The sequence below is a fragment of the Argiope bruennichi genome, chromosome 9 (assembly GCF_947563725.1).
Source record: "Argiope bruennichi chromosome 9, qqArgBrue1.1, whole genome shotgun sequence".
NCBI classification, from domain to species: Eukaryota; Metazoa; Arthropoda; class Arachnida; order Araneae; family Araneidae; genus Argiope; species Argiope bruennichi.
In genome coordinates this window covers 118,797,057-118,941,235 of record NC_079159.1, presented here as the reverse complement: position 1 = coordinate 118,941,235, position 144,179 = coordinate 118,797,057, and positions in this window count along the sequence as shown.

Sequence of the window (144,179 nt, the reverse complement as noted above, 5' to 3'; positions counted from 1 at the left end):
AATTCACACCAATTTATACATTCTCGTACACAAAGTATAGAGATAGCATTATAATCGTAAAAAAATCGAACTTGAAATTTTGACGAATCACCGCGTTTCAAACCTCCCTGGGTTCGAAAATTTATTTTTAAAAAAATGTCCGTCTGTCTGCCTGCCTGTGACAAAGATGGCCCAAAATTGTTTTTAGCTAGATGGATAAAAGTTGGTATATATATATATATATATATATATATATATATATAGTAACCAATCTAAAGTAAGAAAAAGTTTGAAAACGAAACTAAAATGAAAACGAAACAAAACAGTTTCGAAATCGCAACTAAAATTTATTACCTATTTAAACTAAAACCAAAAAAGAACTTCATAGTATTTAGAGAGCGCAATTGCAGCTACTTCTAAAACACAGATGAATTGATACAAAAGTATTAGAATCAAGTTAATAGGAAAAAACAAAAAAAATATTAAAATTTTTTTTTGTTTTTTCCTATTAATTTGATTCTAATACTTTTGTATATATATATATATATATATATATATATATATAATATTTCAAATTTTGAGCAAATTCCGTTCAGAGGAAATCTGTCCAGCTGTCCGTATATACGTTAATGCGGTAATACAAAACGAAGAGAGCTAAAGAGATAAAATTTGGTACACAAATTAAACAGCCGTCTTTCAGACGCTTATATTGTTTTTTGTGATCGCAGGTGGTATAGCTTCGCTATACCACCTCCATGAAACCAAAGATCTCCAAAAAGTCCAAAAACAATAGCGAATCCCTTAAAATCTCAAAAATAGTAAAATTTAAGTATTTAAGAATATGATTGGGGAAGGCTTGATCTGCCTTGCACCAAGGACATTCAGCAAAGATCCTCCGCTCGTGTTGGAAGGCGAGGGATTTGGTGCGTCCGCTCAAAAAACGAGAGAGAGCCGTTTGCTGTTTTCTAGAGATATCCAGGCGGTGATACCAATCGGGACTCTTACCAAAGTACCAAGGGTGAGCAGGTGGGAGTCTCCAAAGTGCACTCGACTTCATCTTTATGATAGAGGAGATTTCAAAATAAGTTAGCTTTGCATCACCATGAAATATGTCAGCTGAGGCAGTCTTAGCTAAGTTGTCCGCTAACTCTTTACCATTTAAACCAACATATGAAAGGACCCACTGAAAGTGAATAGAGTGTTCTGCCTGGAGATAAGGTCTAAGATATTCATTCTAATCTTGTCCATCACTTTCGTCCAATGAGAAAGGTGCTGTATAGAGGCACGACTGTCCGCTAAAATCCAAATGTCCTCGATGACAATTTCAGAGTAATCATGAGGCAAATTCAACAATGTGTTGACCGTCTGTCGTTCTGTAACTGTCAGAAACATATAAACCTGACAAGTCCAAAAAGCAATGACTTAAATATATCGAAATTGGTTTGTGATTTTGTATCTGCAAGTGTATTTTGTGCTAAATTTTTGTTTCAATCGCCTGGGTAAAACGCTCCTAAAACACAAATTCGATTTTCGGATACTATTAACCATATGCCAAAGTTTAATCGCCAAACATCTCACGGCAGATTCAGTGAAAATGCTTAATTTTCGCCAAATGTTAATATTTCGTAACTATTGAACTCGAATGCCATCAAGGCGTTCTCTGGAATAAGATTAAACTGGAAGAAGCTCAATTAAATCAGAAAAAAATGCGCTTGAAATATGAAGATAATTTATAGAACATTTGGAAAAAATTTCTATAAAATAAATCAAAAGTTAACGAAAAAGTGTTGGTTTTAAACTTTTAGGTTAGTCGGTTAGTTTATCCAAACGTTATTACTTGTTTGAATGTTTAATGGCAAAGACTTTTATGCTTTTTTATTATAAATATTGCAAACAATAATGTCTTATTTAATTATATCGAAATAAAATTAGTGAAAATAGATTTAGGGAAAGTAAGCGATATATCTTAAATAATTATTATTGGATTCATTTTGCACTATATTATTATAATAGGTACAAGATTCTCATTAAACTAGCTGTAATTCTGACAGCAGTGCCCAATTCTTTTCAGAAAACCCGCAATAATTCTCAAATATTAGTCTAGAGATATGTCAGATTAATGAAATGCTGGATTAGTGATATTTTGTTGAAAAAAATGCATTTCAATAATAAAACACATGCTTATAGCACAAATATTACAAAATATAGAAAATTATGCAAAAAAATTGTAATAAATTTTACCAAAATTAATTCGGAAAATTAAAATAAACAATTAAAAATATGAGCAATTATGTATTATTAATGTCGTGGTATATTCACATACAAGAACAATATTAAGGTTATGATTTGAAAATTCATTAAAATTGCAGTTATGATGATTTAAATCCTATTAAAGCTTCCCACTCATCCAGCGAAACACGTGATTAATACAATCGCGGATTATTGAATTTTTGCTGAATTACTGAAATGTCATAAATTAATTAAATTAATAAGAAATAAATCAAAAAATTTATCACCACTCAAAATTTAATATGTCGCAATAACATACAGAGATATCATGCGTATAAGTAAAGGCACGGAAGAAAGATCTTCTACCCATGCTTCGTAACTTCTGCCTTTAAAGTCTTGATGTTAGTTGTTCACAAATATATAAATTCACGAGATTTATTCATTTTTCAATCAAAGCATCTGAATCATTGCAGCTCAACTCTCTATCGCTCACGTCAAACCCATAAAATATTCATACTTTTGAAGTTTATTTATTGCTGTTGATGTATTTGCTTTTGCACATTGGAATGCCGTGTTAAAGGACGATACATAATATTTAATCAGACAGAATGATGTTTCTTCATTTGCTGTTACTTTATTTTCTGGAAACATACATCTGGAATGTTTGGAAACCGATTGAAAATTTCTATTGGAACGCGATTCGGTTTTGGCGCCGCTGTTCGAAACCGGACTGGACAGAGTACAAGAAAATAGGAGCTGCTACCTTGATAGGAGTACTACTCATGGGATGCATCGGCTACTTTGTCAGGCTCATCACAATTCCAATTAACAACATTCTTATTGCTCCATAGAACATTCATTATTCAAAACAGTTTATTTTCCACCTTGCTAAGGATAATTCTCATGCGAGTCATCGTCTATACCCTCAGGTTCATCATTATTTCAATCACATTACATTATTTCTGCCTAAGGAACAGTTCAGCGTTCAGAATATTCAGTTTATTTCTCCTCTTCATAAGAATGATTCGCATGCAATGTACCAGTTATTTCAAGTAGTCCATTACCAGATGTAATCTAGTGTAATCCGCTTCTAGGTGCAATCCAACATTTTGAATGATCCATTCGTAAATTCACAAGGGATAGAAATTTTCAGTACTGTGCAGCAATTTTACCAAGGATTCCTCATTTCCACTGCGATTACATTAGTAACTATTTTACGGTCTTGGAGTTGTATTGATTGGCGATGACTGCACACGTCTTAGATGTGGCATATATAATATAACTCATTAAAAATGAACAGAGGAATACGAAACAAAACAGATGCATCTTAAATAATGAAACAAAGAAGTAAATACTTAAAAAAAGAATTAGCATTCCATCATCCATGTTTTAAATTTAACTGAGCAAAATTTGTTTAATATTGCTGTCAGCATCATGACTTTTATACGCTTTTTTAAAGTACCAGCCTAAGTGACTGTTTTCATGAAACTGGTAGAAAAGATTAGAATGTTAAAGTGAGAAAGACTAAAATTTTCGACATGCAAACGCATCACTTCATGTCATTTTGGTGAACCTGGTCTTCCTAAATTCTTCTGTGGAGAAGAAAAGAAATGTATGAATCTGAGAGCGACAGAAAATAATTGTAATATATCATGTAAAATGAATCTAAAAGATGAAATGTCTCCAGTTTTTAGAATTTATACCTTATAGATCTTTCTTCATTAAAATACCTAGCAAATCCTCGTTTGTTAGCCAATCAGTTGAGATAGTAGACTATATAATTACAGGGTTGCCATTTAGCCTTTCCCAGAAACATAAACTCTTCTCATAATTGCTTGGAAATAGCCAATGAATTTTCAGCTTCAAAAGATTTGGGCATGCAAATATAACATAATCCTTTCTTTTTTTGCGATTTTCATTGGTTTATTTCAAAACTTAGTTCGCTAGTTATTGAATTATTGATAATTTAATTTTCAACAAACTCTTAATAACTTTATTTCTTATTAGACAAAAACTTTCCGAAATATTTACACGCCATTAATTCCATTTAATTTTAAAGTTTGCCCTAATTTTAAAATCAGTATCCTTAATTAATCAAATTATATTTTGCTGTATAAGAATTATCTGTGAGATGTATCTGTTTTTATAAAATTTAATGGGAGTTTTCACAATTCACAAAATGATATTGCTATTTTTATGCTAAAAATATAAAACATAAGTGACAAAAAGATGCATTTTTTGCATGCACTTGCGCTTATTGCATAATTTGAAGTTGAATAGTAAAACTGATTTTATTATCACTGAATTATAAATAAAAAAGTTTTAGTTATATTTGTTATTTCGTTGTCTCACCTTTCAAAATCAGTACTGCTACTACCTTAAATTTTGTAAAGAGTTTTGGGATTGCTTTTTCTGCTGAAATTTTCTTGGTTGTTTTCAAATTCACATCTGCAAAACGTTTTCATAAAGTTTTTATTTAAGAATTTCGCTTTGATTACCGAGAATATGAAATAAAGTTACAAATACAGGGCAACTTTTGGGGAATTTTTCTTAAGTTATTTTTACCTCATATTTCTAACTTCCGATAATATTTTAGTGATTGTTTTGTAGTCAAGCAAAAAAAAAAAAAAAAATCTTAAAATAAAGTTTTATGGCAATTAAAAACAAAGACTGAGAAATATATTTCATCTGAGTCCTGTACTAAAAAAATAGCATTTATTTTGAAATACTCACACGAAATTTAGTTTGTATAATTTTATTTCCTTCAATACGAAATATATATCAGACGGAATCATCTTTCCCAAAACTTTCTTGCATATTCCCTATTAAACGTGTCATCCCAGAGAAAACCTTGCATGGCACTGGCGTAAAATAGTTAAGAAATATTAATTTTTGGTATAAATTTAGCTTTTTTACTGAATCTATCGTGTCATCCTGGTGTGCTATTTTGGCGATGAATCCCTGGTATGCGTTAATAGTATTCAAAAATCGAATTTGAGAACCACCTTTATTTTTTTTCAATGAGATGACTGTTTTAAATTTACAATGTATTAAAAGAAGCTAATTTTGCGAATGTGAAAAAAAAAAAAAAAAAAAAAAAAACGGGAAATCTAATAAAATTTTTCAATTGTATAGCCAATTTGAAGCAAATTTCATACAAATCCCGCCTTGTATTTGCACTCATCTTATCAGAAAATTCAAATATTGCTCCCTTTAAATCCGTTGAACTTTCTAATAAATCGCAGACATGTACAATATTTAACAAATGATGTATTACAATTACAGTACCATTTAATTTTCGATAATAATATAGCTGCTATATAAATAATTATCTCAGTTTTGATAAAATCTGGGAACAAGATTTATTTTGTGAGCATCTTTGAAAATTATGTTGGGGTTTGTTTTCCAATGCCCTATTTTCGGAGAAGCATATTTTACAAATTCATAGTGGTTTATATCAAAATAGATCTGCATATAAACAATGCATTAGGAAATAATTTCATAAAAGGTCAGTTTTTCAGTATCTAAGTTTACTGAATATTGAAAAGGATTTCTTAGTTGTATTCGATTATTAAAACTTTGATCTTTACAACAACAAAGGACGATATCTCCATTTCTATATTAGATGGTTCACGCGTGGCCCATTCTGTTGAAAACATTCCTCACCCTGTGCTCTTTGAAAGGACAATGCGTGCCCCGTTCTTCCTTCCGGCGTTTCAATTAATTTCTCATTAATCTCTCTTTGAACTGGTTGCCTAGAAAGCTTTTCAGGGAGGAAATCGAATTCCTCTTGAGCCTTGATCGATGTGATTTGTTTCGGAGTTGTCATCGGCAGGAATTCGGAGCGGCGGACCAGGACTTTCAGGATAGAAGATGTTGATTGATCGATACTGATATAGGAATCAGCGTGCTGAAATCTTTGTTAATATTTGCATGCACCGTCCTCAACTCCGATTTATGATTCCTAGATGGTATTTATATATGCATAATAAAATATTTTCTACGATTTTTATTCCTTTTAAGATATCCGACTTATTTCTGGAAAAAGCATCTTCACAACCAAGTGAAATTTTTTTTTTTATGATCTGAAAATAAAATCAAATTCTTAGTTTATTTATAAAGTACAATTAACCATAGATTCTAAAACAGAATTCGTTTTTAATATATTGTTACAAATCTGTACTTTTGCTACCCGGCACGAATAGTGTCATCCTGGGAAAAACCGTTAAAACCTTTGTAAGGTCTGTCCTGTGCGTGCTGATCTTGGCGACCATTTGGTGACGAATTTGGCGAGTTTGGCGACTAAATGGATAATACTGGAAAGTTTGAGAACTTTCACGATCCATCTAGTAGGAACCGAGATACACCCAGAGACGTCCTGATTGGTCTGAAGATTCTAGCCCCGCCTCCCGGAACTATGAAAGACGGGCACTCTGAAGCTGTGAGGAAGAAGTCGTGTGTATCGTCAGAAGTCGTGTGTGAGAGTAATCGGAGTCGCCGACAAGTAACAAAAATTAGAGGACTAGACAGCAAGCAAACTGCTGAACTAGCGTTTAAATGCGCTGCGTTATTACGATTGATTGATGGTATTTGTAGAGAAGAAAAAAATTTGTATCAATATGTAAGACAAAGCTATATATATAGTAGTTTCTATAATGCATAACAAATAAAAATGAAATCGGGAACAGTGATATTTTTAACCAAAAATGTGTGATTTATTTTATTTTTTCCATCAAATTCTTCAAAATAATATTTGATAAGTTTATATTAACTCTCTATCTACTCAATCGCTGTTTTATGCTTATTTTTGGCATTTATGTTAAAAAAGGGTGAAAGCTACATTTGTTTCCAGCACATTTGGATGAACTAATTTACAAGTACAATATCAAAACGCGTTTTTTGAAGAATGAATATTTCACTTTGATAGATTCACGGAAAACATGATGTATCAAAATCAATTCAATAAAATTTCATAAAATTTAGTATGCACTTATCCAAAAGCTTTGAGGGCAGATTAGACTGTGGATTTTAAAATGGCTTCATTAAATACATGTTTTATAGACACTTTAAGTTCCAAACATAGACAAATTTTGACAAAAAAAAAAATCCTAAACGGCAACTTCAGATGCTCACAGAATTTTTATTTTTTAAAATAATTTTTATCTTCTGGTTTGTTACATTTTATGTAATTTAACCTATATATAGGTGAAATAAAAATTAAATATTTCCATTATTTTTTAACTTACTCTATTTTTCCTAACATTAAAATTTTTGCTAAATTTTCATTCAATAAGCAGGTTTTAAAAACTAAAGGCAATTACTGTATTTTTTTCTTCTTTTAGTGACCTTTCAACTCTGTTTTAGTTATTTGATGCAATAAAAATGTTTATGTATCATTTTTTTAAAAATTCGTCCCCGAACCTAGTCGGTCACTTTAATATATATATATATATTTTCATAATTGCAAAAATTTGAAATTTTACTCAACTACTTTAAAACTTGGAAAAGGAAAGCCATTATTTTGGTAATAGGAATTACATGAAAAGAGGTTCCGCTTTAACTTCTGAGTTGGATTCTCTCTTATTTTTCCATGATGATTCTAACACGTGCCAGACTCAAAATAATATATATGCATATTTTTTTTTCTAAAACTATAGAAATATACTAAATATTTTCTTATTGCCAGTTCTCCTAGTTTCCCCCTTCGTACTACATCTACCTCAAATCATGTTTCTTGCAAATAAATGTCAGAAATGGATAAAAACCGAACTCTATTTTTTTCCTTCTTAAAATAATCAAGAATAAATATATTTTTATAGAGCTCCTCGTCTAATTCTCCTTAAAAAAATATATTTTGGACACTTATATACAAAGATATCGAAAAATTTGTTTTAAATTCTTTAAATTCAATGTGGTATCTCGTACAGCCAGGGAAGTAGCATGCACGTATAGTAAATGAACAATGCTAAATTTCTTGAGACAGGTTATAACGCCCTTAGCGGCGAAATAAGGAAGTTTCAAAAATAACTCACAAATTAAAGAATATCGGCCAAAAAATCCAATTTGAAAAATGTACATAATAAAAAGACAAGAAAAAGTTCCATGTAGTTATCTCTGAAATTGAGGAAGATATTAGCGTTTAAAATTAGGAACTTTCCATTACTTGAAAAAGGGTTCTAACTAAATTGAAAAATGCATTATCCTTTATTATTATATGAGTTTTTTTTTTTTTCAAATTCAGCAATGGCGAAGTGAAATTTAAGCAACGAAGAAAAGTATTAAAGACAAAAATTTTTTTTAAATGCACTCGGGGGGGGGGGGGTAGAAGAAATACCGGAGAATAGGATTTTAAATTTAGGATGAGCCTAAATTTGTATCAATCAAGAAAGGTTGATTTTTAAGCTCAAATATCACGGCCAATTTTACATATAACTCCATGAAACCTTTTTATTGTGTGTTTTTTTATAAAGGTATAACGTACATTCTTCAAGCTGAACTTTTGGGCATAACTTCTTTATTTTTGTAACTTCCTTTTTTCATCACCAGGAGCTCTGTGACCTGTCTCAATAAATCCAGGATAGTCATTTCCCTGGCTAAACGAGATGCCATTTTGAATTTAAAGGACTTAAAATAACTTTGTCGATCACCCTGTATATTTTAAACGTAAGTTGAAAGAGTCCTAGACACAATAGCTCGTTTTATGAAGAAAAATATTTGTCACTAAATTAAGATGTAAACATTCGTTATCCATTGTACATTCCCTCAATTCTAGGACCTGGTGCTAAAATTCAACTTCAATCATAAGAAACGATTCTCTTGAATAGTAATGCATATTTATCTTAATTACAGATATTAAAAAAGCTATCATCATATATTTAGAAACTGGAAATCTTCAACTACATAAAGGTCTTTTCATTTAAAGCATAGAATATGCCGCGGCGTGAAAGAACTGTGTCAGCTTGGTTACGAGTCTTTCTTATTGAAAGTTAGAAAAGAAATTCTGAGATATAAACGGCATCTTAGCGCCAAGACTTGGCAGGAAAACCTTCTCTTTTATCTCTTCCCGTGAGAGTTCTCAGGAGTTTCTCGCCATCATTCAGACGGCATCCGGAACACTCTCGTAAATTCGGCCTATGTTTGATTGCGAGATCTAATTTTACGATCGGGAGGGCTTCGAGGCCTTTTTACGACGATGCTTTCTCTTATTTGCTCCAAGAACCACTTTTTGTTCTGCGTATGTTTGGAAAAGAAAAGGATCGTCCATAAAATCACTTCTGCGATATTAGGGGACTTGGTGAGAATCCTTTTGAATTTGAAAACAGGGAACGTTTTCTAAAATTTTATAAAAGGAATATATTTAAATCGGATTTGCCTCTGTTCTTGCATAGGAGAAAGAATGCTATCTGGCATCGCATTACTTCTGTGTAGTGTGTAAACCAAAAAAGAGTGTAGGATAATGGCTTAACTTTAAAATGTGATGTTAAAAGTTTTAATTTTTATGAGTATATCTTTCAGAATTATAAAATGCCTAAAACATGTATTCATTATGTTTTAACAAATCTTTATTGAATTAAAAACATTTAACCTAACATTGCACTAAGTTTTGTTTTTTAAACGAGCTCGTTGGGACTATCTGGTCATGAACTATTCCCAAGTGCTGTTCTAATCTAATGAAAACGAGAAAAGTGCATATGAAATATTTCATATAATATGAAATGAAAGTTGCATAGATGCATATTAAAGACTTTTCTTTACCTATTTGGATGAATTTATTGTGAAAAAATATAATTCTTACGTTTGGGGCTATTTCTTCGTCATACCGCAGACATTGGATCAAATCGTTCTTATGAAACGAAAAGGGCTAAATTGCTTGAAAATAGGAAATTGAAGATGGATATATGAAAATAAAAGAATTTCATATACAAAATTTCAGATGAATATATGAAATTATATGGATGAATAGAGTAGGAGAAAACTGCAACATGTTTTTGGGCCACTTTTCAATGATCTCACAGAAATTTTATTATACATATATACCGTTTTAATTTAATGAGAAAGTCATTTATCTCGAGAATACGAAAGTATAGATTAATATATGCATATTCAATAATTTTCGGCCAAACTTTAGGAATATATTTTGAAAATGCTTAGTTCTTATTTTGCGGCCAACTGAGTGATATCATGGTAATTGCTCTAATACCGCTCCAAATAGAAATATCGCTCAATCATGGTGATACAACTATCGCACCAATTAAATTGAAATGATAAAATACCTTGAGAATGTGAAATAGGAGATGAATATATGTAATTTAAATGTATTTGTGTCTATTTGGATGAATAAGAGAAAACATAAACCTCATATTTAAAGAGCGATGATGTCATAGAAATTACGCTACTCAAAAATAGTTTTTTTTCTAATGAAACGAAAAAAAAAAAAAAAAAAAAAAAAACGAAATCACCTAAAGGTATTAAATGGGAGATGAAGATATATAATTTTAATACATTTCTGCTCATTTGAATGAATACATTGAAAGAAAATGTTATTACTTATTGTTGAAAACATCTACCGTGACCATAATGAGATGGGAGTAGTTCTATTCACAACATTATTTGGATCAAATAGCAAACTATTTTGAGAATATGAAATGGGAGATGAATTAGTATTAAAAAATTTTCACTTATTTTGATAGATATATATAGAGAAAATATTACCCTTTAGTACTTATATTTATCTTCTCTTTTGGATACTAGATAGCAATGCCTGATTAGGCCATCCCATAATGCGTTGCGAGTGTAATTGGAATGAGATGTGATGCTGTACTGTTAAGCTGCGCGCGTGAATGTCTTGTTTTTGTGCTTGTTTAATGTGTGACTGTGATTATTAAAAGAAATGTTCCTAAAAACATTCATCCTGTTGTTTCCTGCACGAATCATAATAATGTATGTTCCACCACATTGGCGCCCCACGTTGGGCGCCAATGTGGTGGCGGGAACGTTTTTTTGTGATGGTCGGGACGACTTCACTTTATTTCCTCACAAATTCTTTTCCATTGGGCGCCAATGCGGTGGAATGTGGATTATTATAATCCGTTTAGGAAGCAACAAGGCGAATGTTTTTAGGAACATTTATTTTAATAATCACATTCACACATTAAAGAAGCACAAAGACAAGACATTCACGCGCGCAGCTTAACGGTACAGCATCACATCTTATTTTAATTACACTCGCAACGCATTATGGGATGGCCTAATCAGGAATCGCCATCTAGTATCCAAAAGAGAAGATAAGAGTAATGTAACTGCTACAACCCTTATTTTTGAAGCCAATTCGCCAAGATATCATAGAAATTCCGCTATGAACAAATATAATTCTAATTAAATAAAATCAATAAAATTGCTCTAAAATATGAAATTATGCACTTTAAACTCGAGATTGAGAGAAAATGCATTAATTTTCGAGCCATTTTGCTGAGTTATCACTGATATTGCACCATTCACAAATGTCATTCAATTAAATGATATTTGAGTGAATTTGTCTCAATAGAGGAAATTGGAGGTGAATAAATGTCTTTTAAATAATTATCAGACCACTTAGATGAATATGTCAATAGATAACATAATTCTTATTCAAGATGTTTTAGTGCTTTCTTTAATCAAGAAGGGTATTAACGGAAAGACCAATTTAGATCAGAAAGTGGTTAAATCTCATAAAAAATGCAAGTTTTGTTATCTAGGGATCAATAAAAGGGAATAGATTGAAACCACTTTAATACGTGTATTTTTTATCTATCACTTCATTACGCAGTTAGAACACTTTCTTCAGAATGTAAGAATATTAAAGAAAATGCCAATTTTCGTTAGTACACCAACTGATATAATGCTATACCATTAACTATATTCTTCTTTTTGAATCTGATTAAACTAGAAATTGTTGTATATATATAATTTAACCTTAATATGAAGTTATTATTTTAATGTTTAATGAAAACGTTAAAATTCTTGTCAGAATTCAACGAGATACAACTTTCGATTTCTTGTAATCTATTCTTGAGAGAAAGGGAACTAGTATATAGTGGTTAGAACACTGCCATCAATCAGAATTTAAAGTTATTTCGCTCAAACCCCACTTCTGTCAGAGATATGTTAACTAATTTTTGTACCAATAAATATAATGTTTTAAAAGGTTTTTTTTTTTAAAACTTTGTAATCAGTCTTTGAATGATTAATTATGAACTTACACATGCTGAGAAAGAGTCAAAAATTCCAATTCGACCAGGCATGTTAACTTAGGATAAAATTGCACCTTTTTTAAGCTCCAATATTGAAACAGGAGAAGAATTAGTAAGCGAAAAATAATTTTAATTTATTGGTGGGCAGATTTAATCTCTATTTAGTGATTAGAATATCGGGTGGAACTATATTTTTTCTTTCATAGTTTCTGCTGCAAATACGAAACCTTTTACTTATTTTGAACATTATTATTACTTTGTTTTTAAATTTTAAATCCTTTGAGATTTCTCAAACTTTATCTTTTAATCTAGAATTTCAATTAAGCTAAAATCTGTTTAATATGTATATATTTACCACATCAAATAATTAAGTTGTTTTAGAATTTTCTTTACTCTGGTAGGACATTAACGAAAAGCTAATTTCGGTGGGATATGGTGAAATTTGTTGAAAAATGAAAATACAATCTATAAAAGCCAAAAAAATGAAACTTCGTTAATATGCGTATTTTTTTATACATGTGTGTTTCGTGTTTCTTTTGAAGAAGATCTTGGTTAATAAATCGTGAACTTCATGGTCTCAAACAATCAGGTAGATAGTGGTACAACAAACTGAACTCTAAACTAAAATCTCTTGGATTTACGTCATTAAATTCTGACAAATGCGTTTATCTTTGAAAACATTATTAACTAAAACCATGTTAATCGTCTATGTTGGTGATTTAATGATGTTTGCAAACAGCAAGCCTTTACAAAAACATTCGAGATGAGTTAGCAAGAGTTTTCAAAACGAAAGAATTGGGATTATTACATTAATGTTTAGGAATTGAATTTCATCAAGATGAGAAGAGTTTAACCTACTCGCTATGTATTTTCTTAAAATCCTTATTTAGACGCGATGTTTCCAAATAAGTTCAAATGTTTTTCAAACAAAGAAAATTAATATTATATATTACACGATAATAATATGATATAATAAAAATCTGTAATCTTAAAAACAAATACTCTAAACTGCAAAAAACTCGGGATGTAACAAAAAATGGATTACTTGCCAACAGGTGGAAATCACATGATATCACAGACTGGCTACTCCGACCCGCCGAAAGGCACACGAAAAACTTGAATGACCGGCCCCCACGACAACAACATTGGCGGTAACTATGGTTGAGTCCTAAAGACCATCACCGGCCAATGTACAATCTGACTAATAGGAGGCACGTCCGTCAGATACGCACTCCGTGGAAATGACAGACTCCCCAACCTTTCGTGTACCCCAATTAGTGGCTAACCACGTTCCATTCTAAATATGTTGATGATATCTTACACAAATTTAAATGCAAGGCGCAAAGACTGTTGAAAACTCCCATGGCATCAACAAAGAGAGGCCTCTTAAGAAAGAGAAAGAACAATCGAAAATGCAATATTCCATTCCGAAACTTAATCGAATCTCTGATATATTTATCTGTTGTCACAAAACTAGATATTATTCAAACCGTCAGTTTCCTCCGCCAATTCAACAACAATCCAGGGAAATTGCATTGGTTCGAGGAAAAAAGAATTCTGAGATACTTGGAAGGGATTGAAAAACCAAGGATTATTATTCAAAAAATCAGCGAAACAACTAATAGGATCTACGGATTCTGATTGGGGCTCAGATGTCGTTGTCAGAAAATTTTTCACAGGATATGTCATCAATTATGCTGAACTTTCCATTTATTGGGAATCAAGAAAACAACGAATTGTCGATTTGCCAATCATTGAGACTGAATATATGGTTTTCTCTGAATATACAAAAGAGATTGCATAGATCGTTATGTGAACTCTCTCATTAAGAGACTAAGTAATTAAAACTTGTTGTGTTTACTGACTATAAATCCTCACTTGGCATGATTTATGAACAAGCAGAAGCGACGAGCATAACACGGAACGACACCAAACGTAAAGAGGAAAAGCTAATGAAAATTTTATTCCTGTGAATATATACTGTGAGATTTTAACAAGGGATTTCCAACAAGGGAATCACAGAGTTCCTTTAAAAAGAACGTGCTTGGCTGGACAGTTTTTATCCCTTCACTCGGAGTGTGGGAATTTGTCGGCTTTTAGCCGATTCAGCAATTTTTGAACTCGTGTTGAATTAATTAAATATAAAAAGTGGAACGGGATCAGGAAATAAGATAATATTTTAGAATGAAATTGATATGAGCTGAATTAAGCTAAGAATTAGGAAATTAATTAAGTTTAAATTAGATTTTAAAATATTATTACATACATATTATTATTATTAAACATTTTTAATATATATATATATATATATATATATATATATATATATATATATATATATATATATATATATATATATATATATATATATAATGTAATAAAGAATATTTACTTGAATATCATTCATTATAAATCCATAATTTGTAATTAATATTATTTTTGTAACAGTCGGTTATTGTTTTCAAACTGGAACAATAATCGAATTTCACGATTTCAACTGTAGTAGTTTAATATGCATTTTATTTTGTTTTCTTGTTTTGATTTCAAAATAGCATCAGTCCCTGCGGTCCTGATGTATCTCCGTATTGGGCTTCCTGAAATTATAAATAATGGGAATACTGTATTAGAGTCCCCAGACAGCAGCAACGGATAATATAGAAATACAAATGAGACAATAAGTTAATACAACATTGTATACTTTATATGTTTGGGGAACAAAAGTTATAGATGTTTAGGGAACAAAAAAAGAAACTAAATTTCAGGAAAGCAAACACAATAATTTTACACACAATAATTTATGCCATCATATACAATTTATTTTTTAAAAAAAATATTTTCTATTTGTTAAATTATAATCTTTGAATTTTATGAAATTTTGAAAATAAATTTTCTTAATTTCACAACAAGATGACAGCAAACCTATGGAAATAATGTATAATTAAATAAATAGAATAAATAAAAGCCAAAAGTAAAAAAAAAGTATAAGTAAAAAAAATGTATAAGTAAAAAAAATGTATAAATAAAAGGCATTTCATCCGGAATTATTAAAGTTTCAAAACTAAGCTATGTCAGGAAATAAGAGCAAACATAATAACAAAATTCCATCCTTACGAAAATAAAATAAATCAATTAAATATTAAAATATATAAAAAAACTTACTAAAAAAGTTTTTTTTTCATTTTATTAAAAAGGAAAAATAATTTTTTTAATAAAAATATCTGCAAACAATACAACATCAGAAGGCTCAATGATATCCTAAATAGACTGCAAAACCTATTTCTAATGGAGTTTTATGTAATTAATGCTGAAAAATTGTGACAATAAATATCTTTTTCCTATATTTTTTCCTACTCAGCACACTTTTATGATTTTTTTTTAGCTCAATATTTTTTTAAATTTTTTTTCTTTTTTTTTAATATGTTTGCAAACACCCATTAAAAAGATCTTGTGTTTATTTATTTATTATTTTAGTTCAATTTCATTTGAGAAATTTTAGTTTTTAAGACTCCATGTTATTTTTAATCATGAAGTAGTAAATATGTAACATTCAAAAAAGTAGAAAATAATAAATATAAAAATTATTAAACAGACTTTTAAACGTTCTAAATAATAATCAACGTACCGTTGCAATTTTACCAGATGTAATTTTTTTGAAGTTTATGTTCATATTCAAATTATATAAAATTTTTGCTTCCTTTTTGCGCAATATATGAAAGTTATCACTTTTGAAGAAAATTACCTTTTATTTAAATTCTTGATTTCTAAGATTAAATATTCTTATTTGTAGATTATTCATATATTTGCTTTCCTACTAGATTATCAAATAAGTAAGATCGCATATTCTTATATTAAAAATGGATATTATAATTCTTCTGCTCGTACTCATAATTTCTCTCCTAAATTAATTTTTTTTATCAAAAATGTATGTATTAAAATAAAAGAGTGAAAGAATGAGATTCTAATAGAAATATTCTTTATAAATTGAAATTTTTATTACATTTACAACATTTTTTATATTTTATAGAATGTCAAAGAATTTCTTTTTGGTGGTATTATTTACGGCTTCAATTGTTTGCAATATTTTACGATTTTCGATAACAGTCTATTTAACAATTTTTATTTTTATTATTTTCTACTTTTTTGAATGTTACATATTTACGACTTCATGATCATATACAACATGAAATTTTGAAACTAATATTTCTCAAATTGAATATTAGATGGTGCTACTTATATTCAATCATTATTTAGTTAAATTATTATATTAATTGAAAATAAAGAATTCTAAATCTTTGATATATTGTATTGTCTTTGGAAAAAAAATTGTGCCAAGATTCGGAACTTTAATACATAAGGAAATGAAGCGCCGTTTCTAAAATTCCATATTTACGAACATGAAACAAATCAAGACCCTGGAAAGAATTTCATACTAAAATTTAATGGGCCACTTATATTCAATCATTATTTAGTTAAATTATTATATTAATTGAAAATAAAGAATTCTAAATCTTTGATATATTGTATTGTCTTTGGAAAAAAAATTGTGCCAAGATTCGGAACTTTAATACATTAGGAAATGAAGCGCCGTTTCTAAAATTCCATATTTACGAACATGAAACAAATCAAGACCCTGGAAAGAATTTCATACTAAAATTTAATGGGCCACTTATATTCAATCATTATTTAGTTAAATTATTAAATTAATTGAAAATAAAGAACTCTAAAACTTTGAAATATTGCATTGCCTCTGAAAGAAACTCTGCAAAGATTCGGAAGAACTTTAAAGCATGACGAAGTGAAAGACCTTTTCGGAAATTCCATATTTGCAAACATGAAGCAAATCAAGACACAGGAAAGTATTTCCTAAAAATGCGTAAAAAGCTGAGTTTTGTGTGTGCGATACTTTCCGGTTCGTCCCTTTGGGGAGAAAAACAAACAAATAAATCTCTCGGTCCCAATCACGAGAGTCTGGAAAATGCAATTTCTCCCGGAACAAGATACGAGTTCCATTGATAAGCAGAGAATATTGAATCCGGTGTCATTCTTGTCGCCATTTCCGTCGGCACCTGTTTCCTTCTATTGTTTTCCATCGTCGGTCCCTGATGAGATGGGAAATTTTAAAGGGAAAGAAAAAATAACAAAAGGGACATAATAAGTGTAGCGGAAGAAAAAAATCACTTATATTTTCATACTCTACATCACATCATACGAATACCGTATTTTTCAAAATTTAAATTGTAAATATCCTGATTACTTTGAACGGATGAAGAATTTTTTTTCTCCTTAAATGCACTTCTTCAAGTGAAATACAGCGCTTGAAATTTCATGACTGGAAAGTGAGATTATGAAAGTAAAGATTTAGAAATATTTCTTGGTTTGTAGTTACAGATTCAAGAACAAAAAAATCAATAAAATATAAATTAAATCAATACTATAAAAATTGAAATAGCAAATTTATCGCAAATTTCAAGTTATCATGAGAGAACATTATTTTTTTTAAGTCAGTATCATTCCGACAGAAAAACATCATGTTCTCACATGATTTATATTTCGCAATTACCATCATTTAGAAAATGATGGCTTTTGGCCATCTCAAAATCAATCGAATTCTAAATTTATTTTTCGAGGCCGGAATATTTATTCATGAAAAACCAGTTTAAAACGGTTTTAAACAATCACATAACTATCAGATTATGCATGCGTTGGTATTTAGTAAATGATGGTCCCCCCCCGTCTTAAAATCGTTCGAGCTCCAAAATTATATTATATATATATACCCCCCCCCGTCTGGAAATCGTTCGAGCTCCAAATTTATATTATATATATATATTATTATCAGTGTATGAAAGTATTTAATATATTAAACATTTCGCACATTTCCTAGACATTTTAAATAATGACAGATGTTAAATCGGCAGAGAGAAAAACCTCAAAATTAAAAGCTTATAAATTGTATAAGAATTTTGGAAAACATTCAATACATTAATACAATTTAGAGCATTCAATACATTAATACAATTTAGAGCATTCAATACATTAATACAATTTAGACCATTTAAACTTAAGAGACTATCTACAAAATCATAGCATGTATACACGGCTGTTTATTTTTTAAATGATCTGCGCACACTCCGAATTGAACGCGCTTATAAATGGTGAAAATCAAAAAGGATATTCTAGCGTTCTTATTTTTCTATATATAATAATATAGAGAAGTCGATATGATCTGAATGAATTATACTATTACTTATTAATACTACTATTATACTATAGTACTGATATATACTATATACCTGACTGCTATTTATATATGCTTATTATTATTATTATATATTATTATATTATATATATTATTATTTTATACATTAAATATGCTATACTATATTACTCATACACTATTGTTACGGATTTCCTCACCGGCGGGTTCGCGTGATAGTGGGTGTATGGTGTGAGAACACAATCAGCAGGCGCCAGTATAAAACGACGTTTATTTACACGAAGACACTAATACAAAGACGACGAGTACACGAACGACAGCTATTTACAGCCGAGACGAACAAAGGACAGCACACAGCAGCACACTACAGCAGACAGTAGCCCACAAGTAGTAATCGTCCACTGCACACGAAGCGGTCAAACAGAATCCAGCAGGAGAGGGGTTCCTCGGAGCTTCGCTCTACGGTCTCTCCGAAACGGTTGAACTCCTCACTGTCTTCTCGCTTTCGCTGCCGACTCACTACTTCTCACAACTGGCTACTATACAAAAGATACGACGCTGTGTCCACATTAGACAACAGGACTCGATGCTCACAACTCAGCTCAGCAATCGCTCCACACAAAGCTGGCACTCCGCAATTGAGAGTGCCGGTCTTTTATAGTTCCAGGGAAGCGGGGCTAGAAGCGTCTAGACCAATCAGGCGTATCTCGGTTCCTAATGGACTGATCGTCAAAATTCTCGAAGTTTCGAGCATTATCCATTTTGTCGCCAAAGTCGCCAAGTTTGTCACCAAGCTCTGGGATCACTGGCTCGGCTTCCGATAGCATCCAATAAAGATGACTGTAAAAAGGTCTTTCTTATGATGACATTATTCGTGCTGGGAAGCAAAATTACAGGTTTGTAACACTATATTACTTACGATATTCTGATATCTATATTACTGATTAATACTACTACTATACTCTGAATAAATACTACTATTACTAGAAAGTTATGCTTCGTATGATGGCCAATTCATTTTAGAAACGTAATTATCAACGACGTTTAATGAAGTTTTCGTTTAAAAATTTCAGAAATGTTTCGAATAGGCGCTATTTTTCCCTTTAGGGGAAGGGGGCGTAAGAAAGCAACAAAAAAATCACCAAATGTCTGTAACAATTTATTAATTATAGTAAACCAACTACATAACTCACTTATTGAGTGCTTATGGTGAATGTGAGGAAAGAAAACTTTTTCGGAGTGTGAATTTAGAGTTCAATTTGGCGAAAAAAGTTCAACCATCGACAACGGCCCCCGAAATGAAATGGAAGTTCCGAATGGACTTTTGTAAAGGATATCCAGCAGATATTTATGAATAACTTTTATATCGAGTATCATTGCAATATTTCTACATCTATGAATTTAAATTCAGCTGATTCACGATTTCTAACTGAATTCGCTAAATTTAACTTTTAGACGGAAAAAATTCAGGCAAGCAATATTTTAAACGAAAAATTCAAAGAACCTGAGACTGAATGCCGTTTATCCTTCAGCGCTCTTCATCTTTCTGTGATCTAACTCAGTTTTATTTATCTTTTCCTTTTACTAGAGCTGGATGGCCTCATTCATAATTCAACATCGGGCAGCAAATGTCGCTTTTTCATCCGTTTTCAGGCTATCCTACTGTCTGTGGAAGTCAATTGAAAAAAAACAGGAAAAGAAGGGAAATTGGCGTCAAATGGCTTATCGATGTTGGACAGAACTTTTCAGTGTTCCTTTTATGCCATTCTGAAATCCCAAGTGTTTAAAAGCTGATTTGGAGAACACGCCTCATTTCGAATCGGCTGCTGTATAGGCAAGTAGGTGCCGAAGGAATGCAGACATGCACTCCGTTCAGAAAAAGCTGCAATGGGAATATATTTATCTTTCAAAAAAATGCTAATATGTGATACATAAGACTGTTGGGAAATAGATTTTGTATGGCTGAAACATGATATGCTATTGATGAGAATTGTTTTTTCCTTAAAGACATATAAAACTTTTTAATTACTTAGCTTTTAACTTTTTAAATATTAGCAGTTTTTAGACAAAGAAAAGAAATATTTAACTTTTTGATTTTCGGTGTAACTAAATTTCGGACATACATCTTCACTGAAAGCTTAATCATTTTTTTTGCATGTGTGAAATTTATTGGAAGAATAACTTCTCTCTGATTAATATTTTATATCAAGCATAATTCAGAATCAATCCTCCAGCTGCGTATCCCGCCATTTCGGTGGGTTGACAATCCGTCCATTTTCTATTGCATCAGTTTAGAGTGCTTATTCTTACGATGACAGATTTTTATTATATCATACTCTTATCGTGAAACATAGTGTATCAAATCACTTTGTTTGAAAAATATTTTAACTCATTTGCAAACATCACATTTAAATAGTGATTTTAAAAAATGACGCAGTCAGAGGGTTAAAGAATTCATATTTCTTTTAAAATGTAACAGGCTTAAAAAATTCCTGAACTTTTAATAAGCATCATAAGAAATGTGGATTAAATTAAATCGAAATCGATTTTACAATGTAAAAAATTTCTTCTAAGTTTAAACATATATATTATTCCCATTATATACCTATAATTATAATGAATCAAAATTTTCATTGGACTTTACTTTTTAAACAGATATGTAAAATTTCATGAAACCAATAGCTTATTTTGGTGTAAATATATAGAAATATTTATAAATATATAGCTTGTGGCTATATATTTATAAATATATAGCCAAAAATATATAATTCTTTCTCTCGTTGGGAAAAATGGAAATCCCCCCTTTAATTCTTTATTTTAAATATAAGGGTATTATTTTTATTTATCTATATTTAAAAGTTAGTTTCATCCAAATAAATAAACAAATTATATATACAAAGATATATTCGATTTATAATAAAATAAAATTTCGTATATAAAAATATATATACAAAAATATCATTACAAACATTAAAATCAAACAAAAAATTATACCAGAATAAAACTGGTGGCGCTGAAAGAAAGGTTTAGTTCTAAAATGGTGTAAAAATTTTTTTCGTTCAATAATATGCTCCGAATTTACAAAGGAAAAATAGTGGTAAATTTCCAACCATGCAAATTAGGCAGTTACTTAAGTCCACTTTTCTGAAAGGAGGGTACAAACATGTCTATTAAAAAATTATATTCCTAATTGCCAATTAAATAAATTTGTAAAAATTAAGAATTCTATTAAAGATAAAATATTAGTATACTATTAACACTTATCAAATATTATTGGTTTGGTTATTAAATGTTTCATTTCGGTCACTTATTTATTTGTATATTCATAAATACTGGACCTTTGCTTCAGTAATATTGTGCACCAACCTGGACGTGAGGTAGTATGCAATCATAATAAAAACAAATATATTTTCAAAAACTTAGTTAAAAAAAAATCCTAAAAATTACCTAATCATCAAAATGTTAAAAATGTGCTGATGTGGAAACTAAATTGACCATCTTATTGGAAGGACTGTCTTAAAGGACTGTCGTAATATGCATTGACTGCAAAGTACTTAAAACTGAAAAATACTTGACTATAAGACTGCAAAATATTTAAATTCAAAAGAAGAAAAGAAAATAATTTTTTAATAAAAATCTTCTTAAAAGTTACATAAAAACTTTTTTTAACAAAAAGGTAACTCATGCCTAAAGTGATAGCTGCCCTTCCAGCTGTTGTCCCGTAGATCATTTGGAAAAAATTTGTTCGTCAAATATGTCACATCATAAAGTCATATATATTGTAAAATGTAACTTTCTGATATATATATATATAAACCAAAAAATATTATCCTTTAAATACTCTTTTACATTTCGATTCAAATAAATCATTCATAAACTGTCTCTTAAATGCAAGCTTGTTTGAATATATTAGTTGAAATTAAAGTATTGCTAATAATCTTTCTTCAACAGAAATTATGGAAATTATAATAAATGCCAAACATTTCTTGAAATAATTAAATTTTTTCATAATCGACTGAAAGAATATGGAAAAATTCTCCTTCAAATCGTTTTCAACTATTTATTAAATGTTACTAATTATCAAAGTTTCGGAATTTTTCATACAAAGAAAGAATTATATTCATCTGACGGAAACGTCTTCGGAAATAATTATTTTGGAAAGAGAGATAAGAAAACTGCGGCTTAAATTGACAATAAACGCTTTCGAGAATGGCAGTTTATTTCCTGAACCACTTACATCAATAGCATTTAAAGCAGGCAATTGAAATCTTTACCACCCTACACTAAATGCTTTGATATAATTGGTTCAGGAAATAAATCATCGTGTCTGAAAGAGTTAATGACTCTTTTTACTCTCTGGTATACAAAGAAAGTATAGAAATCTTCAAAAAATGTGAGATTTTGAAACATTTTGAAGTTTTAGACTTCTTTGAGTATAAAAAACACATTTTTGTTATCATGTTTATCTCTCTCAAAATCTATTAACGACAATGATTGCTCAAAAACTCTTTCAGCTAGGCGGGTGAAATTTGTTATATGGTCTTTACGTCAAATTTGCAAAATTCTATCGAATTTTGATCAAACTCGAAGAGAAAATCGGTCTGTACAGCTCTTCGAATATAAGTCGATTTGATAAGTACAAAACGAAGAGAACCAGATGGATAAAATTCGGTACACAGATTTAATATCTATAGTGTACACAATACACTTATGAAATTTTGATCCAAATCCAACAAAGAGTTGAAAACGTCAATCGGTCTGCACTCACAGACAGTATGTAAAAGCGATAGCTAAAAAGAAAAACAAAATCAATGATTTAAATAGGTACTTTTCCGTTAGCCGGGCGCAAGCGAAAAATCGCCATATAATGTAGAATTCCGCCAATTTCTTAAGCCAAATTCGCATTTGGTTCACAATTGGTGACATTTACGCCTGGCTAACGGAAAAGTACCCTTAAATATATCAAATTTCGTGTGCAGTTGTAATTCTGTCACAAATTTTGATTACAATCGGTTGAGAAAAAACTCGTCTGAAACACAAACCTGTGCCCATTTGTTTAAATCCGCACGAAAAATACAAAAGAGGGCAAGTCCTGTTAGTTTTGATTCTTTATCGGATGAGATCAGTGAATCGTGCATCATTTCACTTTTTTTAATTGTTTTTAATATACCAGAGCAAATGTGATATTTCTCTGCAATACAACATTTTCTCAGAAATTAATTAAATAAATAATGTTATACATCTGCTTTATTGCATCAGAAAAAATGTCCACCCTTTCACTCAGTATTTTAATAGTTTCGTATAACCAATAAAATTAGGCTTTGAATTAAGCGAAGCGGTCATAACAAAAACTTGAAATTTGGAAACAAGCAAAATATAAATAAAAGGAATGTTTTCGCGTTCACTCCTTTTTCTCTTTTGTTTAATATAATCAATATTGTTGGCATCTTAATAAAGCAGTTTGTTTATTTTACTTCTACTTTTAATTTCTTCAATCTAAAAAGACCTGATGATCTTTTTTATTTTTTATCTTTACATATGAATAAAGAAGAGTCTGCAAAAGTTTTACCAAATATCTTATAGAATGGCTATCGAAAATCTGATTTCCTAAACTTCCGTGGACAAATACTATACCTAGATTTTCCCGGGGAAAAAAGCGGAAGCAAAGATTGACATTCACAATGACAGGCTTAGAAAGAAATGAGAAAAATAGAGAGCTCTTCATTCTGAACTTTAAGAGCATTTATTTGCAATCAAAAGTTGAATCCTCGATGGAAGAAAAGCCTTTATTGTAATCGGAGAGAAATAATGTCACTGAAAGAGATCCGCCTCTTCTGGAATGAAGTGAGTATTTTCTACTCGTATTCCAAAATTTTCTGTCAAGCGCTGGAATCTTTTTTTTCCCCTTCCTTTCTTCCAAACAAGAGTGAGACGGAAATATATAATCAGAAACTTGTTTGAGAGTTTTTTTTTTTTTTTTTTTATGGTTGAAGATTTTTTCAATTGCTCACTTTTGAATGAAACCTTCCATTTATTTGAAATAGAGATATGCATGTGTGTTTGTATTGGAAGACAGACAGTAATAGAAGAGTCTTTTTGAGACCGTCTTAAAAATTTAAAGTTAATCCTTGAACGTATTTCTGGAATTTATGAATATATAATAAAGTGGGGCATTAGGGGAAAAAAGACATTATTTCTTTTGTTTTTCATTTCATATGGTAATCATTTCAGTTTAGAAATAGAAATTGTTGAAGTTTTAAAAAATGGCAACACTTAAAGAAAAAAAAAGAAATCCCACTAAATTAGAACAGTTATATAGAGCTGAAACGGAAAATTTAATATTCAGAACTCTCTTCTTTTTTCTTTTGCACGAACTATTTTTAAGACAGCTTCTTTTAAAAATTCTTTTGAAAAAAATTATAGTACAACATTTGAAAGAGAAGTTTTTAAGAATAAAAATCACTGTATAATATTTTATCGATGTCTTTTCTATTACATTTTTGATTGAACTATATTAATTATAATGCATATTCAATACATAATAATGCATATCAGAAATAATGTATATTCGATATATAATAATGGATATTAACAATAATGTATATCGATTCATAATAATGTATATTCGATGCATAATAATGGATATTAACAATAATGTATATCGATTCATAATAATGTATATTCGATGCATAATAATGTATATTCGATGCATAATAATGGATATTAACAATAATGTATATCGATTCATAGTAATGTGTATTCGATGCAAAACAATGAATATTAACAATAACGCATATTCGTTGCATAGTAATGGATATTAACATTAATGCATATCCTTTCATAATAATATGTTTTAACAGTAATGTATATTCGATACATGCTGTTATTGCTTATGGCACTTGTCACAGATAATCCTTTTGACGAAGTCAGCGATTTTAAGCTAAGTTTTAGCGTTTCTTGTTTCAGTAGTGTCAATTAGGGACAAGAGTAATCTTAGCTACTCATGCATCACAGCCCTTTTCACAGGACTTTATTCATATTAGTATCCCAAAAATTTCTTTCTCATCGCGCCATGAATGACCTTATCTGGCTCTCCTTGTGCAAACATTCAGGCTTATCTATTAGCCGTTTATGCCATCGGTTTCAGTTGTACAAGAGCTCTACTACACCCTAAGCCAGGACCACATCCCCCAAAAAGTTCTTTAGTCCATTTGGTGGAATGAGATTGGAAAGGCTTTATTTTCTACGAGCTCCTTCCTCAAGGTGAAACAATAAATTCTACGAAATACTGTCATCAAATGGATCAATTAAATGCTGCCATAGCAAAAAAAACCAAAAAAAAACGACCAGAGTTAATGAACCCACGAGGCATTATTTTTCGTCATGATAACGCGAAACCACATATTGCACTAGTCGTAAGAGAGAAGAGAATCTGTCACGCACACAGATAATCTGTTACATCTTTTTTTTCCGTTTCTTTATGTGTGAGCCAGTATCTTGCTGTTATAGCCTATTGAAGACTGGATTGGGTTTGCTTTGTAAATATTTATAAATAACTGAACTTTTTCCATTTAAAACGTGAAATAATATAGATGATATTACAATCACATCACTGAGAAGATATTTGCTGAAAAGCGATAGTTTCGGTTATTTCTCTTCCCTATTAAATCAAGATATAGTCTGATATTTCCACAATATTGCTCGATGTTCCAAACACCGGACAATAATGTGGAGATAACTAAAGTATCAATGTAATTCGGCATCTTGTACTTACAGGATGCATTTAATCGATAACTAAATACCTCCCAACATTTCAATCGTGCAGATTTCACTAAAACAGTTAGGAATACTGTGCGATACCCCGACCCAACCACAGGCCATGCAGAAAACTTGATGGGGCCGCCGAAGAGCAACACCACTTAAAAAAAACTGTTAAGAATATAAAACGAACATCTCTAAATTAAAATTTCATCCTAAAAGATTTAGGAAACTGTAATTTTCATTTCTACAAAGATGCCAATATTTATAGTAAGGAATTTTAGTCCAAACACAGTGAATAAAAATTATGAAAGCTGTCTTTTTCACGGTTCTTTATTTGCAGAGAAATGCAATTGCCATCTTAAGCATTTCTTAGATAATGGACATCTTAAAAGTATCTTTAACTCATTACTCTATTTTCTAATAAATGCATTCAAAATCAATATAAATTATTGAAAGCTGAAATATTCCCACGTGTCTAAATGCTTCGGATCTATATCTCTCCTCTCTCCTATGTATTGTATTCTCTATGGAAATGAATAAGGCGGTCGAATCGCAGCATGCCCATACGTGTTTTAAAGTGAATGGTCCACAGGCTTCTCGTTTAGCGCGGGTTAAAAGGGGGTCAACTATAGGGCATTGTTTCCCACCTTTCATGCCCCAATTACTCTGATGTTTCATCTTCGGAAGTGGGTTGTTGGAAGTCATTCGACCCCGAGGAATCGCACCCGATGGAAAATTTATGAACATGGTCACGTTCAGAATATTTCGAGGAAGCCGTTATTTAATGCATCTAGTGTTTACAGTGATAGGCTGGATGGCTTACGAGTAACCGGATTTTCAATGACTAGGACGTGAGTGATGAACAGTTTGAGCGTCTCAATAAATTTTGAAATTTATCGTATCGAATTATTCGGAGTGGGAACCCTTTCTTTCTGACTGCCTCACCGATTTGGAAATAGCTTCGGAGTATACAGTCTTGAATGACTTTCTTGGCAATTTCAGCTTACCCACTTCGATGATTTTATGTTTTATTAAATCTACGATTAGGAAATAAATTATTCTTCATTTTAAGTATTCTCTGCAATATAACAAATAACTCAACTATATCTCAATGGCTAAAAAAATATCAACAAATGCTTAAAAAATTAAAATATTATTTATAGGTTATTTATTTCAAAAAGCAAAAGTTCAAGGGGTGAAATAATTTCTTTTTCTTTATTTCATAAAAACAATACGAATAAAAAAAATAATAGCTTTCTATGTATTGATTGGCTATCCATTCAGGTTATCGATCGGTTATCAAAAAATTCGTTTTAAAATAAATGAAGTTGACTGAAATATTCTTTTAAGTAGTTTTCAAAGTAGTTTTTTTTCTGAAATGAAATAATTTTTCAATAATTTTAAAAAATAATGTTTATTGATATTGAAAAGAAGAATATAATGGGAACATTAAATTTTCTAAATCTATAAAAAATTGAAATTTTCGAATCATTATGATCATCATTGAACACCATGAACATCATTTGATCATGATCATTATTGAACACCATGAACATCATTCCATCATGATCATCATTTCGAACTATCATGAAAATTCTCGAATTTATTGGTTTTATTTTAAAAATATTGGTAATTATTAATTTTTGAGATTTCGGTGTAATCCTTGTTTATTATAATTATCAGGTTTATGGCAGTTTTTTAAAAGGTATTCTGAAACTGTACATAAAAGAATGAGGAAACAGAAAGAAAACTGCATGAGGAATAATGATGTAAATTGGGAATAAAATCAGGTCACCAAGATACATCTACAATGTAATATTCATCATAAGGATTTTATTTGGTTCTATGAAGTTTACTGGCCCAGGAACCATTTAAGATAAGAGTACACCAAACACATGGCGAGAATTAAAACCTTATCTGAAAAATTTATTTAAAAATGATGTCATAAATCTAGACCTATCAATATCCAAAGTCTAAGAAAAAAAGTAAAGTAAAGTTTAAACCAAATTACTAAAATTTTTAAAAAAAATATGATAAAACAGTAAAAAGTAACAAAGAAAGTAAAAAATATCTAAGAGAGAGAACATTATAAAGAAAGTCTTTAAAAAAGATGCAAGGAAAACGAAAGTAGTCGATGCGTTGGTTACTAAAATATGGAGAACTGGTTTTTTGGCAGCTTCCGATATAGGTAACTTTCCCTAACAAAAATGCTTTATGAGTGATTGGAATGTGACACATTCTTAATAGGTTAAGAAATGAGATGAGTTTTTCATTAGGCAAAATAGACCGGCGATTAATTAGATGCAGTGGAACCTCGCTTAGTGACCATAATTCGTTTCGAATCTTTCTCAGTGCGAAACAATTTTTTCAAAATCTAAGGGGGTTTGGGGGGGGCAAAGATGAGAATGATTATGATTCTGCCGCATTTGTACCTCCCATAAAAACATAAAGAACACACCTGGCCTGCTTAGGCTGATATTAGCAAATGTGTGGATCTTTACAAAATTGCGATCACAAACCCTTGTGCCGATCCTTTTAGTAGCAGTATCCATCTATTGGTCAACAGAATCACCTCATCATTATTCTATCATTCAGGGATAGCATCCATTATTCAATCGTCAAATATCCGGTAACATCTCAGCTCTAGATCTGCAGAGATCCTAGGAGAGAAAAATCTCGGAGAAAAACTCCGTACATTCAATAAGATTCACTTAAAAAAAGCCAAATGATTAACTGTCGCAGATGTACTATGAATGACAGAAAATTGATCCTATTACAAGTGTTACAGACTAAACTCCTGCCTTTGGCAAATGAGTAGTAAAACAATAAACTCAATCATTATTGTATCAGCAATGATTTGATAGAATGCTGATTTATAACACAGCTTTTCATCCTCGTACTGGAAGGCCTTGCATGTCTTGTGTATTTGAATATCTGACCGCTGAGTCCAACCGAATAGAATTAGAGGTACTAAGCTCAGGTATAAAACATCAAATTAGGGGTTCATATTCCAATATCTCAAATAGAAGGCATTCTCCGTCATCGGTGACGATAATTTCATTATTATTGCTCAGATACCTTACAAGGAAGAAAGACACCGATCATGTGTCTCTATGTACCCTTTCTCCTGGAAGAATCTTGTGTAAGATAAAACTTAAGAATAACTGATTCTATTTAAATATTTGCCAGTTAAAAACAGCCAATTTAATCTTTTAATTAAAATTTAATGAAATTAAGAGGCCATTATTTTAAAGCTATAAACAGCATATCTCTTTTATCCAAGGTATTTGACCAGATGCGCTGGAAAGGCGTGCCACGCGCATTTAAATGCTTTTATCACAAAATCGCTAACGACATGTAGTGCATGCCGGTAAGTAAAGATGATGTTCGCGGTCCATCGATAGCGATTGTTTGCTGAGCATAGTTTAGAAAAGAGTAGTCTTAAGTCAAAATTAATTCATTTAGAAAATATAAATCTTTTTTCCGATTACTGTAAGATATTGGATACTCTGAGTGGCCTTGCTGCGAGTTATAGTGGACTGTTTTGCCACGCATATCTGTGAGGTTTTTACCAGAGAAAGTATTAAATTTTTGTACTGAGATGAAAATTAAATTAATTGTCTAATTAAGCTACCATGCATAAGCCAAAATAAAATGTACACATTTTCTGAATTGAATTTTACTCCAAATAAGAAAAAATAAATGTATCAATCATTGACAAAAATGGGGTATTAGCGTTTGAATCGATATGTAAAATGGTTATCATAGATTCATTCGGTTGACAATGATTCTCACGCACCTTTTTAATTCAAAGACAATGGGTGTTCGATCTTGCGATTATCATGTGGGATTAGAATACTCAATCGAATGTTCCAAGATAATGCAATGACAACAGCAACAAAAAAATAAAAGTTGTCGAAAAAACTCTTTCTAGGGGACAAAGCGGTCGCTAATGAGTTCAGGAGGAACGAAACGGAATAGAAATTCTGAATGGAATGAATACCCTGCTAGATAGGACTTTTTTCACTTCTTTTTCTTCATGTTGGCGAATACCGACCGTCAACAAAAGAACCGAGAGAATGATCTATTAGATGATGAAAAATAGATTCTTTTTTATTTTATTTTATTCAACAAAATAACGAAGAAAATAAACACAACATTGCTCTTTCAGTGCAATGTCATTTTATGAATAGCAATAGTATACACAAACTGATTACTTTTCCCACTAATTTATTGAGAAATAATAATTTATGAAACAAAAACTATGCTTTATTTGTTTGTCTGAGCAATTTTTTGGGGGAAGCTCATGTATTTTATATGATATTTACTAATAGTAGAACAAGTACATAAGTTTGAAAAGACGAAACAAAATTTAAAGATATTATGTGGTTGCTATTGTTAACTTTTACAGTCTTCTGCTTTAACTTACATATAAAATTTTAATGACATTTTGATAACAAATTAATAGTTTGAATTTTGTAGCAGAGTAATTCTACGATACGAAAAAATTAATCAATTAAAATAATTCCTATAATTAATATTTTCTTAATTATATATCTATTTTCAGCAGTCTGAAATGGGAATTATATTCATCATATCTTTGTAAATACTTTGAGGAAAAACAATTAATATAGAAACAGTGATGAAAAGTTATCTGGATATAAAAGGCTACATAAAAAACGAAAATTGTTTGACCATTGATATTCCAAAATAATGGATTGTTCAAAATGTGTCTGCTGATACTTACTGATTAACTGTATGCTATTCAGTATTGTTTTTTTAATCATTTAATTAAATCGGTTAAAAACTAAAAACTCTTAGTTGAAATTTCTCTCTTTAGGTGAAATTAAAAATAATTATTTTCATCTGCTTTTACATATAAATGATTCAATCAACTCAGTATGTAATGAAAACTAAACAGAGTAGAATTGTTCAATTGTGTCAAGAAAAGAAGATTCAATTTCTGTGAGACGAAATATCGCAACCTCGAGCGCAGCTTATAAAAATACCATTTCCCCTCGATTAAACTAAGTACACACAGTCTAATACTGGTGCAGAAAGGAATAAAAAAAAAAAAAAGTGCAGTTAGATATATAAAGTGCATTTTTCATTCCATGCCCTTACGTATACAGTGCACTTCTTCACTTCACTCGGTAAGTTTTGGGAGTGGCTACATACATTTTTTTTTTTTTGTTTATTTAATCAATGCTTGGATTTCTTTGTGCTAAAGAACAGATATGAAAGTCCAACCTCAAGCCAGGAGATGACTAGTTCGTTGTTGTTGTTTCTTATGGCATTTGCCACGGACAAGCCCGCTGTTCAAAGACAGCCGATTTAAGCCTAAGAAGGAGCGCCTCTTGTTTTTATCGTAGAGCCAACTTGGGCCAAGAGTACGACTTGACTACTCACGCATCACTCATTCACAACCCCTTTTTATAGGAATGAACATTCACACATCTCACAGATAGAACAGACAGAACAACCATGCCCAAACCGGAACTCGAACCCGAGACGCCTAGATCACGGGGAAGATGCTCTACCCCTATGCCAGGACGCCGGCTGACTGGCTCGAGATCTCAAAATTAAATCATCTTTTAAGAATGTTACTGTGAAGACAAAATATTACAGAATGTTATCAAAAACTTATGCATACTCATCTAAGAGAAAAAGGAAGAAAAACGAAACCTTTAAAAGTTTAAGTGAACTTTAACTCCTATTGTATGCGAGATATTTTTTGCAGTGTAACCTAGACGTAGAAGATAGCTATAAAGACGAACTGACGCACATTTTGAACCTGGTCATTTTCAGTTCGTAATAATGAACGCTTTCGATGGCATCACTGGAGAATACGCTGTAACTATGCGCAGGAAAAAGGAAGCTCCTAAGAAAGTGATTTTGCTGTTGATCAGTTACAAATTTAGTCCGAACGAAACAATGAGCGTTCTTATATCAATCGACAATTGCTTATGCTTATAATTTTCTTAACAACTTTTATCATGAAATAAGTCATCCCATGAAAAGTATGATAAAAGTTTGCGTCCTGCTTAACCTTGCTACTCCAAAAATTACGGTTTTGCATTCGTCGAGTACAAATTTCATCGGCTTGCATCTATTGACCGAACATTTTATAGCTTCAAAGAATCAAGATTGTAATAGGATTATAAATATGGATTAGGTAAATCCGGGGCCTCAAGTTTCTGAAGAAGGTTTTTAAAAGGTAAGTTTCATAATTGATTAATTAGCTATTTGTAATATTTTCCTAATTGAGGAAGACAGATTTTACAGTTTAAATCAGAGATCCGAGTTTGAGTGTTTTTAATTGGTTAATTAATTGCTGCTCCCCAGATTCCATGTCAAAGAAATGAGGCATATAGCCAAAATGTAATAAAATTCATACTTGTGATTTTCCTATAATTCTAAAGTCGCCTAATAAGCCAAGGGAAAGCTATTATAAAAAAAAAAAAAACTGCCTTTTTTGCTTTGTTTTTTAAAAATGTCTTACTCCAAAACATTGGGCTTTATTCTTCTTGATTGGGCTTCATTCAGGTTATGGATGAAACGACGAAAAAAATGCTAAATGTGAAAAAATAATAGTTTTTTGTTTTTTATGCTGCCGTAACGTATTAAAGAAAAATTCATTGCAATAAATTATATAAAAGAAATAAAATGACTATAAAAATATTTTATCATCAGTATGGTTCAAATACATTTGCAACTCTTATAAAATTGAATATATATAATGAGACAATAAAAAGAAAAAGAATGACTGCAAATGTTTTGGTTTAAATGAACTTTATTTAAACTATGAAGCTACATTTTTTACATTTTGTCACATTTCTTAGATATTCTGTCACATTTTGCTTATTATTATTTCATAGAAAGATAATCGCATCTTAATGGATTACCATTCCAAAGTCCGGAGAAAGTCCAATAGCACAGATTCAATTAAAATGTCACATTTCTGGGAGAATAACAATATTTTCTTCTAGAAGCTAACAATATTTCAAGAATTCCTGACTAGTCTCTTTAATTGATTAGATACAATTCAGCTGTGATCGATTTCAGTTTAATGCTTTGAGCAGCGCTACTGTAAGACAACAGGCTGTTAGATCGGTTCTTGCTGTTAAAATGGCAGGTTATCAAGATTTAAATCATTTTGACCGTGGCAATAAAGTCGGCGTATAAGAGACGGGGCATAGCAATTCCCAGGCAGAGATGAGATGAGATGAGATTTCGATTTTAGAATATAGCAACTATCCAAGTATACAGTAAATATTAGGTTTCCAGTGAGATATTAAATTTTCATCATCGGTGAGACTGGAAGAATGACCTTGAAACAAGGGACTAACAAAGACTAATAAGTATTCTTAGAAGGGATTGGCATGCAACTCTTCCTCAAATTACCGTGGATATTGCAAGATCATCAACAAATCAGTGAATGAAACGTTCAACAGAAAATCATTCATGTGGGCTTTCGGAACCGAAACCCACTGGTGTATCTTTGCTGACTTCAATGCCTTACGCTTCGCAAACATCGCTAGTGGACTGCTGGTGACTGAAATACGCTGCCTAGTCTGACGAATCTTTTTTCCACTTGCATCTGGCAGTTTAATTAATGAGTATGGGTACAGATCTTCATGAATCCATGGACCCCACTGGACAACAGGAGACTGTTCAATCTGGATGGTATATGACGTGTGTAGTGTAGTTTGTGTGATATGGGATTCTTGATATGTTTAGAAACAACTTTCACAGTTGGCAGGTATATGAGCATTCTGTCCTCTCACATAGATCCATTCATGTTCCATTGAGCATTTTCACTGATTTGGGCTGCTCCAGCACACATAGACTCGCTATTGGGTGATTCCGGGAACATCCTTCTTACTTCCATTGGTCACGTGAATAATCAGATATGAACTGATGTATGATGCCTTACTATATGCGGTTCTGAAGACATCTCCATCTCGCATTCCTATGGATTTATGAACTGTTCTGCGGATTTCAAAGTCTGAAATGTCTTGACGATATCTTTAGATGTTAATTCAGTCAATGTCGCGTCGTGTTCCACTTATCTATATGCTTGTGGATTCCCTTACATGACATTATCCAGGTGTACTATTTTTTCCGTATTTTCAATGTAATTATACCTATTCTGATGGATAATGACTGTGTCGACTGGAAAATAGCAGCAGTTTAGGAGTTTCTTTGAACAATGAGTGTTTAAACTAAATAAACGATAATCAAATTGGAACTTAACGTTGCAGCACAGTTATAATTTCCCAGAAAATAATCCGTCTTCAATTTTGCGATGGTACCAGGTTGGCAGAGAGTCCAAAGCATTCGGTGTAAAACTGTAATATGTTGCAGAGAAAAATACCAAATACACAACACCTTTTTAGCTCTGTTCTCGAAGTTGTTTTTCAATTGTGATGTTATAGTCTTTTGAATGGCATGAGGTCATTTTAGGAAGGAGAGTTTAAAAATCGAAATCAATGCGAAGGAGTATGTGAGATTTCCAGTTGTCGATTTAGGAGTTTTATTCAGTTCTTTTTGCGCTGCAAATATTTTCATTTACTAAGTTTTCACATTCAATAATTCCTTACTTGTGTATATCAGTATATATCTGACATCATTGCAGATCATCCAGGTTCAGTGATGTGAGGCTTGACAGTTTTGTTTCAGGAGGTAGTTTTAAAATGGATATTATTTGTCATTGATTCCAGATCTATTGGGATTTCAATATTCAGTTGTAAATTTGGTAGGTTCGCTTTGTTATAGTTTCATTTTCCAGAATTTTATTTCAAATACATGGTCCTTTTTCTTCAAAAGAAACTTTGGTTGGTTGCTTCAAATATGCCTATTGCCATGGTGGAGCCAATCTGACGTTGTACAGTCTAAATCTGTCAGTATATTTAATCAGTTTCTGATGAATTTCTTTAAATATTCAATATAACTATTAGTTCGGTTGCTCTCGATGATATTTTAATGACTTTTCTATGAATCTCAATTCAGTCGTGTGAGATCCTTCAAGAAAAAGAGATCGAGGACTGTAATCAGCCCGAATAAAATCGTGAAACTTCCAACGATCAATTTTTCATCAAAATCATTTTCGTTGTCACTAGAAATCATAGAAGACGTGATGTCAAGACGGAGGTCATCCTTTCGTTGAAGGTCAGAATAACGTTTAGTCAACAGTTGCATGTCTGGCTCCCCAGTTTTAAAAATATTTCTCACGTATCCAGTGATCGAAGAAACAGATGGCAAATCTCCATTTAAAGCTTTATAAACTTTCACAGCAGTGTAACTCAGGTGAAAAACACCCACAGATACAAAAAACACATCCTTCGCCATGTCTTAATAGCTTTAAATAAAGTTTTTAAATAAATCGCAAAATTCGCAAAGTAAATATCAAACGCACTTTCGCAAATCTCAACTAATAATGAAACTTTGATAATATTTCAGAGTTTATTGCTATTATTATATTACATTGTCAGAAATCCTTTGTTCCATAACAGATTTTTGATCAGTGTTTTTGTAATGTATTGTTATAAATCAATTGTTTTGTAATAGAAGAATTTGAGTATCATTATTTCAAAATAATGATAGTTATATAATGTGGGCAGCAATGAGATTAATTCTTAAAAAAAGCATGTTAAAACATAAAATAAAATTTAAAGTAAAAAAAAAATTAAATAAGATTTTAATATAATGTACTTACAAACATTTATTCCAATATGATGAATTGTGTAAAGATATATTATTTAAAATTATTTCCCAAAACATGCAGGAATTCTAAAATTGTAAACACCTATCAATTTTAGTATAATTAATTTTATGAAGAAAAGAAAAATTATGTAATGTGATGCTAAAAAAGTTCAAACATTATGTTTCAAAGAAATTTTGAAATTTGGTATTCTATATAATATTTGGTGGTTTGAGGTGAAATATAATGCGATTGCTTTTTTCACAAGTATTTCGAATAATTCAAATTACAAACTGGTAACTGGTTTATACTAATAATGTGAATAACATAATAGTACTGCTATATAGGATTCTTAATTTTCTATAATTTAATTTATAAGCATGAGAATGTATTTAGCATATTATAAACCCTTATGCAATTCATAATTAACGATCAGGGGAAAACCTGTCATCGTTTAGATTATCTTAGAGAACAGTTGAAAATCAGGTGGCTACAATGTCGGTATTTCTCTGAATCATAAGGTATTAAATTGGATTTTTTTATACAATTGTTATATATATATATATATCCAAATTAAATGAGGAAAATATGTCATTTCATAGATGCAGAATTAAGTTATTTATTTTTAATATCGTGTAAAGCATGTTGCCATATATTCTGCAAGTTTCATATATTTTGACCGAAATTATATTATATACAATACATTGATGTAATATATGTATCAGTGGCAATTAGTTCAGCTTTTCTTAAGAAATCGGAACAATTATTTAAATATGGAAGTGCCCTGATACTTCTGATTATTGCAGATTATTGGATTATAATTTATTTATTGAATTTGCTGCTTAAAGTTATCTTATGCACACGATCACATAGTAAGTATACTGTTACTGTTTAATTTAAAAATAACTCACCAAACATCTTTCGAAAATTATAATTATAATTAAACCTTTTTCCACATAAATTGCACTACAATTTTTTTTTTTAAAGTCAGAAATTGATACTTCATAAAATATTCATTATAGTTGCTTCCTTTACTACAAGTGTTATGCAAAAAGTGTTATTTAAATATTCTTTTCTAGACATTTGACCTTCCGTTGTTTGTTTTTAAACGAAATAGGATCATTAATATTCTTCTATCTGTGAATTATTTTTATTTGTGTTATAGGTATCTGTGAATATTGTAATATAGACGTCTCTTGATTTCCTGAGGAACTATATATATTTCAAACAATCTTAGCCACTTCATGTATTTTCTTTTCTTTGGTTATGTGAATACTTATTATAACTAGACCTTTCACTTGCTAACCAATTCTGACAAAGGGTCTCTGAAGAGGTTTCCTAGTTATGTGCTTCTAGTATATCTTATAGTATACATAAAATATATATTAACATGCGCCCGTCTAGACGGGTTGTGATCTTGTTAGTAAAATCTCAGATCTGACTATCACAGATTAATTATAGTTGAAAATATCATACATATTGGAAGAATACTTAACAAATAAATAAGATTATAATTTGTAGTTTATTTTAAATATGAATTATATATATTAACTTTAAAAGTAAAGATCAAGAATTCTACAAAATAGAGAAAAAAAAACTTCACGAACGTTCAATTAAAAACTAATTATTAAAAATGGATGGAAAAAATATTAATCCATTAACAGAAGAAAAAAATCTGTCAAACACAATAAAAAAAATGTGGAAAGCAATAAGTCCTACTGATACGTGAGAGGAAAATGTAGTGAATCAGTATAAACATAAAATAAGAATTGCAGAGATTACTTCATTGGTCTTTCATACTGTCCAGTATAAAATAATATAAATAAAACGTGAAGTTTACGATCTCATAATAAATTTTTAGTCTTGCTTAACTTTATTCACTTAAAATAAATCATAATAACTCTGAGTTATTTGATGCGAAAACGGAAGTTCGGATTTGTACACCTGCTGTTGATATACATAAAAGGGACGTGGATATTTTCACATACCGCGATATATTACAGATGTCACTGGGCCTTTTTTTTTGTCTTGCGTCAGATTGTCAGTATGAATTGTTATTGAAAGCCTTCATAGAACCATTATAGAATGAATTATCATCATTGAAATATTTCAAGCGCGTCATGAATATTAAAAAAAAAATGTGCTGAATTCGTATTTTTATATCATTGGAAATGTTCATGAAGATACAAAATATTTTAATCTTGTAAATTATGCAATCTGAATGAAGACGTATTCCTAAAGAGATACTTCTACTCCTAGGAATTTAGATCCATTAAATCTCTTTTAAAGGAACTTTTCCCCTTCCCCTTTTCGTATTTTTATATCATTGGAAATGTTCATGAAGATACAAAATATTTTAATCTTGTAAATTATGCAATCTGAATGAAGACGTATTCCTAAAGAGATACTTCTACTCCTAGGAATTTAGATCCATTAAATCTCTTTTAAAGGAACTTTTCCCCTTCCCCTTTTCGTATTTTTATATCATTGGAAATGTTCATGAAGATACAAAATATTTTAATCTTGTAAATTATGCAATCTGAATGAAGACGTATTCCTAAAGAGATACTTCTACTCCTAGGAATTTAGATCCATTAAATCTCTTTTAAAGGAACTTTTCCCCTTCCCCTTTTCGTATTTTTATATCATTGGAAATGTTCATGAAGATACAAAATATTTTAATCTTGTAAATTATGCCATCTGAATTAAGACATATTCCTAACGAGATACTTCTACTCCTAGGAATTTAGATCCATTAAATCTCTTTTAAAGGAACTTTTCCCCTTCCCCTTTTCGTATTTTTATATCATTGGAAATGTTCATGAAGATACAAAATATTTTAATCTTGTAAATTATGCAATCTGAATGAAGACGTATTCCTAAAGAGATACTTCTACTCCTAGGAATTTAGATCCATTAAATCTCTTTTAAAGGAACTTTTCCCCTTCCCCTTTTCGTATTTTTATATCATTGGAAATGTTCATGAAGATACAAAATGTTTTAATCTTGTAAATTATGCCATCTGAATTAAGACATATTCCTAACGAGATACTTCTACTCCTAGGAATTTAGATCCATTAAATCTCTTTTAAAGGAACTTTTCCTCGATAAAATAACTTCTTCAAAGACAAGCAATTTCTATTTATTCAATAATATCATTGATTTTCCACATTATCGATTATAATATTGATATAATCTTTTATAACTTTTTCAGACTTCTTGCATATTACTGCCGTGCTGACTTCCGGTTTTCAGTCTCTTAAATTAGCTTATAAGTTATCTAATATGCTGAAAAAGAAATTTTAGTTGCTTCTGTAATTTTTCCACATTTAAGAAACTATAAATTTCAGATGAAATGTAAAAAATGAATTCAGCGATAAAATTTCCAAATTTTTCGATTTTTAAAAAAAAATATAAAGCCTCAAATCCCTGTTTTTTTATATATTCTAAGTTATATTCTAACTATTCCCAAAAGATATCACCAGCTGTCTCTGGAAAACATTATGTAGTTATTCTCTAATTTTGGAGTTAAGATACTTAAAAGGTTGTAATATGGGCATAGTAAGAAAATAGTAAATAGTAAAAATTCTTATAAATAATTATTAAAAATTATTTTTTTGAAATCTAGATAATACAATATTGTGAAAAAAGTAATCATTAGTCAAAGGTAATCATTCAAAAGGCTTGAAGGAATCAAATATTCAAAATTTTAAAACAAGGCAAGATTAAAACTAATAACTATTTATAAGAATTTTGGTATATGGAAAATAAATTTTTGGTAGAACTTAAAGACTATTAAACGTTTTAAGTTGAATACAGTGATTCTAAAAATTTCGAATGGTAAAGAAACATGAGTGTGGAAATAATACACATTATATTCTCCTGCTTTACTAGCAATTTTGTACATTGTATAAATAATGTTCTATCGCATTTAATAACTTTATGCTTGTATAAAACAGAGAAAATAAAGCATTATGTTTTATCGTAAACTCTTGTGTTATTTTAAAACAGTGTAAAAAAATATAGTTAAGTAGAATTTATGGAAAATAGTAATTATCCACTGCTGTAGTGAATTTCTAAAACAAAACTCTTTTAAATTGAAGTGAATTATTGAATTTCTAGCTCCGTAATTGAATGAAGACTTGTGAAAAAGTTAACATAAAAAAGAATCTAAAATGAAACGCAAGAGACACTACAAACCAAGTTTTAAACAAACTGGTAAAATAATAAATAAAATAATTGATTGATTCCATTCTCGCCAATACATTATCAAGTTAAAAAGTTTTCGAGAAATTTTGTTGCAATTCCTTCAAAGTGCCTTCTTTTCTTGGTGTAAAGGAGCAATTTTTAAGAATTTTCCTTTGCATTATAAAGTTACGTTGCAAAAAAATGTTCGCCGTTTCTCAATTATTCTAATGAAGAGCGTTTTAAAAAGAATTCTTTTAAAGCACTTTAAATAGCTAGGTTGAGGAAAACTTTTACGCCTTTTTTCCATCATTCGCATTAATTTATTCCCCTTTAGGTCGAAGAATTTTAAGAATAAAAGTATCCGCTGATGCACTGACTCGTTTCTTTCTATATTTTAAATTAATGGCCTTGAAAAGAATTCTTACCATAAGCCGTTTCGAAAAAAATAATTCGATCATTGTGTCTTCTGTATTCTAGATTTAATGAGCTTTTATTTAAGAGAAGTAACCAAAATTCAGACTTAAAAAAAAGAGAATTTCTGAATAAATGAACGAGAAATATTTCGCAGAATTTTTTTTTTTCATTTGGTGAGGACATATTGAAGAGAAATGCGAAAAAATCTTTCCTATTATGCTAATAGCCTATGAAGAAGTTCTGAGGAAATGTTTAAGAAAGCTGTTGATGATGGCAGCTGATGGATTGAAAGAATATTTAAAATTTACATACTTATAAGAAGGCATGATTTATCGTTTCTTGAATCAAACTAAATAATTTGAAAATTATACTGCTCAAAGAAATTAATAAAAAGGAAATTCGTGACTTCTGAAAATAGTTAAAATAAGCTTGATAAAGAATGCTTAATCTTATTCTTCTATAAAGCTTTACTCAATGGATTTTAATATTTTTTACGTACATCTACAAATGTTTCATTCCCATTCAATTCAAATTTTCCTGATTCCATTAATTTGAACATTTTTTTCCCATTATTCATAAAAATATTGAAATAAAATAATTTTATATTCCGCTTATGAGCAATCTCTGTAATTCGTATTTAGAGCTTGATATTGATTGTTTCGAATTCCTTAGGGATTGATATTAATTGTTGACAGTATCTGTATATTCTTAAAATTAATCTACATATGAACAAAAAAAAATATCAATTTTTTTTTTGTTTTCGATTTGTTATCAATTTATAAAGTTCTTTCTTATGAACAAAATGGTTGTGCAAGTGATTTGATTAAGATTTAAGAACAATGAAAACAAAAATAGATTTTAATTGTAAGCGGGTATAGAACACATTAGCAACTCTTTTCTCTTTCTCGTATATGAAGAATAGAGAAACTATTGTAAACGCCAAAACATTCGAACGCGAGATTTTGACAATCTCCTCGTTTTAAACATATCCGATTTCGAAAAATATTGGAATATTGATCATATTTTAATATCAATTTTCACTAAAAATTATTCTTACTTTACTTTCATATAAATATTTCGTGTCGAATTTTTATATTGTGATAAAATAAAATTTCATTTACCTAACATTGTACAATACTTCTTACAATCTTATTTAAGTTTATTACAGAATTAATTGTCTTGAGTTAATAACTGATCCGCCTGGTTTAATGAATTTTAAAGATTTTTATCAAGGCTTATCCAGGACTTAATGCTTCCCTCAGAAAAATATTTTTAAATTTCTAGTTTTAGTAGACATATAACGTACTGCTGCAGATATATCTATATACTTGTTAAAACGTTTGTGCCTTTATTGTATTCATTGTCCTGTGCTCCAATCCTATTCTCTCTATTCAACATAAAATGTGAACTTTAATCTGAATCGGCAAGCGACAACTATCCAATAACCGAGATCGCTAAACAAAGCATGTTTATAAAATGAGAATAATATTAGAAAAGTCATTCAAATTCGTTTTGTGCTGTGCCGAATATGATTGATAGTTTTTATAACATGTTAGAGCATCTTTCAGATCCCATATATTTTGAGATCATACCAAATACGTTTCATAGATTTTGTAGTATCTTAGATAATCATTTAGAATCGGATTTGTGTGTGATAATCAAATATACTTCATTATCTTAAAATATATTTAAAAACTTTTGTTTATTAATTAAATAAAAGATTTTGCATCCTATGATAGGGAAAAGAAATTTAACTGGTAAATTTTTTTTAAATGATGAATTTTTTTGCATCCAATTATACTTTCTAAAACTTTTGTTGATTCAATAAGAAATTTTGCACTCTACTAAACAAAAGCAAAAAACAAATAAAACTTTTAAACTTATGATAAAAAGAAGCGAGGAAAATTGTTTTTCAGATTTAATAGAAAAAGAGAAGAAATGGTATTCAGAAATGTAAAACTTAAAAATAAAAAAAATAAAATAAAAAAAAATTATAATTATTAAGCGTTAAAAACAATATAAAGTTTTATTAGAATGATAATTAAAAAAAAATTTAGAAAAATGAAGCCAAAGTTTCAAAATTTATCAAAAAGTGAAGAAAAAAACCATAAAATATTTATAGAAAAATGAAAACATACACCTTCATAACAACAATGAAAAGGATTATGTAAAATGTATCTAAGGTACATTTCTGAATCCATTTACCTAGGTATGTATGGTAAATGTAGATATCTAAGGTAATGTAGGTATCTAAGGTAAATGTAGGTATCTAAGGTAAATGTAGGTATCTAAGGTAAATGTAGGTATCTAAGGTAAATGTAGGTATCTAAGGTAAATGTAGGTATCTAAGGTAAATGTAGGTATCTAAGGTAAATGTAGGTATCTAAGGTAAATGTAGGTATCTAAGGTAAATGTAGGTATCTAAGGTAAATGTAGGTATCTAAGGTAAATGTATGCATCTAAGGTAAATGTATGCATCTAAGGTAAATGTATGCATCTAAGGTAAATATCTATCCATTTTACCAAAGGTATAGGTAAAATGTATCTAAATTACTATTATTTTTAATTACAGAAAAATTCGCATGGTAGTTATATAAGTATCGCAAGAAAGATAATTTTTTGGTTTTTCAGACGGCGTAAAAAGCCTTTTCATGATATATTTTTTTTTAATTTATCAAGTAAAAGAGTCAATAATTTGCTTATTTTTAATTAATAATTTTCAGGGACTGGGTCTTTGAGATGTCCATTGAAAACTATGCTTAAACATTCTCAAGGTCTTCTATCTAGCGCCACCATATGCATTTGGATTTATACACATGCATTCTTTTTTTTTTCATTAACGAGAAACAGCAGAAATACTAATTCAAAAAATTTGAAAATTGACATAATTTTTTTATTAACCTCATTAATTTTTTTTATTCTTCCAAGTGGTTGGTGAGGAAGACAGAAAATCAGATAATGGCACTGTCTGAAATCTGTAGGACGCCTCCTCACAAAAAAAGGAACGCTCCCTTGGATTCTGAAAAATGCAATGTTGTCTCAAAACAGAAATGAGTTTTGTTGATCAATAGAGATATTGTATCCGGGATATTCTCTTTCTCATTTCTGTTGGCTCGGGTTTCCTTTCATTGCTTTTCTTCTCCTGACTCGACAAAATAGATAATTATTTGGAAAGAAACACAATGAAATATTAGAGAAAGCAGAAAATAAAGGTAACTTCGATAGATTCCAAACTATCTGGCGTAATGTGGCGGAAGGACTAGGCGGGTTGCAAAAAAGCTGAGAAGGTCAAAATTTTATAACTGCTTACTTTCTACCCTGTATATCATTAGCACTTTTTTAGTAACTAATAAATTTTTATTATGTATTGTATAGAAATTATTAAATATTTAACCGGAATTTTATAGAATAGTACTATATGGAATGGATTTTAACTGATTTGGAAAATGGCGTAAGTATATAAGAATCCCAGAATTGTTCTTGGATAGACCATCAGCAATTTCCTTTTCCACTCAACTTCCCTACGGTTGAAGATAATAAAACAATTGAGTTAAGGGAAGAATGAGTGCCTCATTCAAATAAAAAAACTTTTCCGATATCTGCACTTGTTTATAAATTAGGAGCTTGAATTCCAACTATTTTCAATATGATTTATATTGTTAATTTTGAAAAAAAAAATCTATTCTAATTTCATTTTCGTATTTTGAAATGTTTTAAATGGATATAGATTGAATTTTAATGAGGCTTCCGAATGCTTATTAAATAAAAGTAAAGGAGAAATATTTATAAACAACATAAAATAGATATGATCGACTTCAAAAAAAAAAAATCTATAAAGATGAGCGCATTTCAGCCCTTTTGAATGTATTTTTTTTTCTTTATTTTGGAGTATATTCCTTTTTGTTTTTATGTGAACTTTTAAATAAACGAATTTATTATCTAAAATTATATTTTCTTCACGACCCTATTTATAAAAGCTAAATGCTGCTCACTCATCTCGATATCTTCTTAATTATTAGTAACCGAGTGTTGAAATCTGGCAGGTTTCTATTTCTTTCATGAAATTGACTTTTATTGCTATAAACCAGTTTACTAAACGGATGCCAATGACATTGCTAAATCATAAAATAGACTGAAGCTCAGATTTTGAATTACATTTTGTAATATTTAGAGTATGCAGAATAATTTTGTTTATAATTTATGTTTTGTGTAATAAACGAATTTTGTTATTTAAATGCTCTTTTTCTTAAGAGCCTCGATGAGCAGGAGGATTTCTTTCTTTCTTTTTGATTTATCAGTCCGGAATTTGGTTGTTTGGCGCATTACAGATGAGTATACTGCATTAGTAGTAAACAGGCGCTATAGAAAGTCTTGTGAATGGTTTTCATCCGAAATTAATTTTCGTTCTCGTGCTATTTCTGTGTACTAAATTTCATCCATCCACTTAAAGCGCGTTTTTGAGTTTGTGGTGAAAGCTTATAAGCCAGTTAACAGCTACGCTGCACGAGCAATTGCTTTTGCATCATGGTCATGTTACTGGACTGCGAACCACAAGGTCCCAGGTTCTATCCTCGCTCATATCAATCCGATACAAGTTATCGCGAACGTTATTTCAATGAGAGACATAGTCCCAGAATTGTGTTTTACTGACTAAGGGATGTTTGAAATGTGGGGATTCGTCAAAATCTTGAGTTCGAAAATTTTAACGATTACATCATTTAGTACACTTTTTTTATACAAGAAAGTAAAAAAATAAACGTACGCAGTGAAAGTTTCTTTGGTCCGCGACCTAAAGAATTGCCAGAATGTTGAAAGAAAATTTGCATAGAATCGCATAAACTTCACGGGAGAGACAAAATAAAGTACCTCATCAAAAGGTAGCCGGTGTGCGCTTGGCCCAATATGGAACTAAGTTTAATCTTAATAGTAAAAGGACAGCGTGAGATTTCACAACAGCCATATAACCAGTAAATTCGCAAAGATTTTAGCACAATTTTCTTACTGATTATTGCAGATTCAAGGACCTTTGATTTTGCATCTCAAATTTTAATTTGTGGATAAATAATTTATTAAAGTAATCTGATATCAGATTTTGAACTTCATTTTTTAAAACAAATTTAGGGTTACCCAGGTGTAGTATTTTATGTTTTCTATTCATTCAAAAAGATTTCCCCAAAAAATGTTTTTTGAAGAACTAGGAAACTAGATAACCTAAAAGTTCGAGAAAAACTACAAGTTTTTGATATCATAGAGAAAAAGAGGAGCATACGATTGAGATCTATATTGAGTGTTTTAAAAAGAAGTAAGGGACAAGGAGAATTCTTCATTCTCGTCTTCATGTGCACTTATTTTCAGATAGACAGAAAAACCTTTGATGTTAATCGGAAATGGATGGCATCGTAGTAATAATTCTTTCTTTTATTTACTATTTAAATGAATATTTTCATCTCGGATTTCTAAATCTTGCGTCCCAAGCTTGATTTCTCTCTCTCTCTCTCTCTCTCTCTTTTTTTTTTTTTAAAGAGGTGGACTGCGAGATATAGCTGCAGTTTGTTCGTAAGTTCTTTTAATATTTGATGAATTCTTCGAACTGCTCGTTTCGAAATAAAACTTTCTATCTGTATAGTCATGTGCATTTTCTTTTACTGTTTCACAAGGCAGACGGTAGCTAAAGATTCTTTTCTTGGAACACTTTAAACGTTCAGTGTATTTCTCTATATACAGAATACGAAGGAAGTGAAGTTGTAAAATGAAAGGATATTATTTTTTTCCACTTATGATTTTTGCGTTTCTCATTTCATTTCACTTAATCGACAACGGAAATGGTTAAGTTGGAATAGTTAAAAGATAAGTATTTTTATAAAGGGAATAGATGTATTCGCTGAGATTCAGTAAGAAACGAGTTCAGTAAAACTCGGTTCTTTATATTCATGTAAAGAGAATTAGTTCATTTAGAAAGATTAGAGGAGGAATCGGTTTGACTATTATAAACAGAAGAATCATTGTGTTTATAAGAATATGCGTAAAATAATTAAATCTAAAAGATAATTCCAGATCTAAAAGAAGATCCCAAAGACTAAGTTTAGGAAGTTGGAAGGGTCGTTGGTCGACGTCAGCCCTTCTTAATGATCCATGAAGCTCTTAATTCTTATATGTAAATTGAATAGGTTTATTCTCAAAAGCTTGATTAACAAGCTTATTTTCAGCTTTAAAGCTTGAAAAGCTGCGATGCGTGAATATGCTCCTTAATAATCAGTTAATGGTTATACAGCGAACGAACAAAGTGATCTGAGATCACTTAATGATCCTGAAAGAATCGATGCGATTTTAGTGAGTTAATAAGCGAAGTGAGCAGGGATTATACTCCCTAGTATTAGTCTTAAAGGATAAGTCTTAATAAAGAATGTCGCACTGAAAGAGTAAATAAATGAGGACTAAGATTTTATGTTTCACAAAAAAAAAGGAAAAAAAGTTTTTGAAAATTGTAAGTCGTATGCTTCATAAATATTGCCAAATTTGAAAACAATTTCATAGATAAACTTTTAAATATTTTCACAACAGGTAGACAATTACTTAAAATATTCTTAAGTGTTAGCTATGGTATTTTCAAACAAGAAGTAAATGGTGACAGCTGTCTCGCTTCTATTTAATCGTATGGAATTAGAATGTTTAAATTCAAGAAGCCAGAGGATTAAGAAATATCTGTTTCAAATATATTTCAAATCTGAAAACGTTATAGGAAATTCCATAAATGTATTTAAAATATTTTCTATATATTTGATCGTCATTTTAAAAAAATTATTTAAGTGCATTTTTCAGTCCCTTTGCTATTTATCATATATATATTCATTAATCTGCAATATTTATCCATTGATACCGCCCGTAGAGTCTAAGACTGAAACGGATGTCTTAAATGTTAATTATTATTTCGGTAGTCAAATCTATGAAACTGAAGCTTGTGAGCATGTTAAATTAATAAATAAAAAGTAATTGTTTCATATTAGGCAAATATGGTTCTTTTCGTGTTTTGAAAAAAGATAAGATGTGTTAAAACCATTCTAATTTGAAAATCAGCTCAGCAAAATTGGAAAAGCAGCGTAAAAAAAAAGAGGCCAAATAAAGAATTTTCTATCCATTAGATAATTTTGTTTGTTTTGTTTCGTTTATGATAACCATTTCTCAGATTCCGAATGACATTTTTTACTGTTTTGTTAACGTAAACTTGAATTATTTTGAGTTTCATTTAGTTTTTATTTTAAATAAAAATTTTTACAGATATATTTTTTAAATTGGGATGAACAAAAGTAGAATAGCTGAATATATAATTTCGATATAAGTAACAAAATTTGTAAAGTAAATTGTCCTATGACAAATAACCAAGTGCTCTATATAAACTCATGCGCCTAATATTCTGAAACAGCCAGTTGCAAGAAGTCTATATATCTGAAGGTGCTGTTTCCTACTGTAACAGTTCTTTTTATATCCAATGAAAACTAAAAGAAACAAGAATGATATGCAATAGTTCCCACTTTTACCAAAAATATTTTTTGAATAAAAATAGAAAACTCGTTTCTGCTTATAAAATTTATTAGAAATTTGTTTAATCGATACCAATAAACTAAATTAGTGTGCTAAAATCTTTCTTTGAAATTTACAACTGATACAACAAAATTTTTTTAATATCTTTCAAATTCTACCTAATCAAAATAAATAAAACATTTAAATGACAGACTAATATTTTATACAAAACAAAAAAACTGATATTTGAGGAAACCTAGTTAATAACCATGGTCTTGATTGCATCACATAGTAGAGATTGCATGCTTGATTTATTAAGAAAAAAAAAACATTTGCACATTTTCCTTAAGGAAAAATGAAGCCACTTCTCTAATTCTTTGCGTCCAGAATTAGAAACTATTTCCTATCTATCTGGTATCAATTTAATTGAATATGTTGCGATCAGCTAGAATAATCCGCTAACTTGAGTAATTCTGCCACAGTTAATACAGTTAGTAAGCCAGACTACGGAAAATCCCGCATCACGGAAAGAACGAATTAATGCTTACGAATCCCAAAGCCATTTCGCAAAGCTTAAATCTCTTCCGAACTAAAAGTTGAATCTGAATTTCGCCTATTAAACAAGTAGTAATCGAAATCAGTCTAATTTATTTCTGTGATGGTAAGAGATTGTGAAAAAAATGAAATCACATTTAAATAAACCTTTTTTAACGACCGTAAAATTTTCATTGCCATTTTTATAAACTATAAAATAATAGTTTCTTTATAATTTTACATAAATTATATCTGACACTATAGAATTTTTTTAGACAAATTAAAATTTTTCTCTTTACCATGATATATCTTTTTTGACCAATACCATCTTCTGTTTCGTATGTGCTCAAACACCATGAAGTTTTTTGTTTTATTGCAGCGTATTACTACTGCTATCTTTCCCTTACTCATTAATGAATATATTCTGTAAGTATATATAAACATTATAACTTATCAAAACAGACTCGTCTGATCTTCAGTGATGTTTAATTTTTCAGCCGCCTTTCTGATTAGAGTCAAGGATATAATTCTTGATAATTTGATTCTTATTGGAAAGAAAATCAAATTCGTAAAATAAAATTGTTGTCCACCAGCTCATTTTTAAACGTATTTATAAAATATAACCTCTATTCTCAAATTTTGTAATAAATAATGAAATTAGGAAATTTTTTTAGCTAATAGAAGATATAAACATGGTATGGTAATTCCAATTCTTGAACATCTTTTTGCCACTTGAACTGCCAATTTAAAACATTGGTAGTTCTATTTCATTGTATTCATTCTTGTTTAAAATAACAGCATCAGAAACATTAGGAATATGAGGAACGAGAAATTTTAGTGAATTCTTCCTTATCCAATATTTTCCCTCGTGTTTTATATCTGTAACCGTGTTTTATGCTTTGGTTATAAATATGCCATTTCCTAGATGATTATTCCAAAATGAGGAATAATCTTTTCAGGATTTTATGGGTGAGAAATACCACCCAAACATTGGCAAATAAAGTCTTTTGAAAATTTTGCTAATATTTAACAACTTTTACTTTGTTTACTATTTTTTACTTTTTACTTTAGAGTATCTGACTTCTGTTTTAAAGTCACTCCTTTCTTTCACTTCTAAGATTTCGGAATTCTATACATACATAATCATTGTTACATAAGCTCCCTCGATTGTTTTATTACTCAATATTTTTCAAATTTTCTGTCTGTTTTAAACTTGCCATATTTTAAATCATGTGCTTGGTGCAGTAAGACCAAGGAAAATGCTTGCGTCAAGCAAAATGAACCAAATGAAAAAATATTTCTTTTTAATAATACCTAAAATACAAAATACAAATTTTCATTTAATATTTATTAAAAAAATGAATTGCAAGATATATATTTGAATTAAATATTTTATATTCTTTGTGCGTTATATTAAGGTGTCCCATAAGTTTCTTTCCTATTTCTAATATGAAATGAATGCACACTATTTACTATTTAGGACATTATTTATTTTGTGATATAAGAACCCTTTTGTTCTGTTCCATCTCTCAGGAAGCCTCATTATGCCTTCTTTCCAAAATTGCTGTGTTTTTAGACAAGAAATAATCCTCGAGGTGTGCTTTTATTTCTCTGATGGATTTAAAGTACGAAGAGAAGGACAGAAAGAAGTAATAATCAACTGGAGCGAGATCTGGGGAGTATGCAGGATGCGGTAAAATATCCCAATCAAACTAAGAGCTTCTTACTTACGATTAATGCAATATGTGGTCTTGTGTTGTCTTGATGAAAAATGACGCTTCGTCGATTCATTAATTCTGGCCGTTTTCTCTTCTATTCATTTCAAGAATTAAAAAGCGTTGAAATCCATTTTAGCATAATCGTTGTGAAGTGAAAATGATATTCAATAATAATCCAATATATTTAGCTCTTTAAATAAATTTAACTGAATTATTAAATTACAATCTCAACTAATAATTGTCACAAATTAATGAAAAAAGCGCGTTTTTTATATTTTGTATTTCAAAAGGGATTCGCTTGCTGATAAAACAATTAAAAAGAAAGTTAAAAAAAGTTTTTACTCTCCAAGCTGCTTGTTAAAAACAGGATTACTAGAAGATATCGGTGAATAATTTCTAAACAATTCGAATTCTTCAAATTTTTTTTGCTGTAAATCCAATTCTTAAGAAAGGTATTGCTAAATTACATAAAAATAAAGTATTTCAACTTGTATTTCATTTCCTCTGACTTGCGATTCTTAAGTGAATTTCTTAAAATGTCCAACTAAGACTTTCAAAAACTCAAGGAACCTGAAGCTAAATGTTGCCGATTCTCTCCGCTATTCCTCTATTGATCAAATATTGCAATCCGGTCTTATTTACCCTCTTTTAGTTGAAGGCTTCGACAGCCTCATTCATAATTCAATATCGGACTGTAAGCTCGGTTTCCCTGGATTCTCGCTTGTCCTTTAGGCAATGGAAGTCAATTGCAAATGTGAGAAAGGAAAAAATTCCACGTCAAACGACTTATAGATGTTAAACTATTTTTAGTATTTCTGAAAGCCCGAGTGCCTCAAATTTGATTAGCAGAAACTTGCTTCATTGTGGATTGGCTGCAGTATAAAATATATATTTATGAATATAGCCAAGTTAAGCCCTATGTCTGGAAAAAAGGAATAATGTTATATTTTAGGAGAAAGTTATAAATATGTTACCTTCAGAAATTATTCTATTGGTCTATATATGTACTTACTTTATATATTTTGCATGCATAGCACTTTCACTTATGTAGAAATATATATAAAATTATATAGTTTGTTATAGCATTTATATAGAAATATATGTTTCATATATTTCTATATAAATGCTAATTTTCTTTTCTCTTTATAGAATTAATGCATTTACATACAATTTTGTGCCATATCATTTAATTGCAGATCTCTTGCAGCTTTAAGTTTTAATAAAATGTTTGTGAAATAAAGATGATTAATACAGCTAAACAAAACAAGTAGCAAAATGAAATCTAATCATTAAAGATAAATCGAAATTTTTAGGTAACATTTTATAGAGAAAATATAATGTTTGAAAATGTTGACATCAGAAATGTGGCAAGAAATAAATTTCTAGAGTCTCGCGGACATTTCATAAAAAACTGAAAAATTTATATTACCCTTCACCGATGTAACACTTGACTCAAGAACATACTTTTGGAATACAAATGTGTTGTTGTTTCTTATGATACTTGCCATGGACAAGCCCGCTGTTACGAAGACAGCGATTTAAGCCGGTGGGAGAGCGTCTCTCGTTTTTTTTAAAAGCGCCAACTAGGGCCAAGAGTACGACTTAGCTACTCACGCATCACTCATTGGCTTGCACTACCCCTTTTCACAGGAGGGCACATCTCACAGACAGAACAACGGAAAAACAACCCTGCCCAAACCAGGACGCCCAGATCACGGAGATGACGCTCTACCCTTATGCCAGGATACAAATATGCCTTCGATTGGTAAAAGGTTGTACTAAGATTATTTAACGAGTTGTTCTTGTTTTCAAATTGCATCAAGTATAAGGTTCTTAATCATATTCAATGAATATAATTTTTTTTTCTGTTTCTACTGAAATAATTTTTAAAAACTTATCGAGTTCTAGTAGTAATATGACGAAATCATCCATTTTTATGCTAAAATATGTGGCCTTCAGTGCTTGAGTGACCGAGTGGCTAAACTGGCAAAAGATGATTGGCAAATTGACAATCATCTTTTGCCAATTTTTAAGTTATATGGCACAAATTGGCACCTTATAATCATTTGGCAACTGACACACGAGCTAATTGATAGCGAGCGATTCTGAGTTAGATTTAATACTTCAATATTTATCAAGATTTATATTAAGCTGCTAGGCACTTTGTTATCTAAATATATATATATATAAAAAAAACGCTTTATACTGATACTTTATGATGATGGAATTATGTCTTATACCGATTCTGAATGGACCAAATTATGATACATTTCAGCGTGTGAGTTTTATTTGAAAATTAATTATAGCCAAAGAAATTTATGGATGATAATGCTCAACATTATTCACTAACTTTCATGCCATGGTTATGTAACAGTAACATTGTTATTGAAATTTCTTCCAAACTCCAATGAACCACTTCCATATAAAGATTTTTATATATTATATTATTTCAAATATTATTTCATTTCAATCGCTGACAACCATGAATTAATGTTTCTAGAACAATCTAATCTGATCAATGAGAATGAATAATTTTGAATATTCGCTTATCATAGATCAACATCGACAAATTAGATTTTGATATTCAATCTCATTTGCAATACGAGGCAATTCTCCGCTCAGAACATTGCACTATTTAATTATGCATCTCCAAAATATGTCACTTTATTAAAACTGATGAAGGCGTTTCCATATTGACGTCAACAGATATAATCATATTATAAATTTTCGAGGAAACATTCCCAATTAATCAGCAGACTCGTAATTAATCATTCGAAACTCCCTCTGCTTTATGCAATAAGACTGGCTCTTCAGTGTCTGGCATAACTTAATTATTCAACTTGTAATCTGTGATTTTTTTTTTTCATCATTAGCGTAAATATTTTGCCATCAAGCATTACTTTGAAGCACAGATTCCCATAACAATTATTATTTTAAAGTATTAGGGTTGTTAAGGTAGATTCAAGATTATTTTTTTTTTGATTAAGCATCAATTATTTTCATTCTGACATGAATGCCCCAGGGCCGCGGTGGACTAGTGCTAAGGTTAGGGACGGAAGGTTCCAGGTTCGAAACCCGGTTCACCGAAGAACAGTCGTGTAAGCGGGTATGGTGCACTCTAAATCCGTCGGGGCATAATGTCCTCCCGCTAGTGTGGTGTTGAAGTTTGGAAAAAGGGGTGCCAGGGGAGTGTTGTCCTCGTCATCTGACCGCGGTTCAAAATGACGAGGTCTGTCCCAAAATAGCCCTAGTGTTACTTTAAAGCGGGACGTTAATATAACTAAACTAAACGGAACTTTTATTACAGTGCCTTTTTTTTTAAATAAATTTTCCATAATTATTTCTCTTATGATTATCTTTTGACAAAACCTTTTGAATCCACAGAAATCTTTGCTGTCTATTGTTGATTGAATTGGTGACATTGTTGAAGCGAAAAAATCGCTTATTTTCTTTATCATCTGTTGACGGAAATTTAACTGGCTATTTATAAGTTATTATAGTTAGATGTCAATAAATTTAGTTACTTCGGAAAGAATAGACAGTGGTAATTACATTCTAACTCGCCAAAGTAAGCCAAGAGATAAGAGGAGGAAAAGTCATCCATCTCCTATTCATGAGAGTCACCTGATTACTTTTATTCATGGACCCGCCACAGGAAGATGGATAGTCGTCACTCCTGTGACAGAACTTCTTTGTATTTCTGTGAGTAGTATGTTTTTCGATAATTACTACAGATTACTCTGTCATTAACTAAAATCGAATAGTTTTTAAATTAGAAAACTAGATCGCAATGTTTTCATGAAAAGTCATTAGTGTTGTAATTAACGAAGCAGATGTTTTAGGAAATCTGGATTCATGAAAATACTTATACTGTAGAAGTCACGATCCCTGGTCAAAAATCTGGATTCGAAGTTTCTTCTCTTCACTTAAAGTGAGGAAAATTAATGATTAAAATTTAACATTTTTAACTGAATTTATTGGTGAAAATTATTAAAGTAGAAATATTAATCAAGAAATATATGATCTTCAAAGTAGGTTATATTATAATTTATAACTTGGGATAATTTAGATATTAACAACAACTAGCGAGCTGATTAGCTATAACTTGGTAAATTATTTTTCACTAGCGTTCATGGAAAATCTACTTCTATCTCGAAGAAGCCATTAAAAAATTGAGAAATGATCTAAAAGTTTAGATTTGAAATGAAGATTAGATTTGTATTAAGACTCACACATTATGAAGTTTACAAATACATGCATAATTTTACACTGGTCCATACGTTTGAGAAACAATAAAAAGTGCATAAACTGGTAGGAATAAATGTATATGTATATAGAGTTGACAGGAAAAAAATTCTTTAAATATTTACAAATTATTATGGACATGCAGATAACTTAATAATTAATAGTAACAAAGAATTCTTGGATTTTCTTAAAGATAACGACATTAATAAACTTAATACTAATGATTTCGAAAATTTATACAACAATCTGTCTCATGAAAAATTTATAAATATATGTACTTTTATATATGACGAATATTTAAATGAGGGTATTATTACTAAAAATTACTGGGCAGAATTATGTAATTTTAATATTGCCAAAAATTGTGTTTTTAATGGAATTTTTAAAACAAGCAAAGTGCATTCCAATGGGAACAGCTTTTTTAAATGCTTTAGCCAATATATTCCTAAATTACTATGAGAAAAAAAATTAAATATAATTTAATAAACGGTTGGAGGTGTATTGATGACTTACTTTTGGTAAACTTAGAAGGTACCAATATCGTGACTAATTGTTATCCAAAGATTTAATTCTAACAGAAACAAATAAAAATCAACTTTGAAGCTACTTTTCTGGATTTAAAATCGAAATTTACTAAAGATAAAACAATAGTTGGTATCTACGATAAAAGAGATGAATTCAACTTTAAAATAACAAAACTATGTAATTACCATTCTAATCTAAACTCTAAAATTTTCAAAAATTTAATTTTCTCTCAATTCAACAGGATAAAAAGAGTTTGTAATAAAAAATTTTTTCCTATATCGAAGCAGCAAATAATTTCATTAAAAATTTAATAATTAATTTCCCAGAAATTTCTGCAATATTGATATTTTAATAAAAAATATATGATTTGGTATTAATCCTTTTCCTAAAATACTCTCCTTTGCATATTAACTAACTCAATAGATGGTGCTGAGACCCTCCAATTAATTTTACCTTGAATGGCGCAAGCAGAAACAGAATAAGACGTGGGAACAAGAAAGAACAAGATTGGACATTTTTTGTAAAAACATTTTTTTGCCTGCTGCTGGTATGTCCTTTTTGTTTTAATAATTGGTTATGAGATTCTTATAGTTTATTTTTTGTTATTGTATTTTTTGCTTAATTGTGGTCATTTTTTTATAATTTATTGTTTTGTTTCATTTCTGTAAAAAAATGTTGTATATCTTAAGCCTTAATTTCAGGGGATTTTTGGGTCACGAGGGGTAAATACTGTTGGACTAAAGTCAGATTCCTCAGAGAAAAAATCCCTTATTTTGTATCCCCACCTGAGAAAGTCTTCAGGCCGGATTCTTATTTTATTGGGTTTAATTTTGATTCTATTTTTTTCCTTTTAACTTTTATTACCAATTAGTCTATTATTACTAATTAGTCTAGGTTTTTATTACTAATTAGTCTAGATTCATCTGTGTTTTAGTAGTAGCTGCATTTGCGCTCTCTGAATAGGATGGTGATTTTTCTACTTTTTTTACCTTTTCCTTTTTTTTTTTTTTTTTTTTTTTTGGTTTTTTTAGTTTCGTTTGATTCCGAAATATTTTTTTAGTTTCGTTTCCTAAATTGTAATTTTAGATTGTTTCTGAAATAGGTTTTAATATCATAATGCTTATATTTTTGAAGACTTATATAGAGATAAATGTATATGTTGCTGTAAATTTTTATTTATGGCAAAAAAAAAAGTAAATGTCCAAAAATGGCATACAAATGAAACGATAGTCTGATGTTTTAAGAAAGCCTATAGAGCAATCCTCTTTATTTTGAATAAGAGGAGCTTATCTTTATTTAGACCAAAAACTTCAATTACTTTCAGTCTAAATAAGAATCCATTTCTCTTCTGACGAGTCGTTTATTTCTAAATTTGGTAGTTATAAAAGTGTTAGTTTTTCAGGAAGATTAAAAACTAGCAGATGAAAGCGTAACATATTCATCCAATGCTGTTAGTATAGATCTGAGTCATTTTTAACTGAAGTTAAATTTTTCAACACAAAGCACAAAAACCATTCCCTAATATTCATTTATTTTATAATTATTTAAAAACTATTATAATTGGTTTCATCATTAATTTGTCTGAATATATTTTATAAATGGCAGTTATATATTTTTTCGAGCAAAGATGTATCACAGCGCATAGCAAAGTAGCAACCGAAAATACAATGTTTTATTGGTTAATAACACAAAGTAATTGTTTCCAGATCTCTGAGTCTTCTATCTGACATGAATGGATTTCGGCCTTACGACTTTATTATCCATAGCACGATTATTTTAAGTACCTCTTTCTATCGAATGAATGCTCACGATCCATGCTTTCTATCGAAAAGAGATTAATATCCGACTGCCTTGTAATTGTTTCCGGCGCTATTTTAATTTCTTGAATTATAATTTATTTTACTTGCTAATTAGACAACACACCTTATTTGGGATATTTATTATTTTAATTCCTATAATAATGTAAGGGCATTTGCGATATTGTAGAATTTGTGATTTTTTTTTTAGATTTTAAATTAATTACTTTAAATTACTTTCACAGAATTATAGATTTAAAATTAAAAATTCAGTGCGCGAATCAGACTCGTCATTATACGCGAAGGGGTTGAAGATTTAATATTAATTTAGTATTCGAACCATAAATGATGGTAAACGGTGAAAAGATGAGTGCATTACGACATTTTTATGTCAATTCTGTTTAAAATTAAAGGAAATTTTATAATGAAGTCGTGTGCATGAAATAATAAAGGAAATAAGCGGGATTTCATATTCAGGATTCAAAACTGAATTAATGGTGTTATTCCCATCATAGTGCGTGTCTTTAATTAATCATGAAACGCATAATTGTGGAGGAATTCCACATTTGCATAAAAGATATCTTCATTACCCGCTTTATTCCTCGCCTGTTTCACTTTGGAAATGAAGGGGAAAAAATGTGTTTTAAACTATGGAAATGGAAAATTTTCTGAAAAATTAGATGGGAAATCTTCAGATAACCGCGCTTTTCAATTCATTAACAGTCAACATACTCGGTAATTGTTATTACAAATTTTAGATTTTCGTCTTTTGCATTAATGTTCATTCTTTTTATATCGTTCTTTACTTTCAAAATTTTATTATGTAAGGAACATGCTTCTGGTATAATTGGGTCGCTCATTTTGGAGATGAACATTTATAATTGCACGTAGCGAAACAATTTTTACAAATATTAATGAAAAATGAAAATTGACTTTTATCAAGTGCCTGTCGCATCATATTGAAATTTAATTCTTAAACACTTATTTTAAATTAGGATGAATCTTGTTTGATATGCTAATGAAAACTGAACTCGAATTACCATTAATTAACGGAAAAAGTAATTAACCATACTCGAATGGTAGCGAAATCGATAAGCAGTGAATATCTCGACGGCATATGGAGAAGTAAAGTGCTTTTGTAATTAGTTTCAGCTTCGCTCAGAGACCTCATCTTCTTATACTCCTCCTCATGCATATATTTATATTTCTTAAAAATGCAAAAAAGGTTCTGTACATGTTCCTGAAATAAATAGTGAATGTAATAAGAACGTGCAATTAATGAATTAACATACTTCCTTTTATTGAATTCGAAATATTTACTCGGTTTCAATTACGCCTTTAATCGAATGGAAAATGAGTGTTTTTAATTATTTTCGGGGTCTTTTATGCTGTAATGATGAGCACATTGTGCATGAAAGAGATAAAAATTAATTTACAGGGAGTGAAAATTGAGCACTCAGGGAATGGAGAGTGTAGAAGTCGTCAATTTATTTTTAAGGTTACTGAAATTACTTATGCGTTTCAATGCTTCAGTCTCATGCATGCACTTTATTTATGTGAATAAGAATTTATAAATTAGGGCTGCATTGTAAGGAACTGGAACCGTTTAGAATAAGAGGGTTTCAAGTTCGAGACCCAACTCCATCGAAGAACCATTATGTAAGTGGATCTGGTGCGCGTTAATTCCATCTGGGAAAAATGTCCTCCCTCTGGTGTGGTGCGGAAGCTTGGTGAAGGGGGTGTCAGCTCAGGTGTCGTCCTCGTCAACTGATCGCGGCTCAAAATGACGAGGTCCGTCCCAAAATAGCCCTAGTGTTCTTTAAAAACGAACTTTTTTCGGTGTTTATTAGTTTGAAGAATTAGCTCTTTGAAAGCAAAATTTCATGCATACCTTTTGAAATATTATTTTAGATATTGTGCGCAAACTGTGTATAATTATGAGAAATGTCACCGATATCCTTTTATCCCTTTTTCCGAAGCATATTCTTAAATATAAAAGTAGGTAAGAACATTTGGCACCTATGACTGATGTTGAGATACTGATCCTTATACCTTTCATAACAACTAAATGATAGACTTGAGTACAAAGTAATATGCGCTTTCTGCGAATTCTAAGGCAGTTGGAAACCGGATTGTTTTAACGTATAGAAGCGTGGTATTTTCGGCCATGAAATCGTCCGCGCTTTCCAATTAAATATTATTAACTATAACTTGTTTAATAAATCTTTGAGTGGAAATATTTCAGAAACTACTGATGGATCCTCCGTTATTAAATAAGATTTCATTTCATCTCTAGCACTCAAGTACGATAAAATTTAAATAAAGTAAAACTAATAGCGTGTGGTAGGTACAAGAGCTTATTACTTTCAAAAAGTCAATACACTATTTATTTATTTACCAGTATGCACACAATGTGTGTTTAAATGCAGAACTATTTTTAACTGAGAGAAAGTAAAATAATAGCTTCAGCTGTTATTACCAAATAAGCCTATTTACGCTTCCTACCTGCTGAAGTTAGTTTGGTTTGGTTTGGTTTAGTTTAGTTTCATTAACGTCTGTTTGAAAGCAACATTAGGGCTATTTTGGAATAAACCTCGTATTTTCGAACTGTGCTCAGATGACAACGACGACTTCTACGCTGGCATCTCTCTCTCCAAACTTCCGCATCTCATCAGTGGGAGGACGTTTGGCCCCGAGGGATTTAGCGTGTACAAGACCCACTTACACGACGGTCCGTAGGTGGTTCGGTCTCGATTCTGAAGCCCTCCGGTTCCGAAGCAAAGACATTACCATCAGGCCACCACGGCCTTCATACCTGCAGAAAGAAAGTGCATTTTTTTAATTTTCATTTATTAATTTAATATTTGAATGAATACGCCTGCATTTCATCCTCAAATCATAATCAGGCTACACCATCACTTTGTCTTTAGGGAAGGTGCACCTGGCATCTAACGAGTCTTTGCTTTATTACTAATCATTATAATGAATAGTCACCTTCATAATGTACAATCACTTCCTTAATCATTTCAGTGCCATGCTAATACTCATATCATTTATTATATCCGGCGGTTAAGAATATGGAGTTCAACAACTCCCTGGCCCAATCAGTTATTTAATTTTCTTATTAGTTTTTATGCCCTTTTGTGTTTCCAGTACCATTTTTCTTTCAAATAAAATAATCACTTTTTATATTATCTTCTATTTTTGATTATAAAACACAAATATTTACCATATTTGATTACTTGCGTCTTAAGAGAATTCCCGATTAAGATGCAATAATAAGCTTAAACTATTGCAGCAGCATAGCTTTAAAAAAATATTTTGGGCACGTCAGAATTAAGCGAAGTATGTTTTTATTTTACAATTTAAAATTAATTAAGCGAAGAATGTTTTTTTTTTTTTTGTTGCAATATAAAATGAATTAAGCGAAGAATGGTTTTTTTTTTGCAATATAAAATGAATTAAGCGAAAAATGTTTTTTTTGTTGCAATATAAAATGAATTAGGCGAAGTATGTTTTTTTTTTTTGTTGCAATATAAAATGAATTAGGCGAAGTATGTTTTTTTTTTTTGTTGCAATATAAAATGAATTAGGCGAAGAATGTTTTTTTTTGTTGCAATATAAAATGAATTAGGCGAAGAATGTTTTTTTTTGTTGCAAAATAAAATGAATTAGGCGAAGAATGGTTTTTTTTGTTGCAAAATAAAATGAATTAGGCGAAGAATGTTTTTTTTTTTTGCAATATAAAATGAATTAGGCGAAGAATGGTTTTTTTTTTTGCAATATAAAATGAATTAAGCGAAGAATGATTTTTTTTGTTGCAATATAAAATGAATTAAGCGAAGAATGATTTTTTTTGTTGCAATATAAAATGAATTAAGCGAGAAGAAAACCCAAATTATGAAATATTAATTTCGACAATAGATCAATTAGTATTGCTTAGTATAATGTTTCTACAATGCGAATAGAATTAAATTTAATAGGTATTACGTATTTTGTAATTTTATCTTGAGATTTTAAGTACCTTATAATTGTACAGGAGTTAAGTTTAAATTTAATGCAAAATTGATTAACTATTTCTGAAGAGTTTTCAATTAATAAAAATAAAAAGTATTTATGGAATTTTTTTTTATTGATCACTTAATAAAAGTTAACTTTCGTACATTTTCCTAATTATTGCAAAAATCTATCAAATGATGTTTCTTTTATGCATTTACATGCGGTTCAACAAAATAAATAAAAATGTATCCGAGTGATAAATTCTTTGCAAGAGAAATGAAATGTCTATTTCTGTCATAATAAACTAAACAAAAGATTAGAATTCTTCATGATTGACTTCACTAGAAATGTTATCATTATTGAGGATAGTTACAATATAATACAAAAAAAAAAACACTAAGCTTTTTAAAATATTTGGAGCATTACACTGCTAAACGCATAAAATGTGTTTCTTGTATCTACACAAGTGTAACTGATCTTCCAAGCATTTCGGCATCGACATAAATGTCAGAGTAATCGCCAAACTTGGGCTATTTAGTCACAGTTTGAGCGCCTAATGCAGGGAACTCTCGTATCGCAGGTTTAGAAAGTGAATGCCAACTATTTTCGAATTCTACTCGGCAATTAAAAGCTTTCTCGTGGAATCTCGCTTGATGCATGGGGCTGTACATGGTTTTATCTTTGAGCATTCCAAAATCCGGCACTACAGCCTGCGTTTGAATTTCACCGATTAAACAAGTCTTTGAAATCTAGAAATAGCGTATTTCCATTTGAATTTTGGAATAAACTTTTAAGAATCTTAGAAAATGGATGCCATATGAAGGATATTTAAATTACGATTCCCTATATTTCTAATACCGTTTTGCATTGACATGTTTGATTCCCTATGTATTTTTCTTCCCTTATCATCTAATATATAAAGAAGAATTTTTGTTTGTTCGTATTTTGTGAGCCGGTTTACTCTGCATCCAATGGTGAATAAACTTCCCAACTTATTGCTTTTAGCTTAGAAAATCCATGTTTCATTCACTTGGCCAGTTGGATACGCACGAGTCGGACAGCCACGAAATTCATTTGTTCATGCTGAAGACGGAAAAATAAAATATATTGTCTAACCAAAAGTATATTTGAATAATAAAGTCAAAAAGTAGAATAAATATTATTTATGCTTCCCCTTTATATATCATTCGATTTCATTGAATGTATTCATTGTCGACAAGGAAATAAATATCGTTCTTCCTATCATTCCTAATTAAACAAGGTAGCTATCTCAAATTTCAAACGTTATTTCCAAAATTATTTCTTCTAGTACCAGCTAGTTAAATATATATTCCCCATATAAATAAGTTTTTTCCTTTTTTTCTTACACTTTTTTTCCAGTAATTTCTGTCATTATTATTATTTTTTCAATTTTTGAATTTGTATGCTTACATGTAAATATAAAGTTAAAATTGGAAGAAAAAGAAGTGCATTTCTGTCAAATAGATTAAAAACTGGATACTACGCAGAAGCTTCTCTACTGGATACAGTTAATCTATTTATAGAAAAACTGCATAAATTATTCATTGAAAACTAGTAATTTGTAGACTAAGCACTTCTCATGCCATCTTATTCTTTTGCATAATGGAAGTTTCATTGTTTGTTTGTTTAAATTCATTAATATATATTATAATTTATAGTAACATTAAGGCTATTTTGGGATGAAACTCGTAATTTATAAACTCCATCAGATGACGATACCAGGAATGGCACCCTCATCTTCAAATTTTCGTACCATACCAGTGGGAAGCAGATAAATGAGAATTTTCAATTAAAAATTCCCATGTTTAAAATCTTTGCATTTTTTGATAGAAATATTTATTACATGCTGAAGAAAATATTGTTTATATATTTAACATCATTATTTCACAAATTTCTTATATATTCATCCTCATTTCCAGCAAATAAAAATGCGGGTCCTCATCAAGTCCCAGTTATTTTGATGTCGCCTAGAAACCAGCTTAACGGAATGTATGTAAAATAATAACTCGTTGCTAATGCGAATTCAATGAAGAAAACTATTTGTCAACTAAAATGAATTTTATTTCCCGGCAATGAAACTAAATGAAAAATATTTTTGGGAAAAAAGATTATTCTAAAATGAGCTTATTACAACGTGAAAGACAGCATCGAACATTTTTCGAACGATCAGACAGAAGAAAAAATAATAAATAATTCAATTTTCACCCTAATATTTATTGAGTTTAAAAGTTTCCGCGAAATTTTGACGCACTTTTCAAAAACTGTCAGCTCGTTGTTGGGAGAGAAAATAATAAAGTTAGGACTCAAAAATTTTCCTTCATTTTGCAACTATTTTAATGAGAAGTCCTTCTTAAGACTTTCGCTTAACGCTTTAAATAGCCAGGTTGGAGAAATATTTACTCGTTATTTCGTTTTTTTATTTTGGCATCCAAAGAATAAAAGTACTGTTTCAGAACTAGCTTGTTTCTTTCGATATTTAAATTGATAGGCGTAAGTATATTCTTAAATGAAAATTTTTCGAAAAGAATGATTAAATTATCATACCTCATGAATTCTCCTTTCAACGAGCAGTCATTTGGGTTGAATTTTTATTTTTAAAAAAAACTTGAATATATTGATGATGCCTTTTATGCAGAATTTTCCTTTATGTAAAGCTATAATGAAGAAAAATAAGAAGTATGCTCCATCACACTAATAGTCTGGGCAGAACTTTTGAAAGACAAGTTTAAAATATTTGGGCTTCACTTTGAAAGAATTTCACACTGTATGGTTTATAGGAAGATAAAAAAAAATTATTATGGTACTGAAAGAGATAAATAAAGCTGAACCAAGAATTATAATTACAAGTTGAATCTAATTTCTATCTAAATCTCATCTAATTTTATCTGTCTAAATCTCATCATTTTAATAATCGTATTAACTTATATCCGAATAACCAGACGGACTTCCTCTGAATAAATTTTACTCAATGTGATAAGATAATGATCATATAACACATTTCATCTATCTCGGTACTCTTTTGAGTCATAGACCGACAGACATAATGCCAAACATGTGTTTTTCGATCTCAGGGTGGATATTCGATAAAATCTCGAGTTCGAATTTCTTTTACGATTACAATACCTTCTCCAAATTTCGAATACGAGAAAGTACATGTGTAAGGAAAATTCCGTAATAGTAAAAAAAGTAGAGAATTCATTTTTCATTTACTCTGATTGTCAGGATTACATCACATGCTGACAAATTCCGTGATTTTCAAATTTCCACAATCACTGAAATGAAATAGAGATGTTCTAGAAATAAAATCCGTTTCTTTTACACCCAGTAGAAAAGGGATGAATATAATTCTCAAGTTGCATGGCAATGAAAAATTTGGATTGCAGTATGTATTTTTTTAAAATTAAAATTTTCTTTTATATGGTACTTTATAAAGTTTAACATGATCTAACTAAAAGAAACACTAAGGAGAAGAAAACGTTTTTCCAAATTGATATTTTGCATTTTTTAAATTCTTCCTAACATTCGCTTATATTTAAACTGTAAATAACTTCTCTATATTTTTTTCTAATTTACCGTATTTTCAATGCGCAATATTTCAAATCTGAGTTACGTGAATATTAACATATGTTGCAAATGTATACATGAGATATAGAAAGACACGCTTGGCAATGACCTGAAAATGTATATTTTGCAAAGATGCTTCGAAATAACCAGGCTTGCATATTTGCACAAAGCATTATCTTGGAGCAGTAACACCTAAAAAGATATTGTCATATGTCGGAATTTTACTGGCAAGATTAAAATGAATTAAAAGAAAAGATTTCAGACAAAACTCGATAACAGTTTAATAAAAAGTATCTTCGTCAATTTGAGAAACTGATTAAGTAAAAGAAAAAGAACTTTATTCTGATATTGAGCAAATCACTGAGATGGAGAAATTTGTTAGTAACAAGAAGCAGAATTTAATTTTTTCTTCAATTGTGGAAGAATTCTTTTACATGTGCAAATTTGTATTATTCAATCAATATTTTCTTTTACCCGTATCGTGGCAAGATTGCTTTTTTGAAGAAAAGCAAAAAAAAAAAAAAAAATGTATATAGGTAGCTTCTTTACGCTATAAAAAACATAAAAAAATAAAAAAACGTCTAGAAATGTCATGTGTTTAATAAAACTAAGTTAAAAACTAATTTATAGTGGTAGTATATTTTTATAAAATTGTATGTATGGTATACTATACAAAATGAACATAACGGTTAATTTGTTCTTGAACCTTCAAAAGATATTTCATGTTGTTTCTTATATTACCGATTTTCTGTTTTCCATCGGATTTACGATAACGCACCAATGGGCAATACATTCTTATTTTGTGTTACTTAATTTACTTTCGGTTACTTACTTTACTATAGTTTAATTTCAGCATTATTATATAATCCTTCAGCGTGTATCTTAACATTGTGTTATTTGCAAATTTATGTTCTTGGTATAAAGACGGCTTGGTACATCAATATACTAATGAGACAAATATGAAAGCCTATCAAAATTTAGTATCCTCCTCGGGTGGTAACCCAGATATGGGAATGAGAAGTTTCTTGAAAGTTTATTGGCTGTCGCCGCCTTGATTCGTACAGAAATGGTGTGGGGTGGCTACACACAACTGACGACGAGACGCGCTTCCTACTGGAGCGGTTATACCACGACCGGTGATATTTCTTTGGATTCAGTTTTATTTCCCGTCAATGCTCCGTAGCGTACTGTCATTCAGTTATTCTCGTATGCTTCAGTATGAGTCGTAGTACTCGTTCAGTAATTACCAAAATTCCATTGATTTATTGCATTCAGAAGTTTCTTTGGATCCAATGTTTATATTTTTGGAAAAATTGTAAAGAAAAAAAATAGTTTTGAGGGATATCTCTCGCAAATGATCCTCTCCTAAAAAATTGTTTTCTGATTTTCCTTAAAGAATATAGAAAGCACAACAGCCTGAGTAGGATCCAGGATTTGTAAATATATATTGCTACTGAAATCATTCTCATTCGAGTCGGTTCAGTTTTTCATTCATTGTGAAGAAATAATCATTTGAAAAGGAAAAACAAAATATACTTTTGAAATTATGAGATGTCCAAATTCTTTTTACTTCAATTGCACATTGCGATTTTTCAGATCTTTTTGAAATGGATAAAAATAATACTGTAAATGAGCTTTCTCCAGCTCGTTTTAGAATGTTCAGCGAGATGAAAATTTAAAATTTTCATCTTATTTCATAGTAATATGTTGAGGAAAGCCTAATATGAATCAGCAGATGTAATATTTTTTTGATTTATTCAACTTATTCACAAGAATATTTAACAAAAATAAGATTTTATATAAAAAAATGCAATAATTTGCATGCAATATTTTATTACATGCTCTACATGCAATATTTTATTTACGTATTGCTCTGCGAGAGTATGATGGCATATTTTCTTCCTCTTCAACGCATCCTTTAAAAGAGAAAGCATTTAAAAGAACAGAAATTTTTAGTGCCTTTAAATTAAAGGAAATATAAATTTGACTTTTACTGTACATATTTATATTATTCGTTTGAAAAATAAAGAATGTATAAATTTCTCAATTTAATAACTGAAAAATGCTGGCTCTGAAACTTCTTCCTGTAGTAACGAAAAACTAATTTCCTCTTTAATATTTTCAAGGTCGAATTTTTAAAAAAATACGAGACTGAATTCAAAATTTAAAAAATAAATAAATATATAAGCTCTGTTTTAAGTCTAGAATTCCGTGTGGAATATGATTTGAATTTCGAAATGAAAAATGGCAGGAAATTCATTATCTTCTTGATTAAATTAGGATATATTAGATTATTAGGGTTTAAACTCTTTTGAACTTTTAATAAACAATATTCAGTATAAAGAAATAATTCAAAAAATTCAAACCACAAATTAAAATTGAATGTTTTATTTCTTTTTTTTTTAATAATATTATTCGTTAAAACTTTCATATTGCTCCTTTCCCTTGTATTCTATCTCCAAAGAAATAAAAAGAAAATCATCTATGAAACTTTATCGAAAGTCTTATAGAACGTCTGATGGATGTCTTAAACTCCTCTAGATATCTTCGAGGTGAGAAAGGATGGGAAGATTGACGTTCCCAACGACTGTTTCAGAACGAAATGAGAAAGTTGAAAGTTCTTCACTGTCGATTTCCTACACATCTATTTCCTGGTAAGAATTGAACTCGCGACGCATTTTTATCGTAATGGGGACCAATGATGTCAAAGAATTCTCTCTTTCTCGATTGAGATGAAAATTTCTATTCCTTTTTCAATAGTTTCTTCCAAACGCTTAATTTAGATTTCATTTTTTCATCCAATGGTGTAGTTGGAGAGATAGTTCGAAACTAGTTTTGAAGATTTTTTGACAGTTAAATATCCATCCAATAACTAACTTCTGAATAAAACTTTCCATTTATTTTGAAGGAAAATCTGTATTTCTTTTTCTCCAAAAGACAGACTATGATGGTAGATTTATTTCTGTAACCTCGTTAACTATTCGCCTTTAGAATGATTCTGAAATATGAACAAAATGGAGAAGAGAATTAAGGGAAAAAAGGGCATTTTCATTTGTCTCGACTTTTAAGCTTCTAATTTCAGATGAGCGAATTGGATACAGACATGGATAAAGATGAAGTTTTGAACGGCAGAGATATTTAAACTAAGGGAAAAAATGGAGAAATAAAGTTTTAATATTTATTTTCATCTCACCAAAAAGTTTTATCTAAGATTTCTTTACCGTTTCATTTAAGCTTAAAAAAATTTGAAGATCCAGTATTAACTATTTTCTAAAAATAATATTGCTATATGGAAAGAACAATGAAAAAATGGACTGTATTAAATTTTAACGCTGTATTTATTAAGCTAGCATGATCTGACGCCACACATTAAGAAACACAGCACAAAGAGAAAAATACACTTGAAACTAGCGTTCCTCTGGGTTCTTATTCCATGAGTTATCGATTTAGGTATGAAAAGGATTGCTAGAGTTAGACATTTTTGCATTTGGCAATAAGAACTAGATCACCTCAGAACACTACACAATTATTGCTGTAAAATTATAAAGCAATACTGTAAAAAAAACATCAATTTATATGCTCTATACCTTACAAAGATTCCCATGAAAACATTCGAGTCTTAATAAGAACTAATTATTTTTTAATTTAACATTTTTATAAGCAATATTTAAGTGATTTTTTTATAAGCAAAAATATTTTATACTAATTTTTTTCTTTAACTTTTAACATTAACTGATAAATTATAATAATTTTTATTTCAATTTAATGAGTATTTCATTTCGAGATTTAGAATTTACGGAGATTTCTTCTAATTATCCGCATTATTCTTCTAATTATCCGTATAATTATCCTAATTTTATTTAAATTTAATATCTTATCTACCTTACACAATGGAACTGTAAAATCAGAACGATATCTCGCTTGAAATTAGAAATTTTCAAAATTCTTAAATGAGAATATTTACAATACTTCCATTTCACTTTTCAATATTCAATTGTCAATATGAATTTATTGATAATTGAATATTGAAAAATAGAAATTTTCAAGATTCTTAAATGAGAATATTTACAATTCTTCCATTTTTACTTAATTCATATTGACGGTTGAATTTTCCTTTCTAAATTAAAAAATGGTAATTTGCAAAGGAAACTTCTCTCTTTGTTAAGCAAACTGAGGCAGCGAACACTGTAAACATGAAGTAAGAAAGGGCTGATGAATGGTATGACTTTCTTGTAATCCACATCGACAAAATGGAATTTTCAGTTTATAAATCAAGAAACGATAATTTGCAAAGGACGCCTTTCTCGTTGCTAAGCAACTGAGGCTTAGTGAACATTTTAAACACTAAGAAAGAAGGATTGATGCCAGGTGTGCCTTCAATGTCAATTTTTTCTTTAGAGCTCGTTCCCACAACTGAATCCGATGTAGATCAACTGATCTGATCGTTTAAATCCTCCCACTTGCATAACGGTTTCCGATATATATTTCTCCACCTATTTCGTAATGCATTTTCTCTGTGGCAATTTAAGCTGGTAAGTATAGCAACATGCTTGAAAGTCAATTCTCTGCAAGTTTCTCTCTCATGTTTTAAAAGCGAGTCAACTATTGGCCGTATTGTCCGTATTTGATTTCTCTATTACTCTGGTATTTCATCATCAGAAGTAATTCCATCTCAAAATGGGATGTTTGATGGGGAAATTTATGATCGCAGTGTCATTTGTAAAGAAGGCGTTATTTAAGTTTTCAATGTTTAAATTACCCGATTACCGTATATTTAATGCCCGAAACTTGATGAGTGGCTTAAACCCTTTATAATAAATCTTGAAATTTATCGTTGTTGATTATCTTGAGAGATTCACCTTTTATAAATAAAAAGAAAAGCTCTCTGAACTGTCGCAAATGGTAGGACAGATTTCGAAATAGTTTCAATATATCCTTTTTGGGAAAAGTTTCATTGTGCTCTGTTATGGTTCTGAGATTTTATGTTTCAACGAAATTTGTGACATTAAACGAAAATTGTCTATTATTTCAAACTTTTTCTGCATCCCAACACTTCCAGTTTATGTGTAACTGCAAAAATTCCTCAAGCTTATGTCAGTAGTAATTAAAAAAAACCGTTTTAGATTGTGTAAGTTGGAACGATTTTGTTCAAATTTACATTTATTGAAATAAGTAAATCCTTGATTGAAATGCTTTTATATTTTTTTTCTAATTGGCTAATAATTAGAATAAATGCAATGGATGTAACAATTTCTGTATTTTAGACTTTCTGAATATTTAGATTTGAGCATTTAATTTCCCACTAATGTGCTTGTGAATATAAAAGTGTATGTCATTATAAAAGTGTGTATGTAAAAGTGTGAATATAAAAGTATGTCATTAAAAAACTCTGAAATATTAAATAGCGATTCAAAAATTTATAACGTAAAAAAATTCTAATAGTTAGAAAATCGAATGGAATACAATCGACATGACATAAATGGAGTATTTTCTAACTTCTTCTGGAAGGACAATTCTATAAAATTAAACAAACAATAAAAAGTTAATCGCGTAATATAATAATTTTTGTATTTGTAAAAGTTAATATAAAATAAAGTAATAATTTTCATGCATACTTCTGAATATCTTTATTTTTTTATTTAAAAATAAGAGAATTGTGGAGAATTTACTTCTTTCAAGACAATTTATTATAAATCTAATTAGAATCCAAGTGTTCGTAAACTTTCCTCTCCTTGAACATACATAAATGTAGTACGCCCTAAATTTATGACATCAATTATTTAAAACGAAGACCTCGAAGGTATGTAACTTTATAATGAACATTTCCAATGTATGGAAGAAATATCGGAAATTATTTCTTGAAAGTTTATATATTATTTTCATTTTTAATTAATTGTTTGTCATTTGGAGAAATTATTCCCTTTGAGACAAGTAATTTTAAAATCGGATTGTAATCAAAGTATTTATAAACTTTCTTCGCCTTGAACTTAAATGATTATCCTGACGTAGTCTTCAATGAATGCATCTTAATACCCAACACCCACAAGTAAGAAAGCAAGTACGAAATTTACTTCTCGAACGTTTTATATCTAAATGAAGAACCAAGTGCATTCAAATAAATATCTTAAATCTCGATCTTACTCGGGATTTTAATTATTAATTAAATTCAATTGAAATCTTAAAAGTCAAAATTAATAGTTTATAAATTATTTAAAATTAGTTTTTTCTTAACATGTGATTAAAAAAAAGCTCTTACAATAATGTGACATTTGAAAACAAGAAATTTGATATTTTACAATTATAACTAGAAATGAATGATTTTGTCTTTAAACTTCAAAAGGCGCATTTCTCTTATTAAATGAAGTTTAATTTTGGCATTAAAAGAATTTGAATTGAGTTCGTTAATTATTTTATCTGCTATTTTGTGAGAAGCAAATGACCTCTCATTTGTATTTCCTGAATTAATATTCTTGGTGAGCAAAAAACACTACTTTTCAATCAGCATATCGATCAGTTAGTTACATTCAGTTCATTAAAGTAACAAAGGCTCTCATGAAATGACTTCATCTTGAGACGCTGGCAGTTTCATCAGGGGAATTGTTAAGTGAAATTGGAATCTTAGGATCGAATATTCCTAGACAATGTCATGACAACGGAAAAAAAATAAAGGTGCCCAAAAAAATTCACTTCCCTGTACAAAGAAATCATTAATGATTTCGAGATCACTACCAGAGGGAAATTCCAAAAGGAATGAGTTACCTTCTAGATTGCATGAATTTTTTTACATCTTTTCCATCATTTTGACGAACTTCGAGCAACGGCAAAAGAATGATCCATTTAATGGATTGTTCAGAGATTTCTATCTTCTTATTTCTCAGTGAGTCAAGATAAAAAAAAAAGTTGCCGCTTTTTGTGAAATATTCTGTTAATAAGAAGATCTTTAAGATTGACTCGTATCTCGCCGAATTAATAACTTAAGAAACAAGAATTATGATTAATTTGTTCTTACAGAAATGATGTGTGTAAAGGTATTAAAGCAGCTAATTTTTAACGAATCTCATATGTAAGTTCCTTAAAATGCTTTTTTTGAACTAGTGCTTTTTTCTTCTTCTGAAGATAAAAAAAAATATATGGTTTCCTCATGCTGTATTTTCCAGATTATATCTGCACTCACCACATTCTGCGACCATTTTTTCAGTCAGATTATTAACTTTTTAGGCAATTAAATGGTTAATATGGATTGCACTAAAAAAACGTATCGCCTTGTTATTTCATGCAACTGAAACACTTAAATTCATTTGAATTGGCTTACCATAAATTAAAAGCTGTATATAATAGAAAATGAAAGTAGAAGTGTAAATTTCACCGCGGAGTTAATGACTGGTAAAAAAAAAAAAATTCGATCGAATGTTTTGATGGATGAGTTTGATTTATATTATAGTTATTAAAAACATTGTTACGGATAGTATTTCAAATTGAATTCAAATTAAGGGAAAACTTGTACTAAAATAAAATTGATGTCATTAAAATGGTAATTTTCTGAATCTTAAGATCATACAAAGACATATCTTTCGACGATTAAATCTATTTTTTTATCTAGATTAAATTTTTTGTTTGAAGCCTATTTCTTGATTTCTTTTATATCTTCTTTGATCTGACTTAATGTACTTTTTGGTGACACGACGAATCATCTCCAGAAAAAATTTTTGATAAGATTTTGCAGCCCTTTTAATTAACTGAGAGAAGCAATTTGATTGTATAGAATTACAAAAACGTTTAATGAAACAGTCTTAAATTTTTAGGCAGCTTTGTGTACATTTGACTGTTGCCATTCGATAATAAGTAATAAATGCTATTTCTGTCCCACGTACGTTAGCGTTTTATGCACATAGGTATTTTCTTTGCCGTGTCTGAGCTTTCAACTGTCAAAGTACAGTTCTGATTCCTAGGTGGAATTTGAAAGAGTCTGGAGATATACTTAAAAAGTTTTCCCTTTATAATTTTAGTTTTGGGAAATACTGATAGTATGAAAAAATGTTACTTTTAACGACTTGATATTTTCCCCATCTTTTATTTATCTATCTGGGTAGAGAAAAAAAATCGTTTCTTTTCATGGATAATTTTATATATTCCCAGAAATCAACTTTTTTGCTTTTAACTGCAATTTCAGAAAGTTGTGGCTTTTTTGCTCATGCTTATTTTTGTAGCTCATTCGTTTCCTATATTTAGACATTATGACTAGCGAATGCATTTAAGTGTTTGCGAGTAAATTTTGTGCTAGTTTTAGAAGTTTTTTTACAAGTCTATAAAATGTTATTTGTTCACTATACACTTTCTAAAGTTATTTTGTTACAGGGTTATTTTTTGAGAAACGGAGAACTAAATAAATGGTTGTCACTGACATAAAAAAGAAAGTTAGAATCTGATTTCTGTTTCTGTATGGAAATCAAGAAACATCTTTTAGGAATGGAAATTGCTGAAATTGCATGCAAAGGCATTGCCCTTACTCAATATGAGAAACAACTTTTCCTTACTAATAAAATCTAATGATTCAAGAAAAGCTATCTATAAATCTAAAATAATAACAAATGAACCAGTCACAAAACCACAGGCTCGATTTTGCCAATTTTTGTTTCATATAAAAACTCATTATTTCTTGATACGTTATCAATGCTCGAATGAATCCTTCTATTCCCTATTTTCTAGAGAAATACAAAAATATGTAGTGTCTCAAATTATTGACATTATTGATGGGGAAAAGGACCTGAAATAAAAATTTTCCATCAATAACTACAGTAGCAATTTGAAAAAAAAATATTTAGAGTGAAAATTATGATCCTTAGATATATTACCAATGATCACTGCCAGTACCCTCCATTTTTGAGAGAAGTAAAAATAATCAATCAATGGGGGAATATTCAAAAGAGCTCCTCACCCGCAACCATTGTACCTGTGTCGAAAACTTTTATTTCTCCCGAATACTTACCCTTAGGTACGACGCCATCTATCTTCTTTCTCTCTATTTAAAGGACACTGAAAAATATTTTTGATAGAGCCTTCAAGAATATACATCGCCAAATTATCCGCATTCTCTAATATTCGTCGCCAAATTGGAACTCCATTGAACTCTATTTAAAATATGCCTAACCAATTAAAATGTTTTATCATTATTATGGAATATAAATTTAAATAATGATATTATTTGGTGTTATTTAGTCAGCAAGATGTTAATTCGATGAATGTCAGCGAAATTAAAATTTATTTTTAATGTTTTCCCAATTCTTGTATAGGATCAATGATCGTATAGAAGAGAGCAGTAAATCTTTCATTAAATCCTATTTCCTAGCAAGTTTTGTTGATACCGGAGGTTGGTTGTAAAAAGTTTAAAATAAATGAAGACTTCATGTGATTCCGAATTAAATATTTGGGAAGAAGGAATAAATTGGATCGAGTACAACTATCAAATGAAATGACTCACCTTTTTCACAAATAAAGAATACCACTTATAAAAAATCTGCCTACACATGAGCCACAAAATTTAACAGCCTCAACAGTTATCATAACATCCGGTGAGCTTTTAAAAAATATTCAAATCTCATATTGTACATTTCAAAAAAGATACGTATTTCCATTTTACCTCAGATTTTAAAAACGAAATTAAACAGTTTAACATTAATACTGTACGCCTTTAATAAAATAAACAACAATTTCTGAATTGTGACTGTTTCACATATTCATTAAAAGTTATACTTACTTCATAGAACTTGAATTATTAACTTCCTCGGATAATGTCTAATAAAGGACTTATGGCCTACTACCACAAAAAAATGTGGACCTAGGGTAAGGTAGAGGACGATTTGCACAGCAATAGCGTACAACAGTTATGAAATATGAATCTTTAGTGCAAATTTTTTATTGGATCTATTGTGTGATTCTCTGTATATTTGAGAGGGAATAATATCTAGTATGGGGTTAAGTTATCGCATTTTACATGCTTCTGAAAATACAGAATGACAGATGTCCAATTCTTTGAAGAATTTGACTCACATTTTGATAAGTGCTTACATTATTAGTGTTAAAACTGTATACAGAATTTTATTCATATATTTTTCTTCGTTTTGTAGTTATTGTTTTAAGCTAAAATCGAGCAGCCGAACAGATAAACAGGTTTTCTCAGTAGGAATTTTTCTCGCAAACTGACACAAACCTACAAATTTGGTATAAAGATCATACACCAAATTTTATCCATTTAATTCAAAGCGGTTTTGAATTATTTTGTCACAGACAATCAGACATTTTTCAAAAAATGTGTTTTTCAGATTTTGATGTCTAAAATTTGGAGATTCGTAAACATTTCGGATTCGATGTATTATATTATTATTATAATATAATAAATCTATTATTATTATATTTTTTTGTACTTCATATATGAAAAATTAAAAATAATGAACGCTTTATTATTAATAAAAATGTTTTAATACTTCGTGTTGCTTTTAATTAAAAATTAAATTACGAATAATGTAGATGTATATTTCTAAAAGGGATTTATATTTTATCATTTCAATAGTTACAAGCAATTGTTAAGAATTGAATCCTTTGCGCACAGATTGGAGTATAGAGTTCGCCGGAAGTGATATTTTGTGAAGCCAAATAATCAATGGTGAAGACATAACCAACCACGCCTCTAACCACTAACTAGCATTCCTCTGACGCATTCGATTTGTTTATATTGACGTTTAAACATTCAGTTAGGTCTGGTAGTACATGTAAGTACTTGAAGGGCGCATTCCTTCCGCAAGCCTGCTATATTGAGACGTCGGGAAATGGTCCTTCCAGAGATATATGCTCCTAGTTGGAAAGAATTGACCTTTTAAACTTTAATTTTTTTTAAATAAAGGCTTATTAAAATATTATTGGGATTGAAATTAATTTTAGAAAAGTGATTTATTTTAATAAATTAGCTTTCAAGCTAATTAAATTGTTTCTCTGGTGACTCATCAAACGAGGGTATGATATTCTGACGTGACTAAAGAAACGATGCAACAAGCTAAAAAAAAATTGGCATTTATATGAACCAAGGCAAAAATAAAGTATAAATTATTATAGTTAATCAATTCAGTGCAGGTGTCACGAGGCTTTAATGTATTATATGTTGATAGCTAATGGCGATATCTAATGCTTTTATGAATATTGTAGTCATAATTATCTAAGATCTACTACATTTGAATGGAAAAAAAAACTATTACATATTGGATCATAGGCGGATTTTTAAAAGATATACCTGTTCCATACAGAGTGTAGACTTCAATGCAATACCCTGCATAAAAACAATGCCTATGCATGAAAAATATTTCTCATGACAATAAAGTTTACGTATGAAAATTTCTGCACTTATATCAGACATCCCAAGAAATTAGACCTTCAAATAAAAATTAAATCAACAGTCGGTCTTTTTTCGCTTACTCCCTAAACAAATATTATCCCAAACTGGCATCCAATAGTTGCGAAATATTAATCTTTGGCTTGAGTTAAGCATTCTTACAGAATCTATCGTGCGATCCTTGGAGATAAATTTCTCGCCTATGGTTAAAAGTATCCAAAAATCAAATTTGTATTTTAGACGCGTTTTTCTCAAATACAAATTTTATGCAAAACTACATTTATAGTCACAAAATCCCATATCAAATTTGATGCATTTAAGTCATTGAATTTTTGAGTTACGGCGTTTACATGTTTATGAAATTACAGATGGGAAAACGGTGAAACCTTTGTTGGATGTGACTGAAAATTTGATAGATGTTCACACTTTAGATCTTAAATCTGTGTGCCGAATTTTATCTATCTAGCTCTCCCAGTTTTGCAGTTAATTCATATTCAAACAGCAGGACTCTGATATGTTTTTGCTCAATATTTAATAGAAATCTTCAAATTTGGTATAAAGGCCGTATACTAAAATTTCATCCGTTTAGCTCAAAACGTTTCTAAGTTTTCCTTATCACAGATGGATGGACAGACACAATGCCAAAAATGTTTTTTCTCGCACTCGTGAAGTCAAAAACATGCAGATTCTTTGAAATTTCGAGTTTGAATATTTGATTTCAGTACTTTCTGTATACTTTGTTTACAGAAAGTAATGTAAAATGTAATTGTGTTGAATCAATAGGAATCATTAGGAATCGTGAATCAATAGGAATCATTTATTGGTTAGATTTCCTTATTTAAAACATACACGCACGCATGCACGCACGTACTGCGGAGATCATTATAAATTTTTGAGGTGTTACAGGAAATTACTTTCATTAACAATAAAAAATATCTGGAATGCGCATATTTTCCAAATGGAAGTGAATAAATTCTCATTTTTTAAAATTGTCTCATTCTATCTATCTATTTGTTTTCTTTTCAGGAATTGGAGTTTTCTTCTTTTATTGAAAATCTAATGGAAAAATTAATGTTCTTTAAAAAATTATTTGAATAATGCATAAAAAGCAACTGTTTGACAGTCAGTTTTTGTTTTCTAAACAACCATGACTGGACATCATTTATTTATCATGAATACTGTTGCAAATTAATTATAGAATTTCAGACATTTATTGGAAATAATATCTACGATTACTTCTCTTTAAGAAAGAATTCATTCATTCTTCGAAATCAATGCGCCTGAAGATATTTCTGTAAAATTTGTTAAAATTTAAATGACAATTTGTATGTAAACGTAGACTGCCTTATAATTTTCGCTGCATTACAAATTTTTCAAACAGAAATAAAAGACAATTTTTTTTCCAAAATAAAAATGTTGACGGAAGGAATGTAAAGGCTTTAGATTTTAAGGAGAAATGTTTTTAACCTTCAAACAAAAAATATTTGATTTTCTAAATAAATATTTACGGAATTGTCTTAATATCAATTTATTTAAATTCATAATTTATAACTGGGGCCTTCAGTTTCTGCTTATTCTCTCATTTGATTCATTTAAAAGAAATGTTTGGTGCTCACCAATTTGTTAAATTTCATTTTTTACCTTTTAGACTAATGATGATGTACACACATGTAGAAGTGAGCAAATTTATTTTTTATTATTTTGCTTGAATAAAATTTCTCTACCTTAAATATCAAGAAATATTTCTTTGTGCTTAATTTGAATAATTCATATGATGTATCATTTCATGTATGCTGACGCGTGCAGCAACAGAACATATCATCTCAAAGAAGATAAAACTAACAAGAAACGGCTACAGAGTTTAGTTATATTAACTTCCCGCTTCAAAACAACACTAGGGTTGTTTTGAGACGGATCTCAAAATTTTGAACCGTGGTTAGATAACGAGGATGGAACCTGAGCTGGCATCGCCTTCCAAAATTTCCACACCATTCTAGAGGGAGGACATTTAACTCTGATATATTTAGCTTGCACCAGATCCTCTTATACGACGGTTCTTCTGTGAAATTGGGTCTCGAATCTGGAATCCTCGCGTCCCGAAGACGAGACATTATCACCAGGCCACCGAGGCCTGAATCGGCCACAAGAAAGAAGAAACTTAAAAAAAATAACTATTGAGTAAAAAATAAGAAATGACATTTTCTACGAATAAAATAAATTCCAGGTTTAAAATAAGGAAAGTATCACTTGCTTTAAATTTCCTAAAATACACTGAGAGAAACTCACAATTATGACGCACAAGTTAAATTTACTTTGTTTGCATATTATCATATTATTCTTCAAATCTATTGTGGCATGATTTATTCAATATAATTATAGGCTTATCATCGTATGAAATACACAGTATCTCAAGTAATCACAAAGTATCGTAAATGTCTTCGACGGTTATTTCAAAGTTATGGATTCACTTTTTTAGGGGGATCAAAAAATTAAATCGCTTCACTTTACCCTAGCCGAAATTACCCTTTATCATCTAGCCATAGACACTCAAGCTTAGGAAAATGTGTCCCCAAAATACACCTGCCTTTTCACACCTTAATGTTTAATTATGCGATTCATTAACTCTTTCCCATTTAGATGAGCAGTTACAAGGGGAAGTTAGTGCTTACCGACATTCTTTCTCCAGGCGCATTTTCCTGAGCTTTTTCGTTAATGGCAGGGGACTGTTATAAATAATGGTTTTGTTAATGGATGGTCGGTCTCACTGAACTGCAAGAAGCAGTCACCATCTTTGGCTGAAGAATTTTGGAAAGAAACGCATTTATCAGCATGCGGAATTTGAGTGCGTAAAAAGCTATGGTGTATTATTACAAGGAATGGTTAGGGATAAGAATTCTTTTATATTTTTTGCTATTACTCTAGACTTGTCCATTTCATATAAATTATATATTTCTGAAATATGGGATGTATTCTTCATTTAATTATATTTAAAAAGCATAACATAGCATAACGATCTGCTCATGATGAATCTGAAAAAATTTTGTTGACAAATTCTTGAGATATTACATAAATTAAGAAAGATATTCTTTAGTGCCCATAAAGTTTAAAAGCTCAATGATTCTGTTTTCAGTAACCATATTATTAAAAAAATGCTTGTTTCAGTAAAAAATATTAATTGCATATTAATCCTTTCCACTTTAAATTAAAGCATAAATTCTACGGGAACTAACAGAAAAATAGAGAGCTATATATTACGTTATGACTGAAGGCCTTTATAATATTATGAATAAATTATATGACAATCACAATTTGAAGTTTTAAAATATTTTGATGAAGAAGCTATTAAAGTAGGAATTGCGTAAAATATTTAATTATTAAAATTTTAACAAACATTAAGATTGGCGAACCGGCTGGTCGCCATACGCGGCTAGTTATTAGTAAATTTTTAAACATACAATTTAAAAATAAATTTACAATATTATTAAGAGGTTCCATATTTAGAGCCATTTCATAAATGAAACAGAAAGGTTCTAAAAAGAGTAAACTCTCGATGAGCTCAAAATATTGTCAAAAAATTCAATAACATATCCAAAAAAAAAAGCATCTTAACATAAAAAATTATTATTATCTGAACACATAAGTTATCAAATTAATTTTATGAAGAAATCTTCCATTTATTCATTATAATTTAATATTTTCTCCCTTATAATAAATAAAATTGATCTAAAATATTTTATTGTGAATTAGTACCTTTTCCCGATACTATTGCGAATTATCTGCAATATTTACGCCTCATAGGTCTGCAAATAATCCGAGTTTGCTTTTTGTTAAATGTAAACGCCTCTTCCTTTCATCTTCCCTCTCGCTCTTATTGTGACGAATTAAACCCATCTTGCACGCGGAAAAGAGCGGAAGGTTTTAGAATCCGTTGGCAAACAATATTTATAGTTTTTTTTTTAATTTCATAATATTGTCGCGAATCAAATATAAGAAAGTGCCATTTAACAAGATAATTCTTTTTATTTTTAAAGGTAAAAGAAAATGCTTACGGTGTCATTTTTTGATTAAGTTTATTGTTTTTGATATTTATATTTAAATACTCGTGCAGCTTCTAAAAATTCCCGATCAATCTCTATACGATACTGCCAATGTATGTTACTGTTTATTTATTTTCATTCATACGATCCTCATTTCATCTTCCAGCGATTTAAGTTCATGTTCATTTATGAAGTAACACGTTCTGTATTTTATTTCATAAAAGTTCCTTTTCCTTTTTAAGTGACAAAATTATCTTTTTATGGTAAAATATACTAATGTTTTTTTGGTACAGATTGATAACACCCGTCAAAAGGGAAATTAGGAAAACAATAATAATAATAATAATAATAAATCCAGGGTAGTAAAAAATATACTTTCCACATATAAAAGTGTCGACTTAACCGTTGTTTAGGATGGTAAATTCAAATAAATATATTTTAGTAATAAATTTTACAATTTTTTTTATCATAAAAGATATTGTTATTCAATCACATTTGAATAATTCATTTCAATTTAATTTTTATTATAAATTTTTTTCGCATTATAGTTTCATAAATTTTTTAATTCCAAGGTTATGCGACATTAAATTGTAATTAGTACAAATATAAACTATTATTTCAGTATGTTAAAATGTCAATCACATTGCGAGACATTTATAAACTAATTTTCTTGGCATGTCATCTTTTTCTGATGAAAATTGATTAATTAAAAATTCTTCGTATAGCAATGTTTAATGACAATGTGCACTTTATATATTCCAATGTCCTACGAAATTTTAAAAGTAAAAATGAAACGAAAGAAACGAATGAAACAAATGAAAAATGTCTCTAGGGAGAAATTTTTACGGTTTCCTTTTAGATTTAACACATGGTTTGTTGGTAATCTCTTCCTTCGTGGTTTTCTGAAAGATCATGATCTCAGAGGCACGACCATAACTCGGAATATTTGCTGTTCTTCTGACAGGTGTGAAGATTCGTTACTGACGCTATCTGTACTTATCGAGACCATAAAAGGAATGTCGTGAATCTCTGGCCATCATTCGATTTAATTGACCATTCTGACTTTGGATTCGTTTGAAGATCATTTGTTGTCCGTCAGTTGACACGTTCATATTTTAGTTCTCTGCTCTTCGTTTTGGAAAGATCCTTTTCTGCATGCATCTATCCCCTTGTTGTTGTATATCCCCCCATTCACTTAAAACAGATTGAAGTTTGCATTATTTTTTCGCACAATTATTGAGCTGTGGATTAATAAAACAATACTTTAATTAAATATAAATCATTTACTACAATTTGCAGTAAGATCCAAATATGTGATTAAACCCGACTTTTATCTCTTCTTCTCACACATTAGATATTTCTTCTGAAATTATTTGCCTGTGCTATCCTTCATCCTTGTTACGTCATGGCATGCAAGAGCGCCACCTATAACAATTGTGATCCTGTACATTCAAATGCTGTAACCCGTTGAGAGCGGTTGCAGAAAATAAAGCCTTAATAACTATAACGTCATCCGTATTTTCTACTACTCAATATCCATTTATAATCGATAACACTTCTAACAGAGAAATATTTCTTCAAATGGAGCTTATATAAATGCAGTATTTATTATTGAAACAAAATGAGGGGCAAAATTGAGAAATAATCGAAAGTTATTCGAACTATGTTTTTTCATATTTGATGGAAAAGATAGATACTAATTATATAAGAATTTTCCGCTCTATAGTTGATACATTTGTGTTAATATTATAATAGTTTTATTCCTTATTTGATGCAAGTTTCGAAAATTATAAAATTTATCGAAAAAGTCTAATATTTACCTAAAAGTCATCGAAAATTGTATTTGAGCATTTTGTATGGAGTGTATGTACGATTCTTGTGATAATAATATTAAAATTTAAAAACTAATGCAGTTTGTAAAGAAAAAATCTAGCAACATCACTTGGTATATTGATCATTTTTCAAAATAATAATAAAAAATACGGATTTTTTCATTTTTAATTAATGCAAAACCATCAGCATACGGAGCATGAAATGTGAATTTGGATAAGAGTCTCTTCCTTTTGCTAAGCTCACTTAATATTTTAAGCACTTAACAGAGTTCCTGGTGTACTCGAAATACCCCTTTCTTCATTAGCGTCACTGGATTGAATATCAATATTGATCACGAACCGTTAAGTGCTCCACTCGCTTGAGAGGGTCGAATCTATATTCAACTACCTCATATATCTTATTTCCTGCGGAAATATCTGCCGGCGGGTGTGAGGTGGTAGAACGGCGGCATGACCAGACGTGTTTTAAAGTGAATGGTCCACATGTTTCTCGTTTATCACGGTTTAGAAGCGGGTCAAGCGTCGGTGCATTGTTCTCTGACTTTCATGTCCCAACTACCTCGTTGGCTCATCAGCGAATGTGACTGTCCTGGGATTATTCTAGATGGGAAATTTATGATCATGGTCATGCCTAGGAGCCATTATTAAAGACTTTCGATGTTTACAGAGAAGGTTTTCGAATGAGTGGATATTTAATGTCTAAGACTTGATCGGGAAACAGTCTTTGTTCCTCAAAATAAATTTTGGAATCCTATCGAATGAATCTGAGAGAAACTCTATGAGAGTTCATATATTTGAAAATTATTTGAGAGAATTCTATATAGAATGCTTTACCGATACTTTAATTCGAGACATTTTAGTTATTTTATATTTTAACTAGATGTGTGAAGTTGACAGAGGAAAGTATTCGCGGTTTGATACTTTTATCCATCTCTATACTTAACTCGCTTATCTCTCTATGGTCTTTGAAATCCTAATAAAGATATATCTTTAATAAAATAGTAAAATATGTAAAGAGAATTGAACCAATTCTATTTAACATTTGATTCATTTTTGTATTAGTTAAAAAATGTTATTTACAAGGAGTAATCAATTTCTTGAATAAATTTTATTTTTATTAAAAATTTGGAACAAAAGGTTATTCAAACGTAATTTTTCTATTTTCAAAATAAATAATTTATAATGACAATTAGATACCATTTAAACATTAATTTAATTTAAAACAAATTCCCGGAAGGAAAGAATATGACATCTAGAAACAGGTATTTGAATATTCAGCAATAATGCTTCATAAATGAGTCCACCTGTTCTTAAACTGAAATACATAATTTCTTTTACGGAAAATTTTTTCTACCTTGCTTCGAAAATAAAAATAAAATTCTCTAATTGTACAAATATATCAAATATTAATAATCACATTTGCATTATTTTAGATCTTTCTTCTGTAAAAGAAAAGGAGAAATTAAAATAAGGTAAAGGTGATGGCAAAAGGAAATAAATTTTCCAAATGTAACTTGTGTCTATTTATCAAAATAACAGTTGTTCTCAAGCGTCCTTTTTATTCAGAAACCATATATCAATCGGATATATGGACTTATTAAGGGAAACTGGGCTACCGGGATGAAATACTTCTAGACAAAGCCATGATAATGAAAAAGAGAGACGAGAAACGAGAGAGTTAGAGAGACGAGACCCGAGAGAGACAAGAAGAAAATTGCTGATAATTTCGAGGTTAGAATCTGACAAAAATTCCTGATAGAATGAATTTCCTGCACGGATGGATGAATAGAAGTTTTTTCCACATCTTTTTCTTGCCGTTAAGGTATTTTGATCACAAACAAAAACAATAATATTGTATGAATTTCTCTTTTATTCTTTCAATATTTTTCAACGAAGTATATAAGAAAATAAAGGTTACCTTAGTCATTATTTGTAGGATAATAATTTGAAAAATAAGAGCGTAATTTATATGTTTCAATGAAAACTTCTTTTATCAGAGTTTATGTAAATAATGTAAATAAATATTACCTCAAATATTTGAGAGGAAAACTGTAGAATATTTTTTTGATGATATTTAAAAAAATCGCACTTAAATTATAAATGAACTGAATTAGTCTGTCCATGCTAAAACTAAGTGTGACTGCAGAAATCTGTTATTGGAGCAGAAAATTACTCAGCCGTCCTGGTATGCAAGTCGATAAGAAGTAAAGAAGGAATAGGTTGTGATACATTCTAAATAGTTATTTATAGGATGAGTTTGAAGTGAAGTATGTGCGCAGATCCACCAGTGTTTCTACTGAAGGACTGGGTTGCAAATAAAAAGGCATTAAATGCATGAGAATGTCTCACTTTAAGTTTTAGCTGTCGGTCACGTGCCGAAAACAGACATGAGCCTACATCTTATTCGTCTCTAGCAGTCGGAACGATTTTGGTCCAAATATTTGTTACATTGTCAAATAGCTTTTATCATTTAAATTGGAAATCATTTCAGTGATTGAAGTAAACAATATTATCTGAAGTACTGATGACTTCCCCCCAATCATTGCCCATTGTCATTGCTCTTCAATTAGTAAACAAAAACATAATCGTTAAAATCGCCGATTAAGCCAAAATGAGTTTCCGAAACGGAATAATACCCGGGTCACTCTCGACAAATGAAGTTTATTATAATGGATGTAACTGATCAATAAACTTTTATAAATGTTTACTTAAAATGAACCCATTGTTTAGTAAAATGAAGGCAGTGACGCTGCCTTATTATTACAGTGTATAGTAAACCTTAGAAGAGAGGGAAGTAATATCAGAAATAAACACACTTCAATCTTTTTCTGAATGTTAATGCGCTTTCAAAATTTGATACATCATCCAAAATGTGTTTTCTGGAGACACATTATGTGACACGAACTTTAATTTCGTACTCTATTTTAACAACCGTGATTTGAACATAGTCCGGAAATCTCTGCACGATAGTTTATAACTTGATTAGTCAGTTTTTTCTTTATCTAGTTTATGTAAATTAGCTGTTTCATTTTGTTCGCAATAATTTTATATCATATAATTAGCAAAAGCATTATCTGTCCTACAGTAAACCTGATTTATTGATTAACATTTTACAATACTGATTTCTTTACATTTATTTTTCATCTGATGATATTCGCAGTGCGTCATTTTCAAATAATCCACCAATTTAACACCAAGTGTCTCTCCCGCAATACTATTAAATCGTACGATAATAATAAAATATATAATATTAGTTCTGGTAATAATTTCTCATCCATTTCTGTTAAAAATGTGATTCTCCATCCCGTAAATTTTCTGTAAATCTTCTAATAAAAAATGCAACATACTTCCATGTTTCGCAATTTTCTAAAAAACAAAATGAATTTAAAAAATGATCTTGTTTGTGTGTCATGCAGCCAAATTTTCTCAACTTTCTTCAGTGTGCAAACCTTTACTGTGATCTTTTCTGATAGTTTTGAGACATGATTGAACAAAATTCTGATGAAGATAAGCAATTTTATAAGAAAAATTACCTGCTAAATTTCATCTGATATAATGCGGTTTTTAATCGTCTAATTTGCTATAATTTAGCCACAATAAACATGGCATTTGTGTTTTCATATTTTAGTATGAAGTTCTCTAAACATACACTACATCAGATGCGTTCACGTATTATTTAAAACGATCCACGATGAGTTTTATATACGGGATTCTAATGCCTTGAGCTATATATCATCACGATTAAAAAAGAAACTTATATTATCAAAAATTTGCATTAAAGTTAGTTAAGGTGCAATTTGACATGAGTGCTGTAAAAATGCTTTTACAGAGCAGGACACACAGATAAATAAATTTATTGTTAATTTCATATAAATTTTTTTTTTAGCAGTTGCTTGGCCGAATCAAATAAATTTTGAAATTTTAAACCTTTATTTGATCCGTTGAGGTATAATTTGTACAATGAAAAAGCAATAGAAGTGATTCTACATCGCGGCACAAGAGAAAAAGAGACTGAATTTTTTTCCTTCAGTGATTTTACTATATTTTGATTGGGATTTCGTTGGCACGTGTCGATTTAGGAAAGGGAATTTTGGATATCATGAAAGGAATGTGATAAGTATTAGGGAATATTATTCCTTCGCTCAGAGTGTGCGAACATGCTGAATTCATCAGTTATCAGAGAGCAGTAGAATTAATTAAATAAAAAAAAGTGGGAATTGGACCAGAAAATAAGAGAACATTTTAGAATGAAGTTAATATGAACCAAATTAAGTTAAAAATTAAGAAAATAATTAGGACACACACACACTGTTATTTTCTCTTGAAAATATTGAAATTTTTCATAAGAAATCTGCTTGATTGGGAAGGAACAAACATATGGCTTTTATAAATTATCTGAGTAAAAGCGTTTTCTCTGAACGCGTATTATTAATGATCAAAGAGTAAAAAGGATTTTAATAATTTTATACATTTCAGAATTGAATTTAAAAATTCTGTTTATAAATTATTATTCTTATTACCATTATGCGGAAATTAGTTTCATCGGCATCATGATGAAAATTTTCTTTATGGAATAATGAAATCAATATCTTTTTTCCAAATTCAACTCCACGCGGCTGCCCTTGTATATAACAATTGTTTAAAGTAATCGATACATTACAATTTTTTTAATAACATTAAAATGTATTTTGCTATGTAGAACACACAAGTGTGCAAAATTTTTAATGAGTGAAAAACATTTTGAACATGAGTAAAAAAATAGATTCCAATATTCAGTCTTTAGAAGCATGAAATAAGTGAAATTAAATAAAAATGTATAAAATCGAAACTACAAAATGAAATTGGTAGGCAGCGAATTTGCAAGAACTAAAAAAAAAAAAAAAAAAAAAAACTCCCATATGAAAGGTCAACAAGTATCTCTTTAAATATAATTAAATTTCATGCAAACGCTTGCAATACAACATACTTTTGAATAAAGTTTAGTTTTTATGAAAATGTTCTTATTCAATGTAGTTAGCTGGTTTTAGAAAATTTATCCAGGTTACAAATTCTTTTATATGACTTATCGTATCTGTATCTCGCGTCTGAATTATCGCGTCTGTATCTCGAAGAAGAATCTTCTAACATTATTTTCCCCCTGCTCTGTAAAAGGGAATCTTTCTAGACGGATCCAATTCTGTCTGAATTATCGAAGCAGTGGAGGCAGAGATACGAAATGATGCTCTAAACTCTTTACATGCTACGTAAACTGCAAAACTGAGGTTCGCTCTCATGCTTGGCTTGAATTTCTTTTTGGACCCGCATGAGTTAAGCAAAATGGTATCTCTTAGAGGGATGTATTTCAAAATTATACCTTGGAAATGAATTCGAAATGAGGTTTCTCCTTCAAGTAAGTCTATTCTGAACACTTGTAATCTATCTTTACTGAATATATCATGGTGTTCAGGAAGAAAAGTAAAGACTATTGTATAATTAATAAGGAGAATGTTTTGATCAGAGATACCAGTAGGTAACATTGTTGTTTTAAATAGAGTCAGATATAATAGTTGGATAAATAAATGTATTTTATCAGTTTTTGTATACTAGCCGCCTTTGGTTACCAGTTTGATGGCTCAGAGTTTTGGGGGTAACTTAAATATTAAAGAGGAGCTCAGATTTTTTAAAAAATTTACCTATTTATTTCATAAGATCAAAAAAAAAAAAAAAAAATTTAAAAAAATCCGAATTTGATGGCATAAATCAAAGTAAATGATAACGCGTGCAACTACAAAATAAAAGCGAAAGTGAAACGCCTGCTTCAGAAAGAGGCCTCGGTGGTCTGGTTATAAAGTTCTCGGCTTCAAAACCAGGTTCGAGACCTGATTCCGCCGAAGAACCATCGTGTAAGCGGATCTGGTTCGAGTTAATTCCATCAGAGCAAAACATCCTCCTGCTGGTGTGGTAAGGAAGTTTAGAAACAAAGTGCGAGCTCAGATGTCGTCCTCGTCATCTGACCGCGGTTCAAAACTACGAGGTCAGTCCCAATCTAGCTTTAGTGTTACTTTAAATTGGGACGTTAATATAACTAAACTAAACCTACTTCAGAATTATTACCCAAAGATAACATTTTTTATCTTAATTTTGATATCGGTAAACGCATTCAACTGAAAGTTTTTATGTATCAATTCAAATGTAATAACATTATACAGTATTACAAATTGTGCATTACATTTAAGAACATATAGAACATTCATTAAAACTGTAAAAAACATTGTACAGAAAGGAAATTGATACCGTGGTAAAAGTTTTTCAATTTTTAAGATAATGCAAACACCAGTTTTATGAGATTAAGAAACTGATGGCAGTACCTATCAAAACTATTAAGTAAGTCATAATAATTAATAATTTGGCAATAGCTAAGCCTGTTTCTGCGCTTTTTTGAAGCTATTTCTATATATTTTTGCTTCTTATTTTCCCTGAGAGTATAAGTTTGAGTGCGTTCTATCCAGAATATTACTAATAATGTTTTGCAATTCCATTAATGAGCGAAGTAGCAATAAAAATGTTCAATGAAGCAGACTGTCTGAAATGTTCGTATAGTGAATTGCTCATATTTCACTGTTGCCCTTCGATGATAAGTAATAAGAGCAATTTCCGTGCCAGTTATGTTGCACGTAGTGTAGTGTAGCGTAGTGTATGGATAAAAATGTGTCTTGAATCATACAACGTCATTAAAGAATTGAAATTGCGCTGTGCCGTTTCAGATCTAACAGACTGGCATTCAGGAATTTGATTTCAAAATTCATTGAAATGAACTGAATGGTTCAAATTCAATAAATGAGACAATTGAAATGATTCTTTTAAATAAATCAAAATATATCAGACTAAAGCCATAAAAATTTTCAATTGTAAGATCGAAATCAATTCTACAGTTTTATGTGATTAGTAATTCTTTCTAGTAAAAAATGGGTTTATTCAAATTTTAAATACAGTTTAATGAAATAAGTGCAGAAAACCTGATATAAAAAAATGTGCCTCCACCCTTTTTAAAATTGCATGAATTTTTTTATTATTCAAAATTAAAAGTGAATCATATCACTGACTCTCCGACCCGCCGGAAGGCACACGGATAAATAATACTGAATGACCGGACCGCCGCAACAGCAACACTGGCGGGAACTGTGTTTGAGTCCTAAGGGCGGTGCAACACTTCCTTAAGGAAGTACGCCCCGTCATCGATGGGAGGACCCAGACCCCCACCTTTTCCATGGTGGCGAGAACCAATCACCATGCATAAAGCTTCTCATCCTCATTTTGAGGTACCTCATGGAGGAGCAAAATTAAAAGTAAAATGGAAATATTTGCTTGTACTCAAAGTTCTTTTTAATTTATAAAATATGTAATATACTTTTATACTCTTATCTCTTATTTACACGCAAATAGCCCTAGTGTTGCTGTAAAACGGGACGTTAGTAACAATAAACAAATAATAAACTGGTTTACCGACATCATGACATTATTTATATCGTTTGTCTCAGTTTGGATTCCATATCATTCATAATCTTTAGTTTGGTTGATTCGATCATTTCCGTGGCCTGCAACTATTCCGCAATAAAACGACCAAATGATTATCCTGCCGAATCATCGTTAGTTGCTTCGTACCAGTAGATTGCGACTGGATGTGTCTTCGTTTTTCTCCAACCAAATTTTCTGCTAGTAATGAAAACAAGCGAGATTTTCACCTGACCAAAAGAAACCCATGATACAAGACTACTGTTTTCTGTAATAGATTCAAGAAACCAGTCAATACTAGAGATTATATCGCGTTATGATTTTTTCCTCTTCCAGCTGTATGCAATTTAAAGACCGAAAATGAATTAAAAGTTTTAGAAACTTAGAAAAAATGTGCCGAGAATGTATTAATAACAATTTTAAAAGAAATTTGTTACGCTTTACGCAAAGGGAATGAATCCTTCATCGTGATACTCCACTGCTTATTATTCATTTAAACAATAGTAAATTTATAAAAATGGATAAGCAATTTTTTTGGAAAATAGTAAATATAAAATTTTTAATAAGACTTTAAAAAAAGTTCATAATTTTAAAAATTTTACTGAAAAATATTAATTTAGTTATATAAATTTTTGTTGTACAGTAAAAATGTCTAAAGAAGTCTTTATAATTGTAGTTTTTTTCTCGTGTATGCCATTTTCTTAAAAATTCATTGCTCATTTTCTTCATTTTCTTCGCCTTTAAATTTAAATATTTTTTTTATAGTTTGATTCAATAAGGATACTTTAGGAGAGACTTTGCAGGAGTGTGTATATATCCATGAGTTAAAAATAAAATTTTGCAACTCATTGAAGCTCGTCCCACAAATATTTACCAACAGATGTCATACAAGTATGCAAATATATATTAACTTTCCTTTGTATCTTAATTTTGTTGCTTGAAATACAATTTATTTATAGCTATTAAAATTGATTGAACCAAGCTAGTAGTTTATTGACAGATTTTAAATCAATGATCTCATTTTAATCATAGGCTTTGTACGACGAAAGTGCATTGGTGATATGATCTGAATTTCCTGACCGGAGCTTTCTAGGTTTGAAACCTGCTTTTGCTGAAAATCTCCCATTATGTGGAACTTAGTTCAATATGATTTCATTTCATTGTTAATTTGTCTCTGCTCATTCAACCCTTCCTTCTTTAAGAGATTTATATAATTGTAAAACATTTGCATATTATACGTGTTGAACAGTCTTTGGTATTAACTGGAAATTTCTGAAAGCTGTTTATAATTTAAACGAGTCTAGAATCTTTTTCTTGAAAATTCTTGCTTGAAATGACTTTTGAAAACCTTTCTTTAATTAGTTTTTCGAATTATAATTAAAATTTATTACTTTATTCCCCTTTCCATACACTTGGGGAAAATATGGAGGAAATGAGATCAAAAGCAATACATTTCATTATTTTTTTTTTACTATTCCTAATTGCTGAATTCCTTACTTAATTAAATTGTATTAAAATTATCGTCGTTCTTTGTCCGTTGGGATGTGTCGGAAATTAATCCGGCTACTGAAAGAATTGGAATGGCTCTGTGGACAGAAGAAATTCAATTAGAGAAATTTCTTCATCTGTTGCAGAGCGCGCCATGCATTGTAAGAAATTAGAGTTCAGAGGTGTAATGCCAAGTAGATAAACTTAATCAGATAATTTATTTTCTTTTTTAGATAAGTATTTCTTTGAAGCTTATCAATGTGCAGAAATATAACTAATTAAATTATATTTATATAATTAAAATTATTTGAACTCTTGAAATATATTGTATATTTGCACATTTTTGATTAAAAACGATCCTTAATATGTATTTTTCCCAATGAATAATATTTACACCTTTGATATTTCACAAATAATAATTTATTTTTAAAATCAAATTTTCTCGTGATGTTTTTGACTCGCGTTAAATCAGTTTTTTTTATAGAGGTGTCATATATCAGCGTTTTATATCATCCCTTTATTTTAGGAAGAAATTCTTTAATGTAAATCTTCATGCATGCATGCATTCTTCAAATGAGTGCAATGGTACGTTAAATGCGTTTGTTCAAAAAAACAGTCTTTTCCCTGTGTTCTGAAGTTAAAATTTTAACGTTAATCAAAATTGTAATTTAGTAAAGTGAATAAGCGTCCACATCCTCCTTTCTAAACCCAATTCCTCTTTGGTAATACATAGAAATTAATTTACATGCGTATTCTTTGTGTGCATTCATTGGTGTTTTATGTTTATTGTTTATATTTATTATGTATAAAAATTTACAATATATATAAACAGCTAACTAAAATCATAGTTGGAGTTAATCATGTAGTTCATCATGTTAACATTATTTCACAGTACTAACATGCTAAATATTGATCACGTGTGTTGCTAATATTCTTAACTTAGTTAACAAATCAATTGATTTGTCAAAAATTCAAATTCTATGATCAATAAGATATTAAAATAGTATTAATAATTTTTCAAGTATAGTTAGTCAAATTTCTGTCTATTTCATAATTTTTTTTTACTTAGTTACTAAAGAATATTTAAGCACCGTCTGCTTAGTTATAACTATGTAAAACTTATGTAAGGATATTGGGAAGAAATTAGTCACAAAAATAAAAACATTTTCATAGAAATGTATAACCAAAATCCTAGCCAAATCCTAACCAAAGTTCTATATTAACCTTTTACAGTATGTTATTCATCTACCCATTAACTATTACTAATAGGGAAAATAATGAAGATATTTTCAGGAAAATGTACAATCTGATGCTTTTTAATTAGAGCCCTAAGGAAATTATCTTTACAAAGGCATGTTTCAATTAATCCATATATTTCCTCCAAAAATTTCGATTTCTTAGCTAAACCCTTAAAATATACATAAATTTCGTAGCAAAATGCCCTCAAGAATGTGTCTATCATCCGATGTTATTTCGATTTTTACGTTATTGGTAAAACTTTTAGTTTTTCTTTATTTAAAAATAATTCTGCTGAAAAAAAACCCCTATCATTCCCTTATTGATCATACATGTGTTTTGGAGCTATTTGTCTTGGAGTTGACTTAACTGAGTTCTTAAGACACTTTTGAAGCTCATTAAAAACTTTAGAGGTGCAGAAAAAAGGATCTTCATTTCTGAGAAGGGAAAAAAATCCCCTCCAGTCATAAAGGAGAGAGAGAATAAACGAATAAAATGGCTCATTAAAAACCACATTCTGAAGTCCTAATTCATGTCGCTATCGATATTTTGATTTCTTTTTCTATTTACTTTTAATTTTTTCTTTTATGAATTGAATGATAAAGATGAAACCACTAGATTATCATAAGAAATTTATAAATGCAATAAAAAGCAAATAACATACAAATAAAATATTTATTTTGGCATATTATTTGCTTTTAATATGTTATTTGTCTTTGCAAAATCGATATAATTATGAAATCGTTGCATATAAAATCATTATTTAAGTTTCAAATAAATCCTTATTCAAAGGCTAAAACTAGGCTTATTAAATGAGGTCTTCTTTTACTCCTTCATTTTAGTAAATGCTTCACTAACAATTCACTCATTTTCAAACTTTTCAGGATTCCAAGTTATGCATATATTATTCCATGTAAAAATATCAATCCACAAAATAGTAGAACGTGAAGCAGCAGGTACGTGATATTCTAATAGGACTTTTCACACATTCACTTATAGATTTGTTATTATAGACAATATATAAAAAAAACATTATGTCAAAATTTTCTGCCGTATTTAGCATTTATTTTTCGATCTTTTGCAAATATGAATGATTTCGGTTTTCCAAAATATTTTATGAAATATCGTCTGTATTTTTGTAAAATTATCAATAATTGGCTTGAATTATTTGTCCAATTTTTTTAATGTAATTTAAGTAAAAATGGGAACTGCAGAAACCTAGAATTTTTATGAGTGTCGAATTTAAGATGTCATGCACTTTGAAATGTGCACGAGATAAAAATTCCACAATACATATAATTACAGATTATAGTAAGAAATAATTGAAAACAGAATTCATATTGAATAATTAAAATGAATTCTGTTTTTTAACGCATTAATAAAAGTTTGTCTTAAGGAACAGTTAATATTAATGATTATTTTACTTTCAATTACAGAAATTCTGAATTCAAATAACAGTTTATTCTAAATTCTAAGTGTTTGTTTCCTTAGAAATCCACTGAAAAGATATTAAATTATTTCTCAATTTGAAACTACTGAAATATGACTCTGTATTAAAAGTTGAAGCGTTTTTAGATTAGGTTCATTGACTGAAAATTATTAAAGATTTATTCAATTATGCTATATCCTAAAATAATTCAACTAAATTTTTTAACTTTGTTAACTATTTATTTGAAAGACGAAGTTGCTTTAAATTGAACTATGTAGTAATTCTCTAAAAAGCGCTAATTAAATAACATTGTTGTATTAATACTATTTATTTGTATAACTAAATTGCTAGACCTTTTTGGCGACCAACTGGATAACGGAGATTAATGATTCCTAAAGATTTTAATTAAATATTTTTTGCTACTTGTTATATTAGTTGTACAATTACATGTTATAACTTATCTTTAATGGTTTCCTTAGCAAAATATTTTGAGCTTCAAATTTTGAAACTAACAATATCATATAACTTATTCAAAACAATACCCTCCTTACTTATACTACTTTAGAAGTTTTACGCTGTTCGTTAATTGTGCTGTGCATACTATAATTATCTATATCTTTATATTATATCTTTGAATAATTATATTGTAGGAAAGAGCAGCTGTGCTTAAAAAATAGGTGTTCTTTAAAATTATTTCTTCATTCATTTCGAATTCAAGCCTTAATTGAAAACTTCCAAATATTTTGTTCAAAGCATGCCTTATACAGAAACTTACTCAACATGGGAAACGAAACTGAATCTTCGTATCTTTATCATCAACAATGAATAGAAAAGATAGAATGAAACATTAGTAGCAACATGGAAAATTATTTCAATTTCATAATTGATATTATTTCTGAACTCAGGGATGACTTGCCTTTGGCCTTACACGCTCTGTAGATCTTTGCCAACAAAAAAAATAATAATAAAAAAAACGCACTATTTTTGTCACAAATGATGAACTGGATTGCATATGCACAAGTATTGTTTAGAGAATGACACTTTATATTGATGTTGAAAAAAGCGTTATTATTTCCCGATTTGCCTATTTTAATTATCTTTTGTAATATTCCTGGAAATTACAGTGAAATACTTTCAAACATTAGTCAAGTATATGGAAAAATGGTCTAAGTCAATAAATTTGCGTTTTAATATCTCAAAGTTTTACAGATAGAGGACTTTACAATATAATTATTATAATTTTAGAATATAATTATTATTAGAGGAATTTTCATTATTTTTAGAATAGAATTATTATCAGAGGAATTTTCATTCCTTTTCACGTACATTTGAATACCTTATTTCTTAAACGTTTCTAGAAAGAAATTGACATTCACTGTAAAAAAAAAAAATAGCTGCAGAATAATTATCTGATATTATGGAAATCTTATTTAGTAGTCAAGGTGATCAAAGCTGTCTGAAGTTTTAAAACACAACATTGCTTTCATTTTCGAGAAATTTATTGAGAAGAGATTCCTTGTACTTTATCATGAGGAGAATAAGGACTTATTTCGTGGAAATAGTCTAGAATATTTACTGCTCTTGCCGACTTGTCCGAAGACCCTGAAGTGACCTCTGCCTTCTATGCTTCACGAGACCGGAAACGGAATGTCACGCCTTCCTGGTCAAGAGTCGGCTTATGCTGACCCTTTCTGATTTGGGTTCCGTTTGATGACGCGCCGCTTTCCGTTGACCATCGAATGACAGCTCTTCTCATTTTCCAGTCTTCTGCATTTTAGTTTGGGAACTAAGTTTCCCAAACTAAAGCAGCATTTGTGAAGAATTTGAAAGAGACTAAGTTTGGAATTCTGTCTTATTACGATTCAAAGTTTTTGGTTAGTTTGCTAAGTTTTGGCTACTGAGAATAATATGTTTTGATTCTTGATAAATCCTTTGTAGAAATACTCAGAAGTAGGTTTTTGTCTCGGGTAAAACTATTTTTTCTGTAAAGGTAATTTTTTAGAGGATGTAGTTTTGTTTTTCAATGAAAAATAGTTGTTCAGGAATACTGTGAAATTCATCAGAAGTTGGATTATATTTATTGATCTGCTGTCAATGCCGTAGACTTATCTAAGATACTGAAAATAAATGAATACAAAAACCTATGCTACAAACAAAAAGCATCTAAAATATTATAGTTATTAAAAGATTCTGGACAGTTTTCTTTACTATTTTGGTGTTATTTGTAAATAAGTTTTTGAAATTCTGGTCTAGAAAAATAGCTTAATACAACCACTTAACCACTTATACCACTTAAAATACAACCACTTTTTTTTCGACATCCAACTTTGGCCTGATAGAACTTTTAAAATATGACTTTGACAATGACTTGTAGAATTACCAAATTACAATAGAAACCATTGATTTGTAGCAAGAATAAAAAATTGTTACAACTTCTATTGATTCCTCGATAATATTCTCTGCAATTATGTGATCTTATATACTCTGAATAAAATGTATTTTGAAAATTAATGAATCAAAGTCCTTCAAAATTGAGAAAAATGAATTAACATTATATTTGATTAATTATACATTATTTTGATTTAACATAATTATTATTGAGTTTTCCAGAATGGCAAACATTCTGACAGTTTTTTCACTCAACAGTTCAATTTTTATCTTTATTAGTTTAATTTTCCTCGTTGTTATTAAAATGTGGGAATATGTCATGAAAATATATTTAAACATACCGAAAAATCAAGGATAAAAAACGGAAGGATATTTTAAAAATAATTTCTACTCTAAATCACACTCCAGCTGTGAAATCTACATTTTCTATCTTGATTGCTTCCTAAGTCCCCTAGCAACAATAAATAATGGTTCACAAGTAATTTGTTGAGCTGAATCCTAATTTGCATCTGAGATCTTTTATTTTAAGCCACTGAGAATAAAGGCCTCAAGACAATCGTCATTCTTCGCCCTTTTCTTTTAAAATTTTGATTCAAATAATATCCCCCCACAGCAATCATGGAGGAAGAAATTTAATTCACAATTGAACAGCTTTTCAAGTACACCAAAAGGTCAAATTCACCCAGAGGATCTTCCTTTTTAACTCTCCTCTTTCTTTATATCTTTTTTTCCTTACGATCTCCCTTTTGTTATTAACGCTTTCATTTTCGGCTAGATAATTACCCTTGCCTCTGGCAAAGAATCGCCTTTTTTTCGAGGTAATTTGTAGTATTCTCATTAGATTATTGGAGCAATGTTCTAGTAATTTCAACTTTGGTTTATTTATTAATGGAACAATGGTACAAGAGCTGAAATTCCATGTTTTTTAAGAATCAGATTTTCCGAATTATTTTTACTCTTTGAATTGAAAGATTCTTTTCAGTTGTGCTTTATAGTGGATTAGAAAAAAATGCTTTAGGCTAAGAAAGTTAATATCATTACTAGTACAGGCTATTTTAAGTTCAAACAGCTTACGGGCTGCATTAAAAAATGATAAATTACACAAAACGGTTTATTTATTTCGAATTTGAAGTTAAAAATTCCACTATAAAAAAAATATTTTACTATATTTAGCAAACTTTATTTGCATCTTTTGTCAAGCTTCCTATTTCAGATAAAATTCTATTTTCAGTAAGCCCTATTAAAATTGAGTGAAAACAATCCCTAGTTGCGCGCATATATTGTACAACAAATAGTTTATGGTACAGAAAAATATTCCCAATATTGAATTACATCGTTCAATATTGAATAATATTATATAATGGCGTACAATATTGTGCAACACGCTGTGGTACTTGGGATAAATGTAGTTTAAAAATTTGGCAAATCTAATGACATTCAGATGCGTAGATGTTTTTGTTTCAAAAGTACCTTTATATTTGGGATGATAGATATGAAGTCCTAGATGCCTGTCCCAGTTATCCAGCTTTCCTTTTACGTCCTGCTCTCTATTTTGGCATAATAATAAATTTTAATTGCCTGCGAAATGACTTGCCATTGGCGTTCTTTATAGGCGCCATCTATTAAAAGAATATGGAACTAAAGTGAATCTTTAAAGAAATAGCATTTTTTTATTTCAATATTTTTTAGAAAAAACTTAAATAAATAAATTAAATTAATGGTTTTGAATAGAATTAAATCAAAAGCTTAAGTAGATAAATTAAGTTAATCATACTTTATTTAAATAAATTAATTGGGTATTAATAACAATTGATAAATTTTATTGTTAATAATTAATAATTTTAAAATGAAAGTGTGATTGAAAAGCAGTTATTTGGAATAAATATTTAAAAATAACAATAGAAAAAAGTATTTATTATTCACAAATTCATGGATTATGAATCCCTAATTTCATCTCTTCGCGGCAAGCTAAAGAGTTTTCCCAAGAAAAGCTGTTGCCATTCTGTTTGCTTCTTACTTCTCATGGACAGCCAAAAATCTTAAATACTGGGTGCACATGTTGACTCATCAAACACTGTAGTTCCAATATATCAGATCGACTGGCCGTTTGCTACTTTAATGGGAAGTCTGCATTATTTCGGGTGTGGTTATATTCATGTAAATTCCAGACAGCACAAATGTAGATGTTAAGACTGGTAATGCCCAGAGTCGGTAGATGCTTTTCTTAGAGAAAGCGAAGTTTTACTTTAAAAAAACAAGTAAATTACCAAAAAAAGAAAAACAAGGCAAGTTATTGCAATTTTAAACACTTGTTTCGTCAAAAAAAAAAAATGTAAACATTTGATACGTGACTCTTCCTATACGTCAACATATACCCAATCCAAACAGTTGCTATAAATGCCAGCCTATGATTACTCTTACTACCGAAAAAGCACCTACACTTATCCTTTCCAATTCAATCGCATAGTAAATGAGATTGGAAAATTTTGTCAGCAATCCATAGTCACACACATACATTGAAAATTATTAGGCGTAACTTCTTTTTAAAATATTCTCCCATTTCCTGATCCCATTCCATTTTTTCTATTTAATTAATTCAACACCAGTTCTAAAACAGCTGATTCGGCTGAAAGCCGACAAGTTCCGACACTCCGAGTGAAGGGATAAAAACTGCCCACCAAAGCCCACACATTCTTTTAAAAAGATCCCTGCGTTTCGCTTGTCTAAATCGGCGTGTGTAGAGAAATCCCTAGTAAAATCTCATTGTATATAAGCACTGTGAAAATTATTTCTCTTTTTACACTTCTGCTTTTGTGCCAAGCGGACTTGCCTTGTCCGCGCCTTCTTGTAAATAATCATGCCTTTCTCCCGGGATAGAATAAATAAAACTTGAAAATGCAAAGTTTTCTTCACTGCCTTCGAAGCTTACCTTCTGCTTTCAGAAAATTAAATGCTTATATATAATTTACACAATGCTATGTACATGGTACAGAAATCTTTTATTTCTGAATGGCAACAATAAAACGCAAAAAAGAAACTCATTATACAAACGTTTCAGATTGTCTAATTGGAAATGGGTTTATAACTACGCTAGATTCAATGTTTTGCTGCCAATGGAGCTGCAAGATGTTATTAGAAATGCTTTAGAGATTGTTAGCATTCTATTATTTCAAAGAAAACGGTATGCAAAAGATCATCTTAATCTGATATTGAGGTTAATTGCAAAATGTATGTCATAACGATTGCTATTTTTGAAGATTTGTTGAAGATTATAAATAATGAAAAGTATTTATAGGTGTTATTTTATTCCGTAGAAGTTTTGTTGATTGATGTTATTTCTGTGATATATTAATATAATATTAGAAACAAAAAATGGCTTCAAATGATAATTACATTACATGAGAAAATTTAAACACACTTTACTATTAATCAGAAAGGATAAACAGAAAGGGAGGAAATGAATTCTATACTGTAATTTTAGCAAACAAAATAACATTACTATGTATTTTAAGATGAATTAAAATTTGCTAAGTCCTTCAAAAAGTATGTTGCCAATATCATAAACTATTCTCTGAGCTCTGAACACGAGATCATAATCCTTAACAATGCGGCATCGATCTAATTCGGTCCCTTGCGATTTGCCAGAATAATCGCCTAACACAAGTGGCTCAGCTACAGTTTGCGTGCCAGGCTTAGGAAAATCTCGCATCAAAGGCTTAGCAAGTGGATGGCTGCTAGTTTGAAAGCCACTTGGCAGTGGAATCTCGCCTGATGCAGGCGCTGATCGTGAAGCCAATACCTGAACTCCCATCTCCCAAGGAAGATTCACTGGCACTGAATCTGCAATTGAAATTGAGAGCATAAACAGCTTACAGAAATCTGAAGTTTATCCTGTGGAATTATCTAGGAAACTGATAGTTTATAGAAATATTTCTTTTCAGGTACCAGAATTTGTTCTGCATTATTTGACTACAGATTATTTTTTATCGCCTTGTTTTTATTTTATTTGCCTTCTTTCTTTTTCTAAGATCTACGAATGATCAGCATAACCTGCTAAAAATTTTAAAAATATCTATTACGATTATTTTCGATGAACAATGAACATGCATTTCATCTATCCTTGTTAGTTTTCTGGGGTTTGTAAACTTCTTTAGTTCTAAATTGTATCTAAAATTTCTGCGTTATTATAATATTTTTAGAAATCTCTTTTGCTTTCAAGGAATATATATTTTTGGTATTTCAGTCGCCATCCATTTTAACAAGTCTGTTGTTATGAATCATGCTTATGATTCGTACCGTTATCTACCAAGATGCTTATTTCTTCTTTGTTATTTCTTAACTATAATATAGAGAAGAGAATATCTAATCGAATAGTACATGTGAGTCACAGGGGATTCACATGGTGAATAGCCTGCTAAAACAAGGACAATTGACTAAGCATAGGCTTGCTCAACTCGCATAAAATTCTATACTGAAACATTTTATTTATGAAAACATTTGTTGTCACTCGATGATCGCATGACATGGTAGTCAACGTATTAAAAGAAACTTGCCTTACCATGCAAAATGAAAGATGACATCAGGAATATCTTTTATTTATGTATATATTTTATTTATCTATATTCAAACTGTCGAATCCACATAATATTTGGCTTAGCTGAGTTATATTTTTCTAAATTATGCGACAGCTTTGTTAGAACAAACCTAGAAATTTTGAGACATGCTGAAGTGGCATGGCAGACAATCTCTTCTCCAGGGTTCGACATTAGCGGATATATTTTTATCCTAATAAATATTAATATCGAGTAATTCAAGGTATATGATGAGTGCAAGGTAATTATGTACTGAGCTCAATATAATGATAAAAATTTCTAATTGGGTCCAGTCGCTTTCTCTTCTCTTAAGGGTCGATGGAATGTGATAAATTTTTGCGAAAGAGTGGTATTTGTGATATATTTTTGAGAATTCTTAAGCCTTTTAAATATTTGCATTATTAATTTGAAAGAAAGATTTCGTCGATTAAAGATCCACGTTATCTTATATTATTATCCTGGATATTATCGCAATATCATGCGTGATTAAAAGGAATTCTTAATCAAAGTACTAAAGTTTTAATGTGATGTTTTTCATCTTGTTATGATATAAGGATCGAACGCCTCTATAGCCAGCTTCATAAAAGATTTCGAAATTTTATGGCCTAATGTCTAATTATGGCGTTGAAGATATTTTCATAAGTAATTTTAGCTTGGTGTGTATAATTATATATGTGTGTATAATTTGTCTCCGACCCTTTTTAACAACAGGACCACTTCTGTTTTATTTTGTTTGTACTTTTTTTCCCAACAAATTGCATTCCATCTAACCACGTATTTATGATTTTAAAAATGATTCTCTTAACCATATACTGAATGTCAATTATAAATTTTGATCATATTTATTTTTCTCACAAGTATATACTTCATTCGGTTACTACACTAATTTGATCAAGCTGTGGCGACATACTACCTTAAATACCCTTTTCTATGATAATTATTTCGGAAAGAATTGCCCAAATTTTAGACTTCTAAATGATGCACCTTCTACCATGTAAATATTTCCCTTTATTAATGATATTGAATCCATGCGTAAAGTTTAACTTTTATCCCCATTTTGATGTTTGAGTTCTATATTTCTAGTTTTTAATCAATAAATGTGCGCATTTTAAATTGATACAGTTTGGCACAGCTTGGCCAATAGTGGTCCTTGTTCTGAAAGAGGGAATCAATTAGTTTCTTTTGTAGGCGATGCGAATAAAAGATAACGTCTTGGCTCCTGGACCGGAGGGCTCCCTGTCGGAAAACCGATTCCATTAATTCCATGGAAAACCGATTCCATGTATTCGAATTTTCTGCCTATTAAATATGACATCATGAGCTAAACCTCCTAACGTTTGTATTGTATGGAAGAAGGCTTTCATTCCACAACTTTCCCTAAATAGAGCTTTCCTTTCAAACGAGACTTTAATACATCCAAACTAAATTTATCTCTCTTATTTTTTGTCTCTGTACCTTAAACTAACTGGTACGCGAGATCTTTCTTCCTGTTCATAGATGGCAGCACAAATCTTTCATATTATAATGATCTTTCATTATTCTTTCATTTTCACAAATCTTTCATTATTATAATGATCATGACTTCTTCTCTTTGGTAGAATTCCCTTTCAGATAAGGAAAAAATCCGAATAATGTTCCTTCTTTATTTCTCGAAGCTTTCTTCTTCTATAGAAACGAAAATCTGTAACCTTGATTGATTTACATACTGATTAGAAGTATTTAAAAATTTATAAAAATTAAAGAAGTCCTAAATTAACAACATGAATAGGATAATTGTTTGCTATATAAATCATTTCAGCACAGAACCAGAACGAAAAACCAGAACGAGGTGTAATTTAGAAGTGAAGTTTGAATGCAAGTAATTTGAATATATTTATTTTTAGAAACACAAATAAATTGGATTTATGATACATTTATAAGTCTCATTCAATATTAGGAAAGCTAATTTATTTTTAATGAAAGGTTTATTAAAATCAACCTCAATAGTGTCATTTCCAAACTTCCCAAAATATTTCTTTCTTGGACAGAAATTGAGAAAGTTTCAGCGTTTGAATAGAAAAAGAGACAACTTGATTATGCATTTCAGCGTTAATAAAATTTATTCTAATTGTAACTTTTACAGCCCGGAAAGGACATTTTCTAACTGAAATTGCAATTTAAAGGTTTGTCGCCTATTTTAATATCCAGGGTGTTTCTGCACTAGGGTTACAAAATTTTTGGAGGAGTAGGATACACTTAAGCAGGTTGGAATTTTTGGGTTATAAATGCTTATTAAGTAAGGTAGCTGGTGTTTCCATAGTCAGAATTCCCATCACTTTTCAATTTACTATTCCATAACAAGATCTAATGATCATAATTAATGACATCGCAGTTACCGTTAAGAACAGAGAATCACGACCCTGAGTATTGATGATCGTAATTTACAATCCTGCAAAGACTACAGGTGATATCAGAAGATTCAAAATTTAGATCCGAAATGCACAATTCAGTTGTTTCATCATTGCACAATTTCAGCTTTTCCTTGTCTCATATATTGATATCGGTATTTCGATTGATTACTTTATCAAGATTTTGTTATTTTTAAATTTAAAATAATTTGACATTTTTGCTCTTTCTTTTTTTATGAGAGGTGGGGCTGAAATAAGATTAAAATGATTCTCTAGATGCAGACATTTTATTGTCTTCTCAATGTATATGGAAACAACTCACTGCGAAAATGTGTCATAAACTTTACATTTTATGTCTTCCTAATATCAGCTGATTTTACTTGTGTTTGTTCAGATTTCGCTTTGCTTAAAGTGAAAAATTGTAACATGATTAATTATGAACATTAATTTTCTTATGTTCATTTTCTTATTATTTGAAGCAAGTTTCTGCAAGAAAGTTCGGGAATTCATCTCGCTTGCAGCGTCATCTACCGAGTCTGGCAAGAATTCTCAATCCAGCTTTGCTGCGAGATTTCGTTTCATCTGGTATGTGTTATTAAATTTTCAATATTACATTTGGATGAATATTTTTAAAAAAGTTGTGGCAAAGGTATTTTAATTTTATAACTTAATTTGATCACAAAATAAGCCATCAAACATGTTTTCAAATGGATAAATAATAATTTTTATTAATGATTTAATTCCCAACTTTATGTCCATTTTACAAAGAAATCTTTGCGATATTTTTCTAGTGCTTTGCAAAAATCTCTCACCTTCTTTATGAGAAAAAGAACACTATTTTAAGATACTTTTAATTGTTATAAAATTAAATTGCAAAATTTTCTTAGACTTTATGGAAATTGTCTTTAAAGAATTTATAAAAAGGATAGCCACTTCATGATATTTTTTCATTTGCAATAAGTTTCTCTTTTATGGCGAAATGAAATTCAAAGAATAAAAATATCCGCTTATTGGTATTTCTTTTATTCCTATGGTTTTATATTAAAAATTTAAAAGGACATTCTTACCCAAAGACATTTTTTTAAAAAAGAATAAATTTTCTGCTTTATTTTCAATATTTACCACTTAATAAGCTCTCGTTAAAGAAGTAACCAAAGACTAAACTTGGAAAGAAATGCAACTCATAAATAAAGGGATGAAAACTCTAATTAAAGATTTCTTTTTATTAAAAACAGAAAAAGAAAAGATGCGAAAACGTATTTTCTGTTATGGTAATAGGGCCTTACTAAATTTTAAGTGGAAATATTTAACTTGACTATGAGCTTCAGAATTTTCTTTTTTGAGTGTCTGTATTTTAAAATGTTCCTAGGAGCAGTTAAGTTTAGCTTTTTGAAAAGAAACATTTCTTATATTATCATAGAATGTAGTTTGATTATTATACATCTGAAAATGATATCTAGATATTTACTTGAATAAGTATAAAAAATATAGTATATATAGTATATTTAAAAAGAAAAACTAAGTATATTATTTTAAAAATTGCTTCGATGATTTGTTTAAATACTTTCAATGATTTTACTATTCATAATAGATTCCTAGATTATTTCTCTCAGTTGATTTTTCCACTGTTTTATTTATTAATTTTTTAAACAGAAATAGTTTGCCATCAAAATAATTCCACATTGAACTTGCTTTGAGCGCCAGTATTTAATTTTTTTAGTGGGCTTGATATCATTATTCATTGATATTACCCTCATATAAATAAGCCTTTGTAATTTGCATACGTCATCTTTGAGAAACAGGGTTGTAATATTCTAGGAATTCATTTGTAGTTGTTTTTCACTTAAAGATACAAAATAACTCCTAATTTTAGCCAAAAATATTAGAATAGTGATCATTAGATAATACATGGTGTGGTAATAATTCTTGTCGAAACTTTTTAGATAAAGAAGCTAACCATCTTGATACTGTTTATGATGAATTTCATGTCATTTAACTGATTGGAATGAACACATTTGAATGCATGTAACAACATTTCAATTTATAAGACTGTTTAATTACGATTAATGATTGCTTGAGTAAAAACATGCGAATTTTATATTACATCCGACGATTATTCATTTGAATGCTTACTTAAGGCACTGCAAAAGATTGTTTTTAATATTGCGCCCTGCTTGCTATATTGTATAACATTTGTAATATATGTTGTATAATATTGTGTACATGTTGTATAATACTTGTTGTTGTGCTTATATGAATTTGTACGTTAAATTTCCATTGCACACTTTATCCAGTTAATTATTTAACAAAGTTTTAGTACTTAAGTTTGTTTAGTTATTGAAAAGAGTTTTGTGTTTATGATGCAATGTTTCTAAAGGAAATATAAGACTGGTTTCTGTACAGACAAAAAGCGATGTATCAAAATGGTGATTCAGATACCACCAAAAATAGAAATGGTTTCTTATTGGAATTTCTCATTCAGTTTAGGCAACAATTGCAATCATCTTAGATAATTGTTTGCGCTATTGTTATTTTTTCCATAATTAACCTGATGAATAAGAAACCTTAACTTTCGAAATCGATTCTGCAGTTGAAGAAATTATTTGCTGTAGCAATAATGTATACTTATGTAAGAAAGAAAAATTTACAAGTTTTATTAACCATTTAAAACTAAGCAGAGATAATTTATTCCTGGTGAACTAACTATATATATAGGTAGATAACCATATTGGTATATTATATTAATAAATGAAAATTTCATTAAAAATTGCCTTATAATAACACTTTTAGCTTGAGTTGTTAATGAAATTTCTTGACTACAATTTATAATAATGCGAAAAAAATTTTATATTTCACATAAATTTTATTTTAATTTTGTTTTTGTTCTTTGGTGTTTTCGTGTTAAAAGAAAATCAGTGAACTTTCTTAGGGTTTAAATATGATTTTAGTTACTTTTTATAAACTTTTATAAACCACTTTTATAAACACTTATTTTTAAACCTCCGGAAAAAATCATATGTATTACAATTAAAAATTTCAACATAGATATAAAAATAAAAAATGCAAGCATTGAAATAAAATTTCTGAATTTTTAATAGTTGCAATAGCAATGCAGTTCACATGGCAGAACTGTTTTGTAAAAATGTTGTCATAAATTCTATAACAGACACCATAAAATAATGAATTTATAAACGCCAGAACTTAGTTGATTTATTCAGCTATTCTGTTTCTCGGTTCATAATTCTTCTTTTTCAAAAACAAAAGCAGGCGGAAAATATCTTTGTCTGATACTTTCTGGAGACTCTTTGGGGAAAAGATATTCATAGATCTTCCTCTGAGAGTCAGGAAAATGCAATTCTCTCCTGTAACACGATCGGAATGCCATCGAAATAGCGTATATTTTAGGTAGGGGATAATTCTCCCCCTCGTCTGAGTCGACTTAGGCCATGCTCTGTTGTTTTCTTTTCACTCTGTGACAGAAATAGTTGTTTGTGCAGAACAACAAGAAGAATCAACAAAAGAAAAAAATATATTCATTTCTTAACTTTATTATATGCTCTGAAAGACAGCAAAACAGTTTCCAATAAATGCAAATCAAGGATTATCTATTTGCTTTGAAATAGATTACACTGAGTGGTTGTTAAGAAAACGGACATACACGCACGTATGATCACATCATAAATAAAATATGGATGTGTATGATTATAGGAATCTTTTGAAAAAAATTCAGCATCATAACATCAAATTTATGAAGAAAAATATCATAAAGTTATTCATTATTTTTAAGGTAAATTTAACAAAAATTTAAAAAAGCAATCTTTTATAATGGGTATTTGTATTAGAACAGCAGTTATAAGGAAGAAAAAAGAAGCATCGAAATGATGACATATGCAGATATTCTCACTTAGGAGGGTTACTCGTATCTTTTTTAGCCTTCTCTATAGATTTTCAATTGGGTCCAAGTCTGGAATATTCTTAGGCTATCCCAGTAGTGAAGTAAGATTGTCTAGAAACTAATTTTTATTCCGTATACGAAATATGTAGGAAGTAATGGAGTATCATAATAAATAATGTAGGTAGTGTAAGTATGGAGTATTGCACATTTCAAAAAATTTGATCTCGAGATTTGACGAATTTACATGTTTCAGGTCTCCAGGAGTCTGAAAAACATATTTCTGGCATTATTTTTGTGTGTCTTTGACAAAGATAACAGAAAAACGTTTTGATCTAGGCAGCTGAAGTTTGATATGTCGAATTATGATCGAATTTGCAGATTTCTATCAGATTTTGAACGAAAAACATTCACAAGAAATCTGGTTGGCTGGCTGTACAAATAAACTCGATTACTATGAAACGTAAAGAGCTAGGCAGATGAAATTTTGTGCACACTATCTAAGTATAAGTACATCTAAAGTATATGTACTTATTGATTTAAACTCGTACAAATTTTGATTTAACCTTGTCATGCGGTTGACCGTCTGTCAATTCGTACTTTTGTGTGAATGTAAACATATTAACTCATAAACGTAACAATTTAAATCAATAAATTTCTATATGTCATCTTGTGATTACAACTGCAGTTTTTGTGTCAAATTTTGTCATCAATCGACTGGCAAAAGTGTCCAAAACACATATTCCCGCGATAGATTCCGTAGAAACGCCAAATTCACGCCAAATATCTTTATTTCATAAGTGTCATTCAACATTGCCATGTAAGGAATTCACGACCTTATCCAAGATCCACAACTTTATGTGGGGGAAAGGAGATAAATCCTTTATCTGGGAATATGCATAAAAATTTCGAAGGGACCTCTCCCGCTGGTTACATGCAATTGGAATATAAGATGGAGCTGAATTAACTATTGAAAAACAAATTTTTTACTATCAGGAAAAATATTGCATACAGAAGGCCGTGAATTCGCTACAAATATTTCATTTATATGTTAGATATTTATATCCCCATTAATCGCACAAATTCTGCTGATGCCATTTGCTGTCATACATTTCGAGATCATAACACTAATTGGGTACGTAACATTACTTGCAATGCAGTCAGTATGAAAATCTTCTATTTTTCATCTTAACATATTCTATGGCATTACTATCAAAGAATGAAATATTGATATCCTCATTCCGAATTGCACAATTCTATTTCTTTTCTGTTTAATTAATCCATTGATAGATTGCATTTAGAACAGATATTCCTGCAATTGCGTAAAATGGTTTTGACATTCTTTTTTATATTGCATTGCGCCATTTCACCTTGTATGTTCCCATATGTTTCATTTTTACCAAGCGGTATTTTAATTATTCTACCATCACTTGATGTTATGCATGTTTTTCTACCTTTAACAATTGGGTTTCTTATTGGTAGTTTTCTTTAAATCCAGCAAAAAAATTTAGAAATATTATATTCAGTTGGATACTCATCAATTTTCTTTTCAATTTCATTATAATTAATGTCTAGTTCATGCATTAGTAAAGCTTTACTTCGTTTTTTTGGATACCAGTAGAATCTTGATACCATTTCGCGAAGTGAAAGTTCGAATTTCTTGTCTCATTTCTTGAAGTGAAATAAGGGTGTTTCTAAGATATACAGAGTATGTCAAGCCCCGTCAGTGAGTACCTTGCTTTAGTACCTTAGTAACTGATATAAAATTAATTCAAGATCTAAATTATCTCAACATCTAAGTTATCATTCTCACAATTCCAGATGAACTACCGCTTAAATGTTGTCTGTATGGCTTAACTTGTCAACAGGCTATTATTACGTATGCAAACGAAATGTTAAGCTTATTTTTGTACTGTATTCTTTTTTTCCGGTTGTTTATACAGAAGTTATGACTATTTTCAGTTTGTAAAATTGTTTTGAATAAAAATTTTTATCAATTTAAATTTTTCATCTCACATTCGCCACTTTGTTGAAATTCCAGTCTTTAGTACATAAGATAAATGATATGTTTTTTGTATTCTGACTGCATTCCATTTAGTTTTCAGCAATTCTCTCTTATAAATTCCAAAAGAATCTATGAATTACTTATGGTTTCCTAAATAGCATTTTAGAGATTTTCAAGAGGTAGAAACCCCTGTCAGGAAGTAAAGCAGCCTGATATGATTAACTGCAACACCTATCTACTGATCGGAAAAGTGCCCGACTTCCTTTTGTGCTGATATCGAGAAAGAATGAAAGTAAAATAAATCACTTTCCGCTCTCACAGCAGATTTTTTTTATTTTTTTATTTTTAGCGCCATTGGTGCGATAAGACTAGATATATGTTGAAAAATGTGTTTCCCTTCAACATTCCTTTTCATTTTTGACTTTAAGTTGGAAGTTTTGAGAAGAGAATATGCTAGAAAAGCTGTCCGTCTTTTTCGAACCAATACTGTGGTGCTGTATGCATTTTTTTTTGTAAATTAAATTGAGGGTTTAAGGATATTCTTTTACCCATTCATAAACAAATTATTTTTAAATTCTTTATAGTTAGAAATTTTCTCATGAAGAACATCACCCTTCAGGAATAGACAGTTTTAACGATTTAACAGGAAGCGTGTATCATATGATATTAAGATGACTTTCTGATTTCATAGAAAAGTCAACTGAGCATAATAAAACAAAATGGCCTTGTATAAAACCAAATCTTGGTAACTTCATATCCATCTTGTTCAGCTACGTAACAAAGTGCTAAAGGCCTTTGCAACACAAAAACTATTGAAAATATATTTTATGTTAATTTTTCTATGAAGTGCTTATAATTATTTCTTGTTTTAAAGTATGTTTGGAATTCCTAGTTTTATTTTAACGCCGACTCTCTTATAAAGGCATTGCATTAAAAAAAATGTAAATATGAAAGAATAACGGCAGGTAATTTCATGTTAGTTTATTTATTTACGGTTTAAAACTGAACTATGCTTTGCTTCTGATTTAGTTTATTTTTATTATCAAATACTTTATCTCATGAATTGAAAATTTATTAAATTGTCCACTTGGACGAAAATTGATTATATTTAAAAGAAAGATTTATTCTTATTTTAATTATTCTTTTTTATTACTTTTTTTTGCACATTGTAAAAGTAATTGGCATATTTCTTTTAATTAGATGACTTTTTTTAAAGCTTTATGCTTAAAACAAGGAATTAGACTGTTTCTATTATCTTTTCACCATAACAGTTTTTGAATGATCTGAACAAGATTGATATAGTAAAGGACGAAGATTGATATAGTAAAGTAAGAAATTATCTAATCCTTGGAAATCCCTTCCCTGAATAATAATAGCAATGAAAACATTACGCAATTTTGAGTTCCAATAATAAATAAAATTCTCAGAAATCTCAAAATAAAAAAAGTAATGAAAATAAAAGATCTAATAAAAAGATCAAAAATAATAAGATTTAATTTAGACATAAATTTTATTTTCATATTAGAAATTGCTGAAACAATAAGAATTTGGCTACATTATAATTTGAAAATGGTAGTAAAAATTCCAAATTTTATGAATTTAAAAGATTTTAATTGATAAAAAGGAATTTGTAGTATTTTTAAGTCTTTAAATTCATTTTTGCTATGGTGAAACGTTTCCGAATAAATCCTCTAAATGAATGCACATTTCTTTATATATAAACTTTATGCATGATTCTCTTTTTTCTATGCCTAAAAGATATTAAAAAGTTTTGTTTTTTTTATAACCATTTCTAACATTTATTACTTTTATGTGTCAAGAATATGTCATCATCTTACAAAAGCTGTCCCAGAACAGAGAATCATTAACTTATCACCATAAATAATAGGGTTAAATGGACCTGGAAAGAAGGAAACAGTCAGTTTCCTATTGCTTTTAGTCAAGCACAGCTGACTAATCACTCCTTTGTCAAAATAAGTATTCTTCAGAGTGACAGGTTTAATGATTCGGTGGCATCAATGGTTTACTCCATCAAAATCGTCAATAATGAATTATTTGTATCGATTTTACGAATCACCTGGAATTACTTACTCACATGTAGTAAAAGAAGAGGACTTTAGGTTTGGAATCGGTACTGTTATGATAGGAGGAAAAAAATAAATTCTTCAGCTGATTTTCAACAGAAAATTTTCATTGAAGAAAAAATTCGAAATTCTTGGAGGATTTTTTTTATTTTAAATGTCATCATATTCCATTTCCTTCATTTCTGTTTTAAATGGTATCTTTACGGGTTAATGCATTGTTGCCCTTATGGGAACTGAAACGTTCTCGACAATGAAAATTGTCGAAATTGGGAATGAGGATGTTTTGTAAGTAAATTTTATATCCAAGAGAAATGTAGGGCATATGGATTAATGTTTTATATTAATTATAAAAAGTGGAAAATATTTTTCCATTAAATATTTGTTTTTGTTAACAAATCGAATATATGTTGTGATGAGATAATTTTCAAGTTCATAACCACAAATCGGTGCGGTTATAAAAATTGATTCCGAGTAAAATCACTCCAAAATTGCAATTATTTTAGAGGGAGAAGTTTAATAATTACTGTGAACTTATTTTAAATTAAATATACTAATAACAAAAAAAAAAAAAAAAAAAAAGATGGATATTCAGTTAATTTAAAGATCTGAAAAAAAGCTTAGATAACTTAAAATCTAATTTCGTGTGATAAATATCCTCTAAAGATTAATATTGTTGCGTAGCAAAATAATTTATATACAGATTCATAAAGGTTATAAATGCTGTTGTGTAAAGTTTCATACGATTGCAATCAATGGCATGTATCCTAAGCGTATCGAAATTTGTAGAAAACCTGTTTCGAGAGAAAAGTAAAACATTTTATGTTTCTGTGATTAGAGCTCATGGTAGATTACAACATAATTTATAAATTTTCGCCTTTCCAAAGTTATGCAAATTATACGTATCTGTAATTAGTAAAATGTCCCCCTATTTTAATAGATTAAAATTTTTAAAATATAAACATTTTTTTTGTAGATATAAATATTTCCAGTTCACTTAAATATAAATATTCAATGCTATAATAAATGTACAAAAAGATTTCACTATTGGCTAGCCTTAGTTTCTGCAGATCAGTAAACAGTTTTGATATATTTTGAATTGAATACGGTTTTAGTTTTATCTATTTACCAAACCATAGGCGATCCGTAATAATTTAAAACTATAGATAAGTCAAAAATAAATTCAGTTGGATCGGAAAAAGGAAAATGACATCGGTTTCAATTAAAATAAGTAAAGAAAAGTGGAGAAAATCTTGGAACAAACTAGACAATGTAGCGTATCCAGAAACAAGCGATGCTAATTAGTTTGATGTATTACACAATGACATTAAATTACGAAAAAAATTGCAGTTGTATAAAAAGCATGAGTTTTACTGACTTGATTTATATTAAGTCTCTTCTTTAAAGTGTATATATATATATATATATATATATATATATATATATATATATATATATATATATATAATTATTTTCATAAAGTAAAAAAGATTTCATTTTCCTTAGATTTTATGTTGTTGCAATTCATAATGTTCAATTAATTATGTTGTTGTTCAATGTATTTTATAATTATCCTAATGAGCATTAAAGAGCTTAATTTTGGTGTGAGATGTTAAACTACAATTTACCATCCTTAGAAGAGGCTGAAAGAATTCCAAAGGCATCTTAAGAATCGCAAGTTTAAAAGGATGATCAAGCTGCAAATCGCCATTCCGCTTGTTAATACATCATCTGTTTGCTCAGGCTAATCAACCGACAGGGAAACCGACATTGATCAGGAAATATATTAATGTGTCGGAAAAAATCGGAGATCTTAAGTTTGAAATGTATTTCTTTTTATTTTTCTTTTATAATTCTTACTGTACTCCTAATAAGAAATAAGTAGAATGAAATATCATTGGCAACCAATGAAAAACAGTCTTTACAATTACCTGTATTTCCGAGCATGGATTTCTACACTTAAATATCGTTTATATAAGATCGTTAGCGTCTTATTTAAGAAGTTCGATTCTGAAGTGTAGTTCTTGAAGTATAGTAAATATTCCTTTATCGGGGTTTCTTGCATCATTTAGGGTATTATAGTAGTAATCCAATTATGTTATGATTATTTCATCGTTTATCGATTGAGTCAAGTTTAATGTTCAGTTTAGTATTGATATTCAAAGTTAAAATTTTTTTGGAACAGTAAGGTTAGGTTGTTTATATTAGCATTCTATTAAATTACGTATGATAATTTCTTCTTCCACAAGGAGGAAAAAAAAAGATTAATTGCATATAATTTCTTGCATGCATTTATGCATAATGAATTTGGATCGAAAGTTTTTATTTGCTTTTTTTTTGTCTTCAGAATATCAAGTAGATTGGCGCAATAAAAATAAATGGATTATTCTCTGCTTTTTATTGAAAAATTGACGAAAATAAGGTCCAATTCACGGTACTATTATAATTTTTACTTTTTTTTAGCTTTAATGGCTTTATTTTATTCAAAAAAGGGGGAAAATCGATTTTTTTTGAAGCACTATGTGTGATCGATCGTAGTATGCGTTATAAAAACGAAAACAGACATTTTGTGTTATTAATATTCAAATTATTTTGATTTTTGAATATTAATAACATGTAAATATCCCAGTGTTGTCATCCAGAATGAATTTATTGTATAGTAATAAGTATTACGCTGAAGTTCAATAATTTTTCTTCTCCAAGATAATTTTATTGGACGTTGTTGGTAATATTTTTTAAGCATTTTTTGTTTATATAATGTATACTTTTATTTTTTAGTGTTGTAAAATATTATAAATGCAGATTCCCAAAATATCACAGTCGTTATTATTAACACTTTCTATCAACAATTTTATGTATTCCGTGCATTTTAAAATTTTCCTACATGAAACAAAAACTTTTGAATTTTAAAACAATTTACAACACATTAAATGTATTTTTCTTTATTATTTGATGATAGGTGCATATTTCTTCTGCGACTTTTTCAAAAACAAAGGGGGGAGTGGATGTTTGGATCTATGCAACACAAATTTATTAATGGCCTCTTTTTTAAAAACTTTCTAAAGCTCTTTCTATCACTTTCTTTTAAATTTTATAAAAAAATTTCAATTATTTATATAATTATTTGATATTCAATTACTTTTGTTAATTTTTTTAAAAAAAATGGGAGAAAATATAACATTTTTCTTCCACATTGCCAAGAAGAGTTAATTTGTTTATTATTCTGAGAAAAAAAATGTTTTGTACTTTAAATCATGTGGATAAATCTGTTATTTTCATTTGATAATTGTATTTAATTTCGGTTAAGTTCTTAATTTTTCTTTATGATTCAGTGCTATGATAGCCAGAATAACAGGTTCCTAATCGCTTCAATGTCTTCAAAAGAGCTAATGACATTTCAAGCATAAAATTATTTTTTGCACCATCTTGAGAATTACTTAATATACTTAAAAAAAATAATCGGTAAAATCCTTCGTTCCCACGACATCTTCAAAGATTAGACCACAGGATATTTACATGACCATGCGTGATGCAAAATTTCAGTCTTTAAAATTATATTTCAATTCTTTTTCTTGCAAAATTGAAAAATATTTCAATGATAAGGTTGTTGATTTAAGCAGATTTCGTCTTTTTTTTTTTTCTAACGATCAATATAAAATAGTTTGTGCTTTTTAATCCCTCGAGGTATTTTCAAAAGGAGAATCAAAAATCAGTAATGTGAAATATAATATTATTTGTTTTTACGGAACAAAGAAACCAAGAAGAGATGAAACCCTTATTGGAAATATCCCTAGACAGGAAACGTCCGCGCACTAATACAAAACCATTCCTCTGGCCTTTCAAAATTTCAATTGCATCTACTTCATTTCTCGATCCCGATCTCTGGGGACACGATGTCCGACTTTTTCTAAAAAGCAAGAAACTGAGTAGATATAAAATATTAAATCGTGCACTTCTTTATAAAAGATAAATTTTCTCTTCAGGTGAATAACCATGTTATTTCAGAGCCCGATTTAATCCTTTTTACTAAAATTTTTTACTTTTGCTTTTGGTAAGTATCTTAATGGGAGCTATAAATTTTTAAAATCACTTTCTGTTATAAACTTCACAATAAATGAAAGTGATACTTTTTTAACTCTACAGTATGTCAAAATGTGCATAATAAAATATTTGATAATAATAAAATATATGATAAAAGCGTTAATCATTGTTAGCTCATCATAATTTATATTTGAAGTAGTAAATAGTAAAACGTAAATATTGTCAAATGTGATATATATTAGTTAAAGTAATATTTTTGTTGGAATCTACTATTTTTAAATATATTTTTTGGTGTTTGTATTTTACAAATGAATTTTGAAGCAAATTAATGTAAATGAAGCCTAATTTTGGCTCATTACTCAATGGTGCGCAGCAGAATTGTCATACGACGCGAATTCGTGACATGTTGTTAATTGAAAAGTTGAATGTTGTATATAAAAATCAAAATAAAATATAAATTTTAAGAAAATATCATTTAAATAGTTACATAAAATAAAAAATTAGGATTTTTTTTGTCATAAATATCAATTGATAAAATAAATCTGCCTCGCGAGTTAAGTTTTTTTCAGAAGACTTCATGAATTTTGCTTTATGAATTCATTTACATTCCTAAGATAATTTTACAAGTTTTTTATAAACAGATTGCTTTTCGTTGTTAGTAATTTTTAATCAGTTTAAATTTTCGAAAAACTTGTCTCAAATCTTTTGAAATTCACAAAACATATTAAATTTTATATCACACAAAATATTAAATTCACAAAAAATATTAGATTATTAAAATTGCGACAATATTAAGAATTATTCATCCTAGATTACAAATTAGAATAAATAGTATTTGAAGCATACTTCCCCCATACTTCTGATAATACATCTGAGTTTTCTTTCGATATAAAATAATTGTTCCTTAATGTTACTGTTATCATGAAAATCAACTATTATATAGTTCATTCAATGCATTAGTTGTCGTAAGAAATATGTGAAGATTGAGAACAATGCTAACCCATTAAGATGACCAAAGCACTCCATAATATGCATTTTTTTTAATGTACGAATTTGACATTTTACAAGCATTATGAGGAACACCAAAAAGGATAGTATAATTCTTCCCTTTTTTTCTATGCTCATATTTTGAAAGCATTGCTCACTTTTATACAAATAATGTATGATTTTATAACAAATGCATAGTTTGTAATTGCCCTTAAAATTTATTATAATCAGTAGATATTTTTTTCTAAGGATTATCAATTTTTTTTTCTTGTAAGGCAGCTGTTTTCGCTTCCGCTGGTAATCTTTCCAATATAAAATTTCCCTTCCAAGAAAGAATTTATAAGAATCAAATTGTAGAACTTTTTGGTTTTTTATTATAGAAAATTCAAATTACTTTTTTGATTGATTACTTTATGAATTACTTGCCAAATGATTGAAAAATAATATAAATCAACAAAATCTCTGATAAATTATTTTAATCATAAGCTCCATATCTGGTTCTTTTTTAATTTAGTTCAATTTTACTTATAAAGAACTTGATGATCGATTAACTGTTTTTCATTTTGAAGGCTATATCTTAATGTCTTAAATAGAAAATCAGGGTTTTATTCAGATGATTATAATTGTTTATTTTCTTTTTTGAGAAACGCCCTTAAATAAAACATTTTGCGATTGTCATTTATTATTTTTTCAACAAATTCATGGAATTTTATTCACCGCTTGTCCAGCAAAAGATGGCGAAGGATTTTTTGATAAGTGTAAAGTAATCCTGTTTCCGATTCTTTAACTCGAATACCCATATGGTCAAAATCATTTACCTTTTCTTGTAGTTAATCGGAAAAAGAACAGAAATCTTGAAGAAATTCGTCTAATTTCTTTTGTAATTGTTTGAGTTTCCTCAGCTTGATTTTTAACTTACCTATAAAAAATTTATCATCGCTTTCAAGAAATGTTTCTATTTTTGTATGACTTGCATCTTTTGTGTAATTTATTTTGTCTGCAGCATGCATCTACAGTATGTATCGCTGTTGTTCGAGTAGTTACGATTATTAAATTTGAATCGCCCATGGTTTCAGTAAATGGTTCAAAGTCAGTAGTTAAATACATGGGCTATAATAATTCTTAATTTTTTATTGTAGAAAGTTTACATAATTTAGTCGCAATGATCATTTGATATAATTAACACTTAATTATGAAAATGATTATTAAAAAATTAGCATAGTCAGAAGTTTCTTAATAGAAAGTAAATAATAAATCTCATTTAATAGGAGGTATTTTCTTTTTCTGTTTGTTAGAGGAGCTTTCTCTTCAATCAAACTGATATAAACTTTAAGCTAGGTCTGAGAGTTTTTTTTTCAATACCACAGGCTGTAAGAAATTACAAGCTAACCAAAGCAATGCTCAAAAATCAGAATTTGGCTAGAAATATATGCCTATCAATTCTGTGGTTATAGCTATGGTGCATTAAGCAATCTAGTCCTTTTGTTATTTTCCTAATTGCAATTAAGATGCAAAATACAGAAATATTAATACTTTTTCTCAATATAATCAAAATACCGGCCTCTTCGATAAAATGTAGCTTTAAAGAATAATCATTTAGGACAGCGACATATGGTTTCAGACTTGCATCGTCTGTTACTCAACAACGCGGAGTGATTTATGAAGTCGAATATGACCATGCATTTGGAAGATACTGTATTGTTTCGAATGTTTTCTCACCATCTTGTATTCGTCTGTATCCATTCATTGTACTTATGCAGCACTATGTCCATATGAAACGAGTTCTCTCAATCAGCTTTTAAAAATATTGTCTTCCAGAGAGTTTAAAAAGTGTTCAGATTTCCTCCCCAAAACGTTAGTGCCAAGTTACGATTTTTGTATTGTGCAACTGAATTTCAATTCTTGATCTTAAAGGGAAGTTTGCTGTCCGTCATTGAATTTTGAATGATGCCACCTAACTGCGTGACTGCAAATAAAAATGAGTTGCATCAAACGAAAATTAGATGGGTAGGGGACCAACACAAGCAATGCTTACTTTCAGTTTTCGAATGTTATAGCTGAGGAATCTTAAGAGAAGGTTCAGTTTACATAAGTCAGTGGAATAGGAATTAAAATAATTTAGAGTATTAAAACAACTGAAATTTAAATAATTTTATTCTCTTGCTTTGTATATTCTGATGTACGATGAATTTTAAATTGCTGTTCTTCATTTACTGATTGCTAGAAGTCATTCTAGAAAACAGTAAATGAAGAGTAACAATGAAAACTGATCAGTAAATAAAGTTACTGTTCTTTATTTACTGACTTTTGAATCGATTACTCTTAGTGAAGCTTTAAGGAATATTTATCTGGAATCTGCTTTGTAGCTGTCAATAAAAAATTAAATTATATTTAATTTATTCTTTTATGCTTCTTTCTAATACTATGTGATGGAAAGAGTTTTGCAGAGGGTAAGTTTACAATGTTATAAAAAAATGTAATATCATGAAATCTGTGTATTTTTAATGAACTTATTTCTTAAACGGATAATTTATTAATTATTTTTATAATTTAATAAGTACCTATAATATTTTAACTAAGTTTTAAAATTCCTTAAATTTGATACATTATAATATTTTTGTCTGATAACATTAGATATTAAAGGAGTTTTATAAAACAAACTATAGATGTCACAGAATAAATTATTTCTAAAATTTCTTTTCATTTAGCCGAAATATTAATGCAGTTACAAATAATGATCCTGGATATTTTCTGACTTCTGAGACTCAAAATTCTTCTATCATTGCAAGTAATATTTACTTATTAAAATTAAATTGCTATTGGTTTTGTTTTATCAGAAGAAATGCTAAACACTCGCATGTGAAATAAATATTACACCTGCCGATCATCAAAATTATCGACAAGATATATCAATGGAAAAGACGATATTAAAATTATTTTACTTTTCACTCATGAAGCTCTTAATAAATAGAAATTAAGTTAATCTTTACTTTTTTACCAACTCTTTTGAAGAAAGGGAAAGCTAGCTATCTATGCTTAGTTGCGTAGACTTTTTCAAAAATTCTTAGTCATTCGTTGTTTAGAACAATAAGGAGATTCTTTATTTCCATTTCTAAAATGATGACGTGTTCGTCCATCAAAGCAACCAGTTAGGTTACAGCATAAATTGTTTTGCCTCTTACGGAGTATTTACATTGTTTTCAAAATATCGCCATCTTTAGCTCTAATAAAATAACGGAAAACAGTAAAAGGGATATGGTAGCGGACAGAAACAGAAACAAGAAGGATTTCTAATCTAACAATTCTATTTACTCAGATTCTACTTCGAAAGATAATAGTATTTTTCTAATTCTCCAGAGAAAAGAGTATAGGAATGTATCTTTGCCGAAGACTATCCGTAAAAGTTTTTTTAGCAAAAAATATTTTATTTTTCTTTCAACAAATACATGATAACAAAAAAGCAAATTGATACAGTAAACCAAACCATTTTCATATGTTTTTAAACTTGTTTCGACTATTATATTTTCTGGGTTTTTTTTTTGTTTGTTTATCTTTGTAATCTTTGTTGCAATAACCAGAACTTTTATTTGCAAGAAAATATTTTTAAATACGCATTATTTTCCTGCTAAAAAACGCAATAAAATATAAATATGATTATATTATGTATGCTCAAGGTTAAAAACTCACTTTAAGAAGAGAATCTTATATAATATAAATAAAATTTGTAGAGCAAAAAAAAAAAAAAAAAACTTGAAACAATATTGTTTGGATTGTAGGACTTATTCTGGAGTTATTATTTATTAATTACAACTAGAAAATTTGTAACCAAACTGTAATTTACAAAACGTATACACTTTTATTCTGTTAGTATTCTGAAAAAGTTAAAATATAATACATTTCTTTTTTCTTACTTATATAACTATTCTAATTTCATTACTCTAATTTGATTATTACCATGAATTTTCTTCCTATGCAGAACAGTAATCTATCCATTTTATCCAAGTACACGAAAAACTCTGCTAAAATGAAATTTGTATCGTGAATTATTTGTCTTTAGTCAGATTCTTTAAAATTTCAAAAACCAACAACTTTTTTTACTTTCTTTTTCAACTATCTTATCGTTGAATTTTGTGTAAATTTTGATAGATATCTGTCGTATTTTTTATCGAATTGATTATAAAATAGATCGAGAGAAGAAGAGATATTTCATTATTTTTCTTGCTTATCAAGAAATCTGCTTAAAATTTCACATGATTAATCACTTAAATCTTTAATACATACAAGATAAAAAAAACAGGAAAACAAGAAAAATGTCCATTTCTTGAAAATATTTTTTTAACTTTCATGGTTGTATTTATTCGATTGTGGAATTTTTGTACAATATACATGGAAATCCTTTTGCATTGTTTCATCATTGAAATATCGTGTAAATTAAATCGTTAAATATCGTGTAAATTGAGAGAAAATCAGTGATCAGACTGAGTTAATTTCTTGTCACAAGTGGAAATTAAAAATTATATATTTTCATTGTCGTTTTGCATATCGTCTCCGGAACTCGTATATCTATCTGCTTTGGATTTGTTCGGTTTTTTCTACTTTGAATATTTTCAGACATAGAACTATTTTTTTCACATCAGTTTACTATTTAAGATTCCTTCCATGGTGATATGTTCTTTATTATGTCATCTATAAAAATAAGCCAACAAAAAATGAGTTTTGAGTGTTCTCACAAACTGTATAGCAATGTGTCAATTAGTTTTTCTAAACACTTAATTAACATTATCCGTTTTAAACATATCATTCACAAAAACACAAAGTTGTAAAAAACTGCGCATCTTATAGAATATTGACTGGATTATTTCTATGATTAAATAAATATATAATGAATAAATATATATTTCTATGATTAAATTTGAACAGTGAAATTTTAATTCAAAAGATATAAATTATTGCGTGATTATTTCATGCTAGAATAACATTTTACGTAGGAAATATTATTAAAGGAAATTGAGTAATAATATATAGTGAATAAAAAAAAATTTTAAATAGCTAAATTTTTAATTAAATAATGCTTTTTTTTCCTTTCCGAAAAAAATTATTTTATAAATATTTTTTAGCACTTATATCTAACAAATATTTTAGATGACAGATAATAATTCATACTTGTACAAAATATTCTTACAATTGATCAGACCCCCATCACATATAGGCCATCTAAAATCCTCTTTTGGGAATTTTGAATGGGCTATTGGCATAAAAGAATAGTTTTCTTTCGGTAATTCTTTATATTTATTTAGCATTTTTCAGCCTTCTTTTTTAAACTAAAAGATAAATGATGTGTGCTATCCTAGATTAATTTGTCCAGAATTTCTTTCAAAGTTTGAGTTTCGGCTACTTTTCTTTAATGAGGGCTCATTATATGGGGAATAGCGAAAGCAAAATAATAATTATTTCTGAAAAAAAATGAAGCTTTTATTTTATAATATCAAATTAAAGGAATCAATGAATAAAAAAACAATCTCTTCTCTAAATTTCTTCCACTAAAAAGAGAAAATTGAATGGAAAAATGCGCAAGAAGTTCACAATTGGTTACTTATTCCATTCCCTTAAGGGAGCTTTTTTTAAAAGAAAAAAAAAGGATTTCTCATTAAAGTAATTGCCAGAAGTTTTTCACTCTAACTTTACAAAGAAATGAAAATTCCTTAAAAAATTTTTTCCTTCCCCTCGAGACGAGATGACAAGTTTTGGGTAAAGATGTCAGAATTTAGCAAAGACTTTTGATATGATAAATATTAATCTGAGAACTGAATTATTTATTAAATTTATTCCTTGATCAATTCCTTTAAAAGCTTGCTTGGAGCTGTATTTTGTAAAGTAATAACTTCTTTTCAGAAGCAGCTATTTAGTTAAACTTTTTTACATGCTTTTATTCATTTGTACTGTCGAAGAGTTTAATAGCTCATCTAAGTTGAAATGTCTTATCTGATGAATTTATTGTTGTAGTCAATTTCTCTTTTGGCACGCATTTCCTTCTGTATGCCTCAAAGCATGTAGTTGGAATTTAAAAATCAAAAGCTACTCATCGATTATGGTCATTGATTGTGAAACACAAGTGCCAACTGAAGAGAACTTAAGGGTATGCAGAGATAAAAAGCAGAATATCATTTGCTTTTATTTTTATATATAATCTAATTTTTAAATTTTTTTAAGTTGTAGAATAGCTAAAGTAAATTGGTATATTTAACAGCCATATTTATTTTAAGTTCTATTTACTGCTTACTCACAGCCTCAAATATTTGGAGGCAAATGTTATATATAGTATATCAGATAGGTGTAGGCAGGCCATTAGAATGCATTGTTTAAAAAACTTTCGTTTTAATAGCCTTGACCTATAACAAACGCAAATAGCTTGTGAATACTTTGTTATGTTTGCTGTAACTTACTTTAAGATGACAGATTCTCGCACAATGGGAAAATTAAATGGAAGGAAGTTTTTTGTGCTAGTGTCAAATACAATTATCTCGCCAAAATTTAGATTCAGAATAATACGTTAAGAAAAGCGAACAAAAATTGAAAGAATATAAGTTTTTGACTCACGTAAATATCGTTGAATTAAATATCTTCCTTGAAAATTTCCTCGAGAAATGTCATTTGTCCCTTTCTGCTCAAAATTCCGGTTTTTTTTAAAGCCTTTGGGAAATCAAATTGCTTATTTCTGATTTTTCTCATTGTCACATTGCAGAAATATGGGAAAATGGAATGCAATAACAGAGTCTCAAACGTCAGAGTGGAATTTTCAAGATATTTTTTTTCAAATATTAATCCTGAATAAATTAATATGACGTCTCCCGTTTTACATCACATGGTTAAGGGCATTCGGTCCAGCTGTAACTTCTCTCTTTTTCCTTCACATTGTTAAGTACATTCGAATCTCCAGATGCGGATCCTCTTCCCTAGGAGAATCAATATATATGGTCAATTGTTACTATATCCAGGTGTGGGAAACCATATGAGGTTCTCATCGTTTCAAATAGATCTATCATGTCTTCAGAATTAGAAAAACGTCGAAACATCTAGATGCTAAACTATTTTTTTCTTTATGGAGAGACTCCTCAAATCATCAAGAACCGATGTATCACCAGCAACCATTGTCATTAAATGTCAAACCCAGGTGCACTTCAACCTGCATGAGTTGCAAATTGCTTGTAATTAACATGTGCTTAAGAGGCGACCAGCCGCAAAGATGGTTCTTTAACAGACAATCCCTTGGTCGGGTTGTGACCAACGAGGAAGCGTTGCTGAGCAGCCATTGGGTGTTATGAAATCAAGTTTATCAATGAGAAACCGGAGGCGGAGATCAGATGAAACTAAAATGCGATATTTTTCAGAGAAAAGAGTAGTTTTTTCGATGGCAGAGTTCGGAGAGAGACTTCGGTGCGCGGAAAAGTTGTTCCTGATTGTTTGAGAAGTTCCGTGTGATTCAGGTTTCTGTGTTAGAGTCCGCCCGATAAAGATCGGTGGATTTTTGGAACTGTTCTGGAGTAGCCGTTTAGAGCTAACAGCCTGTTAGAGGTTTTTTGGTAACTTATTCTCCAATTTGATCAAGGAACTATTTCGTGATTGAACTGTCATTTGATTTTTGTCAATAATATTAAAATAGATGGGAAAAAGTTGTTCTTTGTAAATAAATAGGCCTGTAAACAAAAACAAAAAAATTTGTTACTCTACTCTCTTATTTGATAAGCGAAGTATTATAACCAAGTTATTACAATAAAATCTGTATGAACTAATAACACTATATATTGAATAAGAGCTAAACATTCGTTGTTTCCAAAGTTTCACTGTAAAAATAGATTATAAATTTTAGACGCTGCAACAAGCGATTAATAAGGGAAGAAAAAGCACTTTAGCTGTAGAAATTTCAGTTATAAAATGTGAGTGAACTCCAGCAGACTGGAAAGTAAATGAAGATTGGATTTAAAAATTCCATTTTTACTTTCTCATGTATACAGAAAGTATTGTAATCTTCAAAAAATTCAAACTCTAGATTTTGATGAATCTCCACATTTTATACCTCCCTCCGTCCGAAAAAGAGACTCTTGGAAAATATCCGTCCGTCTGTGACAAAGATAATTCGAAAATGCTTTGAGTTAGACGGATGAAAATTGGTATACGATATTATCAAATATGTAGATTTCTGACAAATTTTAAACAAAATTCGTTCAAGGGAAGTCTGTCTGTCTGCTCAAATATAAGTTAAAATGATAACCACAAAACAAAGAGAGCTAGATAGATGAAATTCGGAAGACACATTTAACATCTTGAGTGTAGATATCTATCAAATTTTGAGCCAAATCCAATGAGAGGTTAATGGAATAACTCAAAATTGGAATGATTTAATTATATTAAATTTGCTACGGAATTTTGTAACTATAAATGTAGTTTTTTGCAGCATTTTGGTTTTATTCAATTGAGAAAAACGCGTTTTAAATACAAATTCAATTTTCGCATATTATCAACCGTATTATAGATATTAATCTATAAAAATCGCCAAGGATTTGCCAATTACGGTAGATTCAGTAAAAATGCTAAACACACTCATTACGTTAATATTTTGTGTCTGTTGTACACCAATGCCATTCAAGTCGTTTTCCGGGATAACACTTTTATTAGAAAGATGCGAGAAAGTTTGGGGGAGACCATTCTCATTATAAGCTGGTGTTTAAAAACATGATACTAGCCAAATGAGATAAAAATTTGTAAAAACAGAAGATTAAAAAATAAACAATAGACACAAAAGTTATAAATACAAGATTAGTTATCTACAAAGATTGAAAATCCATAAATACGAGTATAGAGATTTTAAATTTTAATCAGCATTAAAGAAATCAATCTTGAATGAGCGCGAATTAGCAGTGCGAATTTCAAAAAAAAGAAGTATAAAATGGGAGACTTGAGAAGATTGGACCAAAAGTCATCTTAAATCAAATAATCATGAGAAATGACAAAATCAGAAGGGGTCGGTTGGTGGTAATTAAGCGGACGATGGTCAGGCACTATTTTTCCTGTCTCCTGAAACTCGGAAGGCAGAGAATCTTCACGCTTGCAAGCAGAAGTAATAAATGTTCCAGATTGTTTTCAAAAGGCAAGGGATAAGTTACAAATTATCTTTAAAGAAGATTGAGATCATCAAAAGAACATGCCTGAAGATATTCCAGCGAATTAGAGGGACATCTTTACATACTGAAATAATTTTGCTATAATAATTTTTTCATTTATGTTGAAAGCTTCAAATAGGGTGTGAACTTACTTCTAAGATTATTTTTCTGAGCACATAAGTTTGTAGTTATATTTTTTTTATGAATTGTGCAAAATAATTATTAATATAAATTTATTTTTCTGTAATAGAATTTGGGTTCTATGTAATCTCGGGTCTTTTCATTTTTTGATTATTTAAAAAAAATATTACTGCAGCTCCAAGAAATAATTTTTAAATTCCATATTTTATGCAGAATTTAGTATTACTCACATTAAAATAATTACTGAGAAAGATAATTTTCTATAGGGGGCACTTTCATTTCAAAGAATTTAAATGAAAATGAGATGTTATTTAAATAATAACCTTAACCATCCACCTAGATTTAATAATGTAAACGACTTCAATTACTTTTTAAGATAAAAATCCATTAAAATAAAACTGCCATAACCATAACTGAAAACCAATAACTTGTGAAAGAGCAATTAATATAAAACAGGTGATAATATAAAACATAGGAATAATTCCAAACTAAGCAAAGCTTAAAATCAGAAGACATTTGTGAGGGGGCATATAATTTTAATTTCTTTTTTAATATTCTATTTTTTTCATTCTTCTTACTATATAGAAAACAAAAGTGAAAAATAATATTTTAAAAGAAGTATTATCATATGCATTTGATTATTAAAAACATTTTATTATAGCACTAAATAATGACAATACAACAAACCATATATTTTTGATAACTGCTATTGTCTGAAATTTTGAAATATATGGGAGATATCAATATTATTTTTTCTCAATACTCTTTTCATCTTATTGTATATGAATTAATTAAATTTAATATATATATGTTCTTTGTTATTCGAGAATTAGAAGTTCGCATGAAAAATTATTTAATAAAAGATAGTGATTTATACTTTATTACGGTTAAATAAGAAATTGCTCGAAAAATATAATGCTATCAACATTTTGAAAATAAATTAACCTTATACATAAGAAAAAGTGAAAAGTAATATTTTATTTCAACAGTTAATTTTTAATTTAATTTGTTAAGAAGTCTGAAAGAATATATTGACACCGATTAAATTGTTCGACACAGTTTTAAATGTCGTTAGGATTATAAAAGATGCTTAAAATTAGCTATGTATTGTTAGTTTATTGACTCAAGGGTGTTTCGTTAGATAATGCTGACAATCGTTTCATCAAAACAATCATAATATCCTCATTACATCTAATTTAGACAATTCCGGAAAGAAAAAAAAATCCTACATAAACGCTGTTGCTTTTTTCTTTTTTTTTTCTTTGAGACATCATAAAGCGGCAGCCAATTGGAAACATTTATGTACAACCGGCCATCTCGTTTCCATTGAACAAAGCCGCATCAACAGGCTTTATTGTGTCTGATTGCTGCCATAATCGCCATCCAACTACACCGGCAACCAATTCTCCGATTCCAGATGGTTCCCTCCAAAGTAATTCACCCAATAGATGTTAACCAATCAATGTTGAGAACTAACTCTGGGTTTCCTATCTGCATTTTAACCAACGAGTTTGTTTTTGAAACCATTTGTCTAGCGCAGTTTGGCCATTCTTGGCTCTTGCACCACTGAATCGCAAACAACCAACTGGAATTCCTATCAAATTAAGTTTATATTTATTCCCCGTCCATTGCCCATTTGCAAGACTTTTCAAACTCGGGGAACATTTATATTGATAGAAAACAGCCATCATTTATTGGATTTCCAGTTCACTCTTGTAGAATGTATCCAAATGTGTGCAGTTTTCTATGCAATTGTACCAGCATAAATCTTCTTTGAAACAAATGACTATAAAGCAACAATAAATGCTGGAACTTTGCGGCATTCAACAATTTTTGCTGTAATGATATGCAAACTTATTTATTTTTTAAATTTTTATTTTGAACCTGTTTTCCACTTGCATAAATGGATATTCTTTACACTCAGCTAGGGTTACAAACATGATTAACCAGCTGTTTGATTTATATTATCCAAACTTGGAATTAATAGTTTAGAAATGTGATAATATATTATTGAGAAAAAAACACAAACTTTTAAATGATTATTAGTACTCTTTTATATTTATTGATACGCAAATAGATCAGTCATTATTAAAACTATTATAATTCGAAAGATTTGTACACTTTGCTAACATTTTAAATTCCAATAAACGCATTATTTGTTTGAGTATTTTTGGAAAATGGTGTCTTTGACTCCACCTTGTAAAAGTAGGCAATCCATTAATGAAGCCATTATTGTAAATCATTTTTCGTTATTAGCGAAAAAAGCCGAGCAAAACAGTTTCGGTAAAGAATGTCTGGAAGCGATAACTTTCCTAGAAATTGCCTCTCTAAATGGAGGATTTAATGAATCATGTAATTAAAAATTAAGGTGATAAAAGGCAGATGTACTTTGGCGACATATTTTCTTTGAGTTGAGTCTTCGTGGTTTAAATTTGGCATGGAAAAAGCATTTTCCGAATACTGACATAAACTTCAAATCTAGCCATGAGACATTCGCGATATTTTTTAAATTGAATTGTGAAAGATGATTACAGTTCCGTTGCAAGAGATCTTGCATGTATATAATTCTGTTTCTATAAATTTGTATGTAACTATTTATCCGAATTGCACAGCGAATATAGGCTATACAATACGGCAATTTCTCGAAAATCAAATTCTACTAAGTTTCAAAAACGGTATTTTTGTATTATAATCAACAGTAAAATATTGAAGAAAGAATTATATCTTGAATTCCAGTTCACGCAACAGTTTCGAAAAAGAAATGACAAACTTTATCTTGAAATTATAGATGTTAAATGTTTTGATTTTTAATAACGTCTACGTATTTCATTTCGGTTGTTTAATAATAGAAACTTAAATTTAATATCATGTGTTTTGATTTTTAATAAGTATTACATTTTAAGCTCGCGCAAAAAGACTGCATTTATATAGAATTTTGACAAACAAAATGAAATTTTTACCGTTTCCCAAACAGAAGCGCTTTGGTGGAAATTATAAAAGACCATTTTCAGGATAATTTGCTGATTTGAATAATTTTATTCATTAGATTTTTCTGACATTTTTATTTTTCTGTTTCTTACCGATTTCCGAATTTTTCTATGCAATGATTTGGGACCCATTTTAGGTACTGCAATTCAAGTTCTATCAACACTTATACCATCAGATTACGGTGTATTAAATTTTTCTTATATAAACAATGATGACTTGAATTCAAATTCTTTTATTACATTTTAGCACTGCGAATTTTAAACGCAAAATTGATCTAATATAACCATCGTTCTTTCAAAGTTCATACACGTATTCTTCAGACTTTGTGATTAGCTTAACATACATTTCCATAGTTAAGATATGAATTGAATGAAAAACATGAAGATCAAATTCAGGCATAATTTGTCTTCAGGATATGTCACAATCGCATGCTGAAATATTAGAGCGTGTCAATTATATAGCCTGTTTATCAGCTCAATATGTGTCCTGCGATCGATTATCAAAATTTTTTGAGGATTCTTCATTAGCCGAAGCCCCGTTATAATTGAGGGTCATTTACTATTTTAATTAATAGCATGATCTCTATATGATAAGTGTTTTACTGAATTACAACATCTATAATCTTTTTAACATCGTCTAGATAATTACTAGTTTCTTGAACAAACTTCAAAATATGTTTAAGGTTTTGTTTCGCAGGTTGATATCTCTTAACATTGCGCCATGCAGGAATATATATGCCAAAACATTTTGAGTTCATTTGCAGGATTTATTTGAGGCATGAACGACCATTTGACCCGGTTTGTACAAATTAGCCATCAAAAATAACTAATAGGTTCTGAATCTTTTATAGCTAGGTTGGGAGACATTGTCGTGTTTATATAACTTTGGCAATATTCTTGGCGATATATGTAAATCTTTCCTAAGATCATCTGTATTTATTTCAACAGATTTCGAGAAAGTCAACTATATCTAAATTTGTATTGAGATTTTTTTCCCTCACAAAATGAAGCAGATATTTATCAATTTTTCCAAAAAAAATTGCCATTGAACCCATCATTTGTTCATCTTAGTATTTTTAAAAATTCCTAAGTATCAGCTCATTGAAATGAAACAAGCAAATGATCCACTATAATGGACACAGAAGGTAATCTCTGGGTTTCATAAGGCACCATTTTTTTACATTGACTTTGTTGCTGAGTCATCATAACCAATCGTTTTTTGTTCATTAATATTAGTGTCATTATCTTCGAGCTGCATTACTAGCACTTGATTATTTCTCTACAGCTCTCACTCGCCAGTGTTTCGCGAACGAATTACGCTAATGTGTTTATCTCCTTCCTATTTTTTGCATTATTATTTTGTTTATTTAATTTCAAAGCAATTGTATTATCGTTTTTATCATCAAATCATGAATTCTATGTTACTGAGAATCGCATACTAAATAAATATATAATTTTATAAACTACTGCTTGTACTCTGTAAAATTCCGATTTTTTAAGAAAGTTTTAGCCCTTATGCGCGAACTCAAAACACAGCTCATGGTTTTTAAATTTAAGTTTTATATTGGTAGGCAACTAAAATAATGCATTTAGACGTTATTACAAATCAAATCTGAAAACTAGTCAGAATAATTTTAGCATAGAATAAACTTTGTTATGCTTTTGTCTTTTTTTACCGATATTTGCTCCTTTTTCTCGAATTAAAGATTGAAATTATAATTTGTTTTCAATATTTCTTCCATTTATTACTATGCAAAAACTCAACAATTGAAGTCTCTTAGAACTTGATATTTAATTTAAAAAACAATTCTTTTGTTACAACCTACTTTCCACTCATTCCTCAGTTTTGCTAAAAAAAAAAAAAAAAAAAAAAAACTTTCTTATTTTTTAATGAGAATCATACTGCTTTTTGTTTTAAAATAAGTCACCTCCAATAAATTGTGAATATTTAAATAACAACTAAATAATTTAGTGTCAATTATATATAATTAATTACTTTTAAAGGAAACCGAATAGAACTTTTCTAAATTTGAAATCCATTATTTTTTTTTTTTTCGAATTTTTGTTCTTTTCATATATGTTAATGTCCCTTGTTTTTATTATTTGATTTCTTCCATAATTTGGGAAATATAACTGTATAGTAACATAATGTTTCATTTATATTTAGATATATTTCATGATTCTGAGGGTAAAAATTACGATTGATTCGAAATATTGTGTTTATTTCCTTAATCAACATGTTCAAATAACAAAAGACGAACACTAAAATCTAGAAAAAGGATCATTATAACATAATAAAACAAATAGAAAAATATTACCTGAAATTTTTACTTTTATGTGCTGAAACTTTTAGTAAGCTATTTTTCAAATCCAGTTATTTCAAAAGCTACATTTTTTTTTGTTAAAATCCCAAAAGACTAAAATCTATAGGATTTGCTTTCACTTTTCATTCTTTTAGATATAAAAGGATTCCTTTAAAAGCATAGAGTATCTTATCTCAGATCTAAAAGGATGAAAAATTTCGATATCAAAGGTACCTTTCTAACATCACTTAAAGCCATAGTTTTATTTCATTTCTGCTAATGCAGTAACGTAATAATCTACAAAATACATTTCACTACAAATGCTGATAGTATCGCTATGGTTTCCAGATCATGTGAAATTCAACGGAAATAGAAATCAGAGATTCTGAATTCCTTCTTAATATAGACAAGGATCATTTTATTGTTTTTTTTTTGGTGATACTCTAGATTTGAGACTTCCGGCTTATTAATTAATGTTGCCATTAAATTACTATTAAAATAATTTCATTAATTTAAAATTACATATATAAAACATACTTGTACGATATTAAGTATTTCCTTTGTTTAACATTTTAAATAATCTGAGTTAAAGCCCATATTATGTTTTTTATATATTCTGAATTCTTTAAATTGCACAGTTTTTGAGTGTGGTAGCAGATCATTTATTTTATGAATTTTTTTTTACGGTTTTGCACATATACATATATAACAGTTGCGTGGCCAAAAAGAAAACAAATTTGAAATTTATCTTCAATTTATTTTAGAAATTTTTTTATTTGATTTGTACTTGGGGACAAAGTTGGAAAACGTCTGCTGGCATCAGAACACAAGAGCAAACTGTTTTAAATTTGTTTTCCTTTTGGCTATAGCTAAATCGTCGATACATGTTGTTTTAAAAAATAATTGTAAGTAGACTTTGAAGTTATGCTATAGACGTTTGGGATTTTTATCACTTCGCTGGGAGCGTCAATGTTTAAAGTGTCTACAATTTTTTTAGAGTGTGTAAAAATGGGATTTGGATCAGGAAATAAGAGACAATTCCAGAATGAAGTAACATAGGCTAATTTAAGATAAAAAAAAGGATAGTAATTAAAATATAAATTAAATTATATCATTATATACATATTTAACTTTCCTTCTTGTTAAGGGACTAAGGCCTATAATTTAAGAGTAAATCTTTTATATTCTGTGTATACAGTAGTGAATGGTATAATTATGAAAAGGATAGAACTGTTGTTGTTGTCTTGTCCAGTAGTGCAATAGGATTAGATCTGTCCAAAAGTGTCTAAAACGGCTTTGGCCACATCAATAACCCCAGTAGAGTAGAGGAGTTGATGCGGTGAATCGAGATGGATCTTGAAGAGCTTCCCCAAAATGGCTGGGCAGTCAAAGATAGGGTCGGGGGAGAATCCAGTATCAATGCAGTGAGGACAACTTCTGTAGCTTCGATGGCCATCGGAAGATATTTTCATTTCCCTGAAGTGTTTAGTCCTCAATTTAGCAACGGTTGTGGATGTAGTACGATTACAATTTAGGGCAGGAATGGGGTGCTTCTGAAAAGAAGCAGGAAGTAGTCTGCGGCTGGCTGTTGCATCAACATCAGTCAGGGTCAGGCTGTAAGAAAGTTAAGGATTTTCTCGGGCCTCCTTGGCCAGGATATCAGCCTTCTCATTTCCCTCGATATCGACGTGTGCCGGAATCCATTGAAGAATGCAGGTTCTTTGGGCCTTAGTTATTTCATTTAAGAGCAGGATGATATCTTGAGTGAACTGGGAGTTTCCTCTTAATATGGCCTGGAGGGCAGAGCGAGAGTCCAAGAATAATAAAAGTCCATTAGAATTTTGGATTGCTTTGGTGTAGTAGATTCAAAGCCTCCTTTATAGCCACCAGCTCACAGGTGTAATTTGAGGCAATTTTACCAATAGATATTTTGTGGGATTCATATTTGTCCTTTGCATAGGTCAAAAAGATGCCTGCACCACCCCGGTCAAGACTGGAGTCTGAAGAGTCATCGGTAAAAGCAATGGCCACATTTTGAGTCGAATTTGAGAGCTCACCGATGGTGCGGAGACCCTTCTCCCTTATCACTGCAGCTTGTTGTTTTTTCGTGAAGGGCTGTAGAAGATTTAAATTTATTTTAGCCCTTAGTTAGGGACTGATGGGTAAGAGGGTTCCTGAATATAAGAAAAATCCTCATGCTGTAAGCTGATTTCCGTTCTAGTTTCTTTGTCAAACTGAAGGGTGGAAGACAGTTTTAATCTGGTCTTGCCATTCCATGCCTTAAATGCCGTAATTGAGATATGGAAATCTGTTGCACTTCTAATTTTATTTGTGAACTTTATGGTGGCCAATTTTTTTCTGCTTTCCAGAGGTGCTAGGCCGTATTCAGTTTCAGCTTTATAGTTATTTGTGGACGAAACAGCACCAATGAGGATTTTAGGTGCTCTGTACTGTACAGTGTCAATTTTGTTCCTTGAAGAAGATGAGGCCGGTGCCCAAATGGGAGCAGCATACTCAAGAATTGGCCTTACGAGCGAGGTATAAGTATTAAGAAGAGTTGCCGGTTTTGAGCCCCACGATGCACTGCACAACCTTTTTAAGATGTTAAGTCGTTTTAAGGCCCTGTTAGAGATTTGTTCAAGGTGTGAAAATCTCAGTTAATCACCAAGAGTGAAGTCGAGGTACGTTGGATGCTTAGTGCGTTGGATTACAGAGCCAAATAGATTTATAGAAAGATTAAAATTACTTCTATCTTTCCTGTCAGTTGAGAAAATGCAAAAATTTGCTTTGTCAGGATTTACAGTGAGCTTAAGCTCTTTTGACAAACCCTCAATACCCTCCATACACTGATTTAGAACCCTCAGGGGAGCCTGTAACCCCTAGAGGGCGCGTCCCCAGGTGGCAGACTGGGGAATGCCTCCATTGGTTTTTCCTTTGGGTGGTAGAAGGGAAATAATATGCCTTCCGCGGACCAACGGGTAGAAGCCCAACCTCCCCGTAGGCTCTTGTAACCCCCCCCCCCTCTTCCACGAGTAGTGCAATATTATTAAAGGATAGAACTAAAAGCTATTTCAGGAATTATTTTATTTTATTTATTTACTGTGCTGCGGTTTCCTGTTTATCTTTTAGATTTCATCTATAACCAACATTCCTTTAAATATCTTAAATTTACTGCCAAAAGTTTGTCCACATTTCTAAAATTGAATAAAATACAATCTACATAAATTTCATGGAAATATGAAATGCATTACGTCTTTCCAATTGCATATCAAACAGTGTTGAGAGATGTTGTTATGAGATAAAAATTATTGAAAAAAATTATATTGATGCAAATGCCTAAAATGAATGAAAAAAAATTCTTAATGAATAAATTTTATTTATTAAAATTATTTCAAATGAAATTTATCATTTCATAGATTTTTCCTGCATTGCAATTTTTACGACCTTTATAAATGCCTTCAGGGATATTATCTTTTTACAATTATTCTTAGGAATCTTGTCCAGGAAATTTTCCATTAACTTAATCATCTATCGTACAAAAGGTTAGTATTATATTACTTTTGTGCAAAGGTTTATTTCTAAAAAAGCTATAATTATGATTCGGCGATGTCTGGTATTTGACGCGATTACTTTTGTTTTGGAAGCTATCAACGAATGAATGCTGATTCACCTAATACGATTAACGATAAAATCTTGTCCCTACATTCTTTCGGAAAATATGTGGTAGTTAATTTCTAAGATTACACTATCACTGTTCAGGAATTTTCTGAAACACAAGATTTGATACATTTTTTTTTCTTTCTCGTATCAGCTATATAAAAGAAAGTATATCATCAAAAAAATCAAACTCGAGACTTTTACGAAACAGTGTCTCACGTTTTATATCTCCCTGAGTTCGAAAACAGGATTTTGGAAAAGTCTCTCAGTCCGTCACTTTGTCTGTCTATAACAAAGATAACTAAAAAAAAGACTTTTAATTAGATGCATGACAGATGATATAGTCTTTATACCAATTTTGTAGATTTCTGTCGAATTTTCTGTTGGTCTATCCGTTTGTTCGAATATAAGTTAGTATGGTAACTATAAAAATGAATATAACTAGATGGATAAAATTTGGTACACAGATTTTAGCTTGATAACTTAAAAACGAAATGACAAATATATCAAATTTGGTATGTAACTTCGTGATTGTAATTGTAGTTTTTAGTTAAATTTTGGTTATCAATCGGTCGGAATAAAACGAGTCTAAAACACAAATTCACCTTTACTAAAGAGTATGCGAGGAAGTTTTGGGACCATTTCCACTAGTTTATTAAATTTTTTAAAACTCATGGAAGTGTTTTAACAATGTTAATTTAGAATAATTATTTCAGCTGAAGGAATATTTCATAAATAATTAGTGCTTCCTTTTTTCTGGGAGAAAGTTTTTGAAATAACAATATTACTCGTAAGATTTACAATGGAAAAATGGACAGAAAATGGCTGAAAACAAAAGATATTCAGTAACAAAATTAGAAATTCAAATTTTTGTTTTAAAATACTTTTATTTCGCGTGATTTTTGTTTTTTTGTAGACAAGGAATTTTAGAATCATTTTTTTTTATTTACTTCTTATCTGCAAGAGCTTTAAAATCTTATATAAATTTGTATGCCTGATGGCAATGCATTATTTTATTTTTTTAGACCCTAATTCTCAATCGTTGGATTAATTTAGTTACATTTTGATTCCCTAAAGGCTAATAATGAATTTGAGAAAAGTTGAATTCAGGAATCCATAAGGTTTGAATAATAAATTAAAAGTTTAGAACAAAAAAGATAAAAAATATTAAAATAATTGAGAATTCTGCTAATAAATAGGTATGCTTAAACCTATTTTTTTATTTATTAACAATATAAATTATTCTTTCAAAAATATTACGTCTCACTGGATTTTTTAAAAATCTTTCTTCTTAATGTATTCTATTTCTTACGAATTTCAAACGAGTTTTTGGAATCCCTCCAGAACCGAATTAAGTGAACAAGAAGAAAAATATCTTAATAAGCAATAAGGATCAATAAATGCTATCTTTGTGATTTTTTTCCAAAACTGCTCATTTATCTTAAAATAAATTGGAATAGAAAAAAGAATTATTTAGAATCAAACAGTTTTGGAAAGAACTGATATTTCATTGTGAATGTTTTGCTAAGAAATGTATTTATAATTAAAATTACTAATCGCAAGTGTTAGTATAATTAAAATCAAAAAATAAGTAATGTAAATTAAAATATGTAAAATTTATATGTATTCAATATTTATATACGAATTAAAGTAATGTAAAGTATTAATATTAATGTAAATTAATGTAAAGTTTAACACTTGAAATATTAATATTTTGAAAGACTATTTCTAATTCTAAAAATTGTAATAAATATCAAAATGGATAGAATGCTGGTAAAAAATATAGGTACTTTTGATCAGAAAAAATATAAAATAATTATTATTGCGAAATATTATTAACATGTATATCGTGATAGATATAACGTCGCAAAATTTTGTTAACTCTCTTAGACGATAATCATTTGATACTTACTAATATGGTACTATTTATTTATAATTTTGGGAAACTTCTTTAATTTTACTGCCAGCTATTTATATTTTACTGCCAGCCGTATCTTTCTTTAGAAAAGTAAATATCTTTAGAAAAGTAAAAGTATTTAAAATGTTAAGAATTTAGTTGTAGTTGGAATGTAATTGATAAGGCTCAAGTAAAAAGAGTAGCAGTTGAGCAAAAAGTAAACTCTCTGTTTTATAATTAAAAAAAAAATAATTATATAAATTTTTATTAGTTTTTAAAAAATAATAAATAAATAATTATCATTAATATTTAAACTGCAGATATAAATTAAGTTATAAAAAATTACTGGCAGTATTTTTTTTTAATTTTTCAGATCGTTTTTTAAAATTATAAAAGAGAGTTAACATTTAGAATATAAGTTATAAAATTTCATTTTAGCTCAACTAATATTCTCTTTACTTGACCCTTATGAATTTCAATATGAGATAGTTTCACTGTCTCTTTCATGACATAAGTAAAATTTACTTCGATAGCGCACGTGCCAATAAAAATAATTCTGTTTGTAGTAAGTGACTTTATTTAGACCTAAACGATGCTACTGTTTACCTATGATTTATGTTAATTTTGAACATAAATATGACAATTTATAAAAGAAGTGTCATAAATCTGATTATTTATATAAGAAGCAAAAAAATAGGGAAAGAATTATGACTAATGAGATTTTTTAATAAAAATCAGTGACTGCTAAATATCATTTAGGAAAAATAAATACATATTTTATGTAAAAAAAACCCTGAGAGAAGTAATTAGAATCTTTACTAAAATCCAAATAGCTAAAAAAATATTCATTTAAGGAATTTTTTTTTTTTGAAGATTTCATATCGCAATTCCAATTTTCTCAAAAGAGCAAAACGAACGCATGAATAAAAATGGAAGAAATAAAGAAAAAGAAATTATAGCTTTAATTAACTTTTCGTTTCTGTTCCATTCCCTTTGAATGTATTCAGACCCAAATTTAATTCTTGGCGTATCACCGAAAAAGGTGGATAGAAATTCGACTTAATTTAATTATATAAGAAATTAGAAAAATTAAGAGAGATAAAAAATTAATTTAATAATTTGCTTTCATTTTCCCTTTTCTCGGCACTTTCCCAGATATTCATAGAAGGGAAAGAGTAATGCGTTTCAATCTCAATTAGAAAAAGAAATTATAAGTAAAAAGTTTCTTAAAACCTTTCAAGTGAAGATTGGCATAAAAGTTGCTGTTTTATTTAATAATTAAGAATTTTTTTTAAATTTTCTTCTAAAATTTGGTGTTGCAAAATGTTGAAGCAGAATTTACTTTTCTTTCATAAAATCTATTCTGCTAACAGGAATTAATTTTTAATCATATCATCAAATATTTTTTTTAAAAAATTGAGAAATAACAAGTTTATAGAAAAATGCCAATCTATATAAGAAAAAGTTTTTATAATTTTCATTATTCCTTGATTTTATAGCATATGCCTTCATGATAGTTTTTTAACCTAGTATGTTCTAATTAAAACTATTATCTGAATATAAAAGATTTTTGTGATATTTATCACATTTTGATCGATGCAATTGTAAAAAAAAAGAGAGAAATCTTGATTTAAAATTGGAGGTTATATAGTTGTAGAAATACTTATTCTATCGAGAATTACTAGATTGTTATTAGATTATAACGCATTATATAATTACTAGATTACAACGCAAGGATATTAACCATTTAACTGTTTAACTTCTGAAGAGTATCCTCGTCATGGAAAAAGTACAATATTTTGCATTATGACGAGTTTATTTCTCAGGAGTAATGAGTAGTGACAATTTGCAGTTTGAATTACAATTTTAGTAAAAACTCAAATATATTCGTAAATTCAAGATGTTTAAAATATTTTGAGACCAAGTCGCAATCAAAGGAACAAATGAAAGATTATTATGCGTTGTACCATGCTTTGCTCAGTACCATTCATTCTGTAAAGCAAATCAGAATAATAAATTATTTTTTTATGTTTCTTTACGTTCACATGCAAAAAATACCTGTTAGTTTAAGTAAATAAATAAATGGATTATACAAATAAAAAATATATATTATTTCATTATAGCATAATTTCATATTGTATACTCTTTTTTTGACAAGTATATTCGTCATCGCCAAATTTTAGCACCACATTTTAGATACGCATTTTTCGAAGAGGTCGAAACAGTCAACAGGTTAAAATTTTCAGAATTTTAATTGGTCTCCCAAAACTAGAGAGAAATATTTTATTACTTATTTTTATATCTTGTTAATGTCTCTTAAGATTTAATACCTCTGACAGATCCCCTTTGGAAACATTCTGCCGAAGTCTATAGAAAACACAATTGCTTAGATTGCGAACGATTTTACAAAAATGCTTTTTTTTAAACATTGCATTTGGGAACATACATAGGAGGCTACAGTGTTAAATATTATCACCCCTATTAACAATATAAAAAATATATTAAATTATCATAAATTAAGGGGCACAAATCTGTCACTTCGAATTAGTAAACAAACTTTACGCTGCAGTCATATCTTGTACTTTAAGCTCTATAATCCCTGCCTTCTCCATTACACCAAAAACTCCTTTATTCGAATATTCTTTAACTCTACTCCTTATAAAGCACATTGCATTTATTCACCATCATTATTTACTTGAACACTCAAAGCAATTCGTCTCACAATGTAAATTCCATCATTAGAGTTTTTTTCGAAAACTACATGAATTTCACTATTAGAAAAATACATTATGTTTTATCTTTTCTCTCGTTTGAAGCATATATAATTTTATTCTCTTGCTTATAAATTCTTAAATTTTAACTGCTTTTTTTTCTTTCGGTATGCGATGTGTCATCTGACAAAAATAACTCGCAAATGCTTTGAACTAAATGGATGAAGTTTGTTGTATAATCTTTGGTATATAAATTTGTATATTTCTATTAAATTTTGAATAAACTCCTTTCTGAAGAAGTCTGTCTGTCCGGCTGTTCGAATATAAGTTAACACGATAAATACTAAAATGAAGAGAGCTAGATGAATAAAATTCAGTAAACGCTTAACATCTGTAACGTAGACGCTATCAAATTTTGAACCAAGTCTAAAAAAAGGATTGACTGTCTGTCGGTCTGTGGTTCCAAAAACATGTAAACCCAATTACTCGAAAACACAATGACTTAAATGTATCAAATTTTTGAATACAAGTGTTGTTCCGTATCAAAATTTTATTTCAATCAGAATTTTTTTCACAAGCATATCTAAAATACATATTCAAATTTCAAATAATATTAACCGCATGCCAAGGATTAATCGTTAAAAAACTCGTCAAGGATCACGCGTTAGATTCAGTAAAAATGCTAAATTCGCATCAGAGGTTAATATTTCGAACTATTATACTCATTTGCTATTCAAAGGGTTTTCTGAGATAATTCCTTTATTAAAGAACATGCGAGAACGTTTTGAAAATGTTTGACGACTTCTGCTGAGTAGCGTTGAATGTCACCTATTGTCCTTTGTGCTTTTAACCTGATGTATTCTTAATATGTACTTGGGGGCGGGTAAATCTGTATAATGGTTTTTGCGCCAAAAAATAGCAGTCTCTAAGCCAAACGCATTTAATTACATTTATTTAGAGGTGATTGTATTCATTCATTTATAAGACTACGGATTATATTCATGGTGCTTTCATAACTTTTATTCTAACAAAGTCGCACCTTTTCATCGGGTGTCAGAATTGCATTCTTTATCCATTTTTCTTTTCTATCTGAATTTCAAATTCTGGTGGCGGGTTGTTACGTTATCCAAAATGAAACAAAATTATCAGAAAACCAGTCATTGTTCTTCGTTGATTGGTTTCTGGAATCCATATCAGAAAACAATGGGGCCAAATGTAGTTCCTTAGATTCAGAAGACAAGTTCCATTCCTTTCATTCCGAACAGGAAATTTCACCCGGAAAAAGCAAAGAATCAAGAAAGGATCAAACTGAAGAGAGATAATGAATGATTTGCAATCTGAAATAGACTCCATTTTAATGTTTGCTGAGGCAAATAGTTTTGTATGGTGATATTATTTCGAGATAAAACTGCAAAAGTTGATTATTAATTTCCTTAACTAAAAACAGTGTACAGTAAATATTGAAATATTAAGCGTATGGCCAGAATATCGATCACTATGAATGCTAAAGTACACTTAAAATTGATGAATATTGAAAAGATATGTTATAATTAAAAGTAAAGTAATTCGATGCATAATTTTCACCTAATACAAAGATCTGTTTATTGCTCTGAAAATAAATATACATAATTGTTTTAAGTCGAATTTCTTTGAAAAATTTACCTACATCGTTTTACTATTCTGTTGGCGTTTTTAAAAAAATAAGAACAATTTCAAGATGATGCACTCTCTTGAATGGTGAGTGAAAGGCACCATCCGAATCCAAAGGTTCAAAGTATTAACTTCCAATTCCGATGCAACTGTAGAGATATTTTTAGATGCACACGTAATGTTGAACCATGATCAGCTGACGACAGCTGATCCTACAACACTCTTCTTCAAACTTCCTTTCTATTTAACCATTAACAGATTTAACCTGTATAAGGTCTTTTCTCAGAGCAAATTTCTCTAGAAATCACATTTCTTTAACCAGAAACTCCGGACCTTGAAGACGAAACACGCACGAGGCTCAATATTGGAAAGTATATCGATGGATAAGTATGGTTCAGAGAAGAGGAAGGACTTGATCTAACTCGGATTATATATTTAACTTAATCGATCCTTGTTCAAAATCCTAGAAACTGCTTATAAGCATGAAAAGAAAGAAATAGTAACTGAGAACAAGTTACCACACAAATGCATCTATATTTAATGAGCGTATTGTTTTAAAAAAGACAAAAAAAATTTAATCACTTCCATATAATATAATTTATATTCTGCAATTTGCGATTCATTTTATTCACCACCAAAGAAGATTTAAAAAGGGCTTAATTGGAATTTCGATACATATTCTCCAGATATTTGAACTTCCATTCCTTCTCCGACTGAAAATAAAATTTTTATTTGCAATATTTGTGACAAATTATTGCTTACATATTTGAATTCGAAAGAATGGTACATTTTCTTCGTCAATTATTAAGAAGAAATATTATAATTTAGCGACGACATCGCAGCTTAGATCAAAATAACGCAGCCGTGAACTTAACAGGTAATAATATGAAAGTATTTCTCAGTATTTTCTCGAGTTTGTTGTACGATATTTTTTTTTCAAATTTTCTTCTTGCCTTTTAGAAATTTTATGTATTCAAATATTATGCGAAAAAGTATTTCATTTTATTTGGCCCGATGTTACTTCTCGTTCTAAGCTATAAAATATGGAACGTACTATGGTATTAAACTATTTAATGTTTTTAAAAAAAGTTATTTCAACATAATAGGAAGTTAATTTAATCAAGCAAGGTTAAAGTTAGCTTGTTTAAAAATAAAAAATGGAGCGCAAAAGAAAAAATGCATCAAATGTGTAACTAAAAAAATAAATAAAATATATCTTACCTAAATAACAGTTTCAGCTTTTGTAATATTATTGATATTTGATTCACTGAAAAGTTATAAATTAATTCTAGTCAACTTATAATTAGGAAACAATTGATTACATAATAAAATTCAGAATTAAGTTTTCGTTAAAGAAATTCACCAATTGACTCGATGTATCATGATTAACTACTTAAAATATCTTAATCTCTGATTTTCATACTTCTTTCTAAGAATTACGAAAATTCATTTCGCATTGATTTATCATTTCTGAAATTTCGTATAGATAGGAAAAAATTTGAAATGAAAGTCAACTCTGAATGCTATATTTGCCTTATAATAAGCACAGTAAGAGATTAAATGAAAACAAAAGCAATTATATTTTAAAAAGAAAAGTTGTTATAAATATAAGTAGTAGAATAGATGCAAATTGACATTTAGGATAAACTACGTCATCATTATATATCGAATTTTAAAAAAATATTTTAATGCTCTTTTGAAATTTTTTTTCACTTCTACTGTAACAATTTTCTTTACCACTTTTGTAAGAAGTTGTGATGTTTTCTCACCCTCCAAAACATGGATTACATTCGTCCCGAATAGATTTATACACGGGAGAAATCCATGTCTCGACATCTCAAATTCATTTGCATGAGAAGATTTAACAACGAACATCGCGAGGGACTCATCCATCTTGCATAGCTCATGCGGAACCACCAGGAATTCGAGTCCTTCAGAGCGAACGTTCAAAAATCCCTACGCGGCTCTATTTTGCAGTTTATGGAAGCGAAAAAAGTTTAGAGCGCCATTTTGTACTTTCGGGTCTGATCCGATAATTCAGATGGAAACGGATCTGTCTCGGAGGGTTCGCTTTTACAGAGTAAAGGAAAAATAATGCCAAGGCAGAAAGAGTTGTGAAAAAATATCGGGGGATTTTTCTTCTGAGATAGAGAGTTGTGCGAGAATATCAAATAAATTTTCTTTTCAGAATGGGGCCACAGTGATTCCAGAGAAGCTATTATGATTTTAATAAAACTTTTTTTTTAAAAAAAAGAAATATTATAAAATAAAATTATTTTCATTAATTTTTGATTTATTAAATAATTTGTGTATGCATTATATTACATTATAATTTTTTCTTACTAATCCTATTGCAGTGTTTCCTTTGCTGGCAAATACTGTGAAATATCATTCATATTTGTTTTGCTCAATATGTTTTAGAATTTATTTTGAAAAGTTCTTCACTCAAAAATGGCATTACGTGACTGGAAAGGACTCATTTAAAATTTTTCCAAGAATAATTTTTTAATGCATTTTATATGCCTGTTTCTTCTTCTTCTTTTTTTTTTGTCTCTTTTGCATATTCCGGCAAATAAATTATTTTTAATTTAATCCAAATATATTATTATCCTCTTGATATTGCAATATTGGTCGAAAATGTTAGTTTTTTTGCAGTGCGAAAGATAGAAACATATATGATTTTTAATTGAATCCAAACATTTTATTATCCTCTTTTTAGTTCAATATTAATCTAAAGTGTCATCCTCTTTGCTATACAAAAGATAATAGTTTATGAATAAAGAAAGTTTCATTTTTCAAATAATATAAGGAATTTTAATCAATATTTTTAATCTTAGATTTTGCATTAAAATAGTAGTATTATGTTTTTCCAAATATCTTGTGCTATCATTCAAAAACAGTTCTTATTTATTCGAGAAAAATCTTTATTCTTAAACTCACTTCTTGCTTAACTTATATTCAAGTATGACTATTCCAATGCTTGCTATTTCAAGAAAAAATTGGCCATTCTAATAACGCATGCATTGTTTTCTTACTTACAATTATTGTATTTTTTTTCACTAATATTAGCACAGATAACTGTGAACATTCTGTAATCGATATCACAAGCCATTTTTGAAATTACATTCAAATGAAAATTTCATTTTTCAAGCTTAAAATAAAGATTTAAGGGTGGTGGACACTCTTTAAATTTGTGATAAGTTATTAATTTAAATTTATATGATATAGTACTCTTTAACAATGAAATATAACTGTATTAAATATCTTTAAAATTCTCCTTAATATGAGAGCAAGGCACAAAATAATAATAATAATAAATTTATCTGTCATAGAATAGAGGAAGAAAATTTCGATTAGATCTGGACTTTTCAAAAGTATTCACTTTTGAACTGTGTCTAGCGGCCATTTTAAAATTATTTGTGAATAAACAAAAGAAAAAGAAAAATTAATTCATTAAATTCTTCAAAATAATTTAAAGAATATAATTTATTTTGAAATACAATGGCAATATACTTTGTCACTGTATTTTAAATATTTGCTAAAATTGATTTTTTTTTCTTTTTGTATACTGAAAAAAGTATATGATATAAAAAAAAATTTTAGAATATTCCATGCTTACAAATAATAAATTCTTTTGCATATTTATGCAATTACCTTTAAAAATGCATTTAAAGCAATCTGCACATTATTCTTTTTTCAATTAAAAAAATCTGTTTTCAAGAATTATTTTTAGATATTAAATTATCATTGAAGTTGCACGTTTTTTTAA